Source organism: Tachypleus tridentatus, chromosome 7 (assembly GCF_004210375.1).
Source record: "Tachypleus tridentatus isolate NWPU-2018 chromosome 7, ASM421037v1, whole genome shotgun sequence".
Taxonomy (NCBI): Eukaryota; Metazoa; Arthropoda; class Merostomata; order Xiphosura; family Limulidae; genus Tachypleus; species Tachypleus tridentatus.
The window spans coordinates 81,438,637-81,582,815 of NC_134831.1; the positions used below are offsets into that span (position 1 = coordinate 81,438,637).

Sequence of the window (144,179 nt, forward strand, 5' to 3'; positions counted from 1 at the left end):
ACAGCCACACACCAACGAATAGTGGGATAGACCATCACAATATAACGCCACCACGGCTGAAAGAGGCAGCTTGTTTGGTGTGACGGTTTCTCGAACACTCGACCCTCAGAATAAGAGTAGAGTGCCTCAAACACCAGACTATGCTGGGCATCTGAATATGAATGTACATGCACTGATAGTCGGAAATTATCCTACGATTTTCACAATGTACCTAAGTTCATAATAAATTATTAAAGAAGACAAGAATACATCTTTTTTTTATTTTTCTCTTTCATTATTCTTATTTATATAGCATTTTCTAATTTCTCTGTAACTTTGAAGCATTCCTTTTCAATGACGTTTTATATGGATGTATGGTTTCAGAGTGACAACTAGATATTTCTGACGGTCTACCTTACTTAAATATCGTTTCCAATTACCAGATCATTTCCTCTTTCGTTTAAAGTATTGTTGCTGTCATGAAAGTTGTTTCATTTGATTTCAAGAATAGTGTTATTCAGCTGTTCGAGATGCAGTCCTGAGAGAAGAGTATTACTGATTCAAAAAACTTCTTTTCAGTCGCTACAATATCCTTCAATACAAAAACCTTGTTTTTCACTGCTACCATAAGCACCAGCACTACCGTATCCTGCATAATCCCAATCACCGTACTATCCTCTTTCACCTCCTTCGTATCTCCCGCCTCCATACCCATAACATGACTGCGCTATCAAGAGAAGTTAGAAGTAGAATTAATTTGTTTAACATCATCGTTTCTAACTAGAGAATGTATTGCAGATTTCTTAAGAGAGAAAAACGGTACATATTGAAGCTGTGGATAAATAACATAACACGTTATTAGAAATTTTAACGTGACAAGGATTTAAAGCATTAAGAGAAATATAACATCAACTGAATTTGTTGATATTGATAAATTACTAATCAAGGATTTTAACATTAATTATTGAAATTTATTGTTTACATTATCACAGTAAGTATGAAACAAATTTTTTCTTAACTCAGACGTAAATAATGATATAGTGTTCCATCATGTAATTGTTCTATCTTTGATGAAAAAGTAAACAAAATAAAACTCATGAAGTGAATTCTGATATAAATTACATTTACCTACGCTGTAAGAAAATATCTTTTAAAAGAAAATAGGATTATTGTATAATAATAAAGTCATACCATAGTAATATACACTTTTAAACAGTCAATGAAATAATAACACATTAATTTTTTGTCCTCTCATTGAAATATCTCGAATGTTTCTCTCGAAATTCAGACGCTTAAGCCACATAATCGATGCGATGTCTAACATTTTAAAAGTAGTTTGATGAGATATTAAACTATTATTTATACTTTTTTAACTCATTTAGAATTAACTACTGATATTTCTTCTTCTTTGCATCAGCGTATTTTAGACGTGACAGCGTTTTTATGCAATTTTTCAAATCAAACTCCAACGTCATTGTCAAAACACATATACAACAGATAGAACATGACCGCATATGACGTAACATATCCAAGGCAAAATTTAAGGAAGCCCTGAACTATTGTAAAAATCAGTGTTTTATTATCTCATTTCAATTTGAATTTTATTTATGCAGAATTAATGAAGTATTTGCAAAGGTATTCAGCTAAAATTTCTTACGTCAAAATATTGTAGAAAATTAAAATAAAGTGAAATTCATACTTATTTTTAACTTCCCATTTTAAATATAATGTACTTTTGAGACGTAAAGATATTTTTTACAATAAGCATACAGTTCACAACAGGTTTCTGCCCACTAAGTATTTATTCTATTGTAAAGGTTAAAAGTTGAAATTTCCCCTGTTTTCTGTCATTTAACAGTAAGAAAATGTTAACTATGTCCAGGGATTTGACTTTCCTACTTCATTAGCATGTTTAATGAAATAAAAAGATTGTTTAACTTTTGTTTTCGGAGACTTAATTACGCTTTGCAAGAATGAAATTGGTATATAGTCACATTATTTCAACGAGGTTTTATAGCAATAAACGTCAAATCTAGATAGCATTAAAAGTAAACTTCCTTATTGTTATTCCGGTATTATTCCCGTGATTAATATTTTGATTTTCAAAGAAATATCCATTATTATTAGACAAAACAGCCTTATTATGTAACTTTTCGCAACACAGGAATATAGGTGTTGAAATATTTCAAGACTCTAAAAACAATTTCATAAATCTTTCAATTTAAATAAATTACATAAATTATTTACCAATTTATTAGTATATGAATTTCTATTTTACGGTATTAGCTTTATAACTGAAATAAAAGTGCTTACCTGATGCAGAGTAAAGAATAAAAACTTGACCGTGAAATCAAGAAGACAAATGTGTTCTTTCACTCGGTAGTCAACGTGACACAATTATTAAAATATAGACTTGATAGACAAGTCTTCACTCTCTTTGATAAAATATTTAAAGAAAATGAGTATAAGTTAAACTAACTCTATTAATCTTAATAAATGAAAACGTGATATGTAGTTTTCTGCTGACAAATTAATGAAGTAGTATGAATCTTCTCTGTACTACTTAAACCTACTTGCACACCAGAAACAGGGTTTCGATACCCCTGCTGGACTCAATACAGATAACCCATTGTATAATTTTGTGCTAAACATCAAAACAAACAAACGTAAAGGGAAAAACGATAGTTATTAGTAGCAAATGAAACATAAAGTAAAAGCAACTATTTGATAACTTTATATTTTTTAAACTAACCGGGATTCTTTTCATTTAGAAAACATTATGTTGTGAGTTATTCATGATAAAATACACTTTGTTGTCATTATAATAATAGTAGAAATTTTTAAAGTGTGGACGCCAAAACGACTGTATGATTATTTCATTTAGAACATGGTTTAATTTCCAATGTCTTAATTGGAAACAAACAACATGTAAATTGGTATAAACTGAATTCGAAACTCTTTCTTTCATACAACCGTATATTATTTTTCAATTGCAAACGTTTTGTCCCAATCCATGCATCTGATTAAAACGCATTATATGGAGTTTCAACAAATACTTTTTATTCTAATGCTGAAGCACTGTTGTAAGAATGTTTATGAGAGAATTTTTCTTTTTAATTTTTGTATACGTACAAATAAACGATTTGTGTACATTTCAGAGAACGAAACTTTAAGCTATACCATTTGAAAACAGCGTGTTGTTCAGTTCAAAGTTTACGAACTTTTATGAATTTATCCATATCAGACTAAAGTCTCTGAACTTTAACGTTTTTTATAGAGAAATATTACCGTCCCGTCGTTCATATACATTAAAAACACTGTATTACTCAGTGTTCTACAATGACAGAAGTATTACATTGTTACATCTTTAGATCTTTGCATGTTTCCACAAACAGAATGAATAATTATAATAATGTAATCATCTTATTTCATAGAAAAATAAATCGAACAATTTTTCTCACAAAATGACAGCTAATTAAAAATATCAGAGTAACAAATATAACCTGAATAGCAATGTATACATCCTGACAATCGGAAGTTATTCCGTAATAGCTGATTAAACTCATGTGGTAGATTAAAAAAATAAACATATATCAGTTGGATAAACGACTATTAGTACAATATCTTTTTTGTATTTATTTTTTGGCAGCGCGTGTACTACAACAATTGAAATAATTACAGAGATATTAACCCGTGACCATCAGATACTAGTCGAGCTTCCCTTACTTCAAGTGTGTGCGAAGCCCACCACTTTGTCGTAAATGTCGTAACTTTATAACCAATACAACATGTTTCAAGAAGAGAACGATGGATTTGTGGATTCAAAGGTCAGGAAGATAATTAATAAGCCATACGACTACTGTAATATAGACGCTTTGTCATGTAAAACATAAGGATTTTAATGTATATCAATACTTTTATTATTAAATAAAATTGGAAATCCTACATGTATCACAGCGGAATGTCTGTAAACGTAAAGAGTAGAAACCCTTGGTAGGCAGAGTACAAGAAGAACATAGTTAAGATTTCTGCTAAACTTCAACCAAACATACAGAAATGGAAAAAAGCAATAGCTACAGATAAGGAGGGAAATGCGAGAAGTAAAGAAGCAATTTGACAAGTTTGTGTATCTTAAATTGACGAGGATTCGTTACCCCCTTAAAACATTGTGTTTTTATTTGTTCATAATCGAATACACTTTGTTGATATTATAATAATAGTAGGAATTTATAAGTGGTTAACTCAAAATTTACTGTATGATTGTTTCATTAATAACATGGTTTAATGTTCAACATCTTACTTTGAAACAAACAATAAATAAACATATTCAAACTATTTTCAATTTTTTTCTTTGTAGAAACGTATATTTTCAACTACAAAGTAACTTGCAGATTATTTTTAGGCCTTACGTGGTCCTTTCACGAAACGCCTGTCATCTCAATAATGATGCTCCAGTGTAAAAATTTTTATAACATATCTTTGTTATTAATTTTTATAAACATACACATATGTTGTTATTTAAAGCTGTACGGCTACATGAGGACTACATATGCTTGTTGTCTTTCTAAATTAGAAGTACAACACTAGAAGGAAGGCAACTTGTCATCACCACACCTTTTAGCGATGATTATTGAGATTAGCCTTCACGTTATAACACCCCGCGGGTAAAAGGGCGACCATATCTTATGTGAAGGAGACACGAACCTGCAACACAATGACAAAGAGTCGAGCTACTGTTTGTATTCTTAAAGGAATTGTTACATATATTGTTCTTATTTTAAAAATCATACATTAACATTATTTTCTTATAGATAGAAATTGAAAACTGACTTTATTTCATTTACTATTTCAAAACGTTATAGGGCGCTTATTTCAGTTTTGAAAATATACTCTCCGATAAATGTTACCATTCATTCCAGCAGGGTAATCGATATGACCCACAAATGTAACAAACGTATTTTCACTGACAGTAATTAGTAATTATAAATCTCGGTAACAATTTAATTCGATTTGAAGTGCTCAAAATGTTCATAAATTTCACACATGTAAACTGAAATAATTTGAAATGTCAAAAAGTGTTTTCAGTTATTCAAAAGATAATTTTTGAGTAGTCGAATTTGATCCAGTACTAAATGTAAAATTACATCAAAAAAGTTATAATAAAATTCTGACATACAGTCATAGATATAGTCATGTTCCTATTAAAAAATTTGTTCTGTGGTTAAAGAAATGGATGCTGCTAGTGTAACATATATTTTCGGTTTATTTCTGACTCTTGTGTACACCTAGAATGTAAAAATGCTTTTATGTAAGTTTGTTTGTGATATCACTCAATACACAACTTTACATTTACTATCACTCAATCACAACTTCTGCCTTTGAATCTTGTTAAATTTCAGAACAGTTCGTATCATCATCGTATTTATTATTTCGTTCACACCTGCAGAATGATTGTTATATAGACGTTCACGGCATTGCTTCATTATAGTAGGAAATTCTAAAAACCTCTAAGTATTTCATGAGTAACCTAGGATAAGTGTATGTTGTAAAGAGTAGTTCCAAAAGACTATTAGTTTCTCAACAGAAGACTACGTGTGACTGTTTTCATTTAATGTGTTTAATACAGTTCGACGAAGATATATTCATTTTCTATAAATTAGTTGTTAAATCAAATATAGACTTCTGTATGAATTTATATTTTAATAATTATGTCACATTCACTACCAAGTCGAAGAAATATTTGTTTTAATGAATTCACGGTTTTGTTAGTACTTGTTTCTCTGCATTAGGTAGCTTCTTTTATTTCAGTTATAAAGCTAATACCCTTAAATAGAAATTCAATTAATAATAACTTAGAAATTAACATATGCAATTTGTTTAATTTCGAAGATTCAATAAATTGTTCTTAAATTACGGAAATATTTCAACAAGAACAATATATATAGCTGGAATAACAATATGGAAGGTTACTTTTAATGGTATCAAAGTTTGACGTTTAATGTTATAAAACCTCATTGAAATAATTTTACATGCATACCATCTTTATTCTTGCAAAGCGGAATTAAGACTCTGATTACAGAAATTAATAGCTTCTTTCTTACATTAACACACTAATGAAGTAGGAAAGACAAACACTTAAACATAACTGATATTTTGATATTGTTAAATGACAGAAGAAAAGGAAAATTACAACTTATATTTTATATTTATGAATTTCTTCTAAATTAAATTGACGTTTATAATGACGCTCTCACATACTTTAATTTTTAAGATGGAATACATGCCTTTCAAAACACATTTAATGTGGGTAGAATTACTTATTTTCACACGTATGAAATCTTCTGTTAACCGTTAATCTTATATTGTTTCATCAACATCTTAGAAGGTTTATATTATATTTTTTTACCCTTTGGAAGAGGTACATATAATGACACACATATGCACAAGTGATAGAGATGAATATTTGCACACTTAAAACGCCAAAAATTGCGTTCAGATATCTGTGGTTGGTGGAACCCTATCTGTAATTTTGTGTTTAATTTTAAAAAGGAACTCATATCTTGATGTGAATCTTCAAGAAATATTATTGTGTTTCAAAAATGGGCTTGGTTTTAAATAGAAAAAAAGTTTGAAATAACAACACATTTCTACTTATTTCAAATTTTCTTTAACAATTTGGCCTTAGGAACTTTTAGCTTAATTCTTTTGTGAATGAATTGTAAAATTGAAACTGAAATGAGATAACTAAAATCTTTAATCTCTAACAAGGTCCAAAGTTTCATTGTATCACTGCTATGTGATGTTTTGTCATGTTTGTTTTTAAATTTTGCGCAAAGATACACGAGATCTATTTGCACTCGCCTTCCCTAATTTATCAGTGTAATACTACAGGAAAAGCAGCTAGTCCTCCCTAACTACCGCAAACCTTTAGATTATTCTTTTATCAACGAATAGTGGGATTGACCGAAACTTATAATACCACCAAGGCTGAAAGGACGAGTATTTTTATGTGATGGAGATTCGAACCCACGACCCTCAGCATACAAATACTGGCCATGCTCGGCCGATACGACATAAATACAGTCAATTCTACACAATGAAATATCACCACTCTTTCGCACACTTGCAATTGAATAGTGGGTTCTTATAACCTCATCGCTAACTTCTATGGGGTTCATAAAAGTAACCCACTTGTAAACGGATTTAATAATTAATTACATGTTACAAATAACTTAAAGAATATTACTACGTTTAATTACTACGTGGTAATTGATATTGCATTCTAAAATTAGCTTAGTTTTAGTCCAAGTAAATATTTGATTTCTATTTATAGAGTTCTAAACTGAATAGATAGAAAAAACCAGAAGCATAATATTTTTACCTTCAAGGATAACGACAGATGTTTTGCTGTGGTAATATTAACTTCAACATGACTGACGTCTTACTGGTAGAATGACTTTGTGCTGATATATATAGATAAACAAATTTCATATCACTCAAAAACATAAACCAATGAATATTCTTATTTGAAGGAACAAAGTTGAACAGAGAACAATACGATCAACATTGTGTTTTCGAGTGAAAATGTAATTTTACGTGCAACTAGAACTGTGAAGTATTTGACTTTCATTTAAAATGGACAATTGAAGGAAAAGTGAATTTTATTATTTTTTTATTAGAAATGAAATTAATGAGAGAATTGGTTGTTGAAAGGCCAAAAGAATTCTCTAATTGGCCTTACAGTCTGTTGTTGACGACCGTTTTTCCTGTTCAAGTTTCAACAAAACATCTTGGGTCAAAATTTTATGATATAATTTACACAGACAATTTAATTAGAATAATTATGTTTAAAATTCAAGTAAACAATTGAAATAAAAAAACAAACTTATTCAATCTTTCTGCACTAGCATTTATCACTAAAATAATAGTAAGAAATGAGAGAAATTGTGTAAAATACATTTTTCAGTGTGATCTTTTTAACCCGATTTTAAAGTCATGACGAATATTTCTGTGAAGTTTGTAAGGATAAAATTCATTATTTTAAAATGAAAATATTAAATATGAATGAACTACTATATAATAACTATCTCTATTTCATATTTGTTATGTTTACTTTCATTGGATTGAAATATATATAAATAAAATGAATTATTTTTAAAACTTTGAAAACTAGAGGAAATTTAATATTTTAATCTGTCGTTAATTTAATAATTATTTATGGTTTGTAATATATCTCACTTTTTACGAATAACAACAGATAATGTTCTATGTTTTTCCCGTGATATTAGTTCATATATTTGCTGTCAGATGGCAATGAATTTTCCGCTTATTGATGGTGTAAGGTTTCAAAATATGAAGTATAAAATAATATATTTTATTTAGCTCTTTATTTAAACAAAAACGAAGTATTACCATAACAATACAAATAAATACTTTACATCTGTACAACTAATTTAATAGATGAACGTCTATGCATGAGGTGTGACTTTTCATATTTCATTATCTAACTTCTAGAAATGTTCAATTAGAGGTGGAGGAAGAGGAATATGGACGATACAATGATATTGGTGGATATGGTGGTTAGAGAAAATGAGGTTTTGGTAGTGAACGATATAGTAGCGATATAAAAGTAAATTTTTGTGAATTAGTAGTACTAAATTCAATCTTTTCTGAGATCTACATCAGGAACAGGTGAAACAATGCTAGAAATCATAATAGGCAACTTGCAAGATGACAACCATTTTCAAACAAAAAATACATATTTTAGTAAATAAAAATAATATTTAAATAATGTAGACTGGGATGTGATAGAGATGTAAACTTGGGCTCAGTAAAGTACGAGTCGAGTGCCTTAACCACCTCGCTATGATTGCAATTCAATCTTTTGTGTTTAAAAACTTACTGCTAACGCACTAGGGGACATATATAAAAACCTCATTACTTATAGTTCGAAATAAATCTCATGCATTTTATTAATAACAAGAGATAACGCTTTTTTCTATCCGTGATATCAGTTCATATATTTGATTTAAAATGGCGACGCATTTTCCACCGACTGATTATGTAGGATTTCAATATATGAATTGTAAAATAATAAATTTGATTTAGCTTTTCCTTGAAAAAAACATGAATTAATACCAAACCCATACAAACAAATACTTTACAAGTGTAGAAGTAATGAAATAGATGAACGTCTTTGCGTCTGATGTAACTTTCGATATTTTATTGCCTACTTTCTAGAATTATTCAATTAGATGTCGTAGAAGATGAACATGGAGGATACGGAGGTGCTGATAGATGTGGTGGTATTGAGAAATTAAGTTTTGGTTGTGAAGGAAATAGTAGCGACAGAAAAATAAGTTTCGGTGAATTAGTAGTTTCAAAGTCAATCTTTTCTGAGGGCTACATCTAGAACTAAGACACTCTCTATGCTAGTAATTATAACAAGCAACATAGATAATGGCAACCATATTTTAACAAAAAACAAATAAATTAGTAAATAAAAATAATATTTAAGTAATGTAGACCGTCAAAAGATGTCTAGTAATCAATTATAAGAAAACCATACATGCATAACTAAAGTTATAGAAAAGAAGTGTTTGAAAGCTATACATAAATTAGAAAAGGTTGTATAAATAACAGTATTGATAAAAAGGCACTCTTTTCTTTAGTACTTTAGATGAAACGTGATTTTACTGTTACAATATGGTCGTCGCTTGAAATTAAAATACATAAGGAATAAGGAAAAATGTTTTTCACTATGTTGTTTTTAAATATGAAAACCCAATTCTCCTTTATCGTTTGTTTTTCTTGTACTTCACGTGGCTCTCAGTAAGTCTTGAGAAATCTCTAACTTATAACTGTTTCACCCCTGAGGGTATACGATATTCGTTTGTTTGAGTATATTTTATTTTCAATGAGATCTCAACTTTTGTACAAATTTTGCTAAAACAAGCTGTATAAGAACTGAAATCTGATATCATGATGACATATTATTGTCCCATCTTTGATTTACATAAAAAAACAATATTACTCAATTTTATACAACTTTATTTATATATCTGTTTCGCTAAACAGAAGGAATATTTATAATAATATGACAGAGCTATTTAAACGTACACTACAAAAAGCCAAATAATTTCTCACCACAGTCTGGTAACTTACCTGTTAAAACAATCTATATCTTCAGTCTTGTAACTTATATGCAATTAATGTCATCACTTCTCTTATTTCATGATCCAATTTAAATAAATAAAACTTGAATATGGCTTGAAATGTTGAAAATTAAACCTTCTTTATTAAATATATAAGGCAACAAGAGAACTGTCTTTTTTCAGACGTCTCTACTTCAGGACTGCTAGATTAAATGATGATAACTAGTTATCACTCTCCCGCCACTTCTCGGGTTACTATTTTATCAGCAAATAGTTTGATTAACCGTCATGTATAACGCCCTTCGTCTGAAAGGATGAGCATATTTAGCCTAACAGAGATATGAACTCGCGCTCCGCAGACTACGCGTCCTGTGCTTTAACCATCTGGCCATGATTGCAAATCAGTCTTCTGTGATTATAGACTTTTCCATAACTCTCCAGGGGACATATGTATAAACCTCTTGTAAATTGGTTTAATAATTAATTACAAATCACAAGAAAGTTAAAATATATTACTATGTTTAAATTTAACCAGACACATTTTGGTAATTTCTCTTCACATTTTGAAATTAGCTTACGTTTAGTCTAAATAAAGAATTAAATTCCATGTTTAAAGTTCTCAACTTAACAGATAAAGCAAAAGTCAATAAAATTAGATTATTTATTTGAGAAGGATAACGACAAATATTTTAGTATGATAATGTTAACTTGACTGATTTTCTGCGAAATTCACATCACTTAAAAATACGAACCAACATATGTTCTTTTCTCCAGAACAAAACATGAACAATTAAAACTATAATCAAATTGCGTTATTGGGTAAACGGTATATTTCAAAAATATGACGTATTCTACCTTTTAATGTAATAGAATAACTTAAAAAATATGCATGTTATTGATTTTCTTTCTTCTCATCAGAAGTGAAAATGAAAAGAGAATTCGTTGTGTAGTGACATAAAGCATTCTTAGATCGCGCGATTCACCCTACATGAAAAATATACAATCTTCAAGTGTAGACAAATATTTATTTTTCATGAAAAATAATAGTAATAACAATTATGTATAGTATATTGGTCAAGTTGCTCTTCTTACCGTCATATTGAAATAATAATAAGTAACTCGATGAATTTTGTAAGTAAAAAATAAATTATTTTAACGGAAAATTTTAAATAGGAATAAAGATTAAGAAATATTTAACTTCAATTCACATGTGTTCTTTTTATTTTCATTGTTTTTAAAATATTAAAATATATAATTTATTATTTATCATATGTTGAGAAATTGAATATTTTAAGTTGTTATCAATTTTATTATGATTTCAAAACTTTTATAATTCGTAATATATTTCTTATTTTAGAATCACAACAAATGACCGTTATGTTTTGTTTTTTGTCTGGGAATTAATACATATCTTTGATGTAAGATAGCGACATATTTTTCTTCCATAACTTTGCAAGTTAAGATTACAATTACGACATTTAAATAAATATATTTTATTTCGCTATTTCTTGGAACAAACACATATTCTTGCCAAAATCAATTCTAACAAATATTTCTCAACTGTACAAGTAAAAAAATAGATAAACATTTTTGCATCTGATGTGACTTTCACTATATGTTTACTATACTTGTACTGATAAAGGAGGATTTACAACGCTAAAATCATGGGTTTGATTCTCCTTGGTGGTCTAAGCATATAGCCCGATGTGGCTTTGGTATAAAGAAAAGCACACACACTTATAAAGGAGAAAGATAGAAAAAAGTCGAGTATACTAGTAGTAAAGAGATCGTTGACATTCTGGTTATGTGTTAAATTAGTTTTTCATTTACAGTAGACTAGGTATTCAACTAAGTAGCTGTATGTCATATTTAGTAATGGTCGATTACATTTTCCACGTGGGTAATGGTTAAAGAGCTTTGTTTGCGATTTAACGGATGCGACTTCCAATTTCAGTTCTACTAAATATTCTAGCCTTAAACCATGGTTTATTTCTAAATTTTACGCAAAGTTACACAACGGCTGCATGAGCTAGCTGTCTTAAATTAGCCGTGTGAGAATAGAAGGAAGGCATTTAGTAATCAACGCGAACTCTTGTCTTACTCTTTTACCAACGATTAGTTGAATTGATCATCACGTAATAACGCTCCCACAGCTGATAGAACGACCATATTTGGTGGAACGTGAATTAGTACCCGCGAAACGCAGATTGCGAATAGAGCGCCCTAGCAACCTGGTCAAGACGGTCTTTTGAGCTATGGGTCTTTATACTTACACGTTCCATGAAGGGAATTGACTCTTCGAGAAAGGATAGACCCTTAGTATTCATATGTCTCTGTTACTGTCCCTTGTTTTGGCTAATAGCTCTTTCTCATCCTATTGGCAGAGATATTTTCCTGATTGTACTTCGTACTGTGATTGACAAAACTGATACTTTCAGTAACGTTCTAAATGACACATTTTCTCGTGACTCTACAGACATCAACATTTTAATCATGGGATTTTCATTTTGAAGTATTTGTTCTACAAGGCCTCTCTCTGTCTCTTTGCACTCTTATTATTTACAGTTTGAATACACTGAACCGAGACTGGAGTGAACAATCGGTAATTCAAAAACAGGAAATGGTAAACGTATAAAAACTGTATTCTATCTTGAAGTATCCATATTGTTACCACAATACTAGGAAAGAATTTGTTTCATATTTACTGTGATAACTGTAAACAATAACGTTTACTCTTTGATATTATTATACTTTATCAGCATTGATCAACAGCGGAAAAATTCAATCGATTTTATATTTGTCTAAATAGTGTAAAAGCCTTGTCAAATTAAAGTTCTAATAACGTCTTATGTTATTTATTTACAACTTCAATATATACCGTCTTTTCACAATGAAAGCTACAATGTGTTATAATATGTTTTTCGATATTTAATGTAGTCAGAAGCGAAGATCTTCAAGAAATTAAATCCACTTCTAACAATTAATATATTCTCTCGGTAGCAGAGTCACATCATAGGTATAGAGCCGGGTATGCATCTGGAGGTCGTGGATAATAAGGATACGTTGGTGCTGGAAGAAACTGACATAGTGGAAAACAAGGTATATAGATTGTTGGTAGTGGAAAATTTGTTTGTGAAGGATGTAGTAGTACTGGAAAAGGAAGTGTTGATGGAGGAAGTATTGGGGTAGAAGGTTATTGTGGCTGTGGCTAAAAAGATGGATATTTAATTGGTGGTAGCAGGAGAGTAGGATACAGAGGAATATCTCAGTAATTCTTCTGTTAGTCCCACATTTAGAACAGATGAATTACACTATGCTAGAAATCAAAACAAGCAACTTACACGATATCAACAATTTTTGAAACCAAAAAGAAATAAGCTGTTAAATATAAATAATGTGTAAGTAACGTAGACCGTCAAAAAATATCTAGTAATCGCGAAAATCAAAACAAGACATCATTACATAATGTCTTTGAAAAGGAGTGTTTATGATAAATTATAAAAATGTTCATAAATCACATAAATTATTTATATAAATCACGTAAATAAAACAAATAAAAAAACATTATTGTGCTACGTAAGAATTAATTATGGGCTTACCTACTTAAGGAGAAACATTATTTGACTCTTCAATCATGGACTTTGATATAAAAAACACATACACACTATAAAAGCAGAATGACAGATTGAAGTGAAAATGATAATAAATATAAAAAAATCGGTTACGAAAATTAAGTAAAACTGTAATTTCATAACCAATACAATATGTTTCTAGAAATAAACCATGGATGCGTGGATTCGAAGACCAGGAAGGAAAACATTAAGCCATACCCGATTCTATGTTAACCGCCCTTGAGTACTGTAATATAGAATCTTTGTAATATGAAATTTCAGAATTTCAATCTATATCAATAATGTTATAATGAAACAGAACTGAAAATCCAACTAGTATCAGAGTGGAATGTCTGTAAACTTAAATAGTAGAAATCCTTGGTGGGCAGAGCACAGAAAGACCATAGTTTAGTTTTGTGCTAAACAAACGTATAGAAATGGGAAAAGAACAATAGCTACAAATCAGGGTGAAAGGCGAGAAGAGAAGCAGCAATTTGACAACTGATGTTACACTAACTAGGACTATTTTCCCCCACAAAACATAAGGTTTGTTTTAGATGTTCATGATAAAATACACTTTGTTGATTTAAAAATATATAATATTTAATATAAAATGTTTGATGTAGAAGTAATTGAAGTTTGTAAGACATTGAGGCAAAATTACTGTATGGTTGTATGATTTATAACATGGTTTAATTTTCATCGTTTTACAAAAAAAAAAACAATAAATAAATTGGTTCAAACTCTCTTTGAAATTCTTTCTTTCGTACAAACGTATATTATCAACTGCAAAGTAACTTGCGGATTATTTTTAGGTCTTGCGTTTTCCTTTCAAGAAACGCCTGTCATCGTAATGCTGAAACTCTGGTGTAAAAATTTTTATAACATGTTTTTGTTATTAGTTTTTATAAACATACACATAACATATTATGCTAAACTTCTCAGGCTACGACGACTACATGTGCTTGCCGTCCTAACTTAGAAGAATAACACTAGAAGGAAGGAACACAGTCATCATCCGCGAACCAATCAATGAACAAGAGTCGAGCGCCCCTAACATCCTGACCATGCAGAGCCCACCTGATAGTCGTAAATGTCGTAAAGATCTTCTCCTGGCAAGTTTGTTTAGTGTAAAACATTTTGAAAGTTATTGTTTGTATTGTTACATGCAATATTATATTTTTATTAAAAATAATCATACAATTAACATTAACTTGTTATAGATAGCAAATCAAGTCGAACATGAAGTTATTTCATTTACTCTTTACTTACGTTCTAGGGAGCTTATATCTGTTCTGAAAATATACGCTTTGTTTAATATCAATATTCTTTCCAGCAGGTAATTCGATATGACCCACCAACGGACCACACATTTTTCACAAACATTTTTTCAGTAATTATAAATCCCGGTAAAAATTTGATTCTATTGAAGGATCTCAAAATTTTACGCATTTAAACTGTAATAATTTGATATATTGAAAGTGGTTTCAGTTATTCAAAAGATAATTTTGATTATTTGAATTTGTCAGTACCATGTACAAAATTACACCAAGTAAAGATATTATTAAATTCTGACAAATAGTCATCGAAATAATCATGTTCTTATTAAAAATTGTTTTCCATTGTTAAAAAATGGATGTTGCAGGTACAACTTTTATTTATGGAAGTTTGTTTGTGATATCATTCAACAAACAACGTTACATTTAATAAAACTCAATCACAACTTCTGCTTTTGAGATCTTGTTAAATTTCAGAACTGAACGTAACACCATCGTATTCATTATTTCGTTGACATCCACAGATTGATAGTTATACAGACGTTCACGACACAGTTTCTTTACAGTAGAAATCTCTAGGAGGCTCTAAACATGTCATGAGTAATGTTGTATTACATTTCAGTAGTTATATAGTAGTTCCAAAACACATTATTAGTTTGTTATCAGAAGCCTAAGTATGGCTGTTCTCATTTAATATGTTTAATAAAGTTTGATGAATATATATTCATTTTCTCTAAACTGGTTGTTAAATCAAATATAGACTTTTCACTACCAAGTCGAAGAAAATATTTGTTTTCTTAAATTCACGGTCTACTTTATAACTGTTTTTTGGTGTGTTTTTTTTTTTTTGCATTAGGTAGCTAACTCTATTTCAGTTATGAAGCTAGCATCCTAACATAGGGTTTCGATAGAAGAAGTAATCAAATCACAGATAGCAGACTGTTTTGGTATGTGCTCAGCAACAAATAAAAAAAGAAAAATTATATCTATCTATTGAATATCGAACAGAGTGTCTTAATGTTAAATATTATGTTATATTGTGAAATCCACCAAATTTATTCATTGATGATAATATCTTACTGGATAATTGATTTTGTTCCATGCTTGCTTGCAGTTGAATATTAGGTCTCTTTATAACCTTACTGAAAACTGACATGGGGACATAAAAATAAGCCACTTCTCAACTGGTTTAATAATTAATTAAAATAACAAATATGTTAAACTATATTATTACGTTTAGCGTTTATGACAGGCATATTCGTAGTTGTAACTCACATTTTGAAAGTAGCTTAGTTTTAGTTCAAGTAAAGATTTGACTTCCCTTTATAGAGTTTTAACTGAATAGACAGAGCAAGAAATAGTAACATGTTTGTTTGTTTTTTTCAGAAAGATAACGACAAATGTTTTGGTGTGGTAATATTAACTTGCACTTGAGTCACTTCGAACTGGAAGAACAATTTTGTACTGATATATTTAGATAAACAAATTTCATATCACTGAAAAATATCAACCAAATAATATTCTTATTTGTTGTTATTGTTGTTTTTGAATTAAGCACAAAACTACACAATGGGCTATCTGTACTCTGCCCACCACGGATATAAAAACCCGGTTTTTAGCTTTGGAAGTCCGCAGACATACCGCTGAGCCACTAGGGAGCATTCTTATTTGAAAAATAAAGACGAACAAAAGACAATATGATCAACTTTGTGTTTTCGACTGAAAATTTAAGTTTACGTGTAACTAGAATTGTGAAGAATTTGACTTTCATATAAAAAAGAATAATTAAAGAAAAACGGTAATTTTAGTAAGTTTTTCCACTAAAAAAGAAATTCGAATGTTGTTTTTTGGTTGTTTTTGAATTTAGCGCAAAGCTACTCGAGGGCTATCTGCGCTAGCTGTCCCTAATTTAGTAGTGTAAGAATAGAGGAAAGGCAGCTAGACATCACCACCCACCGCCAACTCTTGGGCTACTCCTTTACCAACGAATACTGGGATTGACCGTCACTTTATAACGCCCTCACAACTGGGATGGCGAGGATGTTTGGTGCAACCGAGATTCGAACCCGCGACCCTCGAATTACGATGCGAACACATTAACACTCTTGGCCATGCTGGGCCAAGAAATTCGAAAGAGAATTCGTTGGGGAGAGACCTAAAGAATTCTTTGATTGGCCTAACAGTCTGGTGTTGACGACAGTTATTCGTATCCAAGGTTTATCAGCACAACTTGGGTCAGAATTTCATAATATAATTCACACAGCTAAATTAATTAAAATAAGTATGTTTAGAATAATTAAGGAATTCAAATTAAAAAGCAAAATTATTCATTCTTTCTCCACTATCATTTATCATTAAAATAATAGTAAAAAATGAGAGAAATTATGCAAAATACATTTTTCAACTGTTCTTTTACCCCGATTTTAAAATAATGAAGAATATTTTGTGAAGTTTGTAAGATAAAATGTATTATTTTAAAATAAAAATATTAAATATAAATGAACTACCATATAATAACTTTCTCTATTTCATATTTGTTATGTTTATTTTCATTGGATTGAAATATATACAAATAAAATGAATTATTTCTAAAACTTTGAAAACTAGAGGAAATTTAATATTTTAATCTGTCATTAATTTAATAATGATTTATGGTTTGTAATATATCTCATGTATTTTACGAATAACCACAGATTATGTTTTATGTGTTTGCAGTGATATTAGTTCATATATTTGCTGTAAGATGGCAACGCAATTTTCGCCTATTGATTATGTAAGGTTTCCAAATATGAATTAAAAAAACAATAGATTTTATTCACCTCTTTATTTAAACACACATAAAAATTACCAAAACAATACAAATAAATGCCTGATACCTGTACAAGTAATGAAATAGTTGAACGTCTTTCTAGAAATGTTCAGTTAGAGGTGTTGGAAGAGAAATATGGAGGATACAGTGGTACTGGTGGATATGATGGTTGGGGAAATTAGGTTTTGGTAGTGAACGATATAGTAGCGACATAAAAATAAGTTATTGTGAATTAGTAGTACCAAATTTAATTTTTCTGTGAGCTACATCTGGAACAGGTGAAACACTAAATGCTAGAAATCATAACAGGCAAGTTACATGATGGAAACCATTTTTAATCAAAATTAATAAATTAGCTTTTAAAAATAATATCTAAATAACGTAGACTGGGATGTGATATAGATGTAAACTCGCGCTTCTTAACCATCTGGCCATGATTGCAATTCAATCTTCTGTGTTTTAAACTTACCGCTAACTCACTAGGTGACCTATTTATAAACCTCTTGTAAACTGGTTTCATAATTAATTGCAAATTGCAAAAAGTTAAAATATATTACTTTGTTTAAATTTAACCAAACGTATTTTGGTAATTACTCTTCACACTTTAAAATTAACTTACTTTTGTAGGTTCTTATCTACAGATGAATATATCCGCGATTGTATTGTATGCGTTTTAACTGTTGCTTGTGGGAGAAATGCTAACATACAAACAGTTTTTCTCTTAAAATCCACTTCTAATATCTTCACACTGGAATGAGTGGCCAAGTTGTAGTTATTATAACAAGAGGGACAGTCAGACTCTTTACAGTACCTTCCCCATATGATGTAAATAAATATTTTTTACACATGAAGAAAATATTGAACAACAGCTAATAATAAACTAAGGTTTTGATTAATATAAACGTTAGTACTCATCATTGAGATGGTCAGTGTAAATTACAGTGTATAAAAAATCAGTTAAAATAATAATTAATAATCTCAGCCATTAATTTCTATAAGAATGTATTTCGCTGCAAAGAGATATTAAAATGATCACTGTAACAAGCTGACCACTATTAGTTTTATTTGTTCCTTTTCTAAAGGACATTTTTTGTTTGATGGTGTCAGACGATTACCAGATTTTCTAGTATTTCATAATCATCATATTTATATTTTGTTATATTTCTAAACACGCAACTTATTACTCTAATTATCTATAAAACTAAGGTCTTAAAATTTATTTTTTTTTTTGAATTTCGCACAAAGCTACTCGAAGGCTATCTGTGCTAGCCGTCCCTAATTTAGCAGTGTAAGACTAGAGGGAAGGCAGCTAGTCATCACCACCCACCGCCAACTCTTGGGCTACTCTTTACCAATGAATAGTGGCATTGACCGTCACATATACGCCCCCACGGCTGGGAGGGCGAGCATGTTTAGCACGACGCGGGCGCGAACCCGAAATCATCGGATTACTAGTCGCACGCCTTACACACTTGGCCATGCCAGGCCGAAAATTTAAATAAAGTAAGCAGAAACAACGAATCTCATTTCTTTTCTTATGGAAAAACATAGAAGATAATAACAAATTATACAAACAATTTCCTACCACCAAATGAAGTGAAGAGAACAACGCGGTATGGCTGCTTTAAATTCATGGTATGATGAACAAGTTTTTTGTGTTTATCGTTTTCAAAGTAAACATCATTTTAAAAGATGTTGGACCTTAGAACCATACTAACTAGTATCATGATCCAGACAATTAAAAAACACCAGTGAGCTAATTAAAATTATCTCTATAATTGAGTGTATTGAATTAAAACGATTTCGGAACCACATAGAATTTTTCAATACACTAGGACAAGTGTAGTCACGTTCTGTCGGCCGTCTACAAAATTTTACATAGAGAGTAGAGTTTGCGCTGCAAGAAATCGAGTATAAATTTCTCTTTATTTAAAATTTTTGTTAACAATTTGACCTAAAATATTTTTAGTTTCATTTATTTGTGAAAACATTGTTAATTCTGCATTAATAAATTCAAATGAGAAAACTAAAAACACAATGTTCTATAATAACTCGAGGTTTCTTTCTTACGCTGCTATGTGATGTTACTTCACCAACACTGACAATTCTACACATTGAACAATTTTCAACCTGTCGCTTGCTTGCAATATAATATTGGGTCTTTATAACCTAATCACTCACATAGGGAAATACGAAAAACACTTGGTTTAACAATTAATCACAAAAAAACTAAAACATATTATTTTGTTTGGTGTAAACAGGACGCATTTTGGCTATTGTCATTTACATTTGAAATAAATTTCATTTTAGTCAAAATAAAGACTTGACTTACTTTTGTCGAGTTCTATACGGAATGCATACAGCGAATAAATACTTGCATGATTTTTTTATCTGAAAATGATAAATGTTTTCCTGTGATAATGTTAAATTGCACTTGACTGACTTCCTCTTGGAAAGACGACGATGTTTGTTTTTTAGAATTTCGCACAAAGCTACTCAAGGGCTGTGTGTGCTAGCTGTCCCTAATTTAGCAGTGTAAGACTAGAGGGAAGGCAGCTAGTCATCACCACACACCGCCAACTCTTGGGCTACTCTTTTACCAACTAATAGTAAGATTGACCGTCACTTTATACGCCCCACTGCTAGGAGGGCGTGCATGTTTAGCGAGACGCGGTCCCGAACCCGCGACCCTCGGATTACGAGTCGCACGCCTTACGCACTTGGCCATGCCAGGCGACAAATTTGTGCTGACACATTTACATAAACAAAATTCATATCACGCAAAAGCAGTTAATATAAAGTTATTTTCACTCTGTCCATTGATTGGTATTGAATTTTGGACATTTGTTAACTTTCCGTTATTCAACATAGATACATTGATTTAATAATTAATTACAAATAACAAAAAAGTTAAAATGTATTACTTCATTTAATGTTTACCAAACACATTTTGGTAATTTTTCTTCACATTTTAAAATTAACTTAGTTTTATTCCAGATAAAGGTTTAAATTCCATTATTTCTTTTATCTCAAAAGGAAAACTTATAAAGTTAACTATTGTATTCTTTAATCGACCGCACTCTCTAGTGTTATATGTAATTTTGCCTCTTTACGGTTTATTACCACTGCTAGGCGTAGCATATCATAAATATTAATCAATGAGACAAAAACGGAATCAAACTTCATATATAAAACCTTTCCTATAATAATTAATTACAAATAAACAAATTAACACATAATTTTGTTTAATGTTAACCTGACGCAAAAACAATCGAAACTATACTTTACAACTGTACAAGTGATGAAATATTTGAGCTTTAATGTTCAATTAGAGGTGAAACAGTCATATTTTTGCATCTTGTACTGATAAACCAGAAAGATTGAAAAGTGTAACATACTAGCAATGAAGAATTCTTTGGTATATTCGTTTTGTATTATATTAGTCCTTTCTTTACTGTGAACTAGGTATTAAAATAAGAATTTATATATCATATTTAAAAACGCTCTGTAATTATATCAAAAGTAGTCCAAGGGTTCATAATGTGTGGTGATTACTAGTTGCTTCCCCCAGTATGTCACTGCTAAATTATGGTCCGTTGGAGCAAATAGTCTTCTAATAAATTTGTCCAAAGATGAAATTCAACAACCGAGTACTTTACCTAAATGAAGGTTTTATGTTTGTAATACAAATGCTATATTATCACTTTTTTTTAAAGTACGAACATACGTACACGAATCGAATTGTCTATCAACAGAATTTAAAGCTAATCCCTGTAACGGTAGCTTGTAGACCACGTCCAAACAACTCAAACGACCTAATAAATATACATATAGGACTTAGACTTGCAAATTGAAATTTGGTATTATCTACCAGAATAACACTTAATAAATATATCACCTGAACGGCAGGGACGTAAACATAGTCACACGTGATATGGAACTGCTCATCATGAAGACGACAAGTCGGTAAAATTTATCCCTTACAAGAAGAATACATTAAACTAAATAACAGAATAACCATCACGCTTATAACGTCAACATAACCGAAAGTGCTGGAACCTTTCACTGGCTAAATGATTTTATTAAGAACTTCCAATATTTTCTAACATCAAGGTTTTTTATACTGGTGTTTATTTTTAGCAACTATCAAAATTTTTTCTACTGCTTTTGTATTTACATACACATATAAGAAGGTCTTTATAACTGCATTTTTTAAAAAAGTTTAAATTTCTTAATTAGTTCAATTTGAATTCTATCTGCTAATATACGTATTCTTATATGTTCTCGGAGTATAAAATTACTATAAAAGATAAAATGGCTCTATAGCTATTAATTAATGACTTGTTGGTAATAAAGAAAACAATGTAATTAAAATGTGATTTCTCAACAATTGAGATGATTGAAGATTCGATCAAATAAACATATGTAAATAACAAAAATAATTAAATAATTTATTATAAAGAGTAGAAAATTCAGACTGGAGGGTGGTGATGACTAGATGCCTTCCTTTTGGTCTTGCAATGCTGAATTAGGGACGGCTAGCGCAGATAGCCCTTGTGTAGATTTGCGCACAAATTCAAACCAAAAAATACTAAGGACGGCGTGTCCTTAATTCTGATCGAGATAATTACCCACAACGCTATAAGTGTTATTTTGAAAGTTCCAACAGATGTATGCAAACTCGAGGAAATAAGCACGCTGCACTTAACAGAATAAATAAATAAATCTATTACATTGTTTTTAATCACTGTACTGTTTTATGGAACAAACACCAGATGTTTTCATGTTAATTCTTATTGGTCTGTAACATTGTAACGTCTTTGCTGTAGCCCATAAAATATGAGACCTGTCGTCATTAGGTAAATCATACACACTTTAAAATTGGCTTACAAGAATATTTTTTTTAATTTTAATCAATATAAATAAACTAAACACTGTGACTATACTTACCACCAGAGCTCTCAAGATAGCTAGTTCAAAATCATTTCACAATTAAAATATTTTCTGGTCTGGTTTGTTTGGAAGTTCTCGAAAAGTTACACGAGGGGTATCTGCACTAGCTGTCTTTGAGTTGCAGTAGAAAGACATAACAGTTAGCTGAATTATAAAATTATAGTGTAACAAACAATAAGCAGTTTACACAACTTACTTGCAAGTAAAGTTAAATTTACAACTGATGGAACATTAAATACATAATTTCTGCAACACTCCAATTAAACACTGTATAAGTTCAAAGATACCCATACCGTTGGTTCTTCCATAGTCAAGAAACCATTCAACAGAAACGTGAAACAAAACTAGCAATTTTCGACTTTTTAAATATATTATATATGTATCGAGAGAGAATCCACATACGTCTATTCAGCATGTGCTGAGTTAATTACCAATGATACGATGAGTTTCATTTTCGAAATTCCATCAGATGGCTTGATACTAGAAGAAATAAGCACGCCACACCCGGCAGCATGAACAGACTAACCCAGTATATGGTCTGTAGCCTCTGTATTGTATTCTAAGTTATACACCAGTTTTTTTCACAACAAATCTTATTGGTTTCGAGTTGTGTGAGGTCACTGCTGTAGCTCAACTAGAATGAGACCTCTCGCCATTCATTAAATCATACCTCTAAGAATAGTTTATTAACTTTAGAGTGAATTTTTTAGGAATAAGTAAATAACTAAACATACTTACTAGCTAATATTATAAAATACCCTGATCCATATCCAATAGATACATAAGTAATATTTTCTCTTTTTTTCTAACATTCTTAAGAAATTTAGTGTATATCTAAGGAATCAACTAATTCTTATGTTTTCATCTTTTTATAACCTTTATCTACCTGACGATGCACTATTTAGAAGGTTGTGAAAAGTTCCATTATAAGGTTACAATATCTAAAATTTCATGATGCAAAGAAGACGCAACAGCAGAAGTTAAATATAAATGATTTACAAAATTCTAAATATTAGTTACCGCATTTCAACAAACAACTTTTATTATGTCAGAAATGTTATCAATTTCGTAGCGTTAAAGTTTTAATTTCGAGGAAAAACACTCCAGATATTTCGATGGCAGGACAAAAATTAAGGTATTATTATTACTTTAATTCAATTTAAAATTTAAATTCTTTGATACGACTTCGTTATTATAAAAGACTCCTATTTTCTGCTTTAAGAAATTTTCTTACTACGTAGATAAAGGTAATCAATATCATAATTCACTTGAAAAGTTTTTTTATCCAAGGTAGAACAGTAAAATGATGAAAAACTGTATCATTATTTTTGTCTGAGAAAATCTGTTAGTCATATGACTGAAAATATTGTCATTACTGACTACATAATATTACACAGTTAATTAGATCTTGCCCACCTGTTGTTCGTAGTTTATCCGTGTTTGATGATATTCACTATGAACTCTATGAACTAATTATTTCATTGCACGTATGTTTCCTTTTTCATATTATAAGATCACTGCAGCTCTCTCTAATTCTATTGGCAGAGATATTTTCTGTGTTATATTTCGTTCTGTGATTGAACAAAAGTGGAACATTTACGTATCGTTCTATGTGCCACGTTTTCCGTTGACACTGCAGACTTCAACTATATAATCTTGTGTTTTTCATCAGTAAAGTCGTTGTTCTACAAGCTCTCTCCCTCTCTTGCTTTGCACTCTTATAATTTAGAGTTGGAAGAGACTGAACCGAGACTAGAGTGAACATTCGGTAATGAGATTCTACAGACCGAAAATGGTAGGGGTACAAAAACTGTAATTAAACTGTTAGTATCCGTATTGTTACCATAAAATTAAGAAAGATTTTGTTTCATATTTACTATAATCATTATCAACAATAATATTCAATATTTGATACTTGAAATCCTTTATCTGTAATTTGTTAATACTGGAAAAATTCTGTCGAAGTTATTTTTCTCTTAATGGTGTAAACCCTTATTAATTTATAACTTCTATTAACGTATTATTTAATTTATCTACAACTTCAAGATATAATGTTTTCTTGTCTAGGAAAAGCTGCAATGTGTTGCAATAATTTTTACGACATTTATTCTAGTCAGAAGTGAGGATCATAAAGAAATTGACTACACTTCTAACAATCAAAACTACCTCATCGTAGGAAGGCCACGGTATAAGTATGGAGCCGATAATGCATATCGGGGTGACAAATATAGTGTACTCGGTGATGATGAAAGATATAATCGTCATGAAAAACAATTGTATGGCATACGTGAATACGGTGGCAGAAGAGTAGGATACAGTAGCCCATGAAGTGGGAATTTGGTTTTAGACGAGGAGGTTGATATTAATGGTTATGATCCAGTTGCTTCTAGTGTTCGTATTTTATATCCTGGTGTATCTAAACTCTTAAAAACTCAAATCATTGAATCTAGAGCATGCATATACAGTTTCTGAGAATTAACGTGCTGAGAATTAATTGATCGTATTCTTGGTGAACCTGGAAATATTTATGAGTGAAACTTTGTTATTCATCCTAACAATACTCGTAAGGTAGTTGTAGAATATTTTAAATTTATTTTGGTTATTGTAATTATTTACTTACAAAAACATAAATTAAAGAAATTTACCAACAGTTATTATTTTATTTCAATTGTTTTTTAGTGGCACATGGCAACAAACCAGTATAAAATTAAACCAAACATATGAACCTTATAATCAGTACTTTGTTAAAATATTTCTCATTCCCAAATATCAAATGAGAAGAAAGAGAAATATCTGGGGAACTCGAGAAGTTACAACAAGCAAAAAACAACTCGAATAATGGCAATAGCAACAACAACAAAAAATAATGTTTAGTATTAGAGGCGTAATCGCGAGGAAGAAAACTGTGTAATCATACATAAGGTTATCGAAAAAAGGAAAAATTACAGTTATAATCAACAAACGACACTCATGTTGGAAGTAACAAGTTGGTAACTCTGTATTTTTCAAACAATTTAGTATTCTTTTCCCCGTACAAAAAAAATATGTTTCTATTTGTTTATGAGAGAATACAATTTGTTGTTACTATAATTATAATAGGGAGCTCATAAAGGGATTAAACAAAAACGACTGTGTGATTCGTTTATTTACAACTCGGCTTAATTTTCAACTGCTTAATTTGAATAAATACTAATTAAATGGGTTCTTTACTTCGTACAACAGTATACTATCAATTGCAAACATTTACCCCAATCCATACATGTCATTCTTTACGCATTATATTGACTTTCAACAAATAGTTGTCATCCTAATGCTGAGGCACCGTTGCAAAAATGCTTATAAGAGTATTTGTTCTTGTAAAGTTTTGTATATCTACAAATAAACGATTTGTGTACGTTTCACAAAACGGAAGTTCGAGCTATATCTGTTGAAAACAACGAGTTGTTCAGTTAAAGGTATTCGAATTTTCATGAATTTATGCGTTTTTGTAATCAGATGTTATTGTGTCATCTTTCAAATACATTTAAAACACAGTATTACTCTGTGTTCTTCAATAAACGAAGTATTGTATAGTTAGAACTTTATCTCTTCCCTTGTTTCAACAAACAGGAGAAATATTTATAAAAATGTATAAACCTTTATATCAGTTGGATCAACGACAACCAGTATAATATTTTTTTATATTTATTTTGGTCAGCGCACGCACTACAACATTTGAAATAATTTCAGTTGTCAACTCACCTCTTACAACAGTCTTGTTTGTTTGTTTGTTTTGGAATTTCGCACAAAGCAACTCGAGGGCTATCTGTGCTAGCCGTCCCTAATTTAGCAGTGTAAGACTAGAGGGAAGGCAGCTAGTCATCACCACCCACCGCCAACTCTTGGGCTACTCTTTTACCAACGAAAAGTGAAATTGACCGTCACATTATAACGCCCCCACGGCTGGGAGGGCGAGCATGTTTAGCGCGACCATCGGATTACGAGTCGCGCGCCTTACGCGCTTGGCCATGCCGGCCCCTTACAACAGTCGATCTCATCACAGCCTGATAACTAATATGCTACAACAAAGAATGTCTTCCAACCCTGGAAGCTTATATGCTGTCATATTAATATCACCATTTCACGTATATGAAGACGATATACCACTAAAAGAGACAAAGATTAAATATAGCCTGAGCTGGTGAGGAAAATTTCTTATTATGTTAAACTTGTAAGACTACACGAGGACTATCTCCACCAGTCGTCCCCCATTTGGTAGTGTAGGACAAGAGAAAAAACAGGTAGTGACCACCATCCACCGCCAACTCTTGGACTACACTTTTACCAACGATTACTAGGGCTGATGTCACATAACTACCCCATGTCAGAAAAGGCGAGCGAGGTTGATGTGACGGAGATACGAACCCGCGACCCTCAGAGTACGAGTCGATCGTTTCCTTACTACCTTGCCATGCCTTGCCCATCACTTGATTGTAAACGTCGCAAGTTTCTTCTCTGAGCAACTGTATTTAGGTTAAAATGTTTTTTTATACTATTCTTTATATCGCTAGAGGCCTTATTAGATACTTTTTTATTGAAAATAATCATACCATTCATATTACTTGGCTATAGATAACAATACTAGACTGTAATATGAATTATTTCTTTTATGATTGCCATAAATTTTAAGGATTTCACTTCAGGTTTGAGAATAGTTTATTTTCTTGTGTCAAAGCCACATCGTGCTATCTAATGAGCCCACCGAGGGGAATCGAACCCCTAATTGTAGCGTTGTTAAACGGTCGACTTCCTGCTGTACTAGCGGTGGGCATTTTTGAGAATATAAGCACTGATAAGGTATTCATATTCCTTCCCGTAGTTTTAGTTATCTGATCCACTGTTGCACCAGACATGTTTCCAATAGCAGTAAAACGCCGCTCTAGACGGATCTTTGTACGGTAATTAATTACACTAGTAGAGATAACTATACTGTAGGCTCATTAACTAAAATGACGAAATAATAAAAAATCCCATAAAAATAGCGATAATTGCTAAAAATAATTCTTCAAGAACTTCACTTTTTCATAACTATATTTAAAATTACATCAAAACGATATAATCGAATTCCGTCATACAGTTGTAGAGAAAGTCATGTTCTTGTTGTGATGAAGGTACTTTTATCGAAAATTGTGTGCTATTGTTAAAAATAGTTGTTACCCGTACCAGATTTATATTCGTTTTTTTCTGAATCTTAAACATACGAAATGTGACAATGCTTTTCGGGAAGTTTGCTTCAAATACAACTGAACACATTACGCCACACTTCAAAGGCCACAATCACATCTTCTCCATTTGAGATTTTGTTACGTTTCAACACAGTACGTAGCATCACAATATTTATTATTTGCTTCAGATCTACTGAAAGATGGTTATGCAAAAGGGACAAACTTACTCCATTATAGCAGAAAACTGTAAGAGCTTCTAAACAGCTGATGAGTAATTTGGTATCAGAAAGGTTAATATGGGATGAAAAGGTTTCAAATGATTTTAGTTTGTAAACAGAAGACTAAATATGACTTTTTCCTTTAACATTATTGATAAGTTCGTTGAAACTATAATAATTTTCTTTAAATATTTATTAAAGTGAATAAATACGTCTGTATGAATTAATATTATCATTATTATGTAACAATCACTACCAGTTTGAAGAAAATATTTATTTACTTTTTTTGAATTCACGACCTAGTTTGTTCATGTTTTTCTGTAATAAGTAGCTACTTTCACTTTAGTTATGAAGATAATACCCTGAAATACAAAATCATATAATTATAAATTGGAAAATAATTTTTGTAGTTTATTTAAAATCGACGATTTATGAAACAGCTCTTAAATTCCAGAAATATTTTAAAACATGTATTCCCGATTTAGGAATAGTGGATATTCCTTTGAAAAACAAGACAATAATCACAATACATAGTACTGGAATAACAATATGTAAGGTTACTTTTAACGGTGTCTAAGTTTGATGTTTATTGTTATGAAATTTAGTTGAAATAATCTTACAAATAAACCAGTTTTATTCTTGCAAAGCGCAATTAAGTCTCTGTTTACAAAAATTAAACAACCTTTATGTTACATCATACGGGCTTATGAAGTAGATAAGTCAACTTCTTGAATTTGTCATTTGACAAAAGATTGGGAAAATTACAACTTAATCTTACATCTATATTTCGTTTTTAAATAAAATCGACTTTTTAATAATTGCCCCTAATTACACTGCATAACAAAACCAGCCTTCTCCAATTTTGAAAAACTTTCTTCGACATACGCTTCCAATCATTCTATGGTTCTATTCTTTAATGCAGTTTTTTCCCAAAAGAAAGCCGCAGTCGTTTAACGGTAACATTGGAGTTTACCGGTATAAAACTCGTGTTTTGACACACGTGTTGTCAATACCAGAGATCGCAATATATGTTGCTTAGCAACAAATAATCAAGTGAGAAGATTTGTTTGTTTGTTTGTTTCGCACAAAGCTACACGAGGGCTATCTGTGCTAGCCGTCCCTAAATTAGTAGTGTAAGACTAGATGGAAGGCAGTTAGTCATCACCACCTACCGCCAACTCTTGGGCTACTCTTTTACCAACGAATAGTGGGATTGACCGTAACATTATTCACCCCCACGGCTGAGAAGGCGAGCATGTTTAGCGCGACGCGGGCGCGAACCCGCGACCCTCGGATTACGAGTCGCACGCCTTACGCGCTAGGCCATGCCAGGCCCAAGTGAGAAGAAAAGACATCTATTTGTTGAATATCAAACACAGTCTTTGGAAATTAAAAATTAAGTTAGGTTGTGAAAATTACAAAGTTTCTTTAGTGGGCAGAACCTTATTGTTAACTTTTTTTATCTTAAAAAATAACTTTATGTTTCAAAATACATTCCATTTATGATGGGAATTTGACCTGAGAAATTTTAGCTTAATTTTTGCTAGAGCTTTATTAATTCTGTATAAATAAAATTCAAATTCACATGAGATAATAAAACACCATTTTCTACAAATAGCTCAGGAGTTCTTTAAATCTTGCCTTGAAGATCTTACGTCATAAGCGGTCATGTTCTATTTGTCGTCTATGTGTTTTGACAATGACATTAAAGTTTTATATGAAAAAGTGACAAAATAAGGCTTGACGTCTAAAATACATTGATCCAAAAAAGAAGAAATATCACAAGTTAATTCTGAATGATTTACAAAATTCTAAATAATATATTAATACGTTATAAATAATTGAAGTGGCTGTACTTCTTAAAGCAACTTTTAAAATGTGAGACATCTCATCAAATTTTGTGGCGTAAGTGTCTTATTTTCGAGATATTTCGATCGCAGGACAAAAACGTAATGTACTATTATCACGTTGAGTCTGTTTAAAGGTGGAGATTACCATGGTATGACTTCGTTATTATACAACACTCTTAGTGCGTAGATTAATGTAATCTATATCAGAATTCAGTAGATGAGTTTTGTTTGTTTGTTTGTTTTTTATCTAGGACAGAACAACTCAGTGAAGGGAAACTGTAATAATATTTATGTCTCAGATAATGTGATGGTCATATTACTAAACGAATTTTTATCGTTGCTGACACTATAAGTTGATACTATGAAATTTTTAAAGCCAGGCAATATAATTCTTAGTTTTATATGTGTTTGATGTTATTCAATATGATTAGTAATTCTTTCTTTACAGGGAAGTTTCCTTTTTTATATTATAAGACTACAGCAGCGTTTGATTCTTCTGAGAAAAAGAGATATTTTCTGCATTGTATTTCGTACTGTAATTGAACGAAAGTGGAATATTCACGTAGTGTCCTGAGTGCCACATTTTCACGTGACACTGCAGACTTCAACTATATAATCTTCGTATTTTTTCATCAGTGAAATCGTTGTTCTGCAGGCTCTTTCCCTCTTTTTCTCTTTGCACGCTTATCATTTACATTTTCAAGAGACTGAACCGAGACTTGAGTAAACATTCGGTAATGAAATTCTTTCGGCAGAAAATGTTAAGTGTACGTAAACTGTATTTAAACTGGTATTATCAATATATTTACCACAAAGCTGAGAGCAGTTTTGTTTCATACTCACTGTGATTATTGTAAACAATAAGGTTCAATATTTAATGTTTAAAATCCTTGATCAGTAATTTATCAATATCACAAGTATTCAGTCGATGCTATATGCTTCAAATGCTTTAAATCTTTGTCACATTAAAATAACCTGTTGTGTTATTTATCTACTTCTTCACTATATTCCGTTTTTCGTCTAGGTAAGTCTGCAATAATTTGCAATTATTGCAACATGTGCTCTAGCCAGAAATGATGGTGATAAACAAATTGATTTAACTTCTAACAATAAAAATGACCTTTTGTTTGTACAGTCAGATTGTGGGTATGGAGGCGGGAAATACGGAGGTGACGAAATGATGGTACGGTAGTAGAGGATATGCAGGATACGGTAGTGCTGATGGTTGTGGTAATAGTAGAAAATGAGGTTTTTGTGCTGAATGATATAGTAGCGAACTTTGTGAACCTCACGATGACCGAAGAAGGTCGAAACGTTGTTCGCTATTCTATGTAAAATATTTTCTCAACCCAAACGAGCCGTTTGTGCATATAAATTTCTCAACAAGTGGGTTTCTCGACATCACTGATAGTAGCGACCTGAAAAGAAGTTTTGTTGAATCAGTAATACTCCTCTTTCAGGGCTACATCTCGAACAAATGAAATACACTGTACTTGAAAACATAGCGAACAACTTTTATGATAGCAACAATTTTTAAACGAAACAATAAATAATCTCGAAAATAAAAATAATATTTAAGTAATGTAGATCCTCTAAAATGTCCACTAGTTACTCTCAAACCATACATTCACATATAAAGTCATTGAAAAGGAATGTTTTGAAGTTATACAGAAATTAGAAAAAGCTATATTATTAAGAGTAGGAACAATAGAAAAAAAATAGGCATTCTAGTGTTTTGTAACAACTTATTATGAGCTTGGATACTTTAGGAGAAATTTCCGACTATCAGTACGTGTACATACATATTCAGATGCACAGCATGGACAGGTGATTTTGGCAATCGACTCGTAATCCGAGGGTCGCGGGTTCGAAATATCGTCACATAAAACAACCTCGTCCTTTCAGTCGTAGGGTCGTTATAATGTTATGGTCTATCTCACTATTCTTTGGTAAAATAGTAGCTCGAAATTTGGCCGTGGGTAGTGATGACTAGTTATCTATTCTCTAATCTTACACTGGTAAATTAGGGACAGCTAGCGCAGATAGCCCTGGTGTATTTATGCACAAAATTTTACACAAACGAACATGGTTAATCTGGTATTAGATAGGTTTAAGTAGGAAAAAGTAGTTGCACACAATTTCATGAGTTTCTCAACAGAAGACTGCATATCACGTTTTTATTTATTAAGAATAATAGAGTTAGTTTAAGTTACATTCATTTTCTTTATGTGATTTATCAAAGTGAGTCTCCACTTACAAAAGTTAAACAACCTTTCTGTAGCGTTAAATATGTTAATGAAGTAAGAAACTCAAAACCATGGGTATAATAAATATTTTCTTACTGTTAAATGACAGAGCAAAGGGGAAATCACAACTTATATTTTCAATCTATAAATTCTTCGAAATCAAACTGACTTCTTATAAAATCACCCCTTAATTCATTAAACAAAAAATTAGCCCGATATTTTCTGCGACGTACACTTTCAATCCCTCTACGCTCCTAATTTCTACACGCAGTTTTCTCCAAAAATAAAATTACAGGATTTTAACGGAAACTTAAGTTTTGAGTTTTACGCATATTTGTTGAATACCGACCTGAGTCTTTAAAAATTAGATATCAAGTTAGGTTGTGAAAATCACAAAGTTTATTCACCTGCCATAATATCTTACTGAATAACGGGTTTTCTTCCATGCTATCGCATACTTTAACCCTTAGCATAGAAAAATCTACTCTCAAAACACCTTCATCATACGTATAAGTACTTTGATCCAAGTTTCTCTTTCATTTAAAATTAGGATGTTTATTTTTTTTTAACATACAACATAATTAAGTAATATTAAAGTAATTGTCTTTGTTTCTCTTTTTTCGGGCCCGGCATGTCCAAGCGTGTTAAGGCATGCGACTCTTAATTTGAGGTCACGGGTTCGCATCCCCGTCGCGCTAAACATGCTCGCCCTTTCAGCCCTATGGGCGTTATAATGTGACGGTCAATCCTACTATTCGTTGGTAAAAGAGTAGCTCAAGAGTTGGCGGTGAGTGGTGATGACTAGCTGCCTTCTCTCTAGTCTTACACTGCTAAATTAGGGACGGCTAGCACAGATGAATAATGAATAAAGAAACCTATTACACCGTCTGTAATCCCTTACTGTTTTATAGAACGAACACCTGATGCTTTGGTACCACTTTTAATTAATATGTAGCATTGTGACGTCTTTGATGTAGTCCCACAAAAAATGAGACCTCTCGCCATTAAGTAAGTCATACACCCTTTTAAATTGACTTACATTAATATTTCTTTAATTTTAATCACAATATTTTAACTTATCACTGTGACTATACTTACCACCAGAGCTTTCAATATAACTAGTTCAAAATCTTTTCATAATTAAAATATCTTCTGGGTTTGTTTGTTTGGAAATTCTCGAAAAGCTACACAAAGACTATCTGCACTAGCTGTCTTTAAGTTAGACAAGAGAAAAATAACAGATAGATCAATGATAAAAATTATCGAGTAACAAACAATAAATAGTTAACCTTAGTGACTTGCAAGTAAATTTAAATTCACAACTGATGAAACAGTAAACACATAATTTCTCCAACACTCCAATTAAATAGCCGTACCGTTAGTACTTTCATATTTAGGAAATCATTGAAAAGAAATATGTTAAAAAACTAACAAATTCCGCACAAATTTGTATTTGCATAGAATTAAAATAAATGAATTCATTAAAATTTTCCTTTTTATATATATATATATATATAAAGAACTCACATTCGTATGTTCAGCATCTGCATGTTTTTAATACAGTAATTACCAATGATACTATGAGTTTCATTTTCGAAATTCCATCAGATGGCTGGACACTCGAAGCAATAAACACGCCACACTCTGCAGCATGAATAAACGAACCCAGTGTATATTCTGGGATATACACCAGTTGTTTTCACGACAAATTTTATCGGTCTGAAGTAGTGTGAGGTTACGACTGTAGCCCAAAAAGAATGAGACCTCTCGCCATTATGTAAATCATCTCACTAAGTATAATTTATTAACTTAAAGTGAATTCTCAAGCAGTTGAAATAACTAACTAATCATAATGACAAATGCGTAATACAAATTATACTTATTTATATTTTATAGTTACCTAAGTAATGCTTTCTGTTTTATTCTAACATACCTGAGGCCCTTGATGTTCTAGTAGGTTGAGGGGTTCAGTTCCTACTACGAGGTTCTCGGGATCGAATTCTTGTCGCATCAAACGTGCTCGCCCTTTCAGCGATGGGATTATTATAATGTCACGGTCAATCCCACTATTCGTTGATAAAAGAGTAGGCCAAGAGTTGGCAGTTGGTGGTGGTGACTAGCTGCCTTCACTCCAATCTTATATTGCTATATTATAGACGGCTAGTGCAGATAGCCCTGGTGTAGCTTTGCGCGAATTTCCAAAAAAAACAAACAAAGAAACATACCTGATAGTTTAGTGTATTTCTCAGAAATGAACTAATTCTTACGTTTTGATATTTTTATGACCTTCATCTACCTTATCATTCACAGTGTAAACAGACTTAACCAAGACTGAAGTAAACATTCGGTAATGATATTTGCGGGACGGAAAATGGTAAGCGAACAAAAACTGTTTTCAATCTGGTATTATTTGTATAATTATTTTAAAGCTAGGGACGTTTTAGTTTTATATTGAACTTGATCATTTTTAACAATATCCTTGAATATTCGATATTTGAAATACATTAATTGTAATTTATCAGTACTGGAACAATTCTGTCGATGTAATATTTCTCTAAACGATATAAATTCTTGTCAAAATAAAACATCTATAAACATATTATGTCATTTATCTATTGCTTCAAGATATACCGATGTTTTATTTAGGGAAAGCTGCAATGGTTTGCAATAATTTTTGTGATGTTTACTCTTGTCAGAAGCGTAGATCTTAAAGAAATTAAGTACACTTCTAACAACGTAAATGACCTCTCTGTAGTAAAGTCACATCCACTTGATTAATATGGTGCTGGACGATATCGTCGTCCTAAGAAAACAGGATTGAACGGCGATTTTGGATTCTTTGCGAGAAGGCCAAGAATTAGAAAATGTTGAGGATTTGTACTGAAGGTTTTCGAAGAGGTGAATATGATTGGTGATAATCCAGTTGCTTTTACTATAAGTAATTTGTATCGTGATGTATCTAAACTTTTAGAAACCCAAACCATTATAACTAAAGCATGTGCATACCGTTTTTGAGAATTTACTAGTTGTCGTCTGTAATTTATCGTATTCTTGTTAAAGCAGAAAATATTTATAACTGAAACTTTATTATTTTACAGCCTAACAACACACTTTGTACAGGTATAGATTATTTTAAATTTCATATTGGTCATTGTATGTATATACATAAATTAAAGAAATTTAGCAACAACTATTTTATTATATTATTTGCTTTTTATTAGCAAGTCAATAAACGAACATATACGTTAGGTTAAAATGAACCAAACACATGAACTTTATAATCTGCACTTTGCTAAAAATGTTCTCATTCAGAAACCTCAATTGATATGTAAGAGAAATATCTGAGCAAATCGAGAACAAATAAGATATACTATGCTAAAACTAATAAAAAACAAATTGCATAATGACAACAAGAAAAAAAGAAATAAACTATAAATTAAAATAAAAGATAGTATCAGAGTTTGTTAAAAGCTATCAAGATATCGCGAATAACAAATCCATATAACCATACTTAAAGTAATTGAAAAGGAGTGTTGATAACTTATACAAACATTAGAAAAAGATTTATATTTATAAATACTTTACAGTGTAAAACATAAGGTGTAATCAAAAGTATTTTTACTATATTGTGATGAAAAGGAAAAATTAGTTCTTCCTCAACGTTTCTTGTTCCTGTATCTCTCATGGTTTCTAACGTGGCACAAGACCGTGTGCGATAGTTTGTTGTTTGAGGCTGTTTTCCTTTCTAGTGCGATACAAACTTTTCTATAAAAGCTATATAAGGGCTGAAAGTTGGTATTATGACAAATAATGTCCCAAACTTTCTGTTAAACTGATATGGAATTATCTTTTTTGACCTAAATCATAATTTATAAAGGGTAAAATTATGAACATTTTAAATAACATTGTCTTATTATAATCTTGTTTACCACACTTGATAAAACAAAACATAAATTGCTATTCAACGGAAATAGATTTCTGTAAAGTCTTCATTCATAGTGTTATTGTTCAATACATTATTTATGTGAAATAACAGCAGTCAGTGCAAATGGAATAACAGTGGCCTGCCGATTGACATACGTGGATAATAGCGATTAAGTTGACATTCGAATATTAAAAGTGTGATGGTCATAACCAGAAATAGCAAGTAAAACGAGTAATTTAGTTTGCAATATTAAGTAAAAAAGTTGAAGTAAAAAAAATAAATATATAAAACTCGCTAAAAAATTGAGGTTAAACTTTAAGCGATACCACAAATAATGTGTTTCTTTAAATAATGTAATAGTTTGTTTCACAATGTTTGGTCAAACGTTCAACGAAAGCCTTTCATAGTTTCGAACCGATAAAAGAAACAAGAAATCTGGCCTATTTCACATACAACAAATAATTAGGCTTCTCTCATATCACCGACTTGTGGGTTTCTTGACACTTTCTTAACGCACACTCTCATCTGGATAGAAGCCAACCATGGATGCGGGGATTCATAATCCAAGCAGTTAACCACTAAGTCACACTCGTCCCTATAAAAACTGACCATGACTACATGATCAACGCATTTGAAAGTTCAACACTTCAATATATGACAACATTGTTATCATTAAATAAAACTGGAAATACCACCAGTGGCCAAGCGGAATCTTTGTGGACTTGCACACCAGAAACAAGGTTTCGATACCCGTGTTGGACAAAGTAGAGATAATCCATTGTGTAAATTTGTACTAAACATAAAAATAAAGAGAAAAACGATAGCTATAAATCACAAGTGAAATACAAAGTAAAAGCAACAATGTGACAACTTTATATTTCTTAAACTAACCGAAATTTCTTTTCTTTGAAAACATTATGTTGTTAGATGTTACAATACACTTTGTTGTTATTATAATAATACTAAGAGTTTATAAAGGGCTAAGACATAAACTTCTACACGATTGTTTCACTTATAACATGGTTTACTCTTCAATGTCTTACTTGGAAACAAACAACAATTAAATTCGTTCAAACTGTTTTTTGAAACTCTACTTTCGTACAGTCATGTATTATCAATTGCAAACTCTTTGTCCCAATCCATGCGTGTCATTTCTACGCTTTATAAGGACTTTCAACAAATAATTTTTATCGTAATGCTGAAGCACTAATGTGAAAATATTTACAAGAGTATTTTTCTTATTAATTTTTTATACGTACAAATAAACGACGTGTGCACATTTCAAAAAACGAAAGTTTAAGCAAAATCTGTTGAAAACAACGTGTTGTTTAGGTCAAAGTATACGAAAATTTATGAATTAATTTATCCCTATTAGATGAAAGTGTCTAAACTTTAAGGTTTTTATAATGAAATATTACCGTCTCATCTTTCATATACATTAAAAATATAATAGTACTCAGTGTTCTACAATTACCTAAGTATTACATTGTTACAACTTTAATATTTGCACGTTTCGACAAACAGAACGGATATTTATAATAATGCGATCGACTCATATTATAGAATAATAAATCGAACAATTTTTGTTACAAAATAATAGCTAATTAATGGAGTTAAAAAAATTCGGAGAAATAAATATTAATGTCGCAATATCCGAAACAAACATAAAGAGAAAAACGACAACTATAAACAGAAATGAAACACAATGTAAAAGCAACAATATGACAACTTAATATTTCTTAAACTAACCGGAATTCTCTTCCCCTACAAAGCATTTTGTTCTTAGTTGTTCAAGACAGAATACACTTTGTTTTTGTAAAAATAATAGTAAAAACTTAAAAAGGATAGAGGCAAAAACGACTGTATAATTGTTTCAGTTAGAACGTGTTTGAATTCCCATTGTCTAAATCGGAAAATAACAACAATTTAATTGGCTTAAACCGACTTTGAAACATTTTCCTTCCTACAACCGTATATTATCATTTGCAAAATTATGTTCCCCATCCATTCTTCTCATTTTTACGCATTATATGGACTTTCAATAAATAATTTTTATAATGTTGAAACATTGGTAAAAAATGTTTATAAGAGAATGTTTTCTTATTAATTTTTGTATACGTAGAAATAAACGACTTGTGTACATTACAGAGAACGAAACTTTAGGCCCGGCATGGCCAAGCGTGTTAAGGCGTGCGACTCATAATCTGAGGGTCGCGGGTTCAATATCTCCGTCGCGTCAAACATGCTCGCCCTTTCAACCGTTGGGGCGTTATAATGTGACAGTCAATCCCACTATTCATTGGTAAATGAGTAGCCCAACAGTTGGCGGTGGGTGGTGATGACTAGCTGCCTTTCCTCTAGTCTTACACTGTTAAATTAGGGACGGCTAGTACAGATAGCCCTCGAGTAGCTTTAAGTGAAATTCAAAAAAACAAACAAACGAAACTTTAAGTTATACCTGTTCAAAAAACGTATTCTTCAGGTCAAATACACGAACTTTTATCAATTTATCTCTGTTAGACTAAAGCCTCGAAACTTTAATGTTTTCATGAAGAAATTTTACCATCCCACCTTTCATATACATTAAAAGCACAATGTCACTCAGTTTTCTACAATAACCGAAGTATTACATTCTTACAACTTTATCTCTTTGCATGTTTCCATAAACAGAACAAATATTTGTAATAGTGTGATCGTGTCATTTCATAGAATAATAAATCGAACAAATTTTGTCACAAAATGATAGCTAATTAATGGAGTTAAAAATATCAGAGTAATAAAAAATAATCTAAATAGATATGTACATATCCTGACAATCGAATGTTATTCCATAATAGCTGATGAAACTCATATGGTAGATTAAAGAATAATCTTTTACATCAGTTGGATCAAGGACAACCTGTATAATATCTTTTTATATTTACTTTGGTCAACGCATGTACTACAACAATTGAAATAATTTCAACCGACCGTTAACTCACTTCTCACAACAGTCAATCTCATCACATTCTGGAAACTAATATGCGACAACAATGAATGTCGTCCATCCCTGGTAACTAATATGCGATAATATCAATATCATTTCTTCTCTTATATGAGGACAAGAACCACACTATAAAAGAATAAAGATTGATACAGTTTGAACCATTGAAGAAAACTTTCTTATTATGTCAGACTTGTAAGACTACACCAGGAATATCTCCATTAGTCATGCCTTGTTTGGCAGTATAGGACAAGAGGAAAAACAGCTCGTCACAACTACCCACCGCCAACTCTTGATCTACTCTTTTACCTACGAATACTAGAATTGACGTCACATAACATCCTTATGTCTAAAAAGGCGACAATGTTGGGTGTGATGGAGCAAACCCGTGACCATCAGATACTAGTCGAGCTTCCCTAACTACATGTCTGTGCTACGCCCACCACTTTGTCGAAAATGTCAAAATTTCGTGTGTTGAGAACTGTTTTTAGTTTGAGATATTTCTCCAAGTCATTGTTCATATTGCTGGATGCACTGAAACACACACACAATAAAAGAGAAATAGTAGATTGAAGTGAAAACAATCGCTTAAGAAAGAGGACTGGAAATCCAATATGTATCACAGCGGGATGTCTGTAAACAAAAACAGTAGAAATCTTTGCTGGGTAGAGCACAGAAAGACGATGGTTTAGATTTCTGCTAAACTTCCAAACAAACATACAGAAATTAAAAAAGTAATAGCTATTAACCAAGAGTAAAATGTGAGAAGAGAAAAAGCTGTGTGACAAGTTTTTGTATCTTACCCCATTTTTACCACCTTTAAACATTGTGTTTTTTAGTTGTTGATAACAGGATACCAGGAGTTTATAAAGAGTTGACGCGAAAATTACTGTATGACTGTTTCATTGATAATATCGTTTAATTTTCAACGTCTTACTTTGAAACAAACAATTAATGAATGGGTTCAAACTGTCGTTAAAATTCTTTATTTCGTACAAACCTATATTATCAACTGCAAAGTAACTTGTGGATTATTTTTATGCCTTACGTGGTCCTTCCAAGAAACGCCTGTCATCGTAATGCTGATGCTCTAGGGTAAAAATTTTTATTACATGTTTTGTTACTAATTTTTACAAACATACATATATGTTGTTACGTTAAAACAAACCTGCTACACAGTGAAAAAGAGTCGAGTGCCCCTAACCTCCTGACCATACAGGGCCCACCTCATACTCGTAAATATAGTAAGTATCTTCTCTTAACAAGTATGTTTAGTCTAAAACATTTCAATAAGCTATTGTTTGTATTGTTAGCGGAATTATTACATATATTGTTTTTATTAAAAATAATTATACCATTAATATTAATTTCTCATATATAGCCATTCAAAACTGCTGTAAGATTATTTTATTTCCTTACGTTTTAGGACACTTATTTAAGTTCTGAAAATATACGCTCTGTTAAATATGAATATTCTTTCTAGCAGGTTAATCGATATGACCCAATAACTGACCACTCATATTTTCACTAATAGTAATTAGTAATTACAAATCTCGGTAAAAACTTAATTCAATTTGAAGAGCTCAGAAGTTTACGTATGTAAACTGTAATAAGTTGATATATTAAAAAAGTAGTTTCAGTTATTCAAAGATAAATTTTGAGTATTTGAATTTTTCAGTACTATATATTAAATTACATCAAGAAAAGATACAATCAAATTCTGACATATAGGCATTAAGATAGTCATGTTCTTATTAAAAATTGTGTTCCATTGTTTAAAAAATGAATGTTGTACGTACAACATTTCATTTCGGTATATTACTCAATCTTCAGTACAACCGAAATGTAAAAATGCTTTTATAGAAGTTTGTTTGTGATATCACTCAATACACAACGCTACATTTAATAAGACTCAATCTCAACTTCTGCCTTTGAGATATTTTTAAATATCAGAACAGTACGTAGCACCATCGTATTTATTATTTCGTTAACATCTACAGATTGATAGTTATATAGACGTTCACGTCATTGCTTCATTGCAGTAAAATATTCTAAGAACTATTAAAATTTTCATGAGTAATCTTGTGTTAAGTTTAGGTAATATAGTGTAGTTCCAAAAGACTTTATTAGTTTGACAAAACAAGCCTATATAAGACTGTTTCATTTAATATGTTTAATAAAGTTCCATGAAGATATAGTCATTTTCTCTAAATTAGGTTTTAAATAAAATATAGAATTCTGTATGTATTTATATTTTAATAATCATGTCACGTTCATTACCAAGTCGAAAAAATATTTGTTTTATTGAATTCCCGGTCTAGTTAGCACTTGTTTCGCAAATATTTCAAAACATGTATGAAATATCTGCATTTTTTGTGTAACAATAAAGGATATTTCTTAGAAAACCAAAACATTAAGAATAATATATAGTGCTCGAATAACAATATGAAAGGTTACTTTTAATGGTGTCTGAGTTTGACGTTTAATGTTATAAAACCTCCTTGAATTAATCTTTCTTGTATACCATCGTTATCCTTGAATAGCGCAATTAAGACTCTGATCACAAAAATTAATAACTTCTTCTTTACTTTAAACATATTAATTAAGTGTGAAAGACAAACTCTTGAACATAGTACATATTTTCATACTGTTAAATGACAGAAGAAACGGAAAATTACAACTTATATGATAAATCTTTGAATTTCCTCCAAATTAAATTGACGTTTTATAAAATCAACACTTATAAACTCCATAACAAAGCAAGTATTCTCCAAATTTGTAAATCTTTCTACATACTCAACTTTCAATCTTTCTATGCTTCTATTTTCTCTGTGCAATCTTTTCCAAAAAGTTATCTCCAGTAGTTTAACGGTAATTTAACTGTTGAGGCTTATGAGTATAAAACTCGGGTTTTGATACAAGTGACCAGATCACAGATAGCAGTCTCTTTTGGTTTGTGCTTAGCAACAAATAAAGAAAATAAAAAAAATATGATATTAAGTTATGAAAACTACCAAATTTATGCATTTATCATAACGTCTTAAAGGACAACAGATTTTGTTCCATAAGTACACATGCTTTAATCTTTAGGATGGAATAAATGCCAAAAACCAAATTTAGATATCTGGGGTTGGTAGAACCCTATTTATCATTTTGTGCTTAATTTCAAATAAAATAAACTTCATATCTTCATGTGAATTTTAAAGAAACAATATTTTGTTTAAAAAATGCGCTATGTTTAAAATACGTATATATCTCTATTTATTTCAAATTTTCTGTAACAATTTGGTCTTAGGAACTCTTAGCTTAATTCTTTTGTGAATGAATTATTAATTCTAAATTCAAATTGAAATGAGATAACTAAAAACATTAAACTCTACAATGACCCATAGTTTCATTGTATCGCTGTTAGGTGATGCTTCGTCATGTTTGTTTTTGAATTTCGTACAAAGCTACCCAAAGTCTATCTGCGCTAGCCGTACCTAATTTAGCGGTGTGATAATAGAGGAAAAGCAGCTAGTTTTCATCACCCACCGCCAAATCTTGGGCTATTCTTTTACCAACGAATAGTTGGATTCACCGTCACATTATAACGCCCCCACGGCTCAAAGTGCGAGCATGATTTGTGTGACAGGGAATTGAACCCGCGAATCTCAGAATACGAGGTAGAACCAACGAGGTTTAGTCCAAGTAAAGAGTTGACTACCATTTATAGAGTTCTAAACTGAAAATATAGAGCAAAAATTAGTAACATGACTTTTTTATCTCAGAAGGATAACGACGAATGTTTTAGTGTAATAATATTAATTTTCACATGACTAAAGTCCTACTGGATGAACAAATTTGTGCTGATATATTTTGATAAATAAATGTGATATCACACAAAAACATGAACCAACGAATATTCTTATTTGAAGAAATAAAGATGAACAAAGAAAAATATGATCAACATCGTGTATCCGAGTGAAAATTTAATTTTTCGTGCAACTAGAATTGACTCTCATATAAAAAAGGACAATTAAGGAAAATTATGAATTATATTAAGTTTTTCTACATTAGAAAGAAAATTGGAAAGAGAATTGGTTGTTAAGAGACCTAAATAATTCTCTTATTGGCCTTACAGTCTGGTGTTCACAACAATTTTTCGTATTCAAAAAATATCAGAACAGTTTGGGTCATAATATGATTCACACAGCTTATTTAATTAAAATAACTATGTTTTGAAGAAAATAAGGAATTAAAAATAAAATACTAAATTACTCATTCCTTCTGCTAAGGCATTTGTCATAAAAAGTAAGAGTAATAAATAAAAGAAATTATGTAAAATACATTTTTCATACTATTCTTTTTATCCAAATTTTACAATAATGAAGTATATTTCGGGGAAGTTTGTTAGGATAAAATAAATTATTCTAAAAGAAAAATATTAAATATTAATGAAGCACAATATAATAACTTTCTCTTTTCATATTTGTTCTGTTTACTTTCATTGGATTTAAATATGTAAAAATATAATGAATTATTTACTAATTGTTAGAAAGCCTGTATTTCTTCAGTTTTAATTGTTTAGTTATATTCTTATAGTCTCTCAGTATTGTTGAAATTTATATTAAATATGTATATATCCAAAATGTTACACAAATACACAGGCTTTCATAAGATGTTTTAACTTTTTCACATGACTGTAAATAATAGGCAAATTTTAAGTTGGTACAAGAGAAGCGTGTTGCCCGCAGAAACATAACTTTGTGCATTCTGTCAATAGTAGACTTGTGTTGTCCTAGGTATTGGTTGTTCTGCTGTTCCTTCAGTCATTTGATTTTTTCTTTGTTCAGCACTTTAAAAGTTGGGACGTTCTTTGAAAGTTTACCACAAAATACTAGAAAATTAAGACAATATTATTTAAAGCTATGTAATGTGTTATCCGTACTTTGTCTACAATGGTTAACGATAAATTCCAACGGAGAGAAACAGTAATTATAAATTAGAAAATAAATACCATAAATAGTATAATTTATAAATCTTTTCACAATGAAAATATCTTCTGTGTGGTTTGTTTGGAAGTTCTCGAAAAGCAACACGAGGGCTGTCTGCACTAGCTGTCCCTAAGTTAGTTTAGAGAGATATACCAGAAAGCTGAATGATAAAATATGCTTGGGAATGATTTATTAATTCTACATAAATAAAATACAAATTCAAATGAGATAATAATATATTATATGTGTAAAAACGGCTGGTTTGGGTTGAGAAAATGCTTTTGTGGAGGAGCAAACAACGTTTCGTATTTCTTCGGTCATCGTCAGGTTCACAAAAAAAGAAAGAGGTAACTGACCGATAGATGATTACATGTTTGAAAGGGGTTTTGTAACTGAGTATAGGAATGTAATGGGCTCAGATGTTTGATTATATTTATTAATATAGGTATAAAGGTGTTCCTTTGTATTGGTTTATTTTGGTTTGAGTTGTTCTATAAGTAACTCTTAGTTAACTTTGTTTCATTATTTAGTATTTGGATCTTTTCTATGGTTATGTTGTGGTTATTTGATTTGCAATGTTCGAAAACGTGAGAAGGTGATTTTTTGAACCTGATTTCGATTTTTCTACTTGTTTCTCCAATACAGAAGTCATGGCAGTTATCACATTGTATTTTATAAACAATGTTGGTGTGGTGTTTGTCAGTGTAGTTTTTAGATAATAGTGATCATAGATTTTTGCCTGGTTATTGAATAAATTTAGTGTCAACTGGAATGTCATATTTTGTTTTCGTTTTTGCCAAGTGTTGGTTATTTTTCTGCTGATGTCCGGAATATATGGTATGCACCAGTATATGGTTTCGTGACTTTTTAATCGTGGAATATATTTACTTTTGTTAGTTGATTTTGCTTTTTGTCTAGATGTGTTCGTATTATCCTTTCTACGGTTTGTAGAGAAAACTTATTGATGTTGATGAAATATTGTTTTATTTTCTCTGATTCGTCGTTAATTTTATCTAGTGAGCATAGCTTTATGGCTGTGTTTATTTTGTTTTTTGGTATGTTGAGTTTAGGTTTTGTTTTATATGCTGAGTCCAAAGGAATGCAGATTCCAGTATGGATGATTTTTCGATGGATTTTTGTTTTAAATTGTGTTTTGGTTCTTGTATTTAAAATGTTAAGAAATGATATTTGATCGCTTTATTCCCGTTCACAAGATGACATTAACGACGAATTAGACAAAATAAAACAATACTTCATCAACATCAATAAGTATTATCTACATAAAGAAACAAACATAAACAAACGCAAAATTAAAGAAGCTTTACTTATGCAGCAATACAAGCCCAAAATAAACCAATACAAAGGAACACCTTTATACCTATATTAATAAATATAATCAAACATCTAAGCATACCCTCTACATTTCTATACGCAGTTACACAACACCTTTCAAGCATATGGTCAGCTATCGGTCAATTATCTCTTACTTTTTTTGTGGACCTGACGATGACCGAAGAAAGTCAAAACGTTGTTCGGTCCTCTACATAAAAAAAAATTCTAAACCAAAACTAGCGGTTTTTACATATATATTTCTCCACAAGTGGGTTTTATCCTCATCACTCATTATAATAAAACACTCTTTTCCACAATAGTTCAGGGCTTCTTTAAATTTATCCTTTTAAATGTTACGTCCTTTGAGGTCATGTTCTATCTGTCGTATATGTGTTTTGACAATGACATTGGAGTTTGAAAGGAAAAAGTTACATAAAAAGGCTGTTACGTCTAAAATACAATGATGCAAAGAGGAACAAATATCATAAGTTAATTCTGAATGAGTTACAAAATTAAAAATAACAGATTAATACATTATAAATGTTTGATATGGCCGTATTTTATCAAATTACTTTTAAAATGATAGACATCTCATCAATTTTGTGGTGCAAGTATCCTAATTTCGAAGAAAACATTCGAGATATTTCGATGGCAGGACAAAATTTAACATGTTATTATTACATTTATTATATTTACAAGTGAAGATTACTATGATATGACTTCGTTATTATAAAACACTCATATTTTCTTTTTTAAGACATTTTGTTACTGCGTACATAAGTGTAATCTATATCAGAATTCACTTGATGTGTTTTGATTGTTTGTTTTTCATATAAGATAGAAAAATTCAATGATGGAAAACTATGACCATCAGATTACCTCAGACATAAATAAATATTCTGTTAAAGTTATTTAGCCAACCTATATCAATCCTAGCTGTATTTGTGTTTGATGATATTAAATATTATTAGTAATTCTTTCCTTACACGGATGTTTCCTTCTTCATATGAAAAGACCACTGCAGCTCTATCTCATCCTATGGACAGAGAATTTTTCTGCATTGTATTTCGTACTGTGATTGGACACAAGTGGAACATTAACGTAGCGTTTTGATGCCACATTTTCACGTGACACAGCGGGCATCAACTATATAATCTTGGGCTTTTCATGAGTGAAATTATTGTTCTACAAGCTCTCGTCCACTTTCTCTTTGCACTCTTATCATTTACAGTTTGAAGAGATTAAACCGAGACTGAAGTAAACATTCGATAATAAAATTCTTTAGACGGAAAATGGTATGCCTACAAAAACCATATTTAAACTGTTATTATTGTAAAATTTACCGCAGAGCTAAGAAAGATTTTGTTTCATACTTACAGTGATCATTGTAAACAATAATGTTCAATAACTAATGTTTAAAATTCTTTTTCAGTGATTTATCATCATCACAAAAATTTAGTTTATGTTATATTTCACAAATTCTTTAACTCCTTGTCACATTAACGTTATGTTATTTATCTACTGCTTCAATATAATTTTTGCGACATGTTCTCTAGTCAAAAACGATGGTAATAAACAAATAGATTCTACTTCTAACAATCAAAATAACCTCTTGTTAGCACAGTCAGGTTATGGGTATGGAGGCGGAAGACACGGATGAGGTGAAAAGAATAACACGATGGTGGAGGTTATTCAGTATACGGTTAAATTCCATGTTTAGAGTTTTAAACTTTATAAATATAGAAAAAATAATATGAAAAATAATATAAAAAATGAAATTATTTATTTGAGAAAGATAACGACAAATGTCTTAGTGTAATAATGTTAATTTCACTAATTTCCTGCTGGAAGGAGGTTTTTGTTCTCATATATATTTATAGAAACAAAATTCACATCACTCAAAAATACGAAACAAGATATGTTCTTTTTTGAAGAACGAAAGCTGAGCAAAAAAATTATAATTAAATTACGTTTGTGAGAAAAATTATATGTCCAATAAAAAAAAATATGACGTATTCTTCCTGGAACACCAAAAACAGTTGGTGACGTCGATGTAGCTCAAGTACGGATTCAGAGTATGTCAAACTGGCGAGCTCAATAGTTTTGAACAATAACCCAAAGTCACTTAGGTAAGAGCTTAATTTCTGAATTCAAATCGAGAGTAGCCAGTGAACAAGCTAACAGATAAATTTGAAAATTGTATGTCATTGGCTCAAAGTGTAACAAACGTTATATTGTAGAGAATAAACGACAGCATCAGATACTGGAGGATACGGAAAATTGTTTATTCTCCTGGTATCTATGGCGCATAGAGCAAACATCTGTGGGAAGATGGTAGTTTCAAGTATACAAAGAATAGGTAAATTTTAAGTTGGTACAAGAAAAGCGTGTTGCCCACAGAAACACAGCTTTGTGCATTCTGTCAATTGAAGGCTTATGTTTTCCTATATATTGGTTGCTCAGCTCTTACTACGGTGAATTGTTTTTTTTCTATCTTTAGCATTTTAAAGTTAGGGACGTTAAGAACTATACTTTGAAGGTTTCCACAAAACACTGCAAAATTAATACAATATTATTCGAAGCTATATAATGTGCTATCCGTGTTATGCCTGCAATGGTTAACAATAAATTCATTTATTATCGTTCTAAGTATCACATTTACAAGTTGTGAGAACTTTCCTTTTATCCATTGTTACCTATGTAGGTTCAGACACAGATGAATGTATTCGCGGTTGTATATTGAGCGTTTTCACTATTTCATGTGGTAGAAACGCTGACATAGGTAAAATTGAATATTTTTTGTTCTTATGAATTTAATCATGATTTTGAAACTTTTAAGGTTCGTAAAATATCTCATGATTTAACATGACAAGAGATGACGTTTTTATAATATAAGCAGAGTAAGCGATTGAAAAGAAAGGAATAACAAACATATAACATCGCTCAAGAAAACTGAGGTTGAACTTTAAGTTTTTAACAAAAAACGATGTGCTTCTTTCACAATGTTTGTTCAAACCTTCATAAAAAGAATAACAAACAAAAGCCGTTCATAATTTCGAAATAATCAATAGAAATAAGGTATCTGGCCTACTGCACATACAACCAATACTTTGGCTACTCTTATATTACCGAATAGTGGGTTACCTTGTCTCTTTCCTAGCATCTCTAACCTAGATAAAGGTGAACCATTAATCTGCGAATTCACACTTCAAACAGTTAACCACTAATCCACTCTCGTCAATGTAAAAAAACTGACCATAACGACAAGATCAACTCACTAACATTTCACAATTACTGTAATAATGATTTCTTGTCATGTAAAAGTTCAACACTTCAATATATAACAATATTGTTATAATTAAATAGAACTGGAAATAAACCCTTGGCAAAACTTAATGGATTAGAATCTGTTGGACAGAGAACAGATAACACATTGTGTAACTTTGTGTGAAACATCAAAATAAACAAACATAAAAAGAAAAACGATATCTATAAACCACAAATGAAATACAAGGTAAAAGCAACAATTTGACAACTTTATATTTCTTAAACTAACCGGAATTCTTTTCACCTACAAAACATTATGTACTTAGTTGTTCATGATAAAATACATTTTGTTGTTGTTATAGTAACAGTAGAAATGTATAAAGGGTCGAGGCAAAAATTATTGTATTATTCTTTCATTTAGAACGTAGTTTGATTTTCAGTGTCTGAATTTGAAACAAACGATAATTGAATTGGTTCTTTGAATATCTTCATTTCGTATAACCGTATATTATCAACTGCAAATTCTTTGTCCCAATCCATTTTTGCGCATTATGTGGACTTTCAACAAATACTTTTTCTCGTAATGCGGAAGCACTGTTGTAAAAATGTTTATAAGAGTACTTTTTGTTATCAATATTTGTATACGTACAAAATAAACGACTTGTGTACATTTCAGAGAATGTAACATTAAACTATATCTGTTAAAAACAACGTGTTATTGAAGTCAAAGTATACGAACTTTTATGAATTTTCCCTATTACACTAAAGCCTCTAAACTTTAACATTTCATAATGAAATATTATCGTCCCAACTTTTATATACATTAAAAACACAGTATTATTCAGTGTTTTACAATAACCGAAGTATCACATTGTTTGAACCTTATCTCTTTGCACGTTTCCACAAACAGAATGAATATTGATAGTAATGTAACCGTCTCATTTCATAGAACAATAGATTGAACAATTTTTGTCACAAAATGATAGCTAATTAATGAAGTTAAAAAAATCGGAGTAATAAATATTTATCTGAAAAGGTATGTACATATCCTGACAGCCGGAAATTATTGTTATAAAATCTGGTTGAAATAATCTTACGTATATAGGAACTTTATTCTTTCAAAGCGCAATTACGTCTCTGATTACAAAAAAAATTAAAGAACTTTTATGTTACATGACACATCTTAATGAAGTAGAAAAGTCAACTACTTGAATCTGTTATTTGACAGACATCGGGAAAATTACAATTTACATCTTAAATAAATAAATTTTCTCTAAATGAAACCGACCTTTTAAAGATTTCTCCTTAATACTCTACATAACAAAACTAACTTTTTCCAGTTTTGAAAAACTTTCTTCGACATACACTTTCAATCATTCCAATGCTTCTATTGTTAACGGAGTCTTTTTTCGAAAGAAAGCCGCAGTCGTTTGAACGTAACATTGGATCTTATCAATATACAATTCGGGGTTCGATACAAGTTGTGACCAAATCACAGATAGCAATATGTGTTGGTTTGCGCTTAGCAACAAATAAACAATTAATAGGAAATATATGTATTTGTTAAATAACAAACAAAGTCTTCAAAAATTAAATATAAAGTGAGGTTGAGAAAACCACAAAGTTTATTCATGTATAATAGTGTCTTACTGAATAATTGGTTTTGTTCCGTGGTATCCCATACTTTAACCTTTAGGATGGAAGAAACGACTTTGAAAACATATTCATTATTTTTTCATCAAAATTTTTGAAGGATTATATTACATATCTCTTGTCGATAGATTTTTTTCTTAACCAACACTTGTTTTATTTTCAAACTGGAGTTTGCTAGGAAGGCAATGCTTATAATAACAAGAGGGGTACTCTGTTTAAAATACCAGCTTCTGATTAAGCAACTAAATATCTCTACAGATAAAGGAAATATTGATAATAATAATATACGGATCTGATTCAATATAAACACCTGTATTGATGATTGGATTCCTCAGCGTAACGTCTGGTGTGAAAGAATATCAGTTAAAAATCTCGTTTATAATGTTATCCTGTAATTTCTAAACATGATGTATTTTACTGCTAAGAGATATTAAAAATGTGAATAACATTAAATGATCACTATTAGCTCTTAATCATTTTTTTGATCCGGACATTTTTTGTTACGTGATGATGACAATAGGTTAAATATATATTTTTGTTATGTCATAGTCATCATATTAATATTTTCTTATTGAAAAAAATTAATTTGAGCGAAACAAAAACTGCATTTCCAAACACGTAACATGTTACTCTAACAGTCTATAAAGCCAAGGTTAGTAAAAATGAGTTAAGTAAACAAAATCAAGCACGCTCCGATGTCTTTATTTTAAGAAACCCGAATTAATAGTAAGTTATATAAACAATTTATTCACCCCCAAAAAATTGAAGTGGAGCGAACTACATTGTATGGCTGCTTTAAATGTCTGGTATAATGATCAATTTTTCGTGTGTTTATCGTTTTTAAGGGAAATATGATTTTCAAAGATAGTTGAAACTAGTAACCGCAACAACTAATAGCACCATTTGGATAAACAATAAGAGAAAACGTCAGAGAGTTACCTAAAATTAGATCCAGAGTTCAATGTATTGTATTTAAACGATTTTGGAGTTTCACCACATACGTAAATAGTCGTGATCATGTGGCCCTGTTCTATCTGCCGTTTGAGAATCTTGGAAAAAATTACATAATGAACTGTTTTGACTAATATACACTAATGCGAAGAAGAGGAAACAACAGAAGTTAATTCAGAATGAGTTACAAATTCCTAAATGTTAGATAAATATGTTATGTCTAAAATACACTGATGCGAAGAATACGATATAGCAGAAGTTATTTCTGAATGAGTATCAAATTTCTAAATATTAGATAAATATGTCATAAATAATTGAAGTAGCCGTATTTCACCAAACAATTTTTAAAATGTTAGATATCTCATCCATTTTGTGTCGTAAGTATCTTACTTTCGAGGGTAAACATTCGAGATATTTCAAGGCAGGTTTAAAAATTAACATATTCTTCTTACATGGGATCCAATTAACAATGCAGATAACATTATATTATATTATGCCTTACGTGGTCCTTTTAAAAAACGCATATTATCGTAATGTTGATGCCCTAGTGTAAAAGTTTTATAACATGTTTTTGTTATTAATTATTATAAACATATACATATGTTGTTATGCAAAACTTGTAAGGCCACATGAAGACTACGTGTGCTTCTTGTCCTTCTAAATTAGAAGTATAACACAAGAAGGAAGGCAACTAGTGATTACCACCTCTTTTGCTACCCTTTTAGCTATGATTAGTGAGATTGACCTTCACATTATAACACCCCGCGAGTGATAGGGCGACTATATCTTGTGTAAAGGAGATACAAATCGGCGACCCAATGACCAAGAGTCGAGCGAACCTAACATCCTGACCATTCCGGGATTATCCCATGGTGGTAAATGCTGGAAGTATTTTCTATTAGCAAGTATGTTTAGTCTAAAACATTTCTATCAGTTATTGTTTGTATTGTTAGAGGTATTATTTCATATATACTGTTTTTGTTAAAAATAATCGTTCCATTAACATTAATTTACTTTAGATAGCCATTCAAAACTAACATAAGATTATTTCGTTTACTATTTTCATACGATCTAGGGTGCTTATTTCAAATCTAAAAATGTATGCTCTGATAAATGTTACTATTCATTTCAGCAAATTAATCGATATGATCCTCTAAGGTACCAAACATATTTTCACTAACAGTAATTAGTAATTATAAATCACGGCAAAAATATAATTCAATTTGAAGAACTCAACATTTTCATAAATTTCGCAAATGTAAACTCTAATAATTTGATATATTAAAAATTGGGTTGCTGTTATTGAAAATATAAATTTTCAACCCTCGAATTTTTCAGTACTAAATATAAAATTACATCAAGAAAAGATATAATCAAATTCTTACATAGTCACAAAGATAGTCATGTTTCGATCAAAATTGTGTTCTGTTGTTAAAAAAAAGGATGTTGCACGTACAACATTTACTTTCTGTTTATTTCTGAAGCTATAGTGCACCCAAAATGTAAAAATGCTTCTATTGAAGTTTGTTTGTGATATTACACAATACAGAACGCTATATTTAATGAAACTAAATCATAACTTCTGCTTTTGAGATATTGTTAAATTTTAGAACAGTACGTAGCACCATCGTATTTATTATTTCATTCACATCTACAGATTGATAGTTTTTAGATGTTCACGCCATTGCTTCATTATAGTATAAAATTCTGAGAATATCTGAATATTTCATAAGTAATCTTGCATAAGGTTTAAGTAGTGTATGGTTGTTCCAAAAGACTTTATTAGTTTATCAACAGAAGCCTTTTATGACTGTTTTCATTTTGTATGTTTAATAAAGTACGTTGAAGATATAGTCATTTTCTTTAAATTAGTTGTTAAATCAAATATAGTCTGTTCACTACCAAGTCGAAGAAAATATTTGTTATCTCAAATTCACGGTCTACTTAATACTTCTTTCTTTGCATTAACCTTTGCATTTCAGTTATGAAGCTAATACCCTAAAATAGAAATTGAATTAATAATAATTTGGAAACTAATTTTGTATCTAATATCTGTATTCTCTATGTAAAAGTAATGGATATTCCTTTGAAAACTAAAACATTGAGCACTAGATATAGCGCTGGAATAACAATATGGAAGGTTACTTTTAACGGTGTTGATGTTTAATGTTATAAAACCTCTTTGAAATAATCTTACGCATATACCAATTTCATTCTTTCAAAGAGCAACAAAGTCTCTGATTACAAAATTTAAACAACCTTCATGTTACATTAAACAGACTAATGAAGTGATAAAGTTTGACTCTTCGACATAATTAACATTTTCATTCTGTTAAATGACAGAATAAAAGAAAACTTACAACTTTTATTTTAAATCTATGAATTTACTCCAAATTAATTTGAAGTTTTATAAAATGATAACTTGATATATTACATAACAAAATCAGCATCCTCCAATTTTGTTAAACTTTCTACATACCACACTTTCAATCTTCATATACTTCTATTTTCTCTGCGTAATCTTTTCCAAAAAGATACCTCCAGTGGGTTGACAGTACTTTAGGTTTTGAGGCTTATGAGTATAAAACTTGGGTTTCGATAGAAGAAGTGACCAGATCACAGAAATCAGTCAGGTTTGGTTTAGGCTTAGCAACAAATAAACAAGGGAAAAAATAATATTTATGTGTTAAATATCGAACAGAGTGTTTAAAAATTAAATATCATGTTATATTATCAAAATCATCAAGCTTATTCATTGATCATAACGTCTTGATTGATAACTAATTTTGTTCCATGTTATCACATGTTTTAACCTTTAGGATGGAATAAATGACTTTCAAAACGCATTTAAAGAAGATAAAATTACTTATTTTCAAACATATGAAATCTTCTATTAACCGTTAATGTTATATTGTTTCATCAACATCTTAGAAGGTTTATATTATATTTTTTTACCCTTTGGAAAAAAAACATATAATGACACACACATACACAAGTGATACTGATGAATATTTGCAGACTTAAAACGCCAGAAATTGCGTTCAGATACCTGTGGTTGGTAGAACCCCATCTGTAATTTTGTTCTTAATTTCAAATAAAATAAACATCATATCTTCATGTGAAATAACATTTTGTTTGGAATTCTACATAAAAATATTAATCTTTTCAACGGCCCAAAGTCTCATGTTTGTCATGTTTGTTTTTGAATTACGCGCAAAGCTACACAAGAGCTATCTGCGCCAGCCGTCCTAATTTAGCAGTGTAAGAATAGAGGGAAAGCAGCTAGTCAAACCACCCACCGCCAACTCTTGGACTATTCTTTTACCAACGAATAGTGGAATTGAGCGTCACATTATAACACACCCACGGCTGAAAGGGCGTCGGGGATTCGAACCTGCTACCCTCAGTTTACGAGTACAACGCCTTAACCAACCTGTTTATGCCAGACCGTTTCGTCATTGATACAGTCAATTCTGTAGAATGAGTTGGTTCCACTCTGTCCGCTTGCTTGCAATTGAATATTCGGTCCATATAACCTAATCTAAATTACATGGAGTCATAAAAACTAGCCACATGTAAACTGGTTTGATAATTAATTATAAATAACAAATAACTTGAAGTTTTTTACTACGTTTAAAGTTTACCAGAGGTATATTGGTAATCGTTATTCACATTTTGAAATTAGCTTAGTTTCAGTCCAAGTAAAGATTTATCTTCTATTTATAGAGTTTTAAACTGAGTAAATAGAGCAGAAAATAGTAACATGATTCTTTTTTATCTCAGAAAGATAACGATAAATGTTTGGTGTGGTAATATTAACTTGCGCTTGAGCGACTTCCTTCTTTCTTTTGTATCTTTTGTGAATTTTGAACAAAGCTACTCAAGGGCTATCTGTGCTAACCGTCCCTAATTTAGCAGTGTAAGACTAGAGGGAAAGCAGCTAGTCATCACCTCCCATCGCCAGCTCTTGGGCTACTCTTTTACCAACGAATAGTGTGATTGACAGTCACATTATAACATCCCCACGGCTGGAAGGACAAGCATATGTGGTGGAACGAGAATTAGAATCCGCAACACGGAGAATGCGAGATGAGCGCCCTAACCACCTGGTCATGACAGGCTTTTTGGCTATGGGTCTTTTTACTTTCACGTTCCCTGAAGGGAATCGACTCTTCGAGAAAGGAAAAACTCCAGTAATACCATGTTGGTGTTTCTGTTCCTCATATTGTAAAGAATAAACGACAGCATCAAATACTGGAGGATAAGGAAGATTATTTATTCTTTTGTTATTTATGGCGCATAGAGCAAACATTTGTGGGAAGATGGTAGTTTCAAGTGAATAAATAATAGGTAAATTTTATGTTGATACAACAAAAACGTGATGCCTGCCGAAACATAGCTTTGTGCATTCTGTGAATTTAAGACTTGTGTTGCCCGTGATATTGGTTGTTCAGCTCTTCCTTAGTCCTTTGTTATTTCCACGTTTAGCACTATAAAAGAAGGTACGTTAAGAACTACTCTTTGAAGGTTTTCCTCAAAATACAAGAAAATTAAGACAAGATTATTTGAAACTAAATAATGTGCTTTTCGTGCTGAGTCGACATTTGTTAACAATAAATTCCATCGGAGAGAAACAATGATTACAAATTAGAAAATGGAAGTCTTTAGATCAAACTGCTACGCTATGTGGACAGGCCTATAAAAGTAAATTTAAGATAACACCAATGTTAAAGTGTACTTACTTTTTACAAAAAAAAATGTATTCAGAAATAGTAACATTGATTAAAATTTCTCTTTTAGTTAAAATAAGGATGTTTATTTTTTAAAATATTACATAATTAGGTAATGTTCAAGTAATGGTTTTTCTTACTCTTTTTTTCAATAAATGAAATCATTAACTAACCATATACAACTTAAAAAAAGTATTGGTTGTTTTATAAAAATTAAATATAGAAAAATATATTGATTATTTGAATTTATAGCTATTAATCTAAGTTATAATGAAAAGGACAAGCACTATCAGGCCTTATTCTCAGTTAGTGGGTGTTTAGTAATAATTTGTGTTGCACATCTAAGTTGAAAACTCAACAAATTCTTTACTATGTAATTATGTCTGTTTTAATTTTGGTAAAATGATGGTCCTAAAAACTATACCAACTATATCATCATTCAAAACAAAATAAAAAATGTCAGTGAGCTGATTAAAATTAGCTCCGTAATTGAATATATTGAATTAAAACGATTTCGGAGCCTCGCAGAATTTTTAAATACACAAGGACGTGAGCGGTTACATGCTATCAGCCGTCTATGAAACTTGACATTAACTGAAATAAGTCGAGTATAAATTTCTCTTTATTTGAAATTTTGTTCACAATTTTACTTAAGATATTTTAGCTTCATTTTTTGTGAATGCATTGTTAATTCTACATTAATAAATTCAAACGAAATAACAAAAAACACAATTTTCTACAACATCCCGAGGATTTTTTCTGTCTCTGCGATCTGATGTGACTTCACCAACACTGACAATTATACACAATGAGCTATTTTCTCTCTGTCTGCTAGCTCGCAAGTGAATATTGAATCTTTATAACCTAATCACTGACCTAGGGACATAAGAAAAAAACACTTTCTTTAATAATTAATTAAAAATAAAAAATTAAACATTATTTTGTTTAATGTTAACCAGACGCATTTTGGCAGATTCACATTTTCAAATGATTTTAGTTTTAGTTAAAGTAAAGACTTGACTTCCTTTTGTAGTGTTCTAAATTGAATACACAGAGCGAATAAATAGTTGCATATTTTTTTTTTATCTGAAAAAGATAACGACAAAAGTTTTTGTGTGATAATGTTAAATTGCACTTGTGTGACTTCCTTCAAGAAGGACGACTTTTTGCTGACATATTTACATGAACAAAATTCATATTACGCAAAAACATTTAATACAAGATTACACAATAAGTTATTTACACTCTGTCTACTGATAGGAATTTAATTTTGGGCTTTTTTAACTTACCGTTATTTCACCTGAAGACATAAAAATAAACCTCGTGAAAAATTATTTAATAATTAGTTACAAATAACAAAGAAGTTAAAATATATTATTTCTTTTAATAATGTTTACGAAACAAATTTTAGTAATTATTCATCACAATTTTAAATTTGTTTAGTTTTTATCCAAGTAAAGGTTCATTTTCCATATATTTTTTATCTCAAAAGGAAAGATTATAAAGAGAACTAATGTATTCCATAATCCGCCGAACTCTCCGGTGTTGTATGACATTTTGACTCTTTACGGCTTATAACAATTGCTAGGGTTAACATATTATAAGTGTTGAACAAATAGCTAAAAACAGAATTAAACTTCATATACAAAAACACTTGGTAAAACAATCAATTACCAATAAAAATTAAAACATATTGTTTTGTTTAACGTTAACCAGACACAAAAACAATAAATCTAACACTTTACAACTATAAAAGAAATGAAATCGTTGATCTTTTTCTGTCAGGTGTGACTATCAGTCTTTCATTATCTACCTTCTAGAAATGTTCAATTAGAGGTGAATCTGTCAAATTATTTTGCAACTTGTACTGATAAACCAGAAAGACTGAAAACTCCAACATATAAGTGATGAAGAATTCATGAGTAACTTCGTTTTGTACTATATCAGTCCTTTCTTCACTGTAGACTAGGTATTCAAATAATTATTTATATGTCAGATTTAATGCTCTATAGCAATATCAAAAGTAGCCCAAGAATTCGCGATCAGTGGTGATTACCAGTTCCCTTCCCTCCAGTATTTCGCCGCTACATTATTGTCCGCTAGAGCAAATAGTCATCCAATAAGTTTGTCCGTAGATAAAATTCAACAAACCAGTACCTTACCTACATAGGGGGGCCCGGCATGGCCTAGCGCGTTAAGGCGTGCGCTTCGTAATCTGAGGGTCGCGGGTTCGCGCCCGAGTCGCGCCAAACATGCTCGCCCTCCCAGCCGTGGGGGCGTTATAATGTGACGGTAAATCCCACTATTCGTTGGTAAAAGAGTAGCTCAAGAGTTGGCGGTGGGTGGTGATGACTAGCTGCCTTCCCTCTAGTCTTACACTGCTAAATTAGGGACGGCTAGCACAGATAGCCCTGGAGTAGCTTTGTGCGAAATTCAAAAAACAAACAAACCTACATAGGTTTTTTTTTGTAATACAAATGCTATTTTATGACTTTTTAAACCCTTTTTTAAATGGTAGATTCATACACCAATCCACTACTCTATCAATACAATTTAAAGCTAATCCCTGTAACAGCTGCTTGTAGGTAGGTCAAAACAATTCAAACTACCTAATAAATATTCTTATTTGATTTATACTTGCGAATTGAACTTTGGTATTATCTTCCAGAATAACACTTAATAAATACATCATCTGAACGGCAGGGGCTTCAACATAAACACACTTTATATGGAACTGATAATCAGCAAGACGACAAATCGATAAAATTTGTGCACCACAAGAAGAATACATTTTACTGAATAATAGAATAACCATCACGCTTATAACGTCACCATATCCGAAGCTGCTGGAACTTTTCACTGGCTAAGTTTTTTATCAAAAACTTGCAATAATTTCAAACATCAAGTTTTTATAATGGTGTTTATTTTCAACAACTGTCAAAATTTATTCTCTTCCTGTTAAAATTACATACTTATACATATGAAAGTCTTTATAACTGCCTGTAATAAAAGTTCTAATTTCTTAGTTTGTGCGATTTGAATTGTATCTACTAACATATATATCCGTATATATACTCGGAATATAAAAATTCCTATAAAAGATAACATAGCTCTTTAGCTTTTAAATAATGACTTGTTCCTAATAAAAAAAAACAATATTCTTAAATGTGATTTTTCAACGATAGAAAATTCAGACGGTAGGGTGGTGATGACGAGATGCCTTCCCTCTAGTCTTTCACTGCTGAATTAGGGACGGCTAGAATAGATAGCTCTTGTGTAGCTTTGCGCAACAATTCAAGAAAAACAATACTAAGGACATCGTGTCCTTGTTTCTAATCGAGATAATTACCCATAACGGTATAAGTGTTATTTTGAAAGTTCCAACAGATAGATGCGAACTCTAAGAAATAAGCATGCTAGACTGTAAAGCATGAATAAACAAACCTATTACATTGTCTGTAATCTATGTACTGTTTTACAGAACGAACACCAGATGTTTTCATGCCAATTCCTATTGGTCTGCAGCATTGTGACGTCTTTGCTGTAGCCCCCAAAAAATGAAACTATCTCGCCATTAAGTAAGTCATACACACTTTTAAATTGAGTTACGTGAATATTTCTTTAATTTTAATCAAAATATTTAAATTTAACAGTGTAACTATACTTACCATCAGAGCGTTCAATAAAGCTAGTTCAAAATCTTTTCACAATTAAAATAACTTCTGGTCTGGTTTGTTTGGAAGTTCTCGAAAAGTTACACGATGGTTATCTGCACTAGCTGTCGCTAAGTTAGACTAGAGAGATAAAACAGATAGCTGAATGATAAAAATTATAGTGTAACAAGCAATAAATAGTTAATACTTACTGACATGCAAGTAAAGTTATATTCACAACTGATGGAACAGTAAATACATAATTTGTGCAACACTCCTCCAACTAAACACTGTATGGTTTCAAAAATAGTCGTACCGTTAGTACTTTCATATTTAGGAAACCATTCACCACAAATATGTTAAATACTACCAAATTCATCTCACCTTTGTGTTCGCATAAATTTAAAATAAATGAATTCATTAAAATTTCGACATTTTTATATATATTGTGTATATATATATATATATAAAGAGAAATTACATTCTTATGTTCAGAATGTGATTGCTTTTAATTGAGTAAATTACCAGCTATACTATGAGTTTTATTTTCGAAATTCCATCAGATGGCTGGAAACTAGAAGCAATAACCACGCCACACTCTGCAGCATGAATAGACGAACAGAGTATATGGTCTTTAATCTCTGTATTGCACTCTGGGATATATAACAAATCTTATTGCTCTGAAGTAGCGTGAGGTCACTGCTGTAGCCCAAAGTGAATGAGACCTCTCGCCATTAAGTAAATCATCCCTCAAAGTAGAATTTATTAAGTTTAGAGTGAATTCTTAAACAGTCGAAGTAACTAACTAATCATACTTACTAATTAGTATTATAAAATACAGTTATCCATATTCAATATTTACATAAGTAATGCTTTCTGTTTTATTCGAACGTACCTAAAAATTTAGTTTATTTCTACGGAATCAACCAATTCTTTCATTTTAATATTTTTATAGCCTTCATCTACCTGACAATTGACCATTTAAAAGTCTGTGAAAAGTTGAATTTTAAGGTTATCATATCTAAAATTTAATAATGGATTGAAGACGGAAAAGCAAAAGTTGATTCTAAACGAGTTTTAAAATTCTTGATATTAGTTACTGCATTTCACCAAAAAAAATTAATATGTTAGAAATGTTTTCCATATTTGGCGTTAGTGTCTTAATTTCAAGGTAAAACATTTCAGATATTTAGATGCCAGGACAAAACATTAATGTATTATTATTACATTGATTCTATTTAAAATGTGAGATTGCTATAATATGACTTCGTTGTCATAAGAGACTCATATTGTCTTCTTTAAGAAACTTTATTACTGCGCAGATAAAGGTAATCAATATCAGAAATCACTTGAAAAGTTTTGTTTGTTTGTTTTTCTATCAAAGGTAGAACAATTCATTGATGGAAAACTGTATCATTATTTTTCTGACATATTCTCTTAGTCATATGACTCAAAGTATTGTCATTACTGACTACATAATACTGTTAATTAGATATTGCTTATCTGTTGATTCTGGTATATTCGTGTTTGAGAACTGTAATTATTTAATTGCATGTAAGTTTCCTTTTTCTTATGAGTGTTGCAATAATTTTGGCGACATTTACTCTAGTCAGAAGCAAATTTCTTAGAAAAATTGACTACACTTTTAACAATCAACATGATCTCTCCGTTGCAGGGTCACGTCACAGGTATGGAGTCGGGTATGCAAATTTATACGACAGATATAGAGCACTCGATAGTGTTGGAGGATATAATGGTCGTGAAAATGAATTGAATGACAAACGTGGATATGGTGGCAGCTGAGGAAGATACAGTAGCCCATGAAGAGGGGTTTGGTTCTGTATTCTGTTGTATCTAAACTTTTTGAAATTCAAATAACTGAATCTTAAGCAAGTGTATCCAGTTTTTGAGAATTAACTTGCTGATAATTATTTTTTTTTGTATTCTTGATGAAACTGAAAATATTTATGTGTGAAACTTTACTATTTGTTAGCCTAACAATACATTACATGTAGTTACACAATATTTTCATTTTGGTTATTGTAATTATTTACTTACAAAAACATAAATTAAAGAAAGTTAGTAACAGATATTTTTATTTTACTTTTTGTAGTGGCATATGGCAAGAAAGTGGTATGTACGTAAAGTTAACATAAACCAAACTCATGATCTTTATAATCTGCACTTTTTTAAAAGATTTCTTATTTCTAAACCTCAAATGATGTGAAACAGAAATACCTAAGCAACTCGAGAACAAATGAGATACACTATACTAAAAATTATAACCAACAACTCGAATAATGACATTAGCAAACACAGAAAAATTATGTTTACTATTAGAGGCGTGAAAAGGTAGCAAGTTATCGGGAAAAAGAAAATCACGTAATCATATATAAACGTATTGAAAAAGGTGTTTATGAATTTCACAGAAATTAGAAAGCTGTATAAATAACAAATATCGTAGAAAGTAAAATAAATAACAGGCATTTTGGTTGTGTGAAGCAATAGATTATTGACTTACGTACTTCAAGAGAAACGTGATTTCAATGTTTAATTATGGACTTTCGTTCGGTTTCACTAACGTCTCATCCTTTATCAGAATTATATATATATATTTACTTTACAGTACAAAACACAAGGTTTAATGAAACATTCTTTTCACTGTGTTGTGTTTAAATATGAAAACTTACTTCTCCTTGAACGTTTGTTGTTCCTGTATCTCAAATGGATTTCACCGAGGCCCAAGAAATCTTTATCATATAATTGTGCCACCACAAAGAGTGTTGTTTGAACCTATTTTGCTTTCTAATGCGATCTTAACTGAGATACAAACTTTCCTAAAAAAGCTGTATAATAACTGTTAAGTATTTAGGCTAATTTCATAGTGTTCACATTTGCCTTATTATATTCTCTTTTCTTATTTTCATCTTTTAAAGCTCTATTCAAGTGAGTGGTTGAGTCTAACAACGCAAAATGCATTCTTGTCTTTATATTCAATGGCTTTAAGAATTTGGCCAGCAGTGTATAATCAGAGTATAAAATTATTATGAAAGATAAAATGGCTCTGTAGCTATTTATTAATTGCTTGTCACTAATAGAAAAGACAATGTAATTGAAATATGATTTCTCAATGATTCAGATAATTGAAGATGCGATCAATGAAGCATATAAATAACAAATATATTTTGTGAATGAAAACATTTTAATTCTTTAAAAAGAGAAGAGAATTCAGACTGGACGGTGAGGATGACGAGACGCCTTCCCTCTAATCTTGAACTGCTGAATTATGGACAGTTAGCACAGATAGCTCTCGTGAAGCTTTGCGCAAAAATTCAAAACAAACAATCCTAAGAAAGAACAGCGTGCCCTTGTTTCTGATGAGATAATTACCCATAACGCTATAAATGTTATTTTGAAACTTCGAACAAATGGATGCACGCTCGAGGAAATAAGCACGCTAAACTCTACAACATGAATAAACAAACCTATTATATGGTCTGTAATCTCTGTATTGTTTTCTAGAAAGAAGGGCTGATGTTTTCATGCCAATTCTTATAGGTCTTCTGCATTGTGACGTCTTTACTGTAGCCCATAAAAAATGAGACATCTTGCCATTAAGTAAGTCATCCATCCTTTTAAATTGTCTCATATGAATATTCCTTCACTTTTAATTAAAATATTTAAACTTAACACTGTGACTATACTTACCACTAGAGCTATCAATATAGCTAGTTCAAAATCTTTACACAATGAAAATATCTTCTGTTTGGTTTTTTGGAAGTTCTCGACAAGCGACACGAGGGCTATCTGCACTAGCTATCCGTATGCTAGACTAGAGAGTTATAACAGATAGCTGAACGATAAAAAATCTAGTGTACCAAACAACAAATAGCTAATAGTTACTGATTTGCAAGTAAAGTTAAATTGACAACTGATGTAACAGTAAATACATAATTTCTCCAACACTCTAGTTGAACACAAAATGGTTTCAAAAATAGCCGTACAATTAGTACTTCCGTATATACGAAACCATTCAATAGAAATATCTTATAAAACCAGCAAATTCAAGAAAACTTTGTGTTTGCATAAAAAAAAATCATTGAATTCATTAAAATTTCGACTTTTATATAGATATATATATAAAGAGAACTCACATTCGTATGTTCAACATGTGCTTGTTTTAATTGAGTTAATTACCAATGATACTATGAGTTTCATGTTCCAAATTCCATCAGATGGCGGAAACTCGAAGCAATAAGCACGTCACTTTCTCTGCAGCATAAATAGAATAACCCAGTATATGGTCGGTAATCGCTGTATTGTATTTTAGGATATACACCAGTTGTTTTTACGAAAAATCTTATTTGTCTGGAGATGTGTGAGGTCACTGCTGTAGCCGAAAAAGAATGAGACCTCTCGCCATTAAGTAAATCATGCCCCTAAGTAGAATTTATTAACTTTTATTAACTTCTTAAGCAGCTGAAGTCACAAAATAATCATACTTAGTAGTTAATATTATAAAATACACTTATCCATAACCAATGGTTACGTACGTAATGCTTTCTGTTTTGTCCTAACACACCTAAAACTTAGTGTATTTTTAAAGAATCAACCAATTCTCACGTCTAGAAATTTTCATAACCTTCGTTTACCTGACGATTCACCAATTAAAAAGTTGGAAAGGATATAAGGTTATCGCATCTGAAATGTATTGATGCAAAGAAGACGAAACAATAGAAGTTAATTCCAAATGAGTTAAAAATTCTAAATATTAGACAATAATGTCAAATAATTAAATTTATCGCATTCCAGCAAACAAGTTTTAAAATGTTAAAAATCTTATGAGTTTAGTGGCATCAGATATTTCTAGATATTTCGATGGCAGGACAAAATATTAAAGTATTATTATTATTATTGATTCTATTTAATATTTCGGATTACAATGATATGACTTTGTTATTATACAAGACTCATATTTTCTTCTTTAAGAAATTTTCTTACTACGAAGGTAAATGTAATCAATATCAGAATTCACTTGAGGAGATTTGTTTCTTTGTTTCTATTTAAGGTATAATAACTCAATGATGAAAAATGTATCATTACTTTTGTCTGAGATAATCTGTTAGTCATATGACTCAAAGTATTATCATTACTGATTGCATAATATAATACTATAAATTATATCTTGCCCGTCTGTTGTTCCTGGTATATTCGTATTCGATGATATTCATTATGAACTGTAATTATTTAATTACACATAAGTTTGCTTTTTCATATCATAAGACCACTGCAGCTCTTTCTCAGCCTGTTGGCAAAAAATATTTTCTGCATTGTATTTCGTACTGTGATTGGTAAAAAGTGGAATAATCATATAGCTAGCTTTCTGAGTGCGACGTTTTCGGTTGACACTGCAGACATCAACTATAAATCTTGTGCTTTTCATCAGTGAAGTCATTGTTCTACAAACTCTTTCGCTCTCTCAATTTGCACTCTTGTCATTTCCAGTGTAAAGAGATTGAACAGAGACTGTAGTGAACATTCGGTAATGAAATTATTTACACCGAAAATGGTAAGCGTACAAAAACTGTATTTAGATTGGTATTATCCGTAAGGTTATCCGAAAGATAAGAAAGATTTTGTTTTTTATTTGCTGTGATCATTATAAACAATGACTTTCAATATTCGATATTTAAAATTCTTCGTCTGTAATTTGTCAATACTGGGAAAATTCTGTCACTGTTATTTTTCTCTAAATGCTGTAAATTTTTGTAATTTTAAAACATCTATTAACGTATTATGTCATTTATCTACTGCTTCAAGACATACGGATTTTTTCATCTAGGGAAAGCTGCAATGTGTTGCAATAATTTTGGCAACATTTACTCTAGTCAGAAGCGAAGATAACAGACAACTTGACAACACTTCTGAGAACCAAAATAAACTCTCCGTAGCAGGGTCACGTCACGGGTATGGATTCGGGTATGCAAGTGGAGGTGATAGATATAGTAGACTAATTGGTACTAGAGGATATAATCATCGTGTAAAAGAATTGTATGGCGAACGTGGTATCTAGAGAGTAGGATACAATAATCTAAAGAGAGGGGGATTTGGTTCTTTTTGAAACTCAAATCATTGAATCTAAAGCGGCTGTATACATGTGTATACAGTATTTGAGAATTCACTATCTGTCATCTGTAATTTATCTTATTCTTGGTGAAACTGCAAATATTTATGACTGAAACTTTATTATTTGATAACCTAGTAATAGACGTTATGTTATTACAGAATATTTTAAATTTCAATTTGGTTATTGTAATTATTTACTTACAAGAACATGAATTAAAGAAGTTTAGCAACAGCTCTTATTTTATTTTATTTGTTTTTTAGTGGCACATGGCAATAAACCAGTACATACTTTAGGTAAAGATGAACCAAACTCATGGACTTTATAATCCGCACTTTGTTAAAATATTTCTTATCCCCAAACCTCAAGTGATGTAAAACCGAGATACCAAAGCAACTCGAGAACAAATGAGATACACTGTACTAAAAATCGTAAGAAACAACTCGAATAATGGCAACAGCAACAAAAAAAAAATAATGTTTAAGTATTGAAGGCGTTAAAAGGTATCCAGTATTCGCGAAGAAAAAAACTATGTAATCATACATAAAGTTATTGAAAAAGAGTGTTTATAAATTACATAAAAATCAGAAAAGACTGTATAAATAACAAATATCGTAGAAAGTATAATAAATAACAGGCTTTCTGGTCATGTGAAGCAATTAATTATTGATTGAGGTACTTCAGATGAAACGTGATTTGAATGTTTATGGACTTTCGTTCCTTATGACTAACATCTCATTCTTTATCAGAATTATATATATACATTACTTTACTGTATAAAACAATGCTTAGCTAAACTCTTTTTCACTGTGTTGTGTTTAAAATGAAAACATAGTTCTCCTTGACTGTTTGTTTTTTTCTGTATTTCATATGTCTTTCAACGAGGCTCAAGAAGTCTCTATCATACAATTGTGTCGCGACAAGTAGTGTACGATAGTCTGTTCTTTGAGGCTTTTTACTTTCTAGTGCGACCTTAACTGAGATACAACCTTTTCTAAAAAAGCTGTATAAGGACTGAAAGCTGGTATTATGACAAATGATGTTCCAAAGTTTCTGTTAAACTGATAGATAATTATCTTTTTCAGGAACTTTGTTTTCATTTTTCGACTTAAACCATAATTTCAAAATGGTAAAATTATGAACACGTCAAAAATAGCTTATGTCTTAGGAACCGCATGTGAAGCTTAGGAGAATCTAATCGTCACAACATAGATAAGACTATGGTTTATGACATTTGCTGAACCAAATAATAAATTCTTATAAAACAAAAATAGTTTTTTTATAATATTTACATTGATCGTGTTATTATTCAACACACTATTTATGTTGAAATAAAGGTAGTAGGTACAAATGGAATGACCGGGGCCTGCAGACTGACATATGCGGACAAGTTCGAATGAACTGACATTTCAGTATAAATATGTGATGATCATAACAAGCAACTTAGTAGCACATGAAACGTGTAACTTAGTTCACAATGTAAGAAGACTGAGCGATTGAAGAGAAAGTAATAACAAACATGTAAGATCGCTCAAGAAAATTGAGGTTAAACATTAAGAACACAACAAAAATAATGTGTTTGTTTCAATAATGTATTTGTTTTTTCAGAATGTTTGTTAAAATTTTCATCACAAGTCTAACAACAAAAAGCTGTTCATAATTTGAAACTGATAAATAGAAACATGTTATCTGGCTTGCATTACCTACAGCCAGAACTTGGGTTACTCGTATATGACCGAAGAATCGGTTTTAATGTCACTTTCACAATACACCAGACTCTCACCGAGATATAAGCGAGCCTTGGATATGAGAATTCACACTCCAATCAGTTAATCACAAAGCCACACTCGTTCCAATAAAAGTGACCATAACTACATGAACAGTTGACTAACATTGCACAGTGACTATATTGGTTTTTGTTTTCGAATTTCGCGCAAAGCCACTCGAGAGCTATCTGAGCTAGCCGTCTTTAATTTAGCAGTATAAGACTAGAGGGAAGGCAGCTAGTCATCACCACTCACCGCCAACTCTTGAGCTACTCTTTCACCAACAAATAGTGGGATTGATCGAACATTATAACACCCCCACGGCTGAAAGGCGAGCATGTTTGGTGCGACCGGGATTCGAACCCGCGACCCTCGGATTACAAGCCGAACGCCTTAACACACTTGGCCATGCCTGTCTCAGTTACTGTAATAATGATCCTTTGTCAGGTAAAAGTTCAACTCTTCTGTATGTAACAATATTGTTATCATTAAACAGAACGGAAATACAACTAGTGGCGTAGATAAATGTCTGCAGACTTACACATCACAACAGGGTTTCGATATCCGTGGTGGACAGAGAACAGGTAGCCCATTGTGTAGCTCTGTGTTAAACATAAAAAATAAACAAACATGAAGGGAAAAACAATTGCAATAAAAACAAATGAAATACATGACGGAAGTAACAATATGGCAACTCTGTATTTCTTAAACTAATCGGAATTCTTTTCCACTACAAAACATGATGTTGTTACTTCTTCCTGTTGTTATAATAATAATAGTAGGAGTTTATAAAGGGTTGAAGCTAAAACGACTGCATAATTTTTTCGTTTAGAGCATGATTTAATTTTCAACGTCTTAATGTCAAACAAACAACAATTAAATTTGTTCAAATTGCCTTTGAAACTTTCTTTCGTAGAACCGTATATTATCAATTTCAAACTTTTTGTTCAAATGCATGCGTGAAATTTTTACTCGTTATATGGACTTAAACAAATACTTTTAATCATAATGCTGGAGCACCGGTGGAAAAACGTTTATCAGAGTATTCTTTCTTATTAATTTTTGTATACGTATAAATAAACGACTTGCTTACATTTGAGGGTACAGAATTTTAACTATATCTATTGGAAATATCTTGTTCTTCAGTTCAAATTATACGAACGTTTAAGAATTTATGCGTATTTAATTAAACCCTCTAAAGTTTAACGTTTTTATTAGGAGATATTATTGTGTCATCTTTCATATACGTTAAAAACGCAATATTACTCAGAGTTCTACAATAACCCAAGTATTATTTCGTCAGATCTTTATCTCTCTTCTTGTTTCAACAAACAGGAGCAATATTTATAATAATGTATAAACTTTTATATCAGTTTCATCAACAACAACCAGTTTAATTCTTTTTATATTTATTATGGTCAGCGCATGCACTACAACTGATGAAATAATTTCAATTGTTAACTGACTTCTTAAAACAGTCAACCTCATCACAGAATAGTAAGTAATATGCCACAACAAGAAATGTTCTTCAACCCTAATAGGTAATAGTCTATAGTATTAATATCGTCATTTCTCGTACATTAAGATGAGAAACTACTATACGAAAATAAAGATTGAATATAGGTTAAACTGGTAAAGAAAACTTTCTTACTATGTTTAACTTGTAAGACTACACGAGGACTATCTCCACTCACCGTCCCTAATTTTGCAGTGTAAGACTAGACGAAAATGAGCAAGTCACCATCCACTGCCAACTCTTGGACTACTCGTTTACCAACGAATAGTAGGATTGATCGTCATATAACACCCCATATCTGAAAAAGCGAGCATGTTTGGTGTGACGGAAATACAAATCCGCGACTCTCAGACTACTAGTCGGGCGCCCCTAACTACCTGGCCATGCCAAGCCTACCACTTGGTCGTAAATGTCTTCCCTGAGCAACTGTATTTAGTTTAAAATATTTCTATAAGCTTTTGTTTATATAGCTAAAGGTGTTATTAGATACTTTTTTTATTGAAAATAATCATACCATTGGTATTAATTGGCTACAGATAACAATACAAGACTGTAATATAAATTATTTCATTTACCACTTCCATAAATTTTAGGGCATTTAATTCACGTTTTAGAATATAAGTACTGATAAAGTATTCTCTTTCATTCCAGTAGATTAAGTTACCTGACCCATTGTTGCACCAGACATGTTTCCTTTACCAGTAAAAACGCCGTTCTGGACGGATGTTTGTGCTAGTAATTAATTTCTCTAGTATAGATAACTAAGACTCATAAACTGAAAAGATGAATGAATTTGCTGAGCTCAAACTTTTCGTAAGGTTTACTCATATAAAATGTAATGTTTTTATATATTAAAAGTAGTTATAGTTATTGAAAAAATATTTTTTCTAGAACTCCAATTTACAGTAGTACATTTAAAATTACATCAAGAAGATATATTCAAATCCTGACATACAGTTAAAGAGAAAATCATGTTCTTGTTGTGATGAAAGCACTTTTATTGAAAATTGTGTGTCATTGTTAAAAATGGATGTTACACGTACCATATTTAAATTCGGTTTGTTTCTGGAACTTTAATACACGAAGTGTGACAATGCTTACAGAGAAGTTTGCTTGTGATACTACTCAACACATGACGCCACATTTCATAGACATCAATCACATCTTCTGGATTTGAGTTCTTGTTAAATTTCATCACAGTACGTAGCACCATCGTATTTATTACTTAGTTCACATCTACTGATAGACGGTTAGGTAAAGAGACACAAACTTGCTCCATTATAGCAGAAAACTCTAAAAGTTTCTAAACAATTCATGAGTACTTTAATATTAGAAAGGTTTTATATAGTATAAAGTAGTTCCAAACGACTTTAGATTGTAAACAGAATGCCACATATGACGCTTTCATTTAATATTAGTATTAATATTTAAATTAGTTTAAATATTAGTTTAATATTTAAAGTTCGTTGAAACTATAATCAGTTTCCTTAACATATTTATAAAAGTGAATAAAAACTTCTGTATGAATTTATATTGTCATAATTATGTAATGATCACTACCAGTTGGAAGAAAATATCTATTTAATTTTCTTAAATTCACGAACTAGTTTTTTCATGTTTCTCAGTATTACATAAGCATTTTTATTCCATTTATGAAAATAATACATTAAAATACAAAATCCAATAATAATAAATTGGAAAATAATTTATGTAGTTTCTTTAAAGTCGAAGATTTACGAAATGGTTCTTAAATACCAGAATTATTTCAAAACATGTATTCTCTATTCAGGAAAAATGGATATTCCTTTCAAAAACAGGACAATAATCACGATATATAGTACTGGAATAACAACATATCAGGTTACCTTTGATTAAATCATCCCTGTTCATGAAATTTATTAACTCTGTTGTGAATTCTGACACTTAAGTGTACTTACTCACGTACAATAATTAATTTAATTATTCTTAAGATGTCGATAAAGCTAACTCATCATATTTATTAATTAGTTTCAGTAACTACACTTATATATATCCAATAATTACTGAAATCATGCTTTTTCTTCTGTACTAACATACATAAAAGTTTAGTACATTTCAAACTAATCAACCATTTCTTACGTTTTGATGTTTCTGTGACGTTCATCTACCTTTTAAAAAGTTTTTGCCTTTCGTTGACATACTTATTCATTTATATAGAATAAACTGGTTTTATGAACGAGTAAACATAAATAACTATATATTATATTTCTTTTTAATTAATAGTTATTTTACATTCAAAATAATATTTAATTCATGCGCATTAAAACTGCACCTCGATGTCCATATCTCAACCTGTATTTATTAAACAAATACATATTTATAGATAAGGAATAAAATGAATCCAAGGACTAAAAACGTCATAACTCAGAAATAACATATACATCTGTATATAAACAACGGTAACGACAACAGAAAAACTCTTCAAATTACTGCAATCGTCACTAGGTGGCGAAAGAGAAGGATTACCACCTGTTTCTTATTTTAGACATATCCAATAGCCAACTCCTGTGCTTGCTATTCTTTTACTAACGAATTCGACCATCACGTTTTAAGGCTTCATGGGTGAAAGAAAGAGCATGTTTGATGTGACGAGGATACGAACTCGTGACCCTCAGATTACCAGGAGTGTGCCTTATCCACCTGCCCATGTCGGGCCCAACTTTCAATTACAAGTTGTAAGAACATATTTCTTGTCCATAGGTTCTCACCTGCAGATGAATATACTATCGGTTATATAGTATACGTTTTCACTATTGCAAAAATTACATAATAAGCTGTCATATCTAAAATACACTGATGCAAAGTAGACGAAAGAAAAAAAAATTCTGAATGAGATACCAAATTCTAAATATTATATTAATATTTCATAAAAAAAACGTTTAAAGTGTTAGACATCTCATCAATATTGTGGCGTAAATCCCAGATTTTCACGTGACACAGCAGGCATCAACTATATGATCTTGGGTTTTTCACCAGTGAAGTCGTTGTTCTACAAGTTCTATCTCTCTCTTTGCACTCTTATAATTTACACTTTGAAAAGATTGAACCCAGACTAATGGAAATACCTGGTAACGAAATATATAGACAGAAAATGGTAAGCGTACAAAATCTTTATTAAACTTGGTTCCATCTGTATTGTTACCACAATACTAGGAAATAATTTGTTTCATATTTACCTTGATAACTGTAAACAATAACGTTCACTTTATTATTATTCTTTATCAGTAATTTATCAATAGTGGAAAAATTCAGTCGATATGATATTTCTTGAAATACTGTAAATCTTTGTCAAAATAACACTTGTACTAACATATTATGTCATTTATCTACTGCTTCAATATATACCGTATTTTTTAACAAGGGAAAGCTGCAATGTGTTGGAATAATTATTTTCCACATATACTATAGTCAGAAGCAATGATCTTAAAAAAAATTAACTCCACTTCTTCATTCAAAATGACCTTTCAGTAGCATGGCTATAGAGTCGGGTATGAATCCTGATACAGAATTTAGAAAAAGCTGTATAAATAACAAATATCGAAGAAAGTATGATAAATAACAGGCATTCTGGTCGTGTGAAGCAATTGATTATTGGCTTCGGTACTTCAGAAGAAACGTGATTTGAATGATTGATTATGGACTCTCGTTCCTTATGACGAACATCTCATCCTTTATCAGAATTATATATACTATTACTTTACAGTAAAAAACTTAAGGTTTAAACAAAAATTCTTTTCACTGTATTGTGTTTAAAAATGGAAACCTAGTTTTCCTTAATCATTTATTGTTCCTGTATCTCACATGGGTTGTAACGAGGCTCAAAAAGTCTTTAACATAGAACTGTGTCACCACTCACGAGAGTCTGTTATTTCAGGCTATTTTCCTTTCTAGTGTGATCTTAACTAAGATACAAAATTTCTTAAAAGAGGCTGTACAAGGAATGAAAGGTGACATCATGTTGCATAATGTGCGAATATTTCTGTTAGTGTGATATCGAAGTTATCTTTTTCTTTTTTATTTGACACCTTAAACTATGATTTGTAAAGTTTAAAATTATGAACTGGCTAAAATAACTGTTTTGTTGTAGCAACCGAGATCTTGATTCAGAAAATTTAATAATTTTGCTGGATCATCCAGTGTTATGTATCATAAAAGTGTACATGTTACAAATGTTAGAACACTGTCTTGTCACAATCTGGTTTATGACACTTATTAAAGGAAATGGGATGGTTTGTTGTTATAAATTATTAACGATACAGTCTAATTATCTATAATGTATACATTTATTGTGTTGCTTTCAAAACATTATTTGTGTTGAAATCAAGGCATTCAGAGAAGGTGGTATAACTTTGACATGCAGACTGACATTTAGGGACATTGTCAAATAAATTGACATTTCAATACCAAAGTGTGATGCTTTACAAAAAAAGCAGAATGAAAGATTAAAGTAAAAATAATAACAAATGTAAGAAGATAAACGCTTACGAAATTTAAAGTAAAACTTTACCTTCATGACCAATACAACATGTTTCTAGAGGAGAACCATGGACTCGTGGATTCAAAGGCCAGGCAGATAATTATTAATACATACCCAATCCTATGTTAACCGTCCATGACTACTGAAATATAGACCATTTTACACGTAAAAAGTTCAGTACTTCATTGTATAACAATATTGTTATCATGAAACAGAACTGGAAACCTAACGTGTATCACAGCGGAATGTCTGTAAACATAAATAGTAGAAACCCTTGGTTGGCAGAGCACAGAAAGACCATACTTTAGCTTTGTGCTAAACTTTAAAACAATCATACAGAAATAGAAAAAAAGTAATAGCTATAAATTAAGAGTAAAATGCTAGAACAAAAGCAGCAATTTGACAACTCTGTGTATCTTACACTAACTAGGATTCGTTTCCCACCAAAACATTGTTTTTTTTTTAGTTATTCAGGATAGTTTGTTTGTTTGTTTTTTGGAATTTCGCACAAAGCTACTCGAGGGCTATCTGTGCTAGCCGTCCCTAATTTAGCAGTGTAAGACTAGAGGTAAGGCAGCTAGTCATCACCACCCACCGCCAACTCTTGGTCTACTCTTTTACCAACGAAAAGTGGGATTGACCGTCACATTATAACGCTCCCACGGGTGGGAGGGTGAGCATGTTTGGCACGACGGGGATGCGAACCTGCGACCCTCAGATTACGAAGCGCACGCCTTAACGCGTTAGGCCATTATCTTTTGAATGATAACACCAATAAACTTTCATAAAAGCATTTTTACATTTCGGGTAAACTGAAGATTCAAAAATTAACTGAAAATAAATGTTGAACGTGTAACATACATTTTTTAAACAATAGAACACAATTTTAAATAAGAATATGACTATCTCTATGACTATATGTCAGAATTTGACTATATATTTTCTTGATGTAATTTTATATGTAGTACTGAAAAATTCGAGTACTCAAAAATTATATTTTGAATAACTGAAAACACTTTTTAATATATCAAACTTGTAACTTGTAAGGTTACACGAGTACTAAATGTGCTTGCTAACTTAACTCAGAAGGATAACACTAGAGGGAAGGCAGACAACCATTACCATCTCTTTCGCCATCCTTTCAGAGATGATTAGTGAGACCGACCTTCACGTTATAACTCCCCCCACGGCTAAAACGGAGAGCATATCTTGTTAGACGGAGATACGAAATCGCGACTGAGTGACCAACAGTCGGTCTCACTAATCATCTCTTAAAGGATGGCGAAAGAGATGGTAATGGTTGTCTGCCTTCCCTCTAGTGTTATCCTTCTGAGTTAAGTTAGCAAGCACATTTAGTACTCGTGTAACCTTACAAGTTACAAGTTTGATATATTAAAAAGTGTTTTCAGTTATTCAAAATATAATTTTTGAGTACTCGAATTTTTCAGTACTACATATAAAATTACATCAAGAAAATATATAGTCAAATTCTGACATATAGTCATAGAGATAATCATATTCTTATTTAAAATTGTGTTCTATTGTTTAAAAAATGTATGTTACACGTTCAACATTTATTTTCGGTTAATTTTTGAATCTTCAGTTTACCCGAAATGTAAAAATGCTTTTATGAAAGTTTATTGGTGTTATCATTCAAAAGATAATGGCCTAACGCGTTAAGGCGTGCGCTTCGTAATCTGAGGGTCGCAGGTTCGCATCCCCGTCGTGCCAAACATGCTCATCCTCCCACCCGTGGGAGCGTTATAATGTGACGGTCAATCCCACTTTTCGTTGGTAAAAGAGTAGACCAAGAGTTGGCGGTGGGTGGTGATGACTAGCTGCCTTACCTCTAGTCTTACACTGCTAAATTAGGGACGGCTAGCACAGATAGCCCTCGAGTATCTTTGTGCGAAATTCCAAAACAAACAAAAGGTAAATTTAGTAAGACATGAGTTAAAAAAAGTGGAGCGAACGACAATGTGTGGCTGCTTTAAGTACTTGGAATAATAATTTTTTTATATATTTTTATCGTTTTCATGGAGGTTTGTTTGTGATATCACTCGATAGATAACGTTATGTTTCATTAGCTTCAATCACAGCTTCTGCTTTTGAGATCTTGTCAAATTTCAGAACAGTACGTAGCATTATTGTATTTCTTATTTCGTTCACATCTACAGATAGATCGTTATATTGAGGTTCACGCCATTGTTCATTACAGTACAAATTTCTAAGAACCTCTAGACATTTCATGAGTAATCTTGTTTAAGCAGTATAGAGTAGTTCCAAAAGACTTTATTAGTTTGTGAACAGAAACCTACGTATGCCTGTTTCCATTTGATATGCTCAATAATGTTCGTTGAAGATATATTCATTTTCTTTAAATTAGTTGTTAAATTAAATATAGACTGTTCATTACCAAGTCGAAGAAAATATTTGTTTTCTTAAATTCACGGTCTAGTTAGTACTTGTTTCTCTGCATTAGGTAGCTAACTTTATTTCAATTATGAAGCTAGTACCCTAAAATAGAAATTCAGTTAATAATAATTTGGAAACTAATTTATGTAAGTGATTTAAATTCGAAGATTTATTAAATTGTTCTTAAATTTTGGAAATATTTCAAAACATGCATCCAAAATCTGTATTCTTTATGTAACAATAATGGATATTCCTTTGAAAACCAAAACTTCAAGCACGAGATATAGCGCTAGAATAACAGTATGGAAGGTTAGTTTTAATGGTGTCTAAGTTTGACGTTTAATGTTATATAACCTCGTTGAAATAATCTTACATGTATACCAATTTTATTCTTGCAAAGCGCAATTAAGTCTCTGCTTACAAAAATTAAACAACCTTAACGTTACATTAAACAGGCTAATGAAATTAGAAAGTCAAACTCTTGGACATAGTAAACATTTTCATTCTCTTGAATTACAGAAGAAAAGGAAAATTACAATTAATGTTTTATATATATGAATTTCCTCCAAATTAATCCCACATTTAATAAAATCCACACTTCATACAGTACATAACAAGACCAGCATTCTCCAATTTTGTAAAATTTTCTACGTTCTAAACTTTCAATCAGTCTATGCTTCTATTTTCTCTGCGCAATTTTTTGGATGCAGATACTTCCAGTGGTTTAACAGTAAATTAAGTTTTCTAGCTTATGAGAATAAAACTCGGGTTTTGATTCAAGCAATGACTAGATCACAGATAGCAGTTTGTTTTGGTTTGTGCTTCGCGAAAAATAAAGAAAATAAAAATTAACGTCTGTCTGTAGATAATCGAACAAAATGTTTAAAAATTAAATATCATGTAAGATTGTGAAGACCACCAAGTTTATTCATTTATGACAATGTTTTACTGGATAAATGATTTTGTTACATGCTATCACATACTTTAACCTTTAGGATGAAATAAAAGGCTTTCACAATACATTTTTTGCAGGTAAAAACACATATTTTCAAACATATGAGATCTTCCATTATCTACTAATATTATATTCTTTCATCAAGATATTAGAAGGCTTACATTACCTTTTTTGCCCTTTTGGAAAGGTAAATATAATAATACACACACTGAACTCATACAGCTGAATGTCTGCAGACTTACAACGCCAGAAATCAGGTTTAGATACCTGTGGTTGGTTGAACCCTATTTGTAATTTTGTACTTAATGTCAAACAAAATAAACTTTACATCTTTATGAAAATTTTAAAGAAATAGTATTTTGTTTCAAAAATTCACTATGTCTAAAATACAAAAGTTTATATTGGTTATAAATTTGTATTTCTTTCAAAGTTTCTGCGACAATTTGACCTATGAAACTCTTAGCTTAATTCTTTTGTGAAAGAATTGTTATTTCCACATAAGTAAAATTTAAATTGAAATAAGATAACTAAAACATTAATTTATACGTCGCTCCAACCTTTTATTGTAATGCTGCGAGGTGATGTTTCGTCATGTTTGTTTTTGAATTTCTCGCAAAGCTACACGAGGGCGATCTGCGCTAGTCGTACCTAATTTAGCAGTGCAAGACTAGAGAGAAGGCAGCTAGTCAACAACACCCACCGCCAACTCTTGGGCAACTCTTTTCCAACAAATAATGGGATTGACCGTCATATTATAACGCCATTACGGCTGAAAGAGCGAGCATGTTTGGTGCAACAGTGATTTGAACCCGCAACCCTCAGATTAAGAGTCGAACCCCTTAATCCACTTGGCTATGCCGGGCAGTTTTGTCATGAACACAATAAATTCTACACAATGAGTTATTTCCACTTCGTCCGCTTGCTTGCGGACATTAATTTCGGTTTCAGGTTCTCTATTCCCAGAGGAGATACAGATAACCGAGGTTGCTCAGAAAGATGCACTTTCTCTTTGTCCCACTCTTGTTTTAGAATATTGATGAAGCGACCCGAAAAAAAACACGAAAAAAAAACATAAGGTCGGAGTAGATCATCTTGATATTAGGTACGAGATCATGAGCAGGCGAGAAAGACGAAAAACCGACGAACAGACACCGGTCACCCGCTATGCGTGAATACCACAAAATCAACGGCCGATATACGACTTAGGGTTTATCATGACGGCCGGGATCCATAGATCCAATGCCGAAATTTAGATGTGGGGGAAACGGGAGAACCCCGAGAAAACCCACTTTCACTAGTTGGTGCCAACGATCCAGTTAGTGACTGTTTAGTTCACTTCATGAGAATGGAGGGTCTAAAACGTAGCTCAAATTGCATTTTTTACCAACGAGCAAAGGTTAAAGGGAGGTGGAGAATCCACTTCCCTGTTCGGCATGACCGCAGTTAGGGTTTAGTTTATCGAAGAAATAGGTGGACTTGAATTTACTGGTAGTGCTCCTTGGCTATGTTTCTCTACGGTGGTCTGGACTGATTTGTGATTTCTAACAACCTTAGTTTATAACATTTTGGTCTTTGTAATCTTGAAGTCTGTTTTAACTGGTGCGTCTTTAGTTATAGGTCGCGTGGATTGTATCTGGTCAGAGGTTGTTGTACTTGAAATAAAAGTTGTGGTCTGGCAGTATTTGTTGTTTGTCTTATTGGGTTCAATCAGTTTAGATTAGTTGCTGGTAGTCGAGGTTGAGAATGTTTGAGTGTCTTTCCCGTTGGGAACTGGATTAGACGGTAGTTCGTTGCTTGATTTTGACTTTCGTCCGTTGGTTATCTGTATCGTCTGAGGGTATTATAAAACTGCTGGTGGGTGGAGCGACGACGTGGGCGTTCGGCGCTGAAATGAAAGATATGATAGTAACATCCGTTTTGCAGGATGTAGTCAGCACTACGTTTTGACGTTGTTACTATCTTGACAAAGTGGGTGAGCCGGTTATTATACTTCGAGAAGATACGGTGGACTGCGTGTTGTCTAGTTTGTGTCTGGCTTTCCATGACTTGTCTGATTTCTTCTGAATCTATATTTGGGTGAACGCCTCTGAAAAACACTGAAAAAAACTGAATGGACTTTTAGTAGGGGAACAAATGATACTGAATATATATATGCAAAATTCTCGACATCACTGATACTAAATATAGTATTCCATGGTCGGCAAAAGTATTCTAGGTTTGCAGGTGTAGAGGGCTGAATGAAAATGCCGCCTCGGCGTAGGAAACGAGTCCTGTATGGGTCGATTGTAGCGTCTGGTTTGGCCTGAGCGATTAGCGTGACTATTTGAAGCGGCCTGAGGTTCGGCGGTAGGCCTTCGACGATAAAAGAGCAGACCGGAGGGGTTACTGGCGTGACATGTCCTGGCATTTTGAACAGCATAATATCAATACGTGTTGCTTTCACGGTGGCTAGCGCTGAAATAAAAAGAAACGCTTGCTGGCAAATGAATATTGGGTCCTTATAACCTAACATCTAACTCAAATGGAGTCATTATAAATAAGCCACTTGTAAACTGGTTAAATAATTAATTACAAATTTCAAATAAGTTAAAGTATATTACTACGTTTAAAGTTTACCAGAGGCATCATGGTCGTTGTTATTCACATATTTGAAATTTGCTCAGTTTGAGTCCAAGTAAAGATTTGATTTCCATTTATAAAGTCCTAATCTGAATAGATAGAGCAAAAAATAGTAACATGATTATGTTTTATCTCAGAAAGAAAAAGACAAATGATTTGGTGAAGTAATATTAACTTGCACGTAACTGACTTCTTATTGGAATAACGATTTTGTGCTGATATGTTTACATAAACAAATTTCATATCATTCAAAAACATGAACCTATGAATATTCTTATTTGAAGAAATAAAGAAAAACAGACAGCGATATAATCAACATTGTGTTTTCGAGTGAAAATTTAACATTACGTGCAATTAGAATTGTGAATATTTTACATTCATATAAAAAGAATAATTAAGGAAAAATATGAATTTCAGTAAGTTTTTATCACTAAAAAAGAAATTAAAAAGAAAATTCTTTGCGTAGAGACCTGAAGCATTCGCTGATTGGTCTTACAGTCTGGAGTTGAGGACAGTTTTTTTTGTATTGAAGATTTATGAGCACAGCTTGGGTCCTTATTTCTTAATATTACCTACATAGCTAAGTTAATTAAAACAACTATGTTTAGAAATAAAGCAGGATTTAAACATATAAAAATAAAAAAAAACAAAATTATTCATTCTTTCTGCACTTGTTTTTGTCATTAAAAATAATCGTAATAAACGAGAGAAACTGTGTAAAATCGGGGTAAACAGAACACTCTGAAAAACGTATTATCTCTGTTATTAATTTAATCATTATTTATGGTTTGTAATATATCTCATGTATTTTACAAATAGCAACAGATGACGTTTTTTTTTCCTTTTTTGCCATCAAATTAGTTTATATATTTCATGTAAGATGGCGACCCATTTTCTGTGCATCGATTATGTAATATTTCAAAATATGAATTATATGAGAATAAATTTGATTTAGCTTTCTGTTGAAACAAACACGAATTAATACCAAGACCATAAAAACAAATAATTTACAACTGCACAAGTAATGAAATAGATGAACGTCTTTGCGTCAGATGTAACTTTCGATCTTTCATGAGGTATCTTCTAGAAATGTTCAATTAGAGGTTGTGGAAGAAAAGAATATGGAAGATACTGTGGTGCTGGTGGGTATGGTGGTAATGGAAAATGAGGTTTTGATAGTGAAGGATATAGTAGCGATGTAAAAATAAGTTATTATGAGTAAGTAGTACCAAAGTCAATCCTTTCTGAGGGCTACATATGGAACATGTGAAATATACTATGCTTGAAATCATAACAAACAATTCACATGTTGGCAACCATTTTTAAACGAAAAAATAAATAAATTAGTAAAGAAAAATAATATTTAAGTAATGTAGACCGTCAAAAGATATCTAGTAATCATTGATAGCAAAACCGTACATGCATATTTAAAGTAATTGAAGATGAATGTTTGAAAGCAATACAGAAATTAGAAAAGGTTGTATAAATAACAGTATTGAGAAAAAAAAAAAGAGGCATTCCTTTCTTGAGTAACAATTAATTATGGACTTGGGTACTTTAGGAGAAACGTGATTTGACTGTTAAAATATGAACTTTCGTTTTGATCACTAACATTTCATCCTTTATTAAAATTATATATTTTTGTCTTGAGAGTAAAAACATAAGAAATAAAGAAAAATGTTTCCCACTACGTATTGTTTAAAAACAAAAACTCAATTCTACTCGATCGTTTGTTGCTCCTGTATTTCAAATGGCTTTCAAAGAAGAATGAGAGGTTCCTAACTTATAATTGTTTACCGCTCAGAAAATACGGTAATCTTTTGTTTGAGGATATTTTCCTTTCAATGTGATCTCAAATTGCCATTTCAAATTATAACATAATATGTGTGATGAAACTATAAGTTAGTGAAAGTATATTAACTGAGCTGCAACATTGGATTTATTGTTTGTTCTAGTTTATTTCCAAAAGTTACATAAGCTGTAATCACTTAATCTTTTTTTTCTTATCTATCCCTACGTGTCACTAAAATCATATAAATATGTGGAATAGTTACCTAAATAATGTTTTCTTATCGGCAGGGTGTACCAAAACTATAGTTACAATAATCGTTACTTAGAAATACTAAATTTACCTTTGTAATTAGTTAGGTACAAATTACACTCAGTGATATTTTGAACTTATACAAAATATATATACTTTTCTGCACTTATTAATAAAACTTTATTTGTTAATCCGTTTCAGTTAAGTTACCTTTTCTTTTAACACCATGTGGTCAAGGCACTCGACTCGGAATCTTAGGGTCAAAAGTTCGAATCTCCGTCACACCAAACATGCTCGCCTTCATTGCCGTGGGAGCGTTATATTGTTACGGACAATCCCACTATTTATTTGTAAAAGAGTAGCCAAAGAGTTGGTGGTGGGTGGTGGGTGATGACTAGTTCCCTCTTTCCAGTCTTAACCTACTAACTTAGGGACAGCGAGCGCAGATAACCCTGGTGCAGCTTTGCGCGAAATTCGAAAAAGAAAGAACAAACACAGCTAAAGTAGTGACGGCTAGCGGAAATAGTCTTCGTGTAGCTTTACACGAAATTGAAACCAAACATTCTTACACTAATTCAAGCTTTTTTTGTTTTAGGTGTATAATAATTATATAAAATCTTTGACAGAGAACATTACGACGATGTTGAATTTTTATCTTATCTACACTTAAACCAGTTTGGATCTATAATATTTATTGTTTTATTTGAAATCAAAGCTACATTATCTATTTATAGTGTCTTTGGCAGGGAATTGAGCTCCATGTTTTATGGTACAATGAAAGATATGGCTTGATGCGTATCTACCCTCCTACAATTGAGCCACTTTAATATTATACATAATTTCTCATTTTAGGGAAAGGTTTCATAAAATTAAATTTTATTTACATTTTCAGCAATACTTAAACGGTCAGCATCTGTTTTTGAATATGTTCAACAGAAACTACTTTTCAAAAATTTTCTAGCTTCTAACAGTAACCAAGACTTTAATGTAGATATTTATCATGCAGTCTTTTATTACTGGCTAAAACGTATATTTCTTCAATTTCATACTTACAATATTTTAACATAACATTATAACTATACTTACCAACAAAGCTTTCAAGATAGCTAGTTTAAAATATTTTAACAAGAAAAATATCCTGCTGTTTCTTTTGTTTGGAACGTCTTGCAAAGCTACACAAGGGTTATCTGCGCCAGCTGTCAATAATACAGACTAGAGAAACACTACAGTTAGTTAATGAAAAATATCAGAGTGTATCACAAAGACAATTAATGATGAAACTTTGTAGAATGGAATGCAACTGCCCTATGTGGAGACACAAGTGTAGAGGACCTGAAGATGAAAGGCGGAAGACTTACGATACGTCGACCTCTACAGTGTCTCCACAACAAGCAGTTGCCGTATATTCTTCAAAGATTTATCATAAATACTTTGCCTAAATGATCTATTAGAGAAAAGAATTAATACTTACTGTCTTGAAAGTAAAAATAAACTCGCAAATTATGGAACAGTAAATACACAAACTCTCTGAAACCTCTAATTAAACTCTGTATGGTTCTGAAACTAACCTAACTGTTAGTACTTCCGTACTTTATAAGCCATTCTTTACAAAATGTGTAATAAAACCAGCAAATTCAACAGAACTTTGTCTTCGCATAAAACTAAAATTTATAAATTGATTAAAATTTAGACTTTTTTACGTTATATTCACGTCAACTCGTAATCTAAAGATCTTAGGTTCGAATCCCGTCACACCAAAGATGCTCGTCTTTTCAGCCTTGGAGACATTATAATGTGACGGTTAATCCCACTGTTCTTTGGTAAAGGAGTATTCCAAGAGTTGGCGGTGAGTGGTGATGAGTAGTTGTCTTTCCTCTAGTCAAGACTGCGAAATTAGCCCTTGTGTAGCTTTGCGCAGAAAAAGACAAAACTAACAATCTTAAGGACACAGTGTGTCTGTTTTCAGTTGCGTTTAATTATCTATAATTCTTTGAGTGTTATTTTCGAAGTTCCGACAGATGGCTGCAAACTCGAGTTAATAACGACTCTTTGCCATGAATAAACAAACCTATTTTATGGTCTGTAATTTCTGTACGTTTTTCTAGGATGAACATCAGTTGTTTTCATGTCAATTCTTCTTGATTTGCAACATTATGACGTCATTGTTTTAGCTCAATAATAATCAGATCTCTCGCCATTAAGTAAACCATCCTTCGAAGTGAAATTTATTAACTTTATAGTGAATTCTGCCAATTAGTATAAGGGTACTTACTCACTTGCACTGATTAATTTAATTATTCTTAAGTACTCGAAGTATCTAACAAATCATACTTAAAAATCACTATTAGTAACTACACTTATCCATATCCCAAAGTTACATAAATAATGCTTCCTCTTTTGTTCTAACACACCGAAAGATTTTGAGCATTTCTAAGAAATCAACCATTTATTACGTTTTTATGTTCTTATTACCCTCATCTGCCTGATAATTTACCATTTATAAAAAAGGTTTAGCCTTTCTTAGCCTGACTTGCTGATTTAAATACAATAAAATATATCCCTGAACAAGTAAAAAAAGAAAATTGAATATTTCTTTTTATCAAATATTTATTTCACATGCCGAATTGTTCTAAGCAGACAGTGGTTGTCATAACCAGAGGGGTATTCTGTTTACTCTACGGCTTCTTATAAAGTAAATAAATAATTTACATATAAAAAAATTAGTGAACAATGGATAATAATAATATACGAATCTTATTCAATGTGAACGTCAGTTCACATTATTGGATTCGTACCGTAACTTATAGTTTAATAAATGATCAGTCACAAAAAAGTGTTTGTCTTTTATCCCGTAGATTCAAAAACTGATGTACTTCGGTGTAAAGACATAATAAAAAGATTACTTCAACCATCTGATCACCTTTAGTTCTTAACACTTTCTTTTCTTCTGGAAATTTCTTGTTACGTAATTATGCTTATATGTTATTCAGGTTTTTATAGTATTTGATTGTTACCATGGCCACGCTAGGACGGAGGTATGTCTCCAGATTTACAAAACAAAAATCAGCGGTTCGATTCCTCGTAGTAGGCTGAGAAATTGTTCTCCTGGTTGGGGCTTGTGCAGTAGGCTAATAACCTACTCACTTAAAAACCAGCTTTTTACTAAAACCGCAGAGTTTGTGGCCCTATGTTTCTTATGGAATTTAGTGGTACAATTATAGTTATCATATTTTTAATTTGTTACTCAAAATAAAACAAAATTTTATTTGAACTAAAACAGCCCTGATTCTAAACAAATAACCTGTTACTCTATCAATCTTTAAAGCGAAGGTTAAAATAACATTAAAAAAAGGCTCAGTTGCCTTTTTTCCAAAAAACGTAAGTTTATAATAATTTACACTTAAACGTATTCCTCCAGGAATGAACTGGATCAAAGGACATAGTTTATCTGCTTTAAATGCATTGTATAATTATCAAGTTTTTTATGTTTATCGTTTTAAACGTAAAGATAATTTTCAAAGATGGTTGAACTACTAACCACACCAACTAGTATCACCATTCAGGAAAATATAAAAAAACGTCAGTGACGTAATTAAAATTCGTTATGGAATTCACTCTATCGTATTCAAATGATTTCGGAACAGCGTTGAATATTTAGAAACACTAGACCACGTGCAGTCATGTTCTCTCTGCCGTGTGTGCGTCTTGATAATAACATGGCGAGGTGAGTTGAGGCGTGCGACTTGTAATCTGAGGTTCGCGGGTTCGCATCCCTGTCGCACCAAACATGCTCGCGGTTGGCGGTGGGTGGTGATGACTAGCTGCCTTCCCTCTAGTCTTACACTGCTAAATTAGGGACGTTTAACGCAAATATCCCTCGAACAGCTTTGCGCGAAATTCAAAAACAAACAAACAAGACAATAACACAAGTATTTGCTTTGCAATAAGTTTCGTATCAATTTCTCTTTGATTCTAAATTAAGAAAATTGTAATTGAAATTAGATTACTACAAATTATTTTACACAATAGCTTAATTAAATCTAACCCAGGAGATTTTTCGTTATGAACATTGAAAATTACTGAATATTTAACAGAAAGTTACACAATGTACCCTGTGTCCACTGATTGGATTTGAATCTTGGGTCTTTAATAACTTACCGTAATTCCACCTAGAGACATAAAAATAAACGTCGTGAAAACTGATTTAATAATTAGTTACAAATAACTAAAAAGTTAAAATTTATTACTTTGATTAATGCTTAGCAGACACATTTTAGTAAGTGCTCTTCATATTTTGAAATTATATTCTGAGTAAATTTTTAAATTCCAAGTATAGAGTTCTACACTGAATAGATAGAGCAAAAAATAATAAAATTAAATTATTTAATTCAAAAGTATAACCACTAATGCTTTAGTGTGATAATGTTAACTGCATTTGATTGATTTTGTACTGGAAGGAAGATTTTGTGCTGATATATTTACATCAACGAAATTCACGTCACTCAAAAATATGAACAAACATATGTTCGTTTTTCAAGAACAAAAGATATCAAAGAAAATTATAATCAAATTTTGTGTTTGTGTGAACATTAAATCTTACGTCCAATAAAAAATATGACGTATTCTATCTTCTTGTATAATATAATAATTTGAAAAATAAAATATGTATTTTTTTTTTTTTCTCACAAGAAGTGAAAATCTCAAGAGAATCCGCTGAACTCTCTTGTGAAAGGTGCAGTTACTCTCTTTACTGTTAGTCAACATAGCTTGGGTTAACATATCAGTCAAATATCTAAAAATAGAATTTGACTTCATATGTAAAAATATTAATTCTTCAAGAATACAAAAATACGCATTTGTCATGAAAAATAATAATAGTAATAACAATTATGTAAAATATATTTTAAGGTTGCCCCTTTTACCACAATGTGAAAATAACAAGAAGTATTTCGATGAAATTTGTAAGTAAAATTAACCTATTCCAACAAAAATATTAAATATGAATAAAGAAAAAGAAATATTTTTTCTATTTCATATTGTTTTTTTTTGTTTTCAATGGTGTTTAATATAGAAAAAAATAATTTATTATTAACTATATGTTGAAAACGATAAGAAATTGAATATTTTAAATTGTTATCAATTTAATAATGATTTTAAAACTTTTACGGCTCGTAATATCTTTCATATTTTAAAAATCATAACAGATAAGGATTTTTTGGCCTTGAAAGTAGTTCATATCTTGATGTAAGATGGCGACGCCTTTTCCGCCTATCATTTTATTTACATATGATTTTAAATACGACTTTACAAAGAACAAGTTTTAATTCTCTAGTTTTTAACCAAACGCAAATTTATGACTAAATGAATTCCAACAACTATCTTACAGTAGTATACAAATAAAATATCAGAATATAATATAAAATATAATACTTCGTTTGAACTTTCTCTAAAATGTTTTGATACTTGTTATTCACGTTTTTAGCGTAGTTTAATTTTAACCTACATAACTATTTAAATTCAGTTTATAGAGTCCTGCCAACAATAGATATATCAATAAATAATGACATGAATTTTTTAGTTTAAAAGGATTGCGATGAATCCTTTAGCGTGAAAATTTCTCCTCAATAACTTTGGAGTGGAAGAATGATTTTGCGCTGAGATATTTTTATAACGAAAATTTATATCGCTTAAAAACATGAACCGATGAATATTCTTACTTATAGAACACAACATGAACAAATAAAGTATAATTTTCATTATGGTTTTAATAAAAAATTACTTTTACGTGTAAATGGAAGATTTATCACTCAGCTTGGGTATCTGTGCCATTATATTGTTCACATAACTTAATTAATTAAAATAACGATGTTGTGAATAAAGAAGGAATTAAACTTCGGGAAAAAATAGACATAATTTCTGCACCAGCATATATTTAATTGTCATGAAAAATAATAATGATAAATTATAGAAGTTATATAAATACATTTTTCAGGCTGTTCTTTTTACCCCGATTTTACAATGATCAAAAATATTTCGTTGAAGTTTGTAAGTATAAAAATATCAGATACAAATGAAGAAAAATATAATATCTTTCTTTTTTCCATATTTGTTCTTTTTTATTGTTTTTAATATATAAAAATATATAGAATTTTTACTTACTGTTTAAAAGTATAAGAAATCCAATATTTTAATTGTTATGAATTTAATCATAATTTTAAAGCTTTTATAGCTCATAATATCTCTCATCCCTTAAAATTATATCATATGACGGATTTTTCCCTTAAAATTAGTTAAAACAAACACATGATAATTCCAAAACCAATCCAAACAAATACTTTAGAACTGTACAAATAATGAAATACATTGACTTTTCTGCGTCACCTGTATTCCTCCGCTAGTACTGCGGTATGTCTCTGGATTTACAACCCTAAAATCAGGGGTTCATAACCCAATGTGGCTTTGCTATGAGAAAACATACACGCGTTAGGTGTGAATTTCAAACTTTCATTATCAATCTTCTAGAAATGTCCACTTAGAGGATAATCTGTCAAATAATTTAGCAGCTTGTACTGATATACAAAAAGTATAGAAAAGTGGAATATATCAGTGATAACGAATTATTTTATTTCTTGAGTTTGTATTATATTAGTCATTTGTATGCCATATTTAGAAATGGTCTATCACAAAATCAAAAGAAGCTCAAGTGTTCGCATTGGGTTGTGATAATTAGTTGACTTCCCTCTTGTATTTCACTGCTATATTATAGACGGCTAAAGTAAAGAGCCTTCTAATAGGTTTGCCCGAAGATAAAAAACAATAAACGGGTGCTGTATCTGCATGGAGGTTATATAGTTGTAATACAAATGATATATTCACTTTTTAAAGTACGAACACTCATTTTCCAAACCATAACTCTTGCAACAGAATTAAAAGTTTTCCTCTGTAACGGTTGCTTGTAAACCAGTTCTAAACAACTCAAACTACATAATAAATACACATATACTTACAATTGCGAATTGGAATTTGGTATTTTCTACCAGAATAACACTTTATAAATACATCACATGAACAGCAAAGGCTTAAATGTAGCCATTCGTAACACAGAACTTTTGATTAGTGGGAGGACAAGTAGGTAAAATATGTCCCCTACAAGCAGAATACATTTTAATGAATAAAATAATAACCATCACGCTTACAACTTTGCCACATTAGGAAGTGCTGGAAATTTTCACCGGCTAAATGGTTTTATTAAGATCTTGCAATATCTTCTGACATCATGGTATTTATACAGGTGTTTTTGTTTAGCAACTGTCAAAGATATTTCGCCTGCCGTTATATTTACATATATATATGAAACTGTTTACAATTGTCTGTATTTTTAAAAAATCGATTTCGTTATCTTGTATAATTAGAATCGTAATTAGTGATATATGTGTTCCTATATATACTCGTAATAAAAAATTACGATGAAGAAATTTCAGTTGATTATCTTTATCCTCCAAAGATAAAACGGCTCTGTAGCTATTAATTAATGACTAGTTGCTGATAGAAAAATAACGTAATTAACATGTGATTTTACAACAATATAGATAATTGAAGTTGTGATCTAACAAAAGTATGTTGATGACAAATATATTTCGTGAATGAGAAAATTTTAATTCATTAATATGTATGGAAAATATATAAAGTTATAAACTGATATATACTTCAGTATGAATTTTCTATACGGTGGAATTTCATTATTTTGATTAAAATAGCAGTATGGTTGACACAAGAACTCTTTCGTAGCACAAGCTGATCAACTAAAACGTACATCAAAACGTTTTTCTCGTTTTCGGGCATGTCCAGACAGCGATTCTGAGAATTCACTGTACGCGAACTCTCAACCGGTAAAACACGTGTTTTCAATATGAGGCCGTCGAGTTCACATCAGGTGATATCTTGTAGTTCTACAAAGCATACTTTTCTGCATTGATTAATTAAACTGTATTTGCTAATCTGTTTTATTTAAATCACCTGTTCTTTCAATGCTAGGCCCAGCATGTCCACGTGGTTAAGGACCTTGACTCGTGATCTGAGGGTCGTGTGTTAGAAACCCTGTCAAACTAAACATGCTCGCCTTCTCAGTCGTGGGAGCGTTATAATGGGACGATGAATCCCACTATTCGATGGTAAAAAAGTAGCCAAAGATAAGTGATGATGACTAGCTACTTTCGTTCTAGTCTTCACTTCTGAATTAGTGATTTAACACTAATCAAAGCTCCACAATTTATAATTACACAAAATCTTGAATAAAGAATCATCACGATGGTTTTGAATAAATGAAAATATTCGTTAGTTTAAAATAAAGCAAACACATGAACTTTACAATCTGCACTTTGTTAAAAAATTTGTCATTCTCAACCTCAAATGATATGTAATAAAAATACTTAAGCAAATCGTGAATAAATGAGATACATCATGTTAAAATCATAACAAACAACTGGAATTATGGCAACTACAACAACAAAAAAGAAATCAACTGATAAATAAAAATAATATTTAATAATTAGAGTCCGTTAAAAGGTATGGAGATTTGTCAAAAACAAATGCATATAAACATACTTAAAGTTACTGAAAAGGACTGTTTATAAATTACACAGAAATTAGAAAAAAGATATATATATATTTATTTACTTTTACTTTACAGTGTAAGACATGCGGTTTAAACAAAAAGCCTTTTCACATTGTTGTGTTTCAAAATGAAAACATAGTTATCTTGATTTTTGTTGTTCCTGTATCTCTCATGGCTTTCAACTGGGCTATATACGGTGTACGATAGACTGTTGTTTGATGTTATTTTCCTTTCTAGTGCGATCTTAATTAAGATACAAACTATTCTAGAAAAACCTACATAAGGGCTGAAAGTTGGTATTATGACAAATGATGTCCCAAACTTTCTGTTAAACTGATATTTAATTATTTTTTTCAGAAACTTTGTTTTCAAATTTGGACCTAAACCATAATTTGTAAATGGTAAAAAATTACGAACATATTAAAATAACTGTTATGTCTCAGGAACCGCGTGTCTAGCTATGCATAATATAATCATTTTCCTGAATCATCCAGTATCATGTATCATACGATTGTTCGTGTTACAAACGTCATAACATCGTCTTATTATAATCTGGTTTATAGCACTTGATAAACAAAAATATAAATTATTATTGAACGAAAATAGATCTCTGTTAAGTCTCATTCATAGTATTATTGTTCATTACGTTATTTATGTTAAATAAATGCAGTCAGTGCAAATGGAATGACTGGTGTTTGCAGACTGATATATACGGACAACAGTGAATAAATTGACATTCGAATATAAAATTGTGATGGTCACAACCAGAAATTTAGTAGCTCATGAAACGTACAATTTAGTTTAAAATATAAACAGAATAAGCAGTTGAAGTGAAGAGAATAATAAATACATAAAACTCGCTAAACATTGAGATTAAACTTTAAGTTGACAACTAAAATGATATGTTTGTTTCAGTAATGTATTTGTTTGTCTCACAATGTTTGGTGAAACCTTCATGAAAAGATTAACAACAAAAAGCCGTTTATAGTTTCGAACAGATTAATAGAAACAAGGTATCTGGTCTACTTCACATACAACCAATACTTGGGCTACTCTTATATCACCGAATAGTGGGTTTCATTGTCACTTTTATAATACACACACACACACACACTCTCTCTCTCTCTCACCGAGATAGAAGCGAACCATGGATACGTGGATTCATTCTCCAAGCAGTTAACCACGAAGCTACATTCGCCCCTTTAAAATCTGACCATGTCTACATGATCAACTGACTAACATTTCACTATTACTGTAATAATGATCTTTTTTCATGTAAAAATTCAACACTTCAATATATAACAATATTGTTGTCATTCAACAGAACAGGAAATACAACCAGTGACCTAGCGGAGTGTCTGTTCGGGTGGACAGAGTACAGATAACTCATTGTATTGCTCTGTGCTAAACATCAAAACAAAAAACATAAAAGGAAAAAAGATAGATGGAAACTACAAATAAAATACATAATGGAAGTAACAATTTGATAACTCTGTATGTTTTAAACTAATTAGAATACTTTTCCCTTACAAAACATTATGTTGTTAGTTGTTCGTGATAATATACACTTGTTGTAATAATAATAATAATAGGAGTTTATAAATGGTTGAATCAAAAAATGTTTGTGCAATTCTTTTATTTAGAACGTTGTTTAATTTTCAACTGCTAAATTTGAATTAACAATAATTTCAAACTCTTTCTTTCGTACAACCGTATATTATCAATTGCAAACAGTTGTCCCAATCTATACGTGTCGTTTTTACGCATTATATGGACTTTCAACAGATAGTTGTCATTCTAATGCTCAAGCACTGTTGTGAAAACGTTTACAACAGTATGTATTCTTATTAATTGTTGTATACGTACAAATAATTGACTTGCGAGCATTTGAGGGTACGGAATTTTAAACTATATCTGTTGAAAACAACGTGTTGTTCAGATCAAAGTATACGAACATTTATGAATTTATCCCTAATAGACTAAAACCTCTAAACCTAGACGTTTTTATAATGAAATATTACCGTCACACATTTCATATACATTAAAAACACAGTATTACTTAGTGCTCTACAATTACCGAATTGTTACATTGTTACAACATTATCTCTTTGCATATTTCCATAAACAGAACGAATATTTATAATAATGTGATCGTCTTATTTCATAGAACAATAAAATTTTTTGTCCCAAAATGAGAGCTAATTAATGGAGTTTAAAAAATCGGAGTTATAAATATTAATCTAAACATGTATGTGCATATCCTGACAATCGTAAATTATTCCATAATATATGATTAAACTCATATAAACTTTTACACCAGTTGAATCAACGACAACTAGTACTACAACATTTGAAATTGTTTCAAGTGTGAACTCACATTTTACAACAGTTTCTCCTCGCTTATACAGCGGTAAGTCTACGGATTTACAACGCTACAATCAAGGATTCAATTCCCCTCGGTGACAGAATAGCCTGATTTGGTTTTTCTATAAAAAACACTTACACATAGATACAACAGTTGTTCTCATCATAGTCTGATAACAAATATACTACAGCAACGGATGTCGTCCAACTCTTATAGCTATTATAAGAGAATAGAGATTGATAAAACTTAAACTGGTGAAGAAAACTTTTTTATGTTAAACTTGTAAGGCTACGCGAGGATTATCTCCACCAGCCGTCCTTCAGCTGGCAGAGTAGAACGACGTGGAAAACAGCGAGACACTACCACTCACCGAAAACTCTTGGACAATTCTTTTTCCAACAAAAACTGGGATTGTCCGTTATATAACACTACCATGGCTGAAAAGGCGAGCATGTTGGGTGTGACGAAGGTACAAACCCGCGACCATCAGATACTAGTCGAGCGCCCCTAACTACATGGCCAACACACCCCACCCCCTTTGTCGTAAATGTCGAAAGTTTCTTATCTTGAGAACTGTTTTTAGTTTAAAATATTTCTCAAAGCTATTGCTTCTATAGCTAGATGCACTATTAGATATTTTATTATTCAAAATAATCATATCATTGACGTCAATTGGTTATAGTTAACAATACAATACTGTGACATAAATTATTTGATTTACGATGTCTACAAATTACATGGCGTTTATTTCAGTTCTGAGAATATAAGTGTGGTTAACGTATTCCTATTCATTCTAGAAGTTAAAGGTATGTGACCCATTGTGGCACCAGACATGTTAACACTACTCTTAGAAACGCCTCTCTAGATGGATGTTTCTACTGGTAAATAATTTCTGTAGTACAGATAACTAAAAGTCAAAAATGATAAAGACGAATCAGTTTCCAGTGTTCAAACTTTTCATAAATGTTACTTATATAAAATGTAATATTTTAAGATAGGAAAAATATGTAGGAAAAAAAAAAGAAACGCAAAAGGCAAAATATGAGACAAATTGTTAACAAGTTTATTCCGGGTAGTTCTGTATGACATGTGTGAAACTTTGAACCTTCACTGCTGAACATCCAAAGTCTGCAAAGGTGAAGTCCACGCTCACTAGTTGAAGTTTAACGTCACTCAACGTCAATAACGAGTATGCCCCCCGTGAGCATCAATAACTGCTTGATATATCCTGCCCATGGAAGCGATGAGATGACGAATCACATCCTGTGGAATGGCTGTCCACTCAGACTGGAAAGCTGCTGCAAGCTGAGGTGGAGTCTGCGGTTGAGGTTGTCGCCGTCGCAGACGTCGGTCCAACTCGTCCCAAAGATGTTCGATGGGGTTCAAATATGGTGATCTGGAGGGCCAGGAAAGAACGTTCATGTTGTGGTGTCTCAAGATGACAGTGGTGAGTCGGGCTGTGTGAGGACGGGCGTTGTCATGTTGAAAAACGTCGTTGAAGTTCACCATGATGGGTTGCACATGGGGCCTAAGAATCTCGTCGACGTATCGTTGAGCCGTAAGATTCCCTCGAATGTGCAAAAGGTCTGTTCTGGCATTGTAGGTGATGGCAGTCCACATCATGACGCTACCATCACCATATCTGTCAATATCATGCAGACAGTTTGCTGCAAAACGTTCACCTCGGCGACGGTAAACACGGGTCCTTCCATCTTGCCTACGAAGCATAAAACGTGATTCATCGCTGAACCAAACATGCCTCCATCGTCGATGAGGCCATACCCGATGTGTCCGAGTCCACTGCAGCCGTGCTTGACGATGTTGCTGGGTGAGGATGACGCCTCTGACTGGATGTCTAGGTCGGATTCCTGCATCTCGTAAACGGTTGCGTACGGTCTGATCGGAAATCCTACGCAGCCCTGGTATGGTTGAGGCAGAAGACGTCGTCGTGGTGGTCCTATCCTGAAGGTGACGAAACCGGATGTAGCGAACTTGTGCGGGCGTGGTCACACGAGGTCTGCCAGATCGTGGACGGTCACGAGTTGATTCATGTTGTTGGTGACGATTCTATAGCCTTGTGATGGTGCTTGGGTGGACATTCACAACTCTGGCAAAATCTGATCGAGATTCGCCTGCTTTCAACGACCAATGGCGTTGTTGCGTTGTGCTTCAGTCAGTCTTGGCGTAACTGTATTGCGTGTCGGTGGCTTAACACTGAGCTATGGAAACCGATAACCCGCCACTTTTATAGGGATTTTGCACATGTTGCACTTGCAGAACATGCAGATCTCTCAAACAAATTTATTGGATACGCATGCGTTTTGGTGAAATATCCGATGTTTTTCTCCGTTTTCAAAGTGCACAAATTTTATTGTTATTTTGGTCTGACAATCAGTGCCTTAACACGTGTAACGTTACATACTCTGAGCTTGTAACGTTATTACATATATTTCTCTTTAAAATAAAAAAATATCCCTTTTGCGTTTCTTGTTTTGAAGAGTATATTTATAAAAAATATTTTTTTAAAATATCCAGTTTCTCAGTACTGCGTTTAAAACTACACCAAAAGAGTACAATCAAATACTGACACAAATTAATAGAGAAAGTCATGTTTTTGTTGTTATGAGAGTATTTTTATTTAAAATTGTGTAATGTTGGTAAAAAATATAGATGCTCAACTTACCATATTTATTTTAGATTTATCTATATATTTTGAATTCCCAAAGTGCAAAAGTGCTTTTAAAGAATTTTGTTTGTGATAGCACTCAATAGAAAACGCCACATGTCAAACCTCAATCATAACTTCTGGCTTTGAGATATTGTTAAAATTCAGCACAGCATCTAGAACCATCGTATTTATTATTTCGTTCACATTTACAGATCGAAAGTTATATGGATAGACACGAACTTGCTCTTATGTAGCTGAAAACTGTAAAAATATCAAACAATTTAGGAATATTCTGGTATTAGTTAAGTTTAAGTGGAGAAGAGTAGTTCCAAACGACTTTATTAGTTTGCAAAAAGGAGACTACTTATGACGTTTTCATTTCATACTATTAAAAAACTTTGTTCAAACTATTGTCAGTTTCTTTAAATTATATATTAAAATGAATAAGTGAATAACAAATTTTGTATGAATTTATATTGTCATTATTATGTAACAATCACTACCAGTTTGAAGAAAATATTTATTTACTTTTCTTGAATTCACGAACTAGTTTGTACATGTTTCTCTGTATTAAGTAACTACTTTTATTTGATTTATGAAGATAATACCCGTGAAATACAAAATGAAATAATTATGAGTTGGAAAATAATTTATGTAGTTTATTTAAAATAGAAGATACATGAAATAGTTCTTAAATTCTAGAAATATTTGAAAACATGTATTCCCTTATTTAGGAACAATGGATATTCCTTTGAAAAACAATACAATAATCACTATACGTTGTACTGGAATAACAACATGTAAGGTTACTTTTAATGGTGTTTAAGCTTGATGTTTATTGGTATAAAATCTAGTTGAAATAATGTTACTTATATACGAACTTCATTCTTGCAAAGAGTAATTAAGTCTCTGATTTCAAAAATTAAACAACTTTTATGTTACATTACACATACTAATGATGTAGAAAACTCAACTACTTGAATCTGTCATTTGACAGAAGGTCGGAAAAATTACAACTTACATTTTAAATCTATAAATTTCCTTTAAACGCACTTTTTAAATTTTTTCCCTCAATACATCACACAACAAAACCAGCATTTTGCTGTTTCGAAAAACTTTCTTCGACATGCACTTTGAATCATTCCAATGCTTCTATTTTTAAGCGAGTCTTTTCTGAAAAGAAAGCCGCAGTCGTTTAAAGGTAACTTTGAATCTTACCACTATACAACTCGAAGTTCAATACAAGTTGTGACTAACTAAGAGATAGCAATATGTGTTGGTTTGCGCTTAGCAACACATAAACAATTAAAAAGAAATATATCCATTTTTTGAATATCGAATAGAGTATTTAAAAATGAATTATGAAGTTATGTTGTGAAAACCACAAAGTTCAGTCATTTATAATAGTGTCTTACTGAATAACTAATTTTGTTCCATAAAATCACATACTTTAACCTTTAGGATGGAATAAACGACTTTCAAAGCATATTCATTAGAGATATGTTTATTGTATTTTCAAACACATTAAATCTTCTATCAGTCAAATAATATTATATTGTTTCATCAACATAATGGTTTACATTACACACTTCTTGTCCATAGGTTCTCATCTACGGATGAATATACCAGGGGATATGTTGTTTACGTTTTCAATATTGCACGTATGTGAATGATTGACGTAGAAACAGTTTTTTCCTTAAACAACACTTATTTTATTTTCAAACTGGAGTTTGCTGGGTAGGCAATAACAAGAGGGGTACTCTGTTTATAATACCAGCTTCTTATCAAGCAAACAAATATCTCTACAGATAAAGGAAATATTGAACAACTGATAATAATAATATACGGATCTGATTCAATATAAGAATTTCGTTTATAATGTTATCCTGCAGTCTCTAAACATGGTGCATTTTACTGCTAAGTGATATTAAGAACGTTACTGACATCGGCTGATCACTATTATTCTTAATCATGGCTTTTCATCCGGACATTTCCTGTTACGTTCGTGGCATTCAACCTTTTCTGACTTGCCGCACACTACGACAAGCTGAAAATGTTGGCGGCACACCTGGAAAGCCTTAACGATTTTTTTTAGGTAAACGTTAAATAGCAAGCGTTAAAAGTCTTAGAACGAAAACTACGGCCAAAGCAAGCGATATTAATGTCATTGTGCATCGCGTTTAGATACACATAACACAGAAGAGTTAACTTAGAAAGCCTTAGAACGAAAATTACGACCAAAGCAAGCGATATTAATGTCATCTTCACCATTGACAATACTATCGCTTGCTTTGGCCGTGAGTGTCGTTTTAAGGCTTTTTATCGATTTTGTGGTATCGAAAAATTAAAACTTTTTATTTTTATTTATGTTTTCAATGTGACACTTGTGCCTGCTTCCGAGGGCAAATTAAATTAAAGCGAGGCTCTAACGTAGACAAACAAGCTCGCATTTCATCATCGACTGTCAGAAGCCTCTCTCTCTTTCTGGCTTTAATTTCAGTCATTGCTGAAAATTCAATTTCGCAAAACCATGAAAATGAAAGCAGAACTTCAACTGCTTTTGAACTGGTTGCAGGTTATGAATTTTTAATGGATATCCAAAACTCATCCAAGCTCTTTTCGGGGAATAATGACTGATAAAATTTGTCGTTTCGTAAATCAATTAGCTGTTCTTCCTCCTCAGTTGTAAGATTTGTTGTCTCGTTGATTCTGAATGGATAGGTCACCCAGTTATATTCGTCGACAGCATGTGACGTAAAGTAATGTTTTAGGTGGACTGTAGGTCGTTTAATGTGTTCAAAATTTGAGGAACAATTTTCTTCTTTGACGGAGATTCGTTAACAGAAGGAAAACAATCAAGGACTCCTAGATTTTATTCTACTACAATGTCACCTTTTCATCGAAGGCCTTCAGTTTGGACATTGCAGTAATAATGTTTTCAGGTAGTTTTTGGAGACATTAATTCAGAAATTTTAATTTCTCAAACCAGTCGGAGAGAAATTGAACCGTCAGCCACCAGATCTCATTATAAAAATAAAATTCAAAACGTGCTTTCTCAACCTCCAAGAAAGGGATTACTTCAGTTTTTAGTTGGACAATACGCTTTAACACCTTTCTTTTCAAAAGACATCGAACTTCAGTGTGATACTGTAGCTTTTTGTGGTCTGGATCCATCGTCTCACAGAGAAGAGAGAAAAGTCGAGATTGAAGTGGCTGAGACTTGATTAAGTTCACCACTTGAATAACTTGATTCATAATAGACTGCAAATCTTTCTGCAAAGATATGGAGGCGAACGCCTCTCTGTGAATTATGCAGTGAACAATCCTAATGTTTGGATTTTGTTGGCGCACCAGAGTGACGAATCCCTTGTTTTTCCTTGCATTGAAGGACAGACATCGGTGCAAACCCTGACACAATTATTCCAATGTAATTTGAAGAGCAAAATATTTTCAATCACCAACTCGAAAATGTCTTGGCTTTTCGCTGTACTTTTTAAATCTTTGCAAAATAAGCATTCGTTTACGATTTTTCCATCTTTTATGAATCGAACGAAAGCCAGAACTTGAGCTTTTCCACTAACGTCAGTAGATTCATCAATTAAAGAGACCACAGCAGAGACAATTCATCTTCAGGCGTTTCGAAGTGTTCGCAAACTTGATCCTTCAAATCCGACGACAAGTCTACAATTCTGCGCGAAATTGTGTCATTGGACAGTGGAACGTACTTAACCTTTTTGAAGGCATCTGTTTAAAACATAGTTTCAACGATGATTGCTAACGCCCCCGCAATGACTGATTCGGCCTCCGTATGCGCTTTCTTGCGTTTTGCCAGCAATTGAGCAACCTTATAACTTGCAATCAATTCTTTTTCGGGCAGCTTCATGTAGTTCACCAGCTTCCTTGATTGTTCATGTTGTTGATCCGCGAGATTCTCGAAGTATTCTTTTGGTTTATCCTTCACAGCTGAATGTTTTGTTTCCAATTGTCTCTTCAGTTTACTAAAAACAAGGGCCTCGTTTGATAAAGCTGCACTGCAGAGTAGGCACAATGGTAATTGAGAATGTTCCTATTCCAAAGCAATAAAACCGTATTCGATGTATTAGTTTTATACTTACGTTTGATTCCTTGCTTTTGATTTAACACATTCTTTTTTCCAGCACCAGACTTACTTAAATATTTTTTCCATGGATAAATGATAAAGCTAATTCATACACGATAAGCACAAAGTTCTGCAGTTGATATAAAATTCCTACTTACAGCGTAATAGCTGTAACTTACCGCAGAATAAGAACGTGTTCCAGAAAGCAGTTTGATTGTTTGATGCATCATTCATTTATGACGTGCGAAGCACTTGTTGCGCCACAATTAAACTATTTATCGAACCGTTACAGTCGAAAATGAAATTTAAGTATGAACTTCTCAGTGTTCGAGTTCAATGAAAACCATCGAATGTTTTGGAAGTTTTCAGAGTGTCTCTGTTGTAGCTTGTATTAAGTGATGTGTTAGACTTGTTTGTAAAATCCCAAGAAAGTTGAATGTGTTTCAAAAACACCGCGGCACACCTGCCGATTTCTCGCGAACACTCGTGTGCCGAGGCACACAGGTTGAGAATTACTCTGGTACGTGATGATGTCAAAAGGTTGAACATATCTTTAGTATGTCATAGTCATCATATTTATATTTTCTTACTTAAAAACAAACGTGATTTCACCGAAACAAAAACTGCATTCCTAAATACGTAACATATCACTTTTACAAATTAATAAAAATGAATTAAGTAAACAAAAACAACCACGCTCAAATGTCTTTATTCTAAAAATACATGAGTTAATAATAAGTTACACAGACAATTTATTCACTACCAAAATATAAATTGGCGCAAACAACATGGTATGTCTGCTTAAATTCCTGGTATAATGATCAATTTTTTGTATGTTTGTCGTTTTTAAGGTAAATATAATTTTCAAAGATAGTTGAAACTGGTAACCTCAACAACTAGTAGCATAATTTGGAACAACAATAATGGAAAATGTCAGAGAGTTACTTAAAATTAGATCCAGAGTTCAAAGTATCGTATAGGAACGATTGTGGAGTCTCACCACATATTTAAATAGACATAACCACGTGGCCATGTCCTATCTTCCGTCTGAGAATCTTGATAAAAACACATGAGTTTGCATTACGAAAAATTACCTAATAAGCTTTAACATCTAAAATACACTGATGCAAAGAAGACGAAGCAGCCGAAATTTATTCTGAATGAGTATCAAATTTCTAAATATTAGATTAATATGTCATAAATAATTGAAGTAGCCACATTTCACCAAACAATTTTGAAAATGTTAGACATCTCATCGATTTTTTGGCGAAAGTGTCTAAATTTTGAGTGTAAACATTTAAGATATTTCGATGCAGATTTAAAAGTTAACATATTCTTATTACGTGGAATCCAATTAAGAATGCAGATTACATGATATGACTGTTATTGTACAATACTCATGTATTCTTTTTTAAGACATTTTCTTACTGAGTTGATAAATGTAATCTATATCAGAATTCAGTTGTTTTGTTCGTTTATTTTTTATCTAAGATAGAACAATTTGATGATGGGGAAGCTGCATCGTAATTAATATCTGAGATAATTTGATGATCATATGACTAAAAGTATTATTATTATTTCTCATTGCATAAAATAATACTGTTAAGTTGATACAGCCAATCTATGTTGTTCCATGTTTGATGATATTCAATATGATCAATTCTTTTTTTTTACTTGGAATGAAGTTTCCTATTTCATATCATGAGACCACAACAGCTCTTTCTCATCCTATTGACAGTAGTATTTTTTGCATTGTATTTCGTAATGTGATTGGACAAAACTGATACATTCACGTAACGTTCAAAATGAAACATTTTCTCTTGACATTGCAGACATGAACTATATAATTTTGGGTTTTTTATTGGTGAAGTCGTTGTTCTACAAACCCTCTCCCTCTCTCTCTTTGCACTCTTATCATTTACAGTTTGAACAGACTGAACCGAAACTGGAGTAAACAATCGGTAATTCTACAGTCAGGAAATGGTAAGCTTACAAAATCTATATTCAATCTGGTAGTATCCATATTGTTAATACAAAACTTGGAAATAATTTATTTCATATTTACTATGATAATTGTAAACAATAATGTTCACTCTCTGATATTATTATCCTTTATCAGCAATTAATCAAAAGTGAAAAAATTCAGTCGATATTATATTTGTCTAAATGGTGTGAAATCCTTGACAAATTAAAAGTTCTAATAATGTGTGATATTATTTATTTACTTCTTGAATATACCCCGTTTTTTTAATAATGAAAGGTGTAATGTGTTACAATAATTTTATCGACATTTGCTATTCTCAGAAGCAAAGATCTTAAAGAAATTGACTCCACTTCTAACAATCAAAATGTTCTCTCGGTAGCAGAGTCACGTCATGGGTACACAGTCGGGTATGCATCTAGAGGTGGTGAATAATAAGGATAAGTTGGTGCTGGAGGATACTGACATGGTGGAAAACAAGGTATAAATTGGTGGTAGTGGAAAAAGGAAAGTTTGTTAATGGAGGATACAATAGTGCTGGATAAGGAAGTTTTGATGGAGGAACATATAATAATGAAGGATATGGTGGCGGTAGCTACAGAGATGGATACTTTGGTGGTAGCGGCAGTATAGTAGGATACAGCGAAACACCTCAATTAATCTCCTGTTAGTCCCACATTTGAAATAGATGAAATACACTATGATAGAAATCAAAACAAACAACTCACATGATGTCAAGAATACATTAAAAGAAAAAAATACCCTACTGAATAAGATTAATATGTAAGTAAAAAGACCCTTGAAAGGTACCTAGTAATCACGAAAAACAAAACATCCTTAAATAATGTCCTTAAAAAGGAGTTCTTATGAGAAATTAAAAAAATCCATATAAATTATATAATTTTTTTATATAAATCACATAAATTAAAGACAAAATAAAAATAAACATTCTTGTCCTCCCTAAGAATTAATTATGGACTTAGGTACTTAAGTAGAAACGTGATTTGACTGTATAATCATGGACTTTAATCTAATACAAACACACATACACACACACACACAATAAAGGGAGAATGATAGATTTAAGTGAAAATAATAACAAATATATAAAATAATCGTTTACAAAAATTAAATTAAAACTGTAACCTCATAACTAAGAGAACATGTTTCTAGAAGAGAACCATGAATTCGTGGATTCAAAGGCCAGGCTGATAAACATTAAGCTATACCCGATCCAATGTTAACCGCCAATGACTATTATAATATAGATCCTCTGTCATGTGAAAGTTCACTACGCCAATGTATACCAATACTGTTATCATGATACAGAATTGAAAATCCATCCTGTATCACATCGGAATGTCTGTAAACGTAAACAGTAGAAACCACTTGTGTGCAAAGAACAGAAAGACCATAGTTTAGCTTTGCACTAAACTTCACAACAAACACACAGAAATGGAAAGAAATCAATAGCTATAAATTATGAGTGAAATGCGAGAAGACTATGAACAATTTGACAACTTATTGTATCTTACACAAACTAAGATTCTTTTCCCCAAAAAGACAATTTTTTTATGTTCATGATAGAATAAACTTTGTTGCTTTAATAAAAATAATTGGAGTTTATAAAGTGTTGGCAAAAATTACTGTATGACTGTTTCATTTATAATATGGGTTAATTTTTTAACGTCTTACTTTGAAACAAACAATAAATAAATTGGTTGAAACTACCTTTGAAATTCTTTCTTTCGTACAAACGTATATTATCAATTGCAAAGTAACTTGCGGATTATTTTTATGCCTTACGTGGACCTTTCAAGAAGTACCTGTCATCGTAATGCTGATACTCTACAGTAAAAATTTATATAACATGTTTTTGTTATTAATTTTTATAAACATACACATATGTTATTATGTTAAACTTGTAAGGCTACACGAGGTCTACATGTGATTGCCGTCTAAACTAACTAAGAAGTATAACAATAGAAGTAAGGCAACTAGTTATCACCACCTCTTTCGCTACCATTTTAGCAATCATTAGCGATATTGACCTTCAAGTTATAACACCCCACAGCTGAAAGGACGAGCATATCTTGTGTGACGGAGATACTAATCCGCGACCCAATGACCAAGAGTTGAGCGCCCCTAACCTCCTGACCATGCCAGGTCCACCTCATAGTACTAAATGTCATAACTATACTCGCTTAGCAAGTATGCTTAGTCTAAAACATTCGGTAAGCTATTGGTTGTATTGTTAGATGAATTATTATATTTTTTATTAAAAATAATCGTACCATTGACATTAATTTGTTATAGATAGACATTAAAAAACTGACATAAAATAATTTCATTCACTATTTCCGTACGTTGTAGGTCGCTTATTTCTGTTCAGGAAATATTCGCTCTGATAAATATCTCTATTCATTTCAGCAGGTTAATCAGTATGACCCACTATCGAATCAAACATATTTCCACTATCAGTAATTAGTAATAATAAATCCCGGTAAAAAGTTGATTCAATTTGAAGAGCTCAAAATTTTAATAAATTTTACGCATATAAACTGTAATGATTTAATATATTAAAAAGTGGTTTCAGTTATTCAAAAGATGATTTTTGAGTACTAAAATTTTTCAGTACTACATACAAAATTACATCAATAAATATATAATCAAATTCTGACATATAGTCATATTCTTGTTAGAAATTGTGTTCTATTGTTTAAAAAAATGGATGTTGCACGTACAACATTTATTTTCGGTTACTTTCTGAATCTTCAGTACAACCGAAATGTAAAAAGACTTTTGTAGAAGTTTGTTTGTGTTATCATTCAAAAGATGACGCGACATTTAGTAAGACTCAATCAGAGCTTCTGCTTTTGAGATCTTGTCAAATTTTAGAACAGTACGTAGCATTATCGTATTTTTTATTTCGTTCACATCTACAGATAAATCGTTTTCTAGACGTTCACGTCAATGCTTCGTTACAATAGATCTCTAAGAACCTCTAAACATTTTATGAGTAATCTTGTATTAGGTTTAAATAGTATAGAATAGTTCCAAAATACTTTATTAGTTTGTGAACAGAAGCCTACGTATGACTGTTTTCATTTGATATGCTCAATAAAGTTCGTTGAAGATATATTCATTTTCTTTCAATTAGTTGTTAGACTAAATATAGGCTGTTCATTACCAAGTCAAAGAAAACATTTGTTTTCTTAAATTCACGGTCCAGTTAGTACTTGTTTCTCTCAATTAGGTAGCTAACTTTATTCAATTATGAAGCTAATATTCAAAAATAGAAATTCACTTGATAATAATTTGGAAACTAATTAATGTAAGTGATTTAAATTCGAAGATTTATTAAATTGTTCTTAAATTTTGGAAATATTTCAAAACATGCATTCAAAATCTGTATTATCCATGTAACAATAACTGACATTCCTTTGAAAAAACAAAATTTTAAGCACGAGATATAGCGCTTGAATAACAATATACAATATGGAAGGTTAGTTTTAATGGTGTTTAAGTTTGACGTTTAACATTATAAAAACCTCGTTGAAAAAAAATCTTACATATATATTAACTTCATTCCTGCAAAGCGCAATAGAGTTTCCGATTACAAAAGTTAAACAACCTTTCTATTACATTAAACATGCTAATGAAGTGGGAAAGTCAGATCCCCGGACATAGTAAGCATTTTCTTACTGTTAAATGTCAGAAGAATAGGAAAATTACAGCTTTCCTATCTGTGAATGTCCTCCAAATTAGATTGACGTATCATAAAATCCACATTTCATACATTACATTACAAAACGAGCATTCTCCAGTTTTGTAATGCTTTCTAAGACCTACACTTTGAATCATTCTATGCATCTATTTTCTCTGCACAACATTTTTGAAAAAGATACCTCCAGTGGTTTGACGGTAATTTAAGTTTTGAGTCTTATGAGTATAAAACTCGGGTTTTGATACAAGTTGTGACCAGATCACAGATAGCAGTCTCTTTTGGTTTGTGCTTAGCAAAAGAATAAGCAAGAGAAAAGTAATATTTATCTCTTAAATATTGAACAGAGTGTTCAAGAATTAAATATCATGTTATGTTATGAAAATCACCAATTTTATTCCTTTATCATAATATCTTAATGGATAACTGATTTTGTTCCATGCTATCACATACTTCAACCTTTAGGATGGAATAAATGCCTTACAAAACACATTTATTGCAAACACAATTACTAATTTTCAAACATATGAAATCCTTTATTAATCCGTTAATAGCATATTCTTTCTTCAATATCTTAGAAGGTTCACATTACCATTTTTTAACCCTTTCGAAAAGGTAGATATAATAGCACACACTCAAATGATACAGCTTAATGCCTGGAAACTTAAAATGCCAGAAACCAGATTTAAATATCTGTGGTTGGTAGAACCGAATTTTAAAGGAATAATATTTTATTTCAAAAATTCACTTCATCTTTAAAATAGAAAAGATTAAAATGCGAAAAATTTCTATTTATTTCAAATTTTCTGTAACAATTTGACCTAAGAAACCCTAAGTTTATTTCTTTTGTGAATGAATTGTTAATTCTACATAAATAAAAATCAAGATGAAATGAGATAACTAAAACATTGCTCCATACATTGGCCCAAAGTTTCATTGTATTGCTGCTAGGTGATGTTTCGTCATCTTTGTGCTTGAATTTAGCGCAAAGCTACACGATGGTTACCTGGGCTAGGCGTCCCTGGTTTACCAGTGTAAGACCAGAGGGAAAGCAGCTGGTCATTACTACCCACTGCCAACATAATGTGTTGTCTGTGCTGTGTCTACAATGGTTAACAATAAATTCGATTTTATCATATCGCTCCAAATTAGAATATGGAAATCTTTAGCACAAACTGCCACGTTGTGTAAACAACTCTGTAAAAGTTAATTTAAGATAACTTTGATGTTAAAATGTATTTTCGTATTACAGGAAAAAATCAGAAATAGTAACACTGATTAAAATTCTCTTTTGTTTAAAATTAGGATGTTTATTTTTTAAATAATTACATAATTAGGTAATGTTGAAATAATGGTCTTTGTTTCTCTTTCTTCAATAAATGAAATGATGAACTTACTATATACATCCTAAAAATGAAGTACAATGTGTTCTTTAACAATTAAATATCAAAAAATATCTGGCTTATTTGATTTTTTAACTATTAATTTATGTTATAATGAAAAGGACAAGGACTAACAGGCCTTATTCTCAGCTGGTGGGGGCCCGGCATGGCCAAGCGTGTTAAGGCTTTCGACTCGTAATCCGACGGTCGCAGGTTCAAATACCGGTCGCACCAAACTTGCCCGCACTTACACCCGTGCGGGCGTTATAATGTGAGGGTCAATCCCACTATTCGTTGGTAAAAGAGTAACCAAAGAGTTGGCGTTGGGTGGTGATGACTAGCACTTTCCCTCTAGTTTTACACTGCTAAATTAGGGACGGCTAGCGCAGATAGCCCTCTAGTAGCTTTAAGCAAAATTCAAAAACTAACAAAACAGTTAGTGGGCATTTAGTAATAAGTTGAGTTACAGAACTAAGTTGAAACTTCGACCAAATATTTATTATGTAACTATGTCTATTTTAATTTTATTAATATTATCAATAAATCCGTGTCTTATGTCTGATGTAGTCAATTTTTGATATCGTTATATTTTGAGACTTAATATGATTGTTGATAATCTTTCTAAATCAAGCAGCTGATAATTTCGTGAATTTTTTAATGGGATAAAGTAAATAGGAACATTTCCTCAAAGAGATATAGAAACGAATCAATTTTATGCTCGTTTTGGAGATATGTGGAAGTCTCAGTTTTTAAACCATTTTTCAAAGAGATGTAGAAACTAATAGAATTAATTCTCGTTTTGGAGATATGTGGAAGTTTCAGTTCTTAAACCATTTCCTCAAAGAGATATAGAAATTAACAAAATTTGTGCTCGTTTTTGAGATATGCAGTAGTCTTAGTTTTTAAACCACCATAAGTCACACACCAGTCGAGAACTCTAGCAATAGCATTAAAAGTTAACTACCGTAAACAGTTCTTAGTAGTCCGGTTTTGACATTTAAAAACAACAAATAAATATACTTATTAATAAAAGATTTGAGAAATGGAATTTGGTAGTTGGTATTTTTTGCTCAGAAATAACATGTACTTCTCTGTACAAACAAGAGCAACCACAAAAGAAAAACTCCTTACTATGTGACGTAGTAGTAAGAATACCACCTGTTTCTCATTTTCGACACAGCTGCAATTTACTGGTTGTGAGAACGTACCTCTTATTCAATGTTACTTGTGTAGGTTCTAATCTACACGTGAATATACTCGCGGTTGTATAGTTTGCGCTTTCACTATTGCGTGTGTAAGAAAAGCCAACACAGAAACATTTTTTTTTCTTGAACACCATTTCTATTGTCTTCAAACTGTAGTGTTCTGGGCAGACAGTGGTTGTCATAATAAAAGTGATACTCAGTCTCTTTACAGTACCTTCCTTCTTATGATGTAATATTTTTACAGATGAAATATTTTTACAAATAATGGTAATTTTGAACAGCAGATAATAATAATATAAGATTCTGAATAATATAAACGTTAGTACACATCATTGGATTGGTCAGTGTAACTTATAGTGTAGGAAAGACCAGTTTGAAATAATAATTAATAATCTTAGTCATTAACTTCTATAATAATGTATTTCGCTACAAAGACATATTAAAGAGATCGCTGTAACCAGCTGATCATTATTAGTTCTTAATCGTTCCTTTTCTTATGGATATTTCTTGTTTGATGATGTCAGAAGGTTTCCAGATTTTTTAGTATTTCGTAATTACCATATTTATATTTTGTCATATTTCTAAATAGGTAACCTGTTACTCCAACAATCCATAAAACTAAAGATATTAAAACTTAAACAAAGTAAGTAAAAATAACGAGTCTCATTTCTTTGTGTTATGAAAAAACACCTAAGTTAATAATAAGTTATACAAACAATTTTCTGCCACCAAATGAAGTGAAGCGAACAACGCGGTATGACAGCTTTAAAGACGTGGTATAATGATCAAGTTTTTTTTGTGTTTAAACCATACCAACTAGTATCATCATCCAGAACAATATAAGAAATGTTAGTGAGCTAATTACAAATATTTCTAGAATTCAGTGTACTGAATTAAAACGATTTCGGAACCTCTCCAAATTTTTAAATACACTAGGACATGTAGGTCATGTTTTTTCATCCGTCTATGAAATTTGGCATCAGCAGAAGAGTTTGCATTGAAAGAAGTCGATCATAAATTTCTCTTTATTTTAAGTTTTTTTTTAACAATTTGACCTAAGCTATTTTTAGCTTCATTATTTTTTGTGAATGCATTGTTAATTCTATATTAATAAATTCAAATGAGATAACTAAATACACAATCTTTTACAACGATCCGAGGTTTCTTTCTATCGCTGCTATGTGATATTACTTCACGAACATTGACAATTCTACACAAGGAGCTATTTTCACTCTGTCTGCTATCTTTTAATTGAATATTGGGTCTTTATAACCTATCCGCTGACATGGGGACATAAGAAAAACACTTGGTTTAATAATTAATTACAAATTAAAAAATTAAAACATATTATTTTATTTAAAGTTAACCCGACGCATTTTGGCAATTGTTATTCACATTTTGAAATAAGTACAGTTTTAGTCAAATAAAAACTTGACTTCCTTTTGTTGAGTTCTGAACTGAATGCTCAAAGCGAATAAATAGTTGAATGATTTTTTTGTGTGATAATGTTAGCTTGAATTTGACTGACTTTAAGGACGATTTTTTGCTGATATATTTACATAAAGAAAATTCATATCACCAAAAAACATTTAATACAAAGTTACACAATAAGCTCTTTACACTATTCCACTGATTGGTATTGAGTCTTGGGCTTTTATAAACTTACCGTTATTCCACCTGGAGCCATAAAAATAAACCTCGTGAAAATTGATTTAATAATTAATTACCAATAACAAAAAAGTTAAAATATATTACTTCGTTTAATGTTTACAAAAACATTTTGGTAATTGCTCTTCACATTTCAAAATTAGCTTAGTTTTAATCCAAGTAAAGGTTTAAATTCTATGTATTTTTTTATCTCAAAAGGATAAATTATAAAGAGAACTAATGTATTCTTTAATCGGCCGAACTCTCTGGTGTTATATGTAATTTTGCCTCTTTACGGTTTATTACCTCTGCTAGGTTTAACATATCATAAATATTAATCAAATAGATAAAAACGGAATCCAACTTCATATATATAAACACTTTGTACAATAATTAATTACAAATAAGAAAAATTAAAACATATTATTTTCTTTAATGTTAACCAGCCGCAAAACCAATCCAAACTAATACTTCACAACTGTACAAGCAATGAAATAGTTGAGCTTTTTGTGTCATGTGTGACTTTAAGTCTTTCATTATCTATCTTCTACAAATATTGAATTAGAGATGAATCTGTCACATTATTTTGCAACTTGTACTGATAAACCAGAAAGATTGAAACATCTAACATACAAGTAATGAAGAATTCTTTGGTATCTTCGTTTTGTATTATATTAGTCCTTTCTTTACTGTAGACTAGGTATAAAAATAAGTATTTGTATGTCATATTTAAAAATGGTCTGTAACTATATCAAAAGTAGCCCAAGAGTTCGCGATGGGTGATGATTATTAGTTCCCTTCCCTCAAGTATTTCACGCCTATATTATGGTCCGCTAGAGTAATAGATCTCTAATAAGTTTGTCCGAAGATAAAATCCAACAAACGAGTACTTTATCTGCATGGAGGTTTTATGTTTGTTATCCAAATGCTATTTTATCACTTTTTTAAACTACAAACATTCATACACCAATCGACTACTTTATCAACAAAATTTAAAGCTAATCCCTGCTATGGTTGCTGGTAGGCCAGGTATAAACAACTAATACAACCTAATATAAATTCTTTACTTAGACTTGCGAATTGGAAGTTGGTATTATCTACCAGAATAACACTTTATTAAATACATCATTTGAACGGCAGAGGCTTAAATATAGCCACACCTAACATGGAAATGCTGATTAGCAAGACAAGAAGTCTGTAAAATATGTCCCCTACAAGAAAAATACATTTGACTAAATAAAAAAATAACCATCACTCTTATAACGTCACCATATCCGAAAGTCCTGGAACTTTTCACTGGCTAAATGATTTTATTAAGAACTTCCAATATTTTCTAACATCAAGGTTTTTATGATTCTGATGATTATTTTTAGCAATTATGAATTTTTTTTCTCCTGCTGTTATATTTACATATATATATATATATATATGAAAGTCTTTATAACTGCCTTTATTAAACAAGTTCGAATTTCTTAGTTTGTTCAATTTAAATTATATCTACTAATATATGTATTTCTGTATATATTCGGAGTATAAAATTAATATGAAAGATAAAATAGCTCTGTAGCTATTAATCAATGACTTGTTGCTGATAGAAAAAACAATGTAATTAAGATGTGATTTCTCAACGATTGAAATAATTAAAGATGCGATCAAAGAAACGTATATAAATAACAAATATATTTTGTGAATGAGAAAATTTTAATTTGTTAAAAACAGTAGAAAATTTAGACTGGAGGGTGGTGATGACGAGATGCTTTCCCTCTAGTGTTGCACTGCTGAATTAGGGACGACAAGCACAAATAGCCTACATGTTGTGTTGCGCAAAAATTGAAACAAAACAATGCAAAGGACAGCGTGTCCTTGTTTCTAATCGAGATAATTACCCACAACGCTACAAGTGTTATTTTGGAAGTTCCAACAGATGGATGCAAACTCGAAGAAATAAGCATGCTACACTCAACAGAAAGGTATTTCGATGGCAAGACAAAAAATTAATGTATTATTATTACATTGCTTCTATTTAAAATTTTTGATTACTATGATATGACTTTTTTATTATACAAGACTCATATTTTCTTCTTTAAGAAATTTTGTTACTGCATAGATAAATGTAATCAATATCTGTATTCACTTGAGGAGTTTTGTTTATCATTATTTTTGTCTGAGATAACCTGATGGTCATATGACTCAAAGTATTATCATTATTGACTGCATAATAAAATACTGTTAGTAAGATCTTGCCCATTGTTCCTGGTATATTCGTGTTTGATGATATTCGCTATGAACTGTAATTATTTCATTACACCTAAGTTTTCTTTTTTATATCATAAAACCACTGCAGCTCTTTCTCATCATATTGGTAGAGATATATCCTGCATTGTACTATGATTGGATAAAAGTGGAACATCAACGCAGCGTTCTGAGTGCCACGTTTTCCGTTGAAACTGGAGACTTCAACAATATAATCTTGTGTTTTTCATCTGTGAATTCGTTGTTCTACAAGCTTTGTCCCTCTCTCGCTTTGCACTCCTATCATTTACAGTTGGAAGAGACTGACCCGAGACTAAAGTGAACATTTGGTAATTAAATTCTTAACACGAAAAATGGTAAGCATACAAAAACTGTATTTAAACTGCTATTATCCGTATTGTTACCACAAAGCGAAGATTATTATAAACAATAATTTTGAATATTCGATATATAAAATTCCCTTATCTGTAATTTCTCAATACTGGAAAAATTCTGTCTATGTTATTTTTTTCTAAATGCTGTAAAGCCTTGTCAATTTAAAACTTCTATTAACTTATTATGTAATTTATCTACTGCTTAAATATAAACTGTTTTCTTATCTAGGGAAAGCTGCAATGTGTTGCAATAATTTTTGCGACATTTACTCTAGTCAGAAGTGATGATCTTAAAGAAATTGACTACACTTCTAACAATCAAAATTACCTCTCCGTAGCAAGGCAACGGGTTGGAGACGAGTATGCATCAGGAGACGATAGATATAGTGTACTCGGTGGTGCTGGAGTTCATAGTCTTCGTGGAAAAGAATTGCATGGCAAACGTGAATACGATGTTGGGAGAGTAGGCCACAGTAGGTCATGTAGAAGGAGTATTGGTTCTGAGGGTTTTGGAGAAGGTTGATATTAATTGTTATAATCCAGTTGCTTCTAGTGTATATATTTTGTATCCTGGTGTATCTAAACTCTTAGAAACTCAATTCATTGAATCTAAAGCATTTTTATTCAGTTTTTGAAAATTAACTTGCTAAGAATTAATTTATCGTATTCTTGGTGAAATTGAACATAATTATCAGTGAAACTTTATTATTTTATAGCTTAACAATACACGTTATGTAGTTAGAGAATATTTTAAATTTCAAATTGGTAATTGTAATAATTTCTTACAAAATCATAAATTGAAGAAATTTAGCAAAAGTTACTATTTTATTTTATCTGTTTTTTTAGTGGCACATAGCAATAAACCAGTATATACGTTAGGTCGAAGTAAACCAAACACACGAACTTTATAATCAGCACTTTGTTAACAGATTTCTGATTCCTGAACCTTAAATGATGTGAAACAGAAATACCTAAACAACTCGAGAATAAATATGATACACTATACTAAAAATATCAAAAACAACTCGAATAATGGCAATAGCAACAACAACAAAAATAATGTTTAAGTATTTGAGACGTTAAAAGGTATCTAGTAATGGTGAAGAAGATAACCACGTAATCGCACATAAAGTTTTTGAGAAAGTGTTTATAAGTTATAGAGAAATTAGAAAAAGCTGTATAAATAATAAATATTTTAGAAAGTGTAATAAATATCAGGCAATCTGGTCATGTGAAGCAATTAATTATTGACTTAGTTACTTCAGGAGAAACGTAATTTGGATATTTACGCTATTTTTCTTTCTATTGCGATCTTAACTAAGATACAAACTTTTCTTGAAAAAGCTGTATAAAGACTGTTAAACTCACTTGGAATTATTTTTTCACCAATTTTGTTTTTATTTATCACCTTAAACCATAATTTCTAAATGCTAAAATTATGAATACGTCAAAAATAACTTAGGAACCGCGTGTGTAGGTTAGGAGAATCTAATCGTTATAATATTGTATCATCATAATCTGGTATATATGGCACTTGCTAAACAAAACATAAATTATTATTGAAAAAATAGACTTTTCTAATGTATACATTCGTAGTGTTATTATTCAATACATTATTTGTATTGAAATAAAGGCAGTCAGTGAAAATGGAATGACAGATACTTGCAGACTGACATGTGCGGACAAGTCGATTAGATTGACATTTGAATATAAATATGTGATGGTCATGACCAGAAACTTAATAGCACATGAAACGTGTAACTTAGATTACCATATAAGCAGAATGAGCTATTGAAGAGAAAAGAATAACAAACATATAAGATGGCTCAAAGAAATAGAGGTTCAACATTTAGTTGATAACAAAAATAATGGGTTTGTTTCAATAATGTATTTGTTTGTTTCAGAATGTTTGTTCAAAGCTTATAAGATAGACTAACAACGAAAAGCCGTTGATAATTTGAAACTAATAAATAGAAACAAATTTTACCGTGATAACTGTAAACAATAACGTTCAATAATTAATGTTTATCAGTAATTTGTCAATATCACAAAAATTCAGTTCATGTTATATTTCTCTAAATGCATTAAATCCTTGACAAATTAAAAGTTCTAATAACGTGCAATGTTATTTATCTACTGCTTTAATATATACCGTTTTTCGTCTAAGGAAACCTGCAATAAGTTGCAATAATTTTTGCAACATGTGCTCTAGTCAGCAACGATGATGTTGAACAAATTGATTCTACTTCTAACAATCAAAATAACCTCTTGTTAACACAGTCATGTTATGGGTATGGAGGCGGGAGATGCGGAGGTGGTGAAAGAGGATAGTACGGTGGTAGGGGAAAGTAATGGAAAATGAGGTTTATATTGTGAAGGATATAGTAGCGACCCATAAAGAAGTTTTGTTCAATCAGTAGAACTCTTCTCTCAGGGCTGGATATGGAACAGGTAAAATACACTATACTTGAAATCATAGCAAACAACTGTCATGATAACAACAATTGATAACAACATGATAATAACAATAAACTAAACAAGAACTAATCTGGTAAATGAAAATAATATTTAACTAATGTAGACCGTCAAAAATATCTAGTAGTCACTCTCAAACCATACATCCAAACATAAAGACATTGAAAAGGAATTTTTGAAAGTTATACAGAAATTAGAAAATGTTATATAAATATAAAAAGTAAAAAAGAAAAAAAAGTCATTCTTGTCTTCTGTAACAATTTATTATGATCTGAGGTACTTTAGCAGAAACGTAGGATAATTTCCGACTATCAGTACTTGTACATGCATATTCAGATGACCGGCATGGCCAGGTGGTTAAAGCACTCGACTCGTAATCCGCGGTTTCGAATCTCTTTCAGCCGTGGGGGCGTTATAAAGTGATGTGCTATCCTACTATTCGTTGGTAAAAGAGTAGCTCAAATGTTGGCTGTGGGTGGTGATGACTAGCTGCCTTTCCTCCAGTTTTATACTGCTCAGTTAGGGACAGATAGCGCAGGTAACTCTCGTGTAGCTTTGCACGAAATTTTAAACAAACAAACAAAAAAACATGAGTAATCTAGGTGAACCTGACAATGACCGAAGAAGGTCGAAACGTTGTTCGCTTCTCTGCGTAAAATAATTTCTCAACCCAAACGAGCCGTTTTTACACATATATTACTCTACAAGTGGGTATTCTCGACATCACTGATAATCTAGTAATAGATAGGTTTAAATAGTCCAGAGTAGTTCCATACGACTTCATGAGTTTTTAATAGAAGACAACATATCACGTTTTCATTTATTAAAATTAATAAAGTTACTTACGTTACAATTATTTATCAAAGCGAGTAAAGACTTGTGTATGAAGTTTATATTTTAATAATTGTGTCACGTTCACTACCAAGTGAAAGAACACATTTGTTTTCTTGAATTCACGGTCTAGTTATTACTTATTTTTCTGCATTAGGTAACTACTTTAACTTCAGTTATAAAGCTAATAACCTAAAATAGAAATTCATATGCTAATAAATTGGAAAATAATTTATGTTATTTATTTAAATTCAAAGATTTATGAAATTGTCGTTAAAGTCCGGAAATATTTCAAAACTTGTATTTCTGCATTGCGAAAAGTTACATAATAAGGCTGTCATATCTAATAACCAAAATATTAATAACGAGATATAGTACTGGAATAACAATGTGGAAGTTTACTTTTAATGGTATCTATGTTTGATGTTTATTGCTATAAAACCTTCTTGAAATAATCTTTTGTATATACCAATTTCATTCTTGCAAAGCGCAATTAAGAATCCGATTACAAAAGTTAAACAACCTCTTACATTAAGCATGCCACTGAAGTAGGAAATTCAAATCCCTGGAAATAGTAAATATTTTCTTACTGTTAAATGACAGAAGAAAGGGTAAATCACAACTTATATTTTAAATCTATAAATTCCTCGAAATCAAACTGACTTCTTATAAATTCCCCTTTAATTCATGAAATAAAATATCAGCTCTTTACTTTCTACAACGTACACTTTCAATCATTCTATGCTCCTATTTTCTACATGCAGTTTTTTCCAAAAGAAACCTCCAGTTGTTTAACAGTGACGTAAGTTTTGAAGCTTACGGATATTTGTTGAATACCAAACAGAGTCTTTTAAAATTAAATATTAAGTAAGGTTCTTAAAAACCACTAAGATTATTCACCTACAATAATATCTTACTGAATAACGGATTTTCTTCCATGCTATTACATACCTTTAGCACACAAAAAACGACTTTCAAAACATATTCATTATAGTAACAAATATATGAAAATTTCTATTCTATAATATTCTAATTATATTCTTTCATCAATATCTTAGAAGGTTTACATTTCCTTTTATGTCCCATTGGAAAAGGTAAATATAATATATTTTACACACCCACACCAGTAGTTCAATTGAATATCTGCGAACTTTCAAAGCTAGAAACTATGTTCAGATACCAGTGGTGGGTAGAACCCTATTTTTTTTTGTGCTTAATTTCAAATGGAAAAACCCTTCATATCTCATGTTTATTTTAAGCAATTAGCAATTTGTTTAAAAATACACTATGTTTAAAATAGAAAAGTTTAAAGTGCATAGAAATTTCTATTTATCTCAAATTTTCTGTAACAATTTGACCAAAGAAACAATTAGCTGAATTATTTTGTGAATTAATTGTTAATTCTATATAAATAAAATTCAAATTCAAGTGAGATAGCTAAAAACATTAATCTGTACAACGGCCAAAACTTTCATTGTATCGCTGCTAGGTGTTGTTTCGTCATGAACACAGTAAATTCTTCACTATACGAGGGCTGTTCAAAAATTATGCGGACTGTTTGAATTGCGCGGCTCCAGTTGGTTCCATGGGAATCCGCTTAGTGTCGCTAGGTTTGCACAGATCAGCTGATTACGACGCCATTTCCCGATTGCAGATATCTTCATTTGTGTATTAGCTACGCGGTTTTAAGTGAAGTGCGATTTTTCGTTTGGCGGATTTCATAATTAAAGACCTGAAGGAGCAACGACTTGCTGTGAAATTTTGTGTTAAATTTGGAAAATCTGCGACTGAAACTTTTGCTATGCTTAACACGGCTTACGGTGATGTTGCTGTGAAGCGTACGGCATGTTTCAAGTGGCATGAACGTTTTAAGGATGGTCGACAGTCCATTGAAGATGATGAGCGTCCTGGACGTCCTTCCACGTCAACTGACGACCTACACGTCGACAAAATCAACACCCTGGTGCGGGCAAATCGACGTCTGACTGTCAGTGAGCTTGCTGAAGAGTGTGGGATATCAGTTGGATCTTGTTACGAGATTTTGACCGACAAATTGAAGATGCACCGCGTTGCTGCGAATTTTGTGCCTCAGAACTCGTGAGTTTTTGGCCAAACACTCGATCACTGTTCTTCCTCACCCCCTACTCACCTGACCTTGCTTCTTGCGATTTTTTCTTGTTTCCCAAACTCAAAAGACCCTTGAAAGGAAGAAGATTTGAGACGATTCCCGAGTTTAAGGCAAATGCGACGAAGGAGCTGGAGGACATTACAAAAGAAGCGTACCAGGACTGTTTCAACAAGTGGAAACACCGTTGGGATAAGTGTGTGCGTTGGGGAGGAGAGTACTTTGAAGGGGTCCCAGACCTGTAACTTCTAAATAAAGTACATTTTGTTTTATGACGTCAGTCCGCGTATTTTTTGAACAGACCTCGTAAATTATTTCCAATTTGTCCGCTTGCTTGCAATTGAATACGGGGTCCTTATAACCTAACCGCTAACTTACATGGGGTCATAAAAAAACCTCTTGAAAATTGGTTGATAATTAATTACAATTAACAAAGAAATTAAAGTATATTACTTTGTTTAAAGTTTCCCAGAAGCATTTTGGTAATTGTTATTCACATTTTGAAATTGGCTCAGTTTCAGTCAAAGTAAAGATTTGGTTTCCACTTATAGAGTTCTAAACTGAATATATAGAGCAAAAAATAGTAACATAATATTTTATATCTCAAAAGGATAACGACAAATGTTTTAGTATGATAATATTAACTTGCACTTGACTGATTTCCTACCAAAAGAACGATTTTGTGCTGATATATTTACATAAAGAAATTTCACATGGCTCAAAATGATGAACCAACGAATACTGTTATTTGAAGAAATACAGATGAACAGAGAACAATATAATCAACATTGTGTTTTCGAGTGAAAATTTAATTTTACGTGCAATTAGAACGGTTTTCTCACTAGAAAAGAAATTGAAAAGAGAATTCGTTGCGTAGAGACTTGAAGTATTCGCTGATTGGTCTTAGAGTTTGCTTTTGGTGACTGTTTTTCCTATTCAAGATTTACCAGCACAGCTTGGGTCAGTATTTTTTGATATTGCTTACTTAGCTAATTTAATTAAAATTACTATGTTTAGAAGTAAAAGGAAATTGAAATTAAGAAACACAATTATTCATTCTTTCTGCACTGGCATTTGTCATTAAAAAATAATAGTAATAAATGATAGAAATTACGTAAAGTACATTTTTCAGACTGTTCTTTTTACCCCGACTTTACAATAATGAAGAATATTTCTGTGAAGTTTGTAAGGGTAATATAAATTATTTTAAAAGATAAATAGTAAATATAACAGAAAATATTCTCTATTTCATATTTGTTCTCTTTATATTCATTAAATTGAAATACATAAAAATACAATTAATTATTTACTAAAAGAGATGAACGTCTTTTCATCAGATGTAACTTTCGATCTTTGATTATCTTTCTTCTAGAAATGTTTAATTAGAGTTTGTGGAAGAGGAAAATGGAAGATACTATGGTGGTGGTGAATATGACGGTCCTCCTCCCGCTAGTACAGCGGTATGTCTCCGGATTTACTACGCTAAAATCAGGGGTTCGATTCCCCTCGCTGGGCTCAGCAAATAGCCTGATGTGGCGTTGTTATAAGAAAGAAACACAAAATAGAATATGATGGTAATGGAAAATACGGTTTTGGCAGTAAAGGAATTAGTAGCGACGTAAAAATAAGTTTTAGTCAATTAGTAGTACCAAAATCAATCTTCTCTGTGAGCATCATTTGAAACAGGTGAAAAACACTATGCTAGAAATGATAACAAATAACTCACATGTTGACAACCATTTTAAACAAAAAAATAAATAAATCAGTAAATAAAAATGATATATAAGTAATATAGACCGTCAAAAGATATCTAGTAATCATTAATAACAAAACCGTATATGCATACCTAAAGTCATAGAAGAGGAATGTTTCAAAGTTATAAAGAAGTTAGAAAATGTTGTATGAATAACAGTATTGAATAAAAAAGATTCACTCTTTTCTTCACTAACAATTAATTATGGACTTAAATACTTTAGGAAAAACATGATTTGATTGTTAAAATATGAACTTTCGTTTTTGATCACTAACATTTCATCCTTCATCAAAATTATATATTTCTTTGTCTTGAGAGTAAAAAACATAAGGAATAAAGAAAAATTGTTTTCACTGTGTTGTGTTTAAAAACGAAAACCAAATTCTCCTTTATCATTTGTTGTTCCTGTATTTCACATGGCTTCCAACAAGGATTGAGAAGTCTTTAACTTATTATTGTTTCACTGTTCAGGTAGTACGATAGTCTTTTGTTTGAGGATATTTTCCTTTCAATGTGATCTCAGTTTCGAAAAAACATTGCTAAAACAAGCTGTATAAGGAATGAAAGCTGATATCATGATAAGACATTACTGTCCCACCTTTCATATACATGAAAAAAACAATATTACTTAATGTTATACAAATTTATCTCCTTTGAATATTTGTAACAATATGATCGAGTCATTTCCTACAACAATCAATCGAAGAATTGTTGTCCTAAAATGATAGTTAATTGGTGGAGTTAAACTTCGGATAAATATATATTAATCTGAAGCCATCTTATATGTTTATATACATATCATTCTACCGTAAATGATTCACAAGATATAAAATCTTATTTCAGTGGATCAACGATAATCAGGATAATCTCTTATGATATTTCTTTTGTCCGAAACGTATACTACAACAAACCAAATATTTTCTTATCACAGTCTGGTAACTTACATATCAAAACAATCTATGTCGTTACAGTCTTGTAACACATATGCAATCAGTATCATCACTTCTCTTATTTGCTGAGAAAAATCAACTTTAAGTTAATAAAACTTGAATATGGCTTGAAATGTTGAAGAAAAAACATATAACACAACAAGAGGACTGTTTTCTCCAGTCGTCTCTAATTTAGCTCTGCTAGAATACATGATGACAACTAGTTATCACCACTCACTGCCAACTCCTGAGTTACTATTTTACCAACGAGTAGTGGGATTGATCGAACATTATAACGCCCTTACGTCTGAAAGGATGAGCATATTTAGTGTGACAAGAATGTGAACTCGCGCTCCGCGGAGGACGTGTGTCTTAAGCACCTGGCCTTGATGGGCATGATTGCAATTCAGTCTTTTGTGTTTATAAACTTACAAAAAACTCACCGGGAGACATATAAACAAATCTCTTGTAAACTGTTTTAATAAATAATTACAAATAGCAAGAGGTTAAAATATATTACTTTGTTTAAATTTAACCAGATACATTTTGTTAATTGCTCCTTATATTTTAAAATTAGCTTACTTTTAGTCTAATTAAAGATTTAAATTCCATGTTTAGAATTCTAAACTTTATAGAAAGAGGAAACATCAATAAAATGAAATTATTTCTTTCAGAAGGATAACGACAAATGTTTTAGTGTGATAATGTTAACTTGACTGATTTCCTGCTGGAGGGAGGTTTTTGTGCTGATATATTTATACAAACAAAATTCCCTTCAGTCACAAATACGAATCAACATACGTTTTTTTTCTAGAACAAAGATGAACAAAGAAAATTATAATCAAATTGCGTTCTTGAGTAAAAATTATACGTCAAATAAAAAATATGACGTATTCTACCTTTTGTTATAATATAATAATTTGAAAAACAAAAAAATGCGTTTTAATTATTCTTTTCTTTTCACCAGAAGTCAAAATGAAACGAGAATTCGTGGTGAGAATATCTCGTTCATTCTTTGATCCGCCGAACTCTCTTGTGTTTGCTGTAGTTTTGATCTTAATGGCTAATTAACACAGCTTGTGTTAGAATGTCATAATATTAATAAAATAGCTATAAACGGAATAAAATTTTATAAATAACAGTATACGATCTTCAAATATAGACAAATCTTTACCTGTCATGGAAAATAATAATAATATGAATTATGTAAAGTATATTTGTCAAGTTGCTTTTTTTACCACGATATTAAAGTCATAAGAAGTAATCCGATGAAGCTTGTAAGTAGAAAATAAATTATTTTAACAGAAAAATATTGAATATGAATAAAGAAAAAGAAATATGTTCTCTATTTCACATGTGTTCTCTTTATTTTAATTGTTTTGAACATAGAATAATACAATTTATTATTTACGATGCGTTGAAAATTATAGGAAATTCAGTATTTTAAGTTGTTATCAATTTAATCATGATTTTAAAACTTTTACAGTTCCTATCATCACTTATTTTAAAAATGACAACAAATGGCTGGGTTGTTGTTGTTTTTTTGGTTTTTTTGCCTGGAAAATAATTCATCTATTTGGTGTAAGATGGCGACGCATTTTCTGTCTGCCGTGTCATTAAAGTAAGATTTCAATTACGTCATTTAAATGAAAATGTTTTATTTCGCTATTTTTTTGGAACAAACACATATTACTGCCAAAACTAATCAAAACAAATATTTTTCACCTCTTTACGTAACGAAATAGATCAACATTTTTGCTTCTGAGGTGATCTTTCACTATCTGTTTACTAGAGTTGAACTGATAAAAGAGGATTTACATCGCTAAAATCATGGGCTCGATTCCCCTCGGTAGACTAAGCATATAGCCCGATGTAACTTTGCTATAAAAAAAGCACACATACTGATAAAGGACAAAGATAAAAAAGTCTAATATACTAGTAATGATGAGTTTGTCGAAATTCTGGTTATGTGTTACATTGGTTCTTCATTTACTGTAGACTAGGCATTCAAGTAAGTAGTTGTATGCCATATTGAGTAACGGTCTATTACATTATCCACAAGGTCAATGGTTAGAAAGCTGGACTCACGATCTGAGGGATGCGGCTTCCAATTTCAGTTCTTCCTGATATTGTAGCCTTAGCCATAGGTTATTTTTTAATTTTGCGAAAAGTTTATTTAGCAGTATGTGGATAGAGGAAAGGCATTTAGTAATCAACTTCAACTCTCGTCCTACTCTTTTACCAACGATTAGTAGAACTGATTATCACATAATAACGCCCCCACAGGACCAGCAAATTTGGTGGAACGGAAAGTAGAGCACGCGACACGGAGAATGCGAGATGTGCGTTCTAACTATCCGTTCATGTAGTGCCTTTCGGCCATGGGCCTTGATATTTTTACGTTCCAGAAATGGAGTCGACTCTTCCAAAAAGGAAAGGTCCCTAGAAATAGCATGTTTCTATTCTTGTCCCTTGTTTTGGCTTATAGAGCTGGAACACCAAAAAAAGTTTATTACGTCGATGGGTCCTAAGTACGAATATGGCAACCTGGCGAGCTCAACAGTTTGGAACAATAACCCGAAGTTATTTAGTGTAGTTAAGAGCTTAAATTTTGAATTCAAATCGAGAGTACCCTACGAATATTCACTTACGGTATAACTAAAAGGTTAAAGTTAAAAAGTATATGTCATTAGCTCAAAGTGTAACAAACGTCATATTGTATAGAATAAATGACAGCATCAGATACTGGAGGTTAAGGAAGATTCTTTATTCCCCTAGTATCTATGGCGCATAGAGCAAACATCTGTGAGAAGATGGTAGTTTCAAGTACATAACAAATAGGTAAATTTTAAGTAGGGACAAGTAAAATGAGTTGCCCACAAAAAACATAGCTTTGTGCATTCTGTCAATTGAAGACTTGTGTTGTTCTTGATATTAGTTTTTCAACTATTCTTTCAGTTCTTTGTTTTTTCAGTGTTCACCACTTTAAAAGTAGGGAGGTTAAGAACTATGCTATGAAGGTTAACCATAAAATATGAGAAAATTAAGACAACATTATTTGAAGCTATATAATGTGCTATCAGTTCTTTGTCTGCAATGACTAACAATAAATTAGATTTTTTTATCCTTCCAAGTATTAGACATAGAGCTCAACCACAGAGGAAGAGGAACAATAAATATAAATTAGTAAATGGAAATCTTGAGAACAAACTGCTTCGCTGGGTGGACAGACCAGTAAAAGTAAATTTAAGATAACTTCGATGTTAAAATGTATTTTCTTATTACAAAAAATAAAGGATTTAGAAATAACAACATTGATTAAAATTCCTCTTGTATTTAAAATTAACATGTCCATTTTTTTTAAATATTACATCATTAACTGATGTTGAAGTAGTGGTCTTTGTTTTTCTTTCATGAAAAAGAAATGATGAACTGACCATGTACAACTTAAAAATGATGTATTAGGTGTTCTTTAACAATAAATAGTGAAAATGTCTTGTTTATTTGATTCTTTTATCTAGTAATGTATGTTATAATGAAAAGGACAAGCACTAACAAACCTTATTCTCAGTTAGTGGACATTTAGTAATAATTTGTGTTACACAACTAAGTTGAAACCTCAACCAAATCTTTATTATGTAATTATGTTTATTTTAATTTTATTAATATTATCAATACATCCATGACTTATGTCTCATAAAATCAATTTTTTATACCGTTTTATTTTGAGACTTGATATTACTGTTGATAATCTTTCGAAATCAAGAAGATAATTTCTTTAATTTTGTAATGTGATCAAGTAAATAGGAACATTTCCTCAAAGAGATACAGATACTAATAAATTTTATGCTTGTTTTGGCGATATGTGGTAGTCTAGCAACATAATTAAAAGTTAACCATTGTAACGGTTGTTTGTAGGCCGGTTTTAAACATCTATAGCAGATAAATATACTAACTGAAAGAGATTTGCGAAATGGAATTTAGTAGTTAGTACTTTCTACTCAGAAATAACATATACTTCTGTATATAAAGAACAGGAACAACAACAGAGAAACTATGTAAGCTATTACACTCTGTACTGGGTGGCATAGCAGTGAGGATTTCACCAGCTTCTTATTTTCAAAACAGTTACAATTTACAGGTTGTGAGAACGCACCTCTTATCCATTGTTACCTGTGTAGGTTCTAATCCACAGATGAATATACTCGCGGTTGTATATTGTGCGTTTTCACCATCTAATGTGGGAGAAATGCTAAAATAGAAAGAGTTTTTTTTTTTCAACCTTTCCCATTTTAATTTCTTCAATCTGGAGTGTTCTGAGTGGTTATCATGACAAGAGGGATAGTCAGTATTTTTTACAGTACCTTTCTTCTTATGATATAATTAAATATTTTTACAGATAAAAGAAATTTTGAGCAACAAATACTAATAATACAAGATTCTGATTAATATAAGCTCTAGTAGTTATCTTTGGATTAGTCAGCGTAATATATAGTATAAAAAAATAGATCAGTGACAAAATATAATTAATAATTTTAGCCTTTAATTTCTATAATGATGTATTTCACTGCAAAGATATATTAAAACAATCGCTGTAACCAGTTTATCAATATTAGTTCTTAATCGTTCCTTTTCATTCGGACATTTCCAGTCACGTGATGATGTCGAAAAGTTATACAGATTTTTTAAGTACGTCATAGTCATCATATTTATATTTTCTTACTTAAAAAATCTTGATTTCACAGAAACAGAAACTGCATTCATAAACAGTTAACCTGTTACTCTAACAGTCTTTAATGTCAAGGTTAATAAAAATGAATAAAGTAAACAAAACCAACCACGTTCAGATGTCTTTATTCTAAAAAGTACATGAGTTAATAATAAGTTACACAAAAAATTTATATGCCCCCCAAAAAAAAAATGAAGTGGAACGAACAACATGGTATGGCTACTTAAATGCCTTGTATAATAATCAATTTTATCTATGTTTATCGTTTTTAAGGAAAAGGTTATTTTGGAAGATAGTTGAAACTGGTAACTACAACATCTAGTACCACCATTAAGAACAACAATAAGAAAAAACGTCAGAGAGTTACTTAAAATTAGATCCAAAATGCAGTGTATTGTATTCGAACGAATTTTGAGTCTCACTGCATATATAAACAGCCGTGACCATGTTCTATCTGCTGTTTGAGCAAGTTGTTTGAATGTTGTGGAAAAGGAAAGTTTGTTAGTGGAGGATATAGTAGTGCTAGAAAAGGAAATTTTGATGAGGGAGATGTTGTAATAGAGGATATGGTGGCTGTGGCTACAAAGATGGATACTTTCGTGGTGGTGACAGGAGAGAAGGATTCAGAGGAACACCTCAGTAATTTTCCTGTTAGTGCCACATATGGAACAGGTGAAACACACTGTGCTAATAATCATAACAAACAACTCATATGATGGCAACATTTTTTTAAACGAAAAAAAAATAGACTGGTAAATAAAAATAATATTTAAGTAACGTAGATTGTCAAAAGGTATCCAATAATCGCGAAAATCAAACCATACATCCGTACATAAATTCATTGAAAAGGAATGTTTAAGAGAAATTACAAAATAAATAAATCACATAAATTAAAGAAAAAAAATATAAATAAACATTCTTGTCCTCCGTAACAATTAATTATGGACTTAGGTACGTAAGGAGGAACATGATTTGAGTGTTTACTCATGGACTTTCGTTCCTTATCACTGACATCTCATCCCTCATCAGAATTATATATATATGTACATAACTTCCCAGTATAAAACATAAGGTATAATCAAAAACCCGTTTCACTATGTTGTCTTTAAAAATGAAAACCAAATTCTCCCTGATCGTTTGTTTCTCCTATATCTTACATGGTTACAACAAGGCTCAAGAAGTCTAACATATAATTGTGTCACCACACAAATTGTACAACGGTCTGTTGTATCAGGCTATTTTCCTTTCTAGTGCGATCTTAACTAAGATACAAACTTTCCTAAAGAAGCTTTATAAGGACTGAAAACTGATATCATGAATGTGCGAATATTTCTGTTACTCTGATATCGAAGTTATCTTTTTCTAGCACTTTCTTTTTTATTTGATAACTTAAACTACGGTTTGTAAATTTTAAAATGATAAACCTGAACATTAAACAAATTGATTCAAACTGTCGTTTAAATTCCTTATTCCGTACTAGTGTGGCCCGGCATGGACAAGCTTGTTAAGGAGTTTGATTGTAATCCGAGGAGCGCGGGTTCAAATCCTGGTCGTATCAAACATGCTTTCTCTGTTAGCCGTTGTAGGCGTTATAATTTGCGGTCAATCCCACTATTCGTTAAAAAAACAATAGCCTTTGAGTTAGTGGTGGGTGGTGATGACTAACTGCCTTCCCTCCAGTTTTACACTGCTAAATTAGGGACGACTAGCGCAGATAGTTCTCGAGAAGCTTTGCCCGAGATTAAAAAGAAACAAACGAACGTATATAATCAATTGCAAAGTAACTTGCGGATTATTTTTATGCCTTACGTGGACCTTTCAAGAAACGCCTGTCATCGTAATGCTGATGCTCTAGTGTAAAAAAAAAACAAAAAACATATTTTTGTTATTAATTTTTATAAACATACACATATGTTATCACCTTAAACTTTTAAGGTTAAACGAGAAGTTTTGTTTTGTTTGTTTTGTTTTGAATTTCGCACAAAGCTGCTCGAGGGTTATCTGTGCTAGCCGTTCCTAATTTAGCAGTGTAAGACTGGAGGGAAGCAGCTAGTCATCACTACCCACCGCCAACTCTTGGGCTACTCTTTTACCAACGAATGGTGGGATTGACCGTAACTTTATAACGCCCCCCATGGCTGAAAGGGCAAGCATGCTTGGCGCGACGTAGATGCAAACCCGCGACCCTCAGTTTATCAAGTGTCGTAAACAAGATTATAATAAGACATTGTTATTACGTTTCTAACACGTACACTGTTATGATATAACACTTGATAAACTAAAACATAAATTGCTATTCAACGGAAATAGATATTTGTAAAGTCTTCATTCATAGTGTTATTGTACAATAAATTATTTGTGTGAAATAACGGCAGTCAGTGCCAATGGAATGACAGTGGTCAGCCGAATGACATTTGCGGATTATCGCGATTAAATTGACATTCGAATATTAAAAGTGTGATGGTCATAACCAGAAACTTAATTGCACGTGAAACGTGTAATTTAGTTTACAATGTAAGCAGTATGAGCGGTTGAAGTAAAATGGAATAACAAATATATAAATATCGCTCAAAAAATGAAGTTAAACTTTAAGCGATAACAAAAATAATGTGTTTCTTTAAATAATGTATTTGTTTGTTTCACAATGTTTGGTCAAACCTTCATAAAAAAGATTAACAACGAAAGCCTTTCACAGTTTTGAACCGATAAAAGAAACAAGAAATCTGGCCTATTTCACATACAACCAATAATTAGGCTTCTCTTATATCACCGACTTGTGGGTTTCTTGACACTTTCTTAACGCACATTCTCATCTGGATAGAAGCCAACCATGGATGCGGGGATTCATAATCCAACCAGTTAACCACTAAGCCACACTCGTCCCTATAAAAACTGACCATGACTACATGATCAACGCATGTGAAAGTTCAACACCTCAATATATAACAATATTGTTATCATTAAATAAAACTGGAAATACAACCAGTGGCCAAGCGGAATCATTATGGACTTGCACACCACAAACAAGGTTTCGATACCCGTGTTGGATAGAGTAGAGATAATCCATTGTGTAAATTTGTACTAAACATAAAAATAAACAAACAGAAAGAGAAAATCGATAGCTATAAATCACAAGTGAAATACAAAGTAAAAGCAACAATGTGACAACTTTATATTTCTTAAACTAACCGAAATTTCTTTCCCCTGAAAACATTATGTTGTTAGATGTTCATGATACAATACACTTTGTTGCTATTATAATAATACTAAGAGTTTATAAAGGGTTAAGACAAAAACTACTACACGATTGTTTCACTTATAACATGGTTTAGTTTTCAATGTCTTAATTGGAAACAAACAACAATTAAATTCGTTCAAACTGCTTCTTTAAAACTCTACTTTCGTACAGTTATGTATTATCAATTATAATACAAATTATAATTTGTAAGGACTACAAATTATAAGGACTTTAAACAAATAATTTTTATTGTACTGCGGAAGCAGTGTTTTGAAAATGTTTAGAAGTGCATTTTTCTTATTACTTTTTTGTATACGTAAAAATAAACGACGTGTGTACATTTCAAAGAACGGAAGTTTAAGCGAAATATGTTGAAAACAACGTGTTGTTCAGGTCAAAGTATACGAACATTTATGAATTAATTTATCCCTATTAGATTAAAGCGTCTGAACTGTAAGGTTTTTATAATGAAATATTACCGTCCCATCTTTCATATACGTTAAAAATATAATAGTACTCAATGTTCTAGAATAACCGAAGTATTACATTGTTACAACTGTGATATTTGCACGTTTCGACAAACGGAACGGATGCTTATAACAATGTGATCGTCTCATGTTATAGAATAATAAATCGAACAATTTTTGTCACAAAATAATAGCTAACTAATGGAGTTAAACAAAATCGGAGATATAAATATTAATGTCGCAAATTTCTTTTTTGAGCAACTGTTTTTAATTTAAAATATTTCTGTGAGCTATTGTTGATATCGCTAAAAGCGTTATTAGATACGTTTTGATTGAAAATCATCATACCATTTATATCAATTGGCTGTTGATAACAATATAAGACTGTTATATAAATTATTTCCGTTACGATTTCAATACAGTTTAGGGCATTTATTCCAATTTTGAAAATATAAGCACTGATAAGATATTCATATTCATTCCAGCAGGTTAAGTTGTCTGACCCATTGTAGCACCAGACGTGTTTCCACCATTAATAGAAATGCAACTCTTCCGAAGGATGTTTGTACTAGTAATTAAGTTCAGTAGTACAGACAACTAAAAGTCAAAAACGATAAAGACAAATCAATTTGCTGAGCTCAATCTGTCATAAATTTTACTTTTATGAAATGTAATGTTTTTATATAATAAAAGTAGTTAAATTTATTAAGAAAATAAATTTTGAAGAAATCCAATTTGTCACTACAACGTTTAATTTTACACCAGAAAGTGTAATCAAATCCTGACATAAAGTCATAGGGAAAGTCACGTTTTTGTTTTTACGAGATAACTTTTATTGAAAATTGAGTTCAATCGTTAAAAGAATATATGTTGTACTTACCATATTTATTTCGGTTCATTTTTGAATCTTGAATTCTCGAAAGATAAATATGCTTTTAAATAAGTTTGTTTGTGATAGCACTCAATAGACAACCCCTCATCTAAACCTCAGTCACAACTTCTGGCTTTGAGGTCTTGTTAAAATTCAGCACAAAAGCTAGCATCATCGTATTTATTATTTTGTTCACATCTACAAATAGACAGTTATGTAAAGAGGCACGAACTTTTCCATTCTAGCAGAGAACTGAAAGAGCTTCTGAACAATTCATAAGTAATTTGGTATTAGATAGGTGTATATAGTATAGAGTAGTTCCAAACGACTTTATTAGTTTGCAAACAGAAGAATACGTGCGACGTTTTCATTTAACATCATTAATAAAGTTCGTTGTAATTAAAAACATTTTCTTTAAATTATTTCTAAAAGTGAATAAAGACTTCAGTATAAATTTATATTGTCATAATTACGTTACAATCACTACCAGTTATTTACTTTTCTTGAATTCACGAAGTAGTTTGTACATGTTTCTCTGCATCAAGTAGCTATTTTTATTTCAGGTATGAAGATAATACCCTGAAACACAAAATCAAATAATTATGAATTGGAAAATGGCTTATGTAGTTCATTTAAAATCGAAGATTTATGAAATAGTTCTTAAATTTCAGAAATATTTCAATACATGTATACCCTGTTTAGGAATAGTTGATATTACTTTGAATAACAAGGCAATAATCACGATACGTAGTACCAGAATAATAACATATAAGATTTCCTTTAAAGATGTCTGAGTTTGATATTTATTGTCATAAAATCTAGTGGATATAATCTTACGTATGTACTAACTTTATTGTTTCAAAGCGCAATTAGGTCTCTCGTAACAAAAATTACACACTCTTTATGTTACATTAAATAGGCTAATGAGGTAGGAAAGTCCGACTCTTGGACATAGTAAACATTTTTCACCCAAAAAAAGCCTCAGTCGTTTAAAGGTAACTTTGGAAATTACCAGTATAAAACTCGAGTTTCGATATGAGGTGTGACCAAATCACACATAGCAATATTTGTTTATTTGCACTTAGCAACAAATAAACAATTAAAATATCAAGCACAGTCTTTAAAAATTAAATATTAAGTTTGGTTGTGAGAACCACAAATTTTATTTACTTGTAATAATGTCTTACTGAATAACTGATTTTGTTACATGCTATCACATACTTTATTATAGGTACAATTACTTATTTCCTAGATATGAAATCTTGAGTGTTTAGTACAGGCGAAAGTCTGCAGACTTATAAAGCTGAAAATCAGGTTTAGATACACCTAAAGTTCACCCCGTTAGAACAGCGGTATATCTGCGGATTTACAACGCTAAAATCAGGTTTTCGATTCCCATCTATGTGGTTTTGCAAAAAGAAAACACACACATACACCTATGGAGGATAACCCTATTGTTAACATCATGCTTATTTAAGAAAAAAAATTACTCTGTCTCAAAAAGACATTATATTTAAAATATGAAAGTTACAAATTCCTGTACATTTATTCTTATTTGAAATTTTCTTCACAATTTTGATCAAAGAAATTCTTAACTTAATACTTTTGTGAATGCTGTATTTCTTCTGCATAAACAAAATGAAAAGACATTCCACCAGATAGCTGCAAACTTCAGACAATAAGCATTCCAGACAGCAGGAGGAATTGAAAAACCGAGTACAAGGTTTGTCATCTGTGGATGACTAGGATGAACACCAGTTGTTTCATGAGAAATCGTATTGTTTTGGAGCTTTGAGACGTCGTTGCTCTAACACCAAAAGAATGAGATCTCTCGGCATTAATTAAATCGTCCCTGTTCATGGAATTTATTAACTCGATTGTGAATTCTGACAATTATGTTAAGTGTATTTACTCACGATCAATTATTAATTTAATTATTTTAAGCAATCGAAGAAGCTAACTAATAATATTTATTAATTGGTATTAGAAACTACACTTATCCATATATAATATTTATTGAAATCATGGTTTCCCTATTGTACTAACATATATAAAAAAATTAGTACATTTCAAAGAATCAACCGTTTCTTACGTTTTTACGTTTTTGTGACCTTTATCTACCTGATGATTCACCATTTAAAAAACAATTTGTCATTTCGTTGACCGACGTGCTCATTTAAATACAATAACTGGTTTTATGAGCGAGGAAACAGAAACCACTATGTATTATATTTTTTAATCAAGAAATTATTTTACAGGCTTTTTATTTAAACACCACTTCTTTTATTTTCAAACTGGAGTGTTATAGGCAGGTAACGGTTATATTAATAAGAGAGGTAACCTGTTTACAAGTTCAGCTTCTTACGAAGCAAATAAGTATCTTTACAGAAAAGGAAAAATTCAATAAGGTATAATAATAATAATGTACTGATCTGATTCAATATATATCTCTGTCCTCATGATTGGATTCGATAGCGCAACGTATAGTATGAAAGAATACCAGTTGAAAAATTTCTTTTATAATGTTATCCTGTGGTTCTAAAAATTATGTATTTTACTGCTAAGAGATATTAAAAATGTGACTGACATCGGCTGATCACTATTAGTTTTTAATCATTCCTTTTCATGCGGACATTTCCTGTTATGTGATGATGTCAAAAGGTTATATAGATTTTGTGGTATGTCGTAGTCATCATATTTATATTTTCTAACTTAAAAAAAAACTTCATTTCACCGAAACAAAAACTGCATTCTTAAGCACGTAACCTGTTACTCTAAGAGTCTTTAAAGACAAGCTTAATAGAACATGAATTAAATAAACAAAAAACAACCAGGTTCAGTTTTTATACATGAGTTAATAATAAGTTACAGAAACAATTTATTCCCCCAAAAAAATGAAGTGGAACAAACAACATGGTATGGCTGTTATAATGGTCAATATTTATATATTTATTGATTTTATGGAAGGTTGTTTGTGATATCAATCAATATATGACGCTACATTTCATTAGCTTCAGTCATAACTTCTGATTTTGATAAGTTAAATCTCAGAACAGTATGTAACGCCGTATTTAGTTTATTTCGTTCATATCTGCAGATAGATAGTTATATAAACGTTCACACCATTGTTTCATTGTAGTACAAAACTCTAAGAACCTCTAAAGATTTCATGAGTAATCTTGTATCAGGTTTAAGTAGTATAGAGTAGCTCCAAAATACTTTTTTTAGTTTGTCAACAGAAGCCCACGTATGATTGTTTTTATTTGATATGTTTAACAAAGTTCGTTAAAGGTATAGTAATTTTCTTTAAATTAGTTGTTATATCAAATGAATACTTCTGTATAAACATATAATTTAATAATTGTGTCACGTTCACGACCAAGTTGAAGAAAATATTTATCTTGAATTCACGGTTTACTTAATATATGTTTTTGTGTATTAGGTAGCTACTTTTATGTAACTTATGAAGCTAATGCCCTAAAATAAAAATTCAATTTACAATAATTTGGAAACTAACATAGGTAATTTATTTAATTTCTAAGATTTAATAAATTGTTCTTGAATTTTGGAAAATTTTCAAGACATTTATTCAATATCTACAATCTCTATGTAACAATAATGGATATTCCTTTGAAAACCAAAACATTAACAAAGGTTAATATTCGAGTACAATATATAGTACTCGAATAACAACATGAAAAGCTACTTTTAATGGTATCTAAGCTTGAAGTTTATTGCTATAAAATCTGGTTGAAATAATCTTACATATATACCAACTTCATTGTTGCAAGGCGCAATTAAGTCTCCGATTACAAAAATTAAACAACCTTTATGTTACATTAAATCGGCTAATGAGGTAGGAAAGTCCGACTCTTGGACATAGTAAACATTTTCATACAATTAAATCACAGAAAACTAGAAAATTACAGCTTATATTTTAAATCTATGAATTCCTGAAAATTAAGTTGACATTTAATAAAATCTACAATTCATACATTTAATAACAAAACCAGCATTCTCCAGTTTTGTAACACTTTCCTCATTCTACACTTTCAATCATTCTATGCATCTATTTTCTCTGCTCAATCTTTACCAGAAAGATCCCTCCAATAGTTGAACAGTAATTTAACTTTTGAACCTTATGATTATAAATCTCGAATTTCCATAAAAGCAGATCACAGATAGCAGTTTATTTTTCTTTGTGGATAGCAACAAATAAACAAATAAATAAGTAATATTTAGAATTTCAATATCGAACAGAGTCTTTAAAAATTAAATATCAAGTTAGATTGTGAAAACCACCACGTTTCTTCATTTATTATAATGTCTAAATGGATAATTGATTTTGTTCAATGCTATCACATACTTTAACCTTTAGGACGGAATAAACGACTTTATAAACAGATTTATTGCAGGAAGAATTACTTATTTTTAAATATATGAAATATTCTATTATCCATTAATATTATATTATTTCGTCAACGTCTTAGAAGGTTTACGTTATCTTTTTAACCCTTTTCGAAAAGGCAGATGTTATAACACACACTTTCAAATGATACATCTGAATGTCTGCGGACTTCAAACGTCAGAACCTAGGTTAAGATACCTGTGGTTGGTAGAACTGTATTTGTAATTTTGTGTTTAATATCAAAGAAAATAAACTTCATATACAGAATTCACTATGTTTAAAATAGAAAAGTTTAAAATGCGTATATATTTCTGTTTATTTCAAATTTTCTGTAACAATTTGACCTAAGAAACTCTAATTTTTGTGTGTGAATGAATTGTTATTTCCACATAAATAAATTCCACATTGAAATGAAATAAATGAAAACATTAATCTATTCAACGACTCAAAGTTTCATTGTATCGCTACTAGGTGATGTTTCGACATTTTTGTTTTTGAATTTTTCTCAAAGATACACGAGGGCTATCTGCTCTAGCCGTCCCTAGTTTTCCAGTATAAGAATAGAAGGAAAGCAGCTAGTCATCACCACCCACCGCCAAGACTTGGGATACCGTCACATTATAACTACCCACAGCATGAAGGGCTAGCATGTTTGTGCTTCGGGGACTCGAACCCGCGACCTTCAGATTACAAGTCGAACGCCTTCACTTACCTGGCCATGCCAGCCCGTTTCGTCATCAACGCAGTCATTTCTACACAATAAATTATTTCCACTCTTTCCGCTTGCTCGCAATAGAATATTGGTTCCTCATAACCTTACCTGTATCTCACATGGAGATCATAAAAATAAGCCACTTGTAAACTGGTTTAATAATTAATTATAAATAACAAAGAAGTTAAAGTACATAACTATGTTTTATGTTTCCCAGAGTCATTTTGATAATTGTTACTTACATTTTGATATTAGCTAAGTTTTAAGTACAAGTAAAAAATAGACTTTCATTTATAACTGAATAGATAGAGCAAAAAATAGTAACATGATTTTTTTATTAAAAGGATAACGACACATATTTTGGTGTGATAATATTAATTTGCACTCGACTAACTTTCTATTGGGAAACGAATTTGTGCTGATATATTTATATAAACATATTTCATATCACTCAAAACACGTGAACCAACAAATATTTTTATCTCCAGAAATAAAGAAGAACTGAGAACAGTATAATCAACATTGTGTTTTCTAGTCAAAATTTAACTTTTCCTGCGATTACAATTGTGAAGTATTTTACTTTCATATAAAAAAGAATAATTAAGGAAAAATATGATTTTTTTTAAAGATTTCTTCATTGGAATATAAATTGAAAGGAGAATTCGTTTCGTAGAGACCTAAATCTTTCTCTGACTCCTTACAGTTTTGTGTTGGTGACAGTTTCTGATATTCAAGATTTATCAGCACAGCTTCGGTCAGGGTCTCTTAATATTACTCACATAGATAAATTAATTAAATTAACTATGTGTAGAATTAAATAAATAATTAAAATAATAAAATAATTTTTTTCCTTTTTTCTTTACTGGCATTTGTCATTAAAAATAATAGTAATAAATGATAAAAATTATGTAAAATACAACTATCAGACTGTTCTTTTTACACCGACTTTACAACAATGAACAATACTTTGGTGAAGTTTGTTAGGATAAAATAAATTCTTTAAAAGAAAAAATATTGAATATGAATGAAGTATAAAAAAATAACTTTCTGTATATCATATTTCTTCTGTTTATATTCATTGGATTTAAATATATAATAATACAATGAAATATTTGATAAATGTTTAAAACTTGAGGAAATTGAATGTTTGAATCTGTTATTAATTTAATCTATATTTATCGTTCATAATATATCTCTAGTATTTTACAAATAACAGCAGATGTCGCTTTTTTGACATGAAATTAGTTTATATATTTGATGTAAGATGGCAACGCTTATTGATTATATATGTTTTCAATGTATGAATTATAAAATAATAAATTGTATTTATCTTTCTCTTGAAAAAAGAGAAATTAATACCAAAACCACACAAATAAATACTTTATAACTGTAGAAGTAATGAAAGAGATGAAAATCTTTGCATCAGATGTAACTTTCGATATTTCATTACTTATATTGTAGAAATATTCAATTAGAGGTTGTGGAAGAGGAATATGGAGGATACAGTGGTGCTGATGGATATGGTGGTTAGAGAAAAGGAGATTTTGGTAGTAAACGATATTGTCGCGACGAAAAATAAGTTTTTGCGAATTAGTAGTACCAAAATCAATCTTCTGTAATAGCTACATCTGGAACAGGTGAAACACTCTATGCTAGAAATCACAAGAAACAACTGACATTATGGCAACCACTTTCAAACGAAAAAAATGATAAATTAGTAAATAAAAACAACACTTAAGTAATGTAGACCATTAAAAGATATCTCGTAGTCATTAACAATGAAACCGTACATGCATACCTAAAGTAATTGAAGAGGAATATTTGAAAGTTATACAGAAATTAGAAAATACTGTATAAATAACAGTAATTAAAAAAGAAGCATTTTTTCTTTAGTTAATTATGAACTTATGTACTTTAAGAAAAACATGATTTGACTGTTAAAATATGGACTTTTGTTCCTGATCAAAAATATATATTTATTCGTCTTGAGAATAAAAACATATGGAACAAAGAAAAATGCTTTACAATATGTTTGTTTAAAAACGAAATCCTAATCCTTATTCCTTTATCTCACTTGGCTTTCAACGAGGCTTGAGAAATCTCTAACTTATAATCGTTTCACAGCTTAGAGTGTATGATATTTTTTGTTTGAGGATATTTTCCTTTCAATGCAATCTCAGCTTCGAAAGAAACTTTGCTAAAAAAAGCTTTTTGAGGACTGAAAGACGATATCATGATGAAATATTACTGTCCCACCTTTCATTTATTATCTCTTTGTCTATTTCGCCAAACAGGACGAATATTAATAATATGATCGAGTCATTTCCTACAACAATCAAACGAAGAATTGCTGACTTATAATGATAGTTAATTGATGGAGTCAAAATTCGGATAAGCATGTATTAATCTGAATCGATCGTATATGTTTATATACATATCCTTCTACAACAGCTGATTCACGCAATATAAAATCTTAAGTCAGTGGATCAACAATAATGAGGATAATCTCTTATTACATTTATTTTGTCCAAAACGTATACTACAACAAATCAAATAATTTCTTGTCACAGTTTAGTAACTTTCATATTAAAACATTCTATCTCTTCACAGTCTTGTAACTCATATGTAATCAATGTTATCACTTCTCTTATTTGATGACGAGAAATCCAACGTAAGTCATTAAAACTTGAATATGGCGAGAAATGTTTAAGAACAAAATTTATTTTATTAAACAAGACGATTGTTTTCTCTAGCCGTCTCTAATTTAACTCTTATAGAGTAATTGTGACAACTAGTTATCACCACTCACCGCATTCTCTTTGGTTACTATTTTATCAACAAATACTGGAATCGACCATAACATTTATAACGTTCCCTTCTTCTGAAAGGATGAGCATGTTTAATGTGACAGGGATGCAAGCTCACTTTTCGTAGGGTATGCGACGATAGCCTTAACCACCTTGCCATGACGGGCATGATTGCAAATTAATTTTCTTTGTTTATAAACTTACCGCTAACTCGTCGGTGGACATATAAATATACCTGTTGTAAACCGATTTAATAATTAATTATAAATAACAAGGAAGTTAAAATATATTACTTGTTTTATATTTAACCAGATGCAATATGGTAATTTCTCTTGACATTTTGAAACTAGCTTACTTTTACTCTAAATAAAGATTTAAATTCCATGTTTAGAGTTCTGAACTTAACAGACAGAGCAAAAATTAATAAAATGAAATTATTTATTTCAGAAGGATAACGATAGATGTCTTAGTGTAATAATGTGAATTTGATTGCTTTTCTGCTGCAAGGAAGTTTCTGAACTGATATTTTTATGCAAATAAAATTCACATTATTCGAAAATATTAACTAATAAACGTTCTCTTTTCAAGTACAAAAGAAAAAAAAGGAAAATTTTACTCAAATTTGCCTTTTTTGAGTAAAAATTATACGTCCTGTAAAAATATGACGTTATCTATTTTTTGTTATAATAGAACAACATAAAAAACAAAAATATGCATTTTATTCATTTTTTCTTGCCAACAGAAGTTAAAATGAAAAGAGAATGTGTGGCATTGTGGTCTAATGCATTCTTTGATCCGCTGATCTCTCTGGTGTGAGCTGTAGGTTTTCCTCTTTACGGTTTATTATCACAACTTGGGTTAAAATGTTATGATATCAATCAAATAGCTAAAAACGGAATGAAATTTCATAAATAAAAATATACGATCTTTAAATATAGACAAATATTTATTTGTAATAGAAAATAATAAGTACATTATCTAATTTCTGTTTTTTACCACTGTATTACAATTATAATAAATACCTCGATAAAGTCTGTAAGTAGAAATTAAATTACTTTAACAGAAAAATATTAAATATGAATAAAGAAAAAAGAAATTTGCTCTCTATTTGATATGTGTTCTCTTTATTTTCTTTGGTTTTTTACATAGAGGAATAAAATATATTATTCACTCTGTGTTAAAAGCACAGGAAATTAAATATTTTAAGTTGTTTTTAACTTAATCATGATTTTAAAACTTTATTAGTTCGTAATATGTCTCTTATTTTAAAATGATAACAAATGACCCTCTTGTTTTGTTTTGTGCCTGTAAAATAATTCATGTCTTTGGTTTCAGACGGCGAGGCATTTTACGTCTATCATATTGTTAAAGCAAGATTTCAAATACGACATTCATATGAATATATTTTATTTTCCTGTTTACTGGAACAAACACATATTATTGCCCAAAACAATCCTAACAAATATGTTTCAACTGTACAAGTAACGAAATAGATGAACACTTTTCATGAGACGTGTCTTTCACTATCTGTTTACTAGAGTTGTACTGATAAAGGAAGATTTACAACGCTAAAATCATGGACTCCATTTCCCTCTTTGGACCAGGCATATTGCCCGATGTGGCTTTGCTGTGCAAAAAACACACACACTGAAAAAGGAAAAAGATACAAATGTCGAATATACTTGTAGTGAAGAGTTCGTTGACATTCTAGTTATGTGTTGTATTAGTTTGTAGACTAGGTATTGAAGTAAGCAGTTGTATGTCATGTTTAGTAAAGGTCTATTACATTTTTAACATTGCCAATTGTTTGGGAGCTTGAATCGCGATATGACGGATACGGCTTCCAATTTCAGTTCTATCAAATATTGTAGCCATCGGTTGTTTCTGAATTTTGAGCGAAGTTACACAACGCCTGCATGGGCTGGTTATCATAATTTAGCTGTGTGAGAAAGAGGGAAGGCATTTAGTAACACTGCATAAATTGTTTAGATAAATCATGTAAATGATAGAAAAAATTAAAAATAAACGTTCTTGTCTTCCGTATCAATTAATTATTGACATAAGTACTTAACGATAAACGTGATTTGATTGATTAATCATGATTGTTTTGTTTGTTTGTTTCTTTTTTGAATTTCGCGAAAGCTACTCGAGGGCTATCTGTGCTAGCCGTCCCTAACTTAGTAGTGTAAGTTTAGGGGGAAGACAGCTGGTCTTCACGACTCACTGCCAACTCTTGGGTTACTCTTTAACCAACAAATAGTGGGATTAACCGTAACTTATGACGCCACTACGACTGAAAAGGCGAGCATGCTTTAGTGCAACGGGGATGCGAACTCGCGACCCTCAGTTCACGAGTCTCACGCCTTACCCACCTGGCCATGCGGGACTGATTAATTATGAACGTTGCTATAAAACACACACACACGCAGATTAAAAGTAGAATGATAGGCTGAAGTGAAAATAATAACAAATATAAAAATATAATGGTACGAAAATTAAAATAAAGCTGTAACCTCATAACCAATACAACATGTTTCTAGAAGAGAACCATGGATATGTGGATTCAAAGGCCAGGAAATAACATGGAAGTCTCACCGTATTATAAATTAACCACTCACGGCAACTGTAATATATACCTTTTGTCATGTAAAAGCTCAATATTTCAATGTATATCAGTACTGTTATTATGAAACAGAACTGGAAATCCAAAAATATCACAAAGAATTTTCTCTTACTATAAACAGTAAAATGCCTTGGAGGGAAATACACAAAAAGACCACAGTTTACATTTCTCCTCAACTTCAAACCAAACGTACAGAAATGGAGAAAAAGCAATATCTATAGATAAGGAGTGAAATGCGAGAAGAGAAGAAGCAATGTGACAGATTTGTGTATCTTATACTGACTAGGATTCTTTTCTCCCTTAAAACATTGTGTTTTTTAGTTGTTCATCATAGAATACACTTTGTTGATATTATAATAATACTAGGGGTTTATAAAGGGTCGATGCAAAAAATTACTGGATGATTGTTTCATTAATAACATGGTTTAATTTTCGACGTCTTACTTTGAAATCAACAATAAATAAAAACGTATATTATCAACTGCAAGGTAACTTGCGGATTATTTTTGCCTTACGTAATCCTTTCAAGAAACGCATGTCATCGTAATGCTGATGCTCGATGTAAACATTTTTATAGCATATTTTTGTTATTAATTTTTATATACGTACAAATATGTTATTATTTTAAACTTGTAAGTGTACACGATCACGACATGTGCTTGTTGTCCTTCTGAATTAGAAGTATAACACTAGAAGGAAGGCAATTAATCATTACCACCTCTTTTGCTACCCTTTTAGCAAGGATTAGGGAGATTGACCTTAACTTCGTAACACCCCGCGGCTGACAGGGCGATCATTGGTTGTGTGAAGGAGATACAAACCCACGACCCAATGACCAAAAGTCGGACTCCACTAACCTCTTGACCATACCGGGCCCATACCACAGTTGTAAAAGTCGTAAATATTATCACTTAGCAAATTTGTTTGTTTGCTTTGGAGCTTCACGCAAACCTACACAAGGGCTATCTACGCTAGCCGTACCTGATATTTCTTTTATTAAAATCATCATATCATAAATATTAATTTGTTATAGATAGCCATTCAGAACTGTCATAAAATTATTTCCTTTACCATTTCCATACGTTCTAGGGCGCTTATTTCAGTTTTGAAAATTTATGGATTGATAAATTTTATTATTCATTCCAGGAGGTTAGTCGATATGACCCATAAAGGGACAAAACATATTTTCACTAATAGCAATTAGTAATTATAAATCCCGGTAACAAGATAATCTAAGTTGAATGGCTCAAAATTTTCATAAATTTTACTCATGGAAACTGTAATAATTTGATGTATAAAAAAGTGGTTTTTGTTATTCAAAAGATAATTTTTAAGTATTCAAATTTTTCAGCACTACATATAAAATTATATCAAGAAAAGATAAAGTCAAATTCTGACATATAGTCATAGAGATAGTTATGTTCCTCGTAAAAATTGTGTTATATTGTTAAAAAAATGGATTTTGCACGTGCAACATTTATTTTCAGATTATTTCTAAATTTTGAGTAAACTCAATATGTAAAAATTCTTTTACGGAAGTTTGTTTGTGATATCACTCAATACACAACACTGCAATTAATAAGACTCAATAACAACTTCTAATTTTGAGATATTCTTAAATTTCAGAACAGTAAGTAACACGATCATTTATTTATTATTTCCTTGATATCTACAGATTGATAATTATATAAACTTTTACGACATTGCTTAATTATAGTAAAAACTTCTAGGAACCTCAAAATATATCATGAGTGATCTTTTATTAGGTTTAAGTAGTATATGGTAATTCCACAAGACCTTATTAGTTTGTCAACAGAAACCTACGTATGACAGTTTTTATTTAATATGTTTAATAAAGCTCGTTGATGATATCTTATTTTTCTTTAAATTAGTTGTTAACTCAAATACAGACTGTTTACTACCAAGTCGAGGAAAATATATCTTTTCATAAATATACGGTCTACTTAATACTTCTTCTCTGCAACAGGTAGCTAAATTTGTTTGAATTATGAAGCTAGTACCCTAAAATAGAAATTGAATTAATAATAATTTGGAAACTAATTTATGTATTCAATGTCTGTATTCTCTATGTAACAGTAATGGATATTAGTTTGAAAACGAAAACATTAAGCACGAGCTATAGTGTTGGAATAATAATATGGAAGGTTACTTTTGATGGTGTCCAAGTTTACCGTTTAATGTTGTTTGAATTTCGCGCAAAGCAACTCGAGGGCTATTTGCGTTAGCCGTCCCTAAATTAGTAGTGTATGACTAGAGAAAAGGCAGCTAGTTATCACCACCCACCGATAACTTTTGTTATATTTTTTTACTAACGAATAGTGGGATTGACCGTCACGTTATAACGCAACCACAGCTGAAAAAGCGAGCATGATTGGTGCGACGGGGATTCCAACCCGCCTATCGGATGACGAGTCGAACGCTTAGCCATGCCGAGCTATTGTTTAATGCTATTAAACTTCATTGAAATAGTCTTACGTATATATCATCTTCATTCATGCAAAGAGTAATTAATTCTCTGATTACAAAAAAAACTTAAACTGTTAAACTGTTAAATTAAACAGGCTAATGAAGTACGAAAGTCAGACTCTTGGACATGGTAAACATTTTCATTCTGTTAAATGACAAAATAAAAGGAAAATTACAACTTACATTTTAAAACTATGAATTTCGTCCAAATTAAATTAAGGTTTTATAAAATCCACAGTTGATACATTACATAACAAAATAAGCATTCTGCCATTTTGTAAAACTTTCTACATACTACACTTTCAATATTTCTATGCTTGTATTTTCTCTGCGTTGTTTTCTCCAAAAAGATACCTCCAGTGATTTAACAGTAATTTAAGTTTTGTTGCTTACGAGTATAAAACTCTTGTTTTGATAGAAGTAGTGACCAGATTACAGAGAGCAGTCTGATTTAGTTTAGGCTGAACGACAAGTAAACAAGAAGAAAAACAGTATCTATTCGTTAAATATCAAGCAGAGTATTTAAAATTAAATATCATGTTATATTATAAAAAAACCGAGTTTATTCATTTTTTATAACGTTTTAATGGATAACTGATTTTGTTCCATGCTCTCACATACTTTCAAAATACATTTAATGCAGGTAGAATTACTTATATTCAAACATATGAAATTTTCTATTAACGGTTAATGTTATATTGTTTCATCAACATCTTAGAATGTTTACATTACCTTTTCTGACTTTTTGGAAAAAGCTACATCTAATAACACACATACTCAAGTGATACAGCTGAATATTTGCAGACTGAAAACGCCAGAATCCAGGTAAAGATACCTGTAGTTGGTAGAACCATTTTTGTAATTTTGTGCTAAATTTCAAATAAAATAAACTTCATATCTTCATGAGAATTTTTAAGAAATAATATTTTGTTTCAAAAAATTCAACATGTTTGAAATAGAAAAGTTTCAAATTTGTATACATTTCTAGTTAGTTCAAATTTTCTGTAACACTTTGACGAAAGGAACTCTTAAATTAACTCTTTTCTTAATGAATTGTTAATTCTAAATATAAATGTAAACTCTACATCGTCCCAATATTTCATTGTATTGCTGCTAGGTGAAGGTTCGTCATATTGTTTTTGAAAAGCTATCTGTGCTAGCCGTCTTTAATTTACCAGTGTAAGTCTAGAGAGAAAGCAGTTATTTAACACCACCCATCCACAACTCTTGGGTGAGCATGTTTGGTGCGACGAGGATTTGAAGCCGCGACCCTAAAATTACTAGTAGAACGCCATAACCAACCTGGCCATGCCAAGCCGTTTCGTAATGAACACAGTCAATTCTACACAATTCTTCAAAATACGAGCCAACAATTGTTCATTTTTACGAAGAAAGATGAACAAACAAAATTAAAATGAAATTCTATGTTTCAGTAGTAAATAAATTTTTTCGTCCAATAAAGAGTATGACGTATTCTACCTTGTGATATACAAGAATAATCTGAAAAACAAAAATATACATTTTATTTTTTTTCTTAGCAGAAGTAAAATGATAAAAGAACTCGTGGTAAATAGAATTAACGTATTCTTTAATCGGCCGAACTCTCTGGGATTACATGTAATTTTTCTTCTTTACGGTTTATTACCACAGCTTGGGTTAACATATTATAATATTAATCAAATAGCTAGA

The 144,179-nt window shown here is 31.2% G+C and overlaps 4 long non-coding RNA genes across 4 annotated transcripts; 3 read left to right on the plus strand and 1 right to left on the minus strand.

The window, feature by feature from the left end:
- Positions 1-24,442: 24,442 nt before the first annotated feature.
- LOC143258037 (uncharacterized) lies at positions 24,443-25,437 on the plus strand. The gene is made up of 2 exons (XR_013032104.1): positions 24,443-24,578; positions 24,851-25,437. It is a non-coding gene; the product is annotated as an uncharacterized LOC143258037 (long non-coding RNA).
- Positions 25,438-53,092: 27,655 nt separating this feature from the next.
- On the minus strand, positions 53,093-69,415 carry LOC143256062 (uncharacterized). Its single transcript, XR_013030981.1, has 4 exons — positions 69,313-69,415; positions 68,203-68,263; positions 59,787-59,912; positions 53,093-54,033 (listed from the first exon to the last, which is right to left on the minus strand). It is a non-coding gene; the product is annotated as an uncharacterized LOC143256062 (long non-coding RNA).
- On the plus strand, positions 65,205-66,011 carry LOC143258038 (uncharacterized). Its single transcript, XR_013032105.1, has 2 exons — positions 65,205-65,340; positions 65,614-66,011. It is a non-coding gene; the product is annotated as an uncharacterized LOC143258038 (long non-coding RNA).
- Positions 69,416-72,083: 2,668 nt separating the features above from the next.
- On the plus strand, positions 72,084-112,947 carry LOC143256061 (uncharacterized). The gene is made up of 3 exons (XR_013030980.1): positions 72,084-72,310; positions 111,775-112,017; positions 112,265-112,947. It is a non-coding gene; the product is annotated as an uncharacterized LOC143256061 (long non-coding RNA).
- The last annotated feature ends 31,232 nt before the right edge of the window (positions 112,948-144,179 follow it).